Below are 139264 nucleotides of genomic sequence, written 5' to 3' on the forward strand. Positions count from 1 at the left end.
TTCAGAAAAATTGATTTTTTTTTTATGCTTATTTATTGAATGGTTGATATATACAATTGGTGGACAGAGAAGGGTTTCTGTGAGGCTGATGACTGAGCCTCCATGCTGAAGAGAAGAGAAGTGAAGAGAGAAAGAAAGAGGAAAGGGAGAGGGATCAGAGAGGGTGTGAGAAGAAAGGAAAGGGGTAGAGGAAAGGAGGAGGGAAGGTGGAGGTGGAGGTGGAGGGAGGATCACGGTGGAAACTACTGTCCTCCAGCCTGAGCAGAGCCAGCTTCTTCCACACTTCTGTCATGCGAATGTTTCTTATATCTGGTGAACCAGCGCCAGCCACCTCTTTTCTTCTTGTCTGGTTCTTCTTCCTGATCCACTTTTTCTTTAGCTTTCTTGGTTTTTTTCTCGGCCTCTGCATCGCCTGACTTGGACCAGAAGAATTTGGAGCGTTTTTTCTTTTTCTTTTGTTGCTCCTCGAGCTCCCTGTTCTTCTCCTCCAAATTTGACACTTCAAGCACAAATTTGACATTTTTACATCTCTCCCTGAATTTGTTGAACTCTTCAACCACTCCCTGGAATTTTTCTTCAAGCTTGCTGTATTTCTGCCTGTTTTCTTTGGTCTCCTCCTGCAGTGCTGCTTTTCTTCTCTCCAGTCCCTTATGCTCTGTTTCAAGTTGCCTATATTTTTCCTCCCATTCCATGTTTTTCTCCTGGATTTCTGCATGTTTGGCCTCCAGTTCTTGGTGCTTCCTCACCAGTTCCTCATAATCATCCACTTCTTGCCTCTGCTTGATTTCTTGATTTCTTTTCTCCCCTTCTTGCTTCTGCTGGCGCTTCACAAAGTTCTGCTTTAGCATTTCATGCATTTCTTCCACATATTTCTTAATCACAAATTCCTTGTCCTTCTTTGCTGGATTTCTTTTCTCCCCTTCTGTCATGGCGTGTGTGTGTGGCAGGCAGAATTGGACCCCAGGATGCAGACTCAAAAAAAACAGGATTTATTGGAAAAATACAAAACAAACCTATACTGGGAAGGAACTAAACCAAAACCTGAGGAGGAGCAGGGAGACACACAGCGAGGGAACACTGAAGACGACGCGACAAGAAACAGATGAACACTGAGGGCTTAAATACACAGCAGGTAATCAGGGCAAGAGGAAACAGCAGGGAGCAACAGGTGAAGCAAATGAAACTAATAACAGGGGTTAGCAAAACTAGACACAAAGCACAGGGAACACAAGACTGTCAAAATAATACAGGAAGTGACTAACCAAGGTGCACGCAGACTACATACGGGGAACTGGCACACAGACACGGGGCAGAGACGCAGACAAGTCACAACACTAGGAATAACTCAACATGAAAACACAGGTCAGGGACAAGACATCAGGACAAAACAGACAAGACCATGGAGCAGGGGAGACAGAGACAAAGGGAACAAGCGTATCAAAATAACTGAAAAACAACAAAACTCAGGGAAGACAGAACTAAACACAAAATGCTGGGCAGACGGCCCAGGACCATGACAGCACCCCCCCCTCAAAGGCCGGCACCCGACGGCCAAAACAGGAAACAAAACCAGACCAGGGAGGGAGGCGGGGGACCAGGACGGAGGGACCGGAACAAAAACAAAACCAGGCAGGGAGCAACAAAGGCAGGGAGCAAAACATCAAAAATCACAATGTCAGAACAAAAACAGCAGGGGCACAAGGCCGGGACAAAGTCCAAAAACAGGGACAAAACACAGGGATGAGAAAAAAAAACAACTGGATGAAACAAAAAGCGACGGCACAAGGCCGGAGAGCTCCAATGTCCAAAACAGGGGGTCAAAACAAGGAACAGTTCAGGAGCTATGACAAAAACAGAAACAAAAAGAGCAACGGCCAGGGGGAACAAACAGTCCATCGTTCAGGGGGCCGTCCAGGCCAAGGGGCCAAAAAGCAGAGTCCAAACCTCTCAGGCGGGCGACCGCGGCTCCAGCGGCAGCGACGAGGAGTCGAGGCAGGGGGCCGACCGCGGCACCAGCGGCGGCGACGAGGAGTCGTGGCAGGGGGCCGACCGCGGCACCAGCGGCGGCGACGAGGAGTCGAGGCAGGGGGCCGACCGCGGCACCAGCGGCGGCGACGAGGAGTCGAGGCAGGGGGCCGACCGCGGCACCAGCGGCGGCGACGAGGAGTCGAGGCAGGGGGCCGACCGCGGCACCAGCGGCGGCGACGAGGAGTCGTGGCAGGGGGCCGACCGCGGCACCAGCGGCGGCGGCGAGGAGACGAGACTGGGGGCCGACCGCGGCTCCAGCGGCGGCGGCGAGGAGACGAGACTGGGGGCCGACCGCGGCTCCAGCGGCGGCGGCGAGGAGACGAGACTGGGGGCCGACCGCGGCTCCAGCGGCGGCGGCGAGGAGACGAGACTGGGGGCCGACCGCGGCTCCAGCGGCGGCGGCGAGGAGACGAGACTGGGGGCCGACCGCGCTCCAGGCGGCGGCGGCGGCGAGGAGACGTGACTGGGGGCCGACCGCGCTCCAGGCGGCGGCGGCGGCGAGACGAGACTGAGGGCCGACCGCGCTCCAGGCGGCGGCGGCGGCGAGACGAGACTGAGGGCCGACCGCGCTCCAGGCGGCGGCGGCGGCGAGACGAGACTGAGGGCCGACCGCGCTCCAGGCGGCGGCGGCGAGACGAGACTGAGGGCCGACCGCGCTCCAGGCGGCGGCGGCGAGGAGACCAGACTGGGGGCCGACCGCGCTCCAAGCGGCGGCGGCAAGACGAGGCAGGAGGCTCGAACTGAGCCCGACGCTCCAACTGAGCGTAACCCTTGGGCTTCAAACACGGCTCCGCCTGAGCCGGACCCTTGGGCTGAACGGGGCCTACAAGGTGAGGCTCCGAATGTGCAGGCTGGGTCTGCGGTGTAGGGCACACAGCTACTTCACTGAGCAGCTGGGGCTGCTTGGGGGATGGACCAGGTGCATGTGATGGGGGGGGCGTGGAAGCTGACACTATGGAGGGCGAGGGAGCTGACGCTATGGAGGGCGAGGGAGCTGACGCTATGGAGGGCGAGGGAGCTGACGCTATGGAGGGCGAGGGAGCTGACGCTATGGAGGGCGAGGGAGCTGACGCTATGGACCCTGACTGCAGGGAGGCTGAGGGAACTAGGGGGAACGAGGGACCAGGAATGGAAGCACAGGAGGGAATTAAGGAGACTAAGGGGACCTGAGAGACTAAGGGAGCTGGGGGAACTAAGGCTGACACTGGGGGAGCTGACACGGAGGGCGCTAAGAGCGTGGAAGCTGAGGACGGGGAAGCTGACACTGGGGAAGCTGACTGCGGAAGAGGTAAGGGGACTGAAGCTAACTGCGGGGAAACCGGAGTCGGGGGAGCAGGAGCAGAGGAGACTGGGACTGAGGCTGCAGGGGGAACCACAACTAAAGGAGCTGAGGGACCAGAGGAGGGAACAAAGGGAACCTGAGGGACCGGGGAGACTAAGGGGACCAAAACTGAAGGGACTGAAGCTAAGGGAACTAGCACTAGGGGCCGCGTGGAAGCAGGCCGGGAGACGACTGGCTGCGTGGAAGCAGGCCGGGAGACGACTGGCTGCGTGGAAGCAGGCCGGGAGACGACTGGCTGCGTGGAAGCAGGCCGGGAGACGACTGGCTGCGTGGAAGCAGGCCGGGAGACGACTGGCTGCGTGGAAGCAGGCCGGGAGACGACTGGCTGCGTGGAAGCAGGCCGGGCGCTAGGGAGAGCCGGCTGCGTGGAAGCAGGCCAGGCGCTAGGGAGAGCCGGCTGCGTGGAAGCAGGCCGGGCGCTAGGGAGAGCCGGCTGCGTGGAAGCAGGCCGGGCGCTAGGGAGAGCTGAAGGGACTACGGGGACCTGAGGGACTACGGGGACCTGAGGGACTACGGGGACCTGAGGGACTACGGGGACAGAGGGCACGGAGGAAACCGAAGAGACTGCGACTAGAACTGAAGATGAAACTAAACTGATTGGAGAGACCAAGGGATTTAAGGGAAGTGACGCCACTGAAGGGGGCAAAGCTGAAGCACTGGCTGTGGGGACTGGGGAAGCTGACTGGACTGAGGTGACTGAGGAAGAGGGGACTGAGGTGACTGAGGACGAGGGGGCTGAAGCTGAGGAGGATGAGGTGACTGAGACTAAAACTGAAGATGAAGGGACTGGAGGTGAAACTAAACTGACCAAGGGGATCACAGAAAGAGAAACCACTGGAGGGAGCAAAGCTGAGGCAGGGGGAACTAGAGCGGCTGGAGCTAGAGCTGACTGAGGGCGAGGGAGAGCGGCTGGAGCTAGAGCTGACTGAGGGCGAGGGAGAGCGACTGGAGCTAGAGCTGACTGCGTGGAAACTGACTGAGAGCTAGGGAGAGCTGAGGCTGAGGGAGCGGAAGCGGGGAGAGCTGCAGAGGCTGACTGAGACTGAGCGGAGGCCGGAACTACAGCTACCTGAGACTGGGAGGTGGCTGGAGCTACAGCTGACTGAGACGGGAGTGACTGGGGAGGAGCTGCTGCAGGCGGCGTGGGTTGCTGAGGCTGAGGTGCTCCCACCCGCGGAACAGGAGCGGGTGCAGAGTGAGGCTTGGTGGTTGCTGTAGCGGGCGAAGATTGTGAGTTCAGTGCTCTGATGTGGGCTTCCACACGAACAGCTGAGTTCATCCATCCTGCGATAGTGGGCGACAGCAGCAAGCGTGGGTGAGCATTCAAAAGACCAAGCACAGCAGAAAAACCAACGGAAAAAGCCTTAGAGTCAGAGCAGTTGTAAATCCGGGAGGAGATTCTGAAAAATCTGTGAACCTCCGGTCTGAGCTCCTTGTCCATGAAAATAGCGGTGTCTGCCGGATCAATCGGAGAAAGAATGGATTCTGTGTGGTGAGGTGTGGCTGTGTGCAAGGTGGAGGTTTCGGGGACCGGTGTCAAAACAAAGTTATTACTGTTCATGTCAACACAGCCCTCATCCATAGAAGGCTGCCGAGAACTCACAGTGGCCGATGCAGGAGACGAGTCAGAATCTGGTAGCTTCGCTTTACTCCTGTGGCGCCGAGAATTCCGCTTACGTGCCGGCGTAGCGGGTCGTGAAGGAGGTGTGCTGGGGCATGACGAGGCCGGTGGAGGCGAATCTGATGCCAGGGAGAACCCGCCCAGCTTAATCCCTAAAGGCTGGGGTAGAGGTGGGGCAGTGGTATCGAGCGGTTGCTGCAGTGCGGCTGATGAACAGGGCTGTGGCGGCGGAGGTGGAGAGAGCGGCAAGCTCTGACGCGGAGACCCTTTAACCCAGCTGGAGTCTCCCCAAGCGCGGTGAGAGCGGCGGAGCTGTCCCTCGTACTCGGGAGCCAGCCACGGCTTCCTCCTCACCACTTCCTGCAGGTGAGCTTGCACAGCTAGCTGCCGTTCACACAGGTCTGAGTCCGCGGGGTCTTTGAAATGGTCGCGTCGTTCTGTCATGGCGTGTGTGTGTGGCAGGCAGAATTGGACCCCAGGATGCAGACTCAAAAAAAACAGGATTTATTGGAAAAATACAAAACAAACCTATACTGGGAAGGAACTAAACCAAAACCTGAGGAGGAGCAGGGAGACACACAGCGAGGGAACACTGAAGACGACGCGACCAGAAACAGATGAACACTGAGGGCTTAAATACACAGCAGGTAATCAGGGCAAGAGGAAACAGCAGGGAGCAACAGGTGAAGCAAATGAAACTAATAACAGGGGTTAGCAAAACTAGACACAAAGCACAGGGAACACAAGACTGTCAAAATAATACAGGAAGTGACTAACCAAGGTGCACGCAGACTACATACGGGGAACTGGCACACAGACACGGGGCAGAGACGCAGACTAGTCACAACACTAGGAATAACTCAACATGAAAACACAGGTCAGGGACAAGACATCAGGACAAAACAGACAAGACCATGGAGCAGGGGAGACAGAGACAAAGGGAACAAGCGTATCAAAACAACTGAAAAACAACAAAACTCAGGGAAGACAGAACTAAACACAAAATGCTGGGCAGACGGCCCAGGACCATGACACCTTCTTGCTTCTGCTGGCGCTTCACAAAGTTTTGCTTTAGCATTTCATGCATTTTTTCAGCATATTTCTTAATCACAAATTCCTTGTCCATTTTTGCTGGACTTCTGCTTTGGACGAGAGCCTCTTTCAGTTTTGCTATGTCCCATGTCTCTTCCACATTCACATTTTGTTCCTTCATCCTTTTGTTTTCCTCCTCCAGCTTTTTGTTCCTTTCCTGAAGTTGCTTCATTTCTTTTGTGATTGAGTCAACTTCATTCAAGTGGACCAATTCTCTCCTTTCTGCTAGAAGCCCATAGATGCGTCCTTTCAGCTTGTAAGTGCTCTCTCGGAGGTTGCGGTTTTCCGTCCGGAGGCGGTCAATTTCATTAAGCGGAGGACGCTGTTCTCGTGTGCTCCACTGAGGAGGAGCCTCACCATTTCTTGGAAAGCTGGTTCCTCTGGACATGGCAGCAATCTGAGGCTCTGTCTTGTCGACAATGTATTTGCAGACCAATGTTACGGGGTTATTGCAGTCAACTGCTTTTATTTTGTTAGGCACAAACCCCGGAAGTAGGACCTGTCAGAGATCGTTTTGCTGAATACACTTTCAAACTGGAAACTCACGTTGAGTGTCTGTGTTTACTGAATGCTGCATCCTAATAACCAAGTTTGGTGAAAACGTGTCAGATACAAAGTTACTACTACAGCTCCAACCTTAACTGCCTTTGATATTTGATCCATCGTCATAAGGGCGCCACAGAACGTTCGAATCTTTTTTTACACAGAGTAGTTTAAATGGTGCGTTCCATTGCTCCCACTTACAAAGCTTATAAAGCTGCAGATGTTATATCTACATGTCAGGATCTGGTTATTGTAGACATGATTACAGTAACAGTGTCACAACATTGGTAACAGAAAAACATTAGAAATACATAGGCTGGTCTGATGCCTGCACCCTAACATACGTGGAGTATTTAACATTTATAATGATCAGAGAAAGTTACGTTATTTTTGGTACCTCTCATTTTCCCAGAATATCATCGTGCACGTATGAATGAGACGCATTAACTTAAAGAACTTTGTAGAAAGGCGCTTTATTTTATTTTTTATTTTAATTTTATTTTGATCTCCATTAGCTGTAACAATTACAGCTACTCTTCCTGGATTCAGTCAAACATAGTGCTCCTAAAACAATGTCTTTACAAGCCGTCACCATACCACCAACACAGTGACATAATTTTACCAAAAAAAAAAAAAAATTAATAAATACATAAATGAAGTTCAGTCCATTTACTTGTGTTAGTTTACAGCGCAGATCTGGCGGACGCGCTGACGTCCCGCTCAATGCGGAGTAAAATCCTCGATCCACTGGATTAAAATAGAGGATGCTCGTTGCCACAGTGAATCCTTGTATCGGAGCTCCATTGATGACGGCTTTCTTTCCTTATATCGCGCACGCGCATACTCAGAGTTGATTGAACTGAACTGAACTGTTATCGATTTCAGAGTTGATCAACTCAGAGTTTATTTTCAACTCAGAATTTGCCGAACATGCTTCCTGGAATAGGGCCCAGATGTGTTGTGTTCAGTCGCACGCAGCATGCTTATTCGGGCATAATTTTTAACTGAACTTTATTACTTTGTCTTCTGCATCAATCACCAGCAGTGTGGTTTTGGAGACAGCCAGAACCAGCATTCATCAGCAATACCCAGTTATTTGAGGGATGAGGGTAAAGAAAGTGAAAAAAAGAACTGCATATCCCACAATCCTTTGCCTTGAGATGATCCATATTTCAACAAGTTAGAAAATTTGAAACGACAGCTGCCTCCATAATGTAAATCACTATCTATTCACTAGCCTGTTGTTGTTATTATTATTATTATGGGGCCTATTCCAGGAAGCATGTTCAACAAACTCTGAGTTTATAAACCTACTCTGAGTTTCCTGTTCCAGAACAGCTGATCAGGGTTAGTTCAATCAACTCTAAGTATGTTCACCCTGATTTAGCGCGTGCATGAGTAAGGAAAGAAAGCCATCATCAATGGAGCGCTGATACCAGGATTCACCATGGCAAAGGGTAGATAAAGAGCGGAGCCTCCATTTTAATCTGGTGGATGAAGGATCGCACGTGTCAGTGTGGAGCATGACGAGTCACTGTAATCATCCTGACCCACTCTGACATCATCATAGACAGAATAAAAGTTTGTTATAAAATATATAATTTCTTTTATAATGTCTGCTGTCATTATTTACACAACTTGAATCTCCATCAGATGAAGCTGAATCCTATTTTTACATTTGATTTATAAAATCTAGTTATTCAGCCTGACGGACAAACTGCAGGAGACAGAAAAGGAAGATAAAACTGTGGAGAAACAGCTCAGACTGAGTTTACTGACCGACCTGTATGTTAGAGACTGAGACAGCAGCAGATCCCGGGGGCGGAGCTGACCTCAGGCCAGTCTTTATTTAATAAAAACTGTTTTTGCTGCAGTTTATGACAGTTCAGTTTATGGTTATTTGTTTAAATAATTGTACAGTAAAAATGGAATCTACTGATGGAATAGCAACCTCGCTTTATTTATTTATTTAATTGAGGATTTCATTATTTCTGCCATTACTGGATAAAAATGAGATTTGCAGAAAAACTAATTTAAAAAAGGGGGGAAAGAGCACAAGTAAATAAACCAAATAGTTCATCACTTTTTAAACATAAAATAATACTAACAATACTTGCAAAAATAAATTTGTGTGGGAAAAACAAAACTAACGAAGCGTGTTGCACAAACCAACAATTTTGTTGTGTTGTGATTGCGTGGGTGTTGGTGTCTGTGTCATGGAACGTACTTACCAATGAGGGCAGAACGCTGCAGCTCCACCCATCAGAAGCTATAGAGGCGGGTAGAGAAAGCCCCAGGAAACCCAGGCCACCAGTAGCCCACCAAGAGCCAGGAAGACCTGGGGCCACTCATTCCAAAGACAACCGCGCACCCACCCCAGCAGACGGGGCCCCCCCAGTCGAGGAGCAAAAAAAGATTTCTAATGTTACATGATAAATATGATTTATTTTTGTTTTGTGAGGGTCTGTTTTTGAGTCACACCATTCCAAGAGTGTTTATGCAGTTCCTCCACTCCCACCAGTAGCAGGCGCTGTGAGATGACGTTTTACCTGCAGATCGTACATTGCCCTCACAGCTGAGGAGGAATCAGAGACGACAAACGGCTTCTACTGTGTTATCCTTGTGTCTTTCATTATTTCGTGCACAGCCCTACCAGTTAAATCGGCTGTAAGCCCCCTACAGTAGCTTGTGCAACCCAAGCAACCTTTGCATCCTTAGGATTCTCTATATCCTGAGAAATCTCTGGTATTCAGATTTTCTCTCTGATTTCTCAGACCTTTTCTCAGACCTTTTAGTCCTCAGTTCAGATAAAATTATTTTAGTGGGTGATTTTTAACATCCATGTAAATGCTGAAAATGGCAGCCTCAATACTGCATTTAATCTATTATTATATTCATTTGGCTTCTCTCAAAATTTAAATGATCCCAACCACCAATTTAACTACACTCCTGTCCCAGCTGTCATAAGGAGAGAGGATATCTTACTCTGACCGATGAAAATAAGAACAACCCCAGGTTTCTTTTCAGATCTGTAGCCAGGCTGACAAAGAGTCAGAGCTCTGAGGAGCAGAGTATTCTTTCACTTGAACTAGTAATGACTTCATAAATAAGATTTCAACCGTTAGAGATAAAATTATTTATAACGATCTCTTAAACATATCTTTGTGTACAGCTACTTTCAGTACTGCTATTTATTTCGACTTCCAATTGATCTTTCTGAGTTAACTTCATATATAGATACTTCATTCAAATCATCAATGTGTCTATTAGATCCCATTCCTACAAGAGTGCTCAAAGAAGTCCTACCATTAATTAATGCATCAATCTTAAATATGATCAGTCTATCTTTATTAATTGGCTACGTACCACAGGCTTTTAAGGTGGCAGTAATTAAACCACAACTTAAAAAGCCATCACTTGACCCTGCTCTCTTAATTATAGACCAATCTCCTACCTTCCTTTTCTCTCAAAAATTCTTGAAAAAGTAGTTGTAAAACAGCTAACTGATCATCCACAGAGGAACGGTTTATTTGAAGAGTTTCAGTCAGTTTCAGAATTCATCACAGTACAGAAACAGCTTTAGTAAATGTTACAAATGATTTTCTTATGGTTTCTGACAGTAGACTCATCCCTGTGCTTGTCCTGCTAGACCTCAGTGCAGCATGTGGTACTGTTGACCATGATATTTTAGGTATTAAGGGTACTGCGCTGAAGTGGTTTGACCACCAGGTGGGAACCTCTGTTTTTGAGAACAGTCAATGAGTGAACAAGGGAGTGACTTCAGACATACAAAGCTGATTTTTGTTCAGTGAAACAAATATGAAACCACTTCTACGCGTCATGTTAATTCCTAAAAATATCAGGAGTCTATACCAGTGAACATCAACTGGCGGTCCGTGGGCCACATCTGGCCCGCCAGAGCACACCCCCCCACCCCCACCCCCCCGACTAGTACTGCCACAGGTATTATACAGCAATCAATCGTGTCAAGTCATAACCCGTTAAATACCCATCTCTGACTAGTCTGAATTATCAAAAGCCTCCAAACATGATTTCCCATTGCCCATAAATGCCTTTATGTCCCTAGAACCAATCAGAATGCAAGATCGGGCCATGTGATTTCAAGTATTTTTAGCACTGCACTGCACTGAGGAGCCGGCTTTTGTTGTGGTGATCAGATTGTAAACACAGCTGAAGGCAAGTCTAACCTTGTTTTGTGCAGAAAAAATGTTTAGTGATCAAACTTGTTTAACTAAAGGAAGTAAAAGTCGTAACAAGATTTCCATCGGTGAACCTGCAGAAGGATCGTTACTGGCTGCCGAGCGTACTCCCCATTCTGCGCAGGGCTCCCGTCTCCTTTGCTGTGAGGGTCTCTCACACGGTCTCCTCGCGGGGGTGGATAGGTGGCTCGGCTTATGCTTTATGCTTCCATCCCTCAGTTGTCACGAACCCTGTGGCCTAGTATCTACTATTCTGTTATTGTTAAAATAAATGTGCTGCCATTTTGGGCCATTGTGCAACCACAATAGTCCAAAATGGGCCATTGTGGTTTTGACATAAATTGACAAATTGTGAATCTATGTCAAAATCTTTTTTATCATAGTCTGATATTTGGGCCAATTGCATTCATTCACACTGGGCAGAATACTGACTGAAGATTTTGCTGGTTTGACCTCAAAACAAAATAATATTTATTAAAAAGTCGGTAAAATTACTATATTTCCATTTTTGATAAAAACTCACCTCACCGTTGTCTGTGAAATGAAATTACTAAAATTTACCATAAGGTCCAGATAAGAAAAAAAAAAAACTCTTTTAAAAGAAAAGTGTCCAAGCAGATTTAGAAGGTTTTGGCTCTGAATTCTTCATGTTTCTGTAGTCATTAAAAAAAAATCTACAACAATAATGCCTTCTGAAAAGTAGAATGTGCAGAGATAAACTCGTTGCTCTCATTTAACATTTTATTGTTTCCCGTGCTCATTATAGCTATAATGAGCACAGCTGCATACAATTGCAGTGTCTACATAACAACCATCAACATAAGAGAGATAAACATGTAAGTGCAAGACTTGCACATCACATCATTAAAATGGAATAAATTTGAAAGGAAAATTCATAAATCAAATGATAATATATTATTTAGGAAACAATATTTAATTTATTTTACTTTACGAGAGCATTAGGTCCTCACACTGTCTGCTGAGAAAAATTCCAGCCCTTGGACAAATGTAGTTGATGACCTCTGGTCTATACCTTTCTGTAGTTTAAATATACATCTACAAATGTAATCTTTTTTTATTATTCTGTGGGTGCATCTCCATCAGGGCCTGGATCTTCTGCAGTCATTATCTGTTGATATTTATTCTTGAAAAATCCAGCCTAGGAGTGCAAAGAAAAACATAGAAATGCAGCAAGTATGCATTAGAGTTGCATTGATGAATAGAACTGAACAAGATGAGTGAATGTGAACTTTGATTTAATTTTTTCTAATTTTGGGTATGTTCTACTATAACTTTTCCAAACCATATTAACTGAAAAATTGTGAGCGGAACATCTCACCTTATACAGGCCAGCAGTGAGTAAAGCCAGTAAAAGCAACCCACCCAGGGATCCTCCGATGATCTCTTTGGTGAACTCTGGCTCAGAATACACTTCTACATCTGCCACAATCTGAGAGATAAGGTGACAAAATGTGAATAAAATTTAACCTATGATATAACTCAAACAAGGGAAAATAATGTAATCACCTTGCGAAGAGGAGGATTCTTGTTGGACTCTGTTGAAAAGAAGATGTACTGGTTTTTGTCATACTCCAGATTGGCTGTGCTGGTCAAGAGGAATTTGGCATTTTTTAGTCCAATCTAAGAAAAAAATAGGATGAGCCTAAATTAGATATTGCTTGAGTTAATGGAAGAATGATTATATCTTATTTACCTATCACATACTCAGGAAGAGTTAAAGTGCCTTGAGGCAACTGTTGTGATTTGCCGCTATATGAATGAAATTGAAGTTGTAAAAAATACCAATTTAGCACTTAACATAAACGTCCCATTAATTACCTGCTCGATCCATCCTGAACTGAGGTTTGCAGAGATTTTGTATGTCTTACTCTGCAGTCTTGCCATGAATGTGTTGCACTTGAACACTCTGCATTTGGCTACAGAGCAGTCCTGTAGGTGATTTAAAGAAGACTGAATGCAACACAAGTTCTATCTAGTGTAAGGTGAATTTTTAAATCTACGGAGTATAGAGGGGTACTTACCACTATTTTATTTTTTTGTATCTGACGAACAAAATCTTTGACACCTGGTTCTTCATCATTCCTTCTCTGACAGTCTGCAATCTGGAATGCATTTGATTCATGTACATTTCTGTAATCTGTGTAATTTCACCAATTTTCACAAGAGCCCCAACACCGCTGGCTGAAATGGAGCTCCAAACCATGACAAAACCTCCAGCATCTTTTACTGATGGCTGTAGACACTCACTGCTGTAGCTCTTCCCTGACCCTCTCTGTACACATTGCAGTTGATCTGAACCAAAATTTTAAAATTTGGATTCATTACTCCATACACATCTGCCTAACAATTGAAAGATCCTTTCAATCCTGGGAGGAGACACAAATCCCTCTGGGGTTCAGGAGGTGTAAAAATCTGCCAAATCAAACATGCAGAGTGACCTCCTGTGGTGACCCCTCATGAATAAAGGATCAGTTGTTAGTATTTATTCAATGCTATATGAGACCTGTTGCAACTGATTTTCAGTCCAGTTCTTGTGCAGTCCAGCATACCTCAGCATTTTTTCCCTGTTTCCCTTCCTTAAGAATGGCTTCTTGACAGCAAACCTTCCATTAAGATCATTTGCCAGGTGCATCGCTCAGGTCCTGTATTGGATCTTTGCTGGGATTTTTTTTTTTTTTTTCATATTTCTTAATTTTAACCCTATAACCAGGGCGATGTATCTGTGACCTGCCCTTACTTGCCGTGATCAAACATATTTTGAATTACTGTAATTATGCGACCGTTTGTCCTATCAGAAAAATTCAGAAAAACGGTTTCTCAAAGCAAAGAAAGTCTGCGAACGGTGGGACATTTGAAGTACATTTGTCGCTGATGACAGCTTCTGTATTAAAGGTTAACCTCACTGAAGTGCGGGATGGGCATCATATATAAAGTGTGCAGAAATTGCCAAAAATAGTCACTTGCTTTACGGTTAAGAACCTGACTTACAGATATTGTTCATCTGCTGTAACTAACTGCTACTTTTGTCCTCCACTTGTTCAGTTAGCTCTTTGGGAATCTCCTTGTTGGTGCAAAAATACTATTTTGTGCCTCTCAAACTGTATCATTTGACATAGATCCAACTAACGAAATGGGGAAAATTGTGTTTTTGCAACAGGCTGCTAGTAACAAAGTGCCTAAAGATACAAATTAAAATTGTATCATTATTATTATTATTATCTGTTATGTGTAGACAAAACACTAGTTCTTCCTTTGAATTAGGTGCTTTTTTTGAGCTTGATTGACTCACAGGACAGTCAAAGCCTGATGAACTATTGCTGAAGATCACTTTGAAAATCTATATGAAAGTGTGGCTCCTTGGAAGCAAATTATAAAGCATTACCTGCAGACTGCTCAAATCCACCCAAATGTCTTTTTCACCAAGCTTCACTGGAACCCTGATCACCACAGTGAAATTAAGCGCTCGGATATCATTTGTAATCTAAAAGAGAAAAAAGGATAACTAAGCATTACAATTAGTTCTAAGCCATACAATGAACTTTAACTTTATATACAGACATTATATTTACCGTGAATAATTGTTGGACTGGTTTTTGTAAATTATTCATTCCAAAAGAGAAATTGGTGTAGCTGAGGGAGCTAAATAGACATATATTAAATATTAAATATATACCATGTAATTGAACATTTAGTAATTTTTAAATGATTTCTGTTGTTTTGAATAGAACACATACCTTTCAAATGTCATAAAAATGCTGTACTTCACATTGATCGATTTCTTTTTGTAGAGTTCACTTGTAGCAGCATGCTCCTGATTTCCACTGAAAGGGAGAAGTGAAATGATTTGTACTGTATCTGTGGGGCTTTTGCTCAAATAAATAGTTACCTTTACCTGAAGAACAATACCTGGTGGCATTTGCAGTGACAAAGATCTTCCTCTCAAGCTGACTGTTGGTTTGGATGCCATAAGAGACAATGAAGAAAGCCTGAATTGAAATGAATGAGAGAGAAGAGACTGACTCCTATATTTGTCACACTGTGCAGAAGCAAGAAAATATTTTGTATACAAAAACACAAACCTTATTTTTGCTCTTGAAAATTGGCTTGTCAATAGAGCAGTCTGTGCTTCCTCGTGATAAACCATCTTCACTGTCCAAGGAGTTGCACTCAATTCTTCCCTTTATTAGAAAATGAAATGACTGCTGGATGCATTGGGAGAGCAGCAGGTCAGGGATGAACTGATACAGACTTGATCTTGATGTCTTACCTGCAGCATGGTGAACTTCCTGTAGGAGAGTCCAGCTGGGTACGTGAGAATAACACGGCTGTTGTAGGAGTTTTCCCCGCTGTTCTCCACTGTGACTGTGACATTCAAAAGCTCATCAATGCCCACTTCAACCTCTGAGGATCTGGCAGAATATGGACGAGAGGACGAGAATAAAGGGAGAGGAAAATAAGATTACTGTCATGCTAAAGGTACAGTATGTTAAAAACATTGTAGCTTTGATATGAATGATAACATGGTAACAATAACTATGCTAACTTATTGATGCTAAGGGGGGAGCTATCGTGGTCCCATGTTTCTGGACACAGGATTTTGAGTTTTTGGCATATCTACATTTCCTTTAGCTTTATACTTTTGATTATGGTTCTCTATTCTGGTTTTGTATTTTCTTGTAGAAGCATTTCCTGGTTTGTTTCTTTATATCTATTTTCTATGGATTTGAGTTCTCATCTGCTTCCGTTCTTGGCCACCTAAAGACTATAGGCTACTTCCAGGAGGCTGAGGGGTAGCAGTGGCAACCGGCAGCATTTTTCTCATCTGTGTTCCCACCTGTTTCCCATCCTCACCTTTTCCTGTGTTGGTATAAAGTATCTAAGTCTCCTTCTGTCATTTATTGTGTTCTTCCTCTTGGCTGTGTCCATCACAGGCCTTCCACACAGCCAATTCTGGCATAACACGCTAACATCTACTGATTAGCCATCATCCATTATCCTTATAGTTATCTAATTCAGCATTGTGGCATAGTTTTATTGGTACTGGTGATGGTAGAGACAACGAGGTGTTTATCAAATTTTATTTCAGTTTACCAAGTAATAAAATAAGAAATAAAAACTACAAAACAGGTGAAAACCTAATACATTACCAGACACAAAAATTGTCATGGTTCTAGGATTTTCCTAGGAAATATATCTGAGTTGGGTTTCAATTTAGCTTTTTCTGTATTTGATCATTTGATGTTTTAATAATAATTTTCAAGTTTGGATTATTTTGTTGATTTTATTTTGGATTCCAGTCTTGATTTTCATCCATCCATTTTCTTATTATTATTATTCGGGGCTGGGTTACAGGGTCAGCAGGCTAAACCAGCTTATCCAGGGGAATGCTGAGGCTATACCATGCCAGCCAAGAAATATGACCTCTCCTGCATGTCCTGAGTTTGCCCTATCAGGATTAAAAGTTTGCCTTTTGTTGAGTATCCTGCATTCTACATCTCAGGTCCTTTCAAATACGCAATCCACACAGTCACCTCATCTTGGCACAAGTAAAGCTTTTGTAACTGGGCCTTACCTGGTGAAGTTGAAATCCATTTTCAGGTTATCAACACATTTGTTGTCAATGCCACAGCTGACCTCAAACCCTAACTGTGGAAGAGAACATGATGTAAAAAGTATTATATACATTTTTTTTTTTTACCTGCGTATGCTAACTAGCTAAATAGTGTTAGCTGACTTTGAGTTCTCAAGCTAGGCAGATGCTTACTTCTCATTGAGATGATTAATTAATGTTAACCAAAAACTTTTTTGTCATTGAACAAAACTTTTCGTACTGGAAACGAAATCCTTTCTAAATCAACATTCTTGATCCTCTTCTTAAAAGTGTCTTTCTTCCATGCATGTAGCCTGTCTATCCTAAGTGATCTTAGACAGAGGCACTTTTCATGAAGTAAAGGCTAGAATATTTTAAATTCAGTGTTTTGAGTTTAAGTTTGTTGCTACTGTTGAAGCAGCTGAGAAATGCACAGGTTTTCCTCAATGCCAGAAAGTAAAGGTAAAAGCAGAAAACTGTACAGGGTGATTACAGGAAAAATAGTTGTTGTTTGAGCCTGTGGGGAGAGACTTGGCCTGAGATTTGTGTTGGAAGGCAAACCATCAAACGTGAATTTGAGCTCATTGGAAAGCCCATGGAGAGCATCTTCTGGACAGGCCTGCAAGAAGAGGTCTATGTTAGGTTTGGAGGACACTTAAAAACTCTTCTGTACTGAAATGAACCTCTGTTGGTTGTATTACTTTTTTTAAACGTTATTAACAGCTTTTACCTCAACAAGAAACTTTATAGTTGAGCAGGTTCTGCTAGTTACGTCAACAGTAACTGATCCGGACTGCTCTCGTTCTTTCCCACTGACGTAAGCTCTGTTTTTTGGAGGCTTGCGAGTGGCATCCAGTGTTAAGGTATAATTAATCCTTGCTTGTCCTGGAATAAATCAGAATTTGACTTATGTTACAAATGCACATACATACATAAATTAAACTCTATTGTGTGAAATTAAAGTAAAATTGTGAGGAGAATAACAAACCTGCATTGAATGCTGATATTTTGCTCATGGTAAAGCAAATTTCAGCGGTGTTCTCCAACGGTTCTAAGCAGTCTACATTGTGAGTAGGGATTTGGTGTGGGCTAAATGACACCTCAGCTTTTACCATTACTATGGGTCTTGATCTGAAAATAGACATAGTAAAAAAAAAAAAGAACATGATGAACAGGACATATGAACGACCTTAAGCTTTGTAATACTAACTCTATCACCACCTGAAAAGTTTAAGGTCATTTAGAGATGTCCTTTTTGAAAGAAAAGGAAAACATTTTTTGTCTGGCTTTACATCACAGAACAGAGACCATTTAAATGACAGTTGTTTAAGTTGTTAATGATTTAAGGAATGGTTCATTAGAAATCATTAATGCTTTTAATTTAAATATTTCTACTTTAGTAGTGCTTGTACTGTGTTGGACCCCCCACCCCAACCCCCCTTTGTCTCTGTTTTTCTTTCTTTGTGGCATAAATTCAACAAGCTAAACATTCCTCGGAGATTTTTGGTCCATATGACAGCATTACACAGTTGCTGCAGAATTGTAAGCTAGACATCCTTGATCCTAAACTCCATTTAAACCACAACGGCTCCCAACGGTGCTCTTGGATTGAGATCTGGTGACTGTGGATGTGATTTGAGTACAGTGAACTCATAGTCATGCTCACAAAACCAGTTTGAGGTTATTTGAGCTTTGTAACATGTTGTGTTATCCTGCTGGAAGCAGCCATCAAAAGATGGGTACACTGTGCTCAGAAAGGGGTGGACATGGTCAGCAACAATTCTCAGGTAGGCTGTGGTGTTTAAATGTTGCTCAGTCTGTAGTAAGTGATCCAAAATGTGCAAAGAAAATATGCCTCACACCATTGCACCACCAGCAACCTGGACCATTGATACAAGGCAAAATGAATTGCACTTGTGTAAACTCTTAGTAAATCTGGTCTTAAATCAGCTTGATAACTTTGTCTTCACTGGCTCTCTTGCATTAAATAGACTTTAGAGAATTTCAACGAGATTACAAACGTGAATATTTTATTCCTCAGTTTTTTGTTTTTTGTTTTTTTTTGGGGGGGGGGGGGGGGCAACGGAGCATTCCTTCATTGAGTGCAAGCAGCACTGTACATTATAGTTAGTACTGCTGAAGCCACACACCTTTTTGTTTCTGCGTGGAACAAGAATGCACTGATCTGTTTCAGAAGGAAAGGTCATTTCTTTTTGGCCTATTTCAGATTTTAATCAAACCCACAGAGGCTGATACTCCAGGTGCTCAACTAACCACCTTTATTGCTTCTTTCAATAGAACAGTTTGCACCTCTGCTGGCATACTCTCAATATTTTTTGACTAATGATCAGTGATCCTTTAACATAATAAACTTTTAGTGACATAATGTGACCTTATTCTAATAAAAGTCATCAATCACTGGTGATAGATTTTCATTAATTATTGTGAGTTACATAATTTCGGATCACTTTAATGTTATATTACATAAACAACATTTGTGCTTTTTTATAATTTGGACATTTCAAATTTTGACCAGTACTGTATACATTGAGGTTGCACATTAACAAAAAAGGTAGAAATACCATAGACAGCCTTAATGCATGACTGGATTATCATGGACTTACCTCAGTAAGATAACTGTGCCCTTTGAACCCACCGCTAAGTCAGGCAGTTTATCACCACTCTGGTCAAGCGATGACTGACTGATTGATAGGCCAAAGAACTTCAGTCCTGACTGAACCTCAGAGCCAGTAATTCTCTGTGTACATGGAAATATTTTTATTAACCAAGATGCAGATTGCACAGATATTGACCTTAAATGATTGATGGGTTTAGCCATCTTTGTCAGTGCTTTGATGTTGTGTACCTGTGAGTAAGTAGGACTGATTCTTCCTCCTTCTCCATGGAATATGTAGATGCTGCCTTCACCATCATTCTCCAAAGGTGCTCCAACTGCCAAATCCCTGAATCCATCTGAGTTTAGATCAGGCAGCCCAGCAAGAGAAGAGCCGAACCTTCCTTTGACAGCTGAATGTCCTCTGAGTATTAACGGATCATCAAAATTACACTCGACAAACTAAAAGGATAAGATTGAGTATTTTACAGTCATTAAAATGTAAAGAAAAAAATGACCAATAGCACAATGTAAAACTGTGACTTACCAAACCAGTTAAACTGCAAACATAAACTCTTCCCTCTCCATCAGGCTCCGTGTACATTGGGGCAGACATGAAGATTAGATCAGTGACGTCATCATTATTTATATCCATGGCACACACCTCTGCCCCGAAATATTGACCAGTCTGGTTCTGTGGATACTATGTAAACAAATATTAAAGAATGACAGAAAAGAAGAACCATTTTAATTTGAGAAAATAATTTTTAAAATATCTTGTCTTATTTCAAATACATACCTGCAATAAAAAGGGTTCAATCTTTTGGTTTTCAAAGCTTTCTCTGTTAACGGCGACCACAACTCCTCTGTGTTTGTATCTTGGAGCACCAACAATTGTCAGAGAGCCACTTTGGGTTTTAGCAATTGCCATGGAGTAACCTAGAATTTAGGTGGACAAAAGGGGGAGGACAGATTAAGACTTCTTATAAGTCCTTGTCAATTTTGTCCATTTGGCCAACTGATCAACATTTTTGGGTAAATGAATTACAGCAGAGCTGTGAATATTAATGATCACATGTGTATGAGTTAGATTGTTAAGAGTGTAATATTATTACCAAGATAACTGTCAGGCTCCAAAGACACATCCTCATATGTCTTCACTTTCTGACCACCTGTTGTGTACTGCACGTAGCCTCCCTTCCACTGGTTTGCACCAACAATTGACATCTGAATTCCCTACAGTGTAGACAGAAAATACATTTTATATAAAATTTATTTTACATTTTAAATCTGGACTGTGTTCAACTGTATAACTGTCTTTCAGCTTGTAGGTAATAAACAGTGCAGCGCAGGCACGTGTGAATCTTTCTGTGACTGGACTGTGTGGTGACATTTTGGTAGTTTTAATGACCTCAGGCGTAAAAACTGCACTGAATCCCTCCTGAGACATTTCCATTTTCAGTGACTCTCCACCGCTTTGAGATCCTGTAACAGTTAAAGACACAATATAGCAAATTCCAATTTACATTACGATTCAAGAAGCAATTTCGAATTATTTTTGCTTCATTTGGGGGGGGGGGGGGGGGGGGGGGGGGGGATTACAGAAGTGCCTGAGCATTTATTGTGAAATGAGAGGCTAAAAGGTAAAATACAATAAAGTTAATACAATGTAATCATTTACATTTTTTACATTGACAGTAATTTTAACAAACCTGTAATATCAAATTTATGTTTTTACCTTCAATGGAGAAAATTTTGTCCCGCAAATTCTGCTTTATTATTTCAAGTGCGTTGAAGCTGTCCACTTGAAAGACGTATTTATCTGAGGGAGGTGATGCAATGATGCCCAGTTCTTTTTTTGCTTCAGGTTTAGTAAATGCATCCCCCACCTAGGGTTGAAAAAAACTATGTTTAAGTTCTTTTATTATGCAACCTGATTTGCTCACTTTATTAAAATACAGTGCATAAACTTAAGGTTGTATTCCCATTATATAATGAAATTTACAGACACGCTTTACTTATACATGCTAACACTAAATAGAACCCAAATCCATGATAACAGTTATGCTGTGAAATAGTTTCTACACATTTTTTTTAAGAACTGGTTAAATTTATGTTACCTACGCAGCCCATGTTTTCATCAATAATTCTGCCTTTTTCTGCTTCACACGGTCAGCGATGAGTGAATTAATCAGCAACATGTGACTATAGTCTGACAGTTTGACTAAAACACATCAGCAGTATGAAACTCTGCAAGTTTAAATAATGGAAGTACTTACCCCAATAGCAAATCGAACAATCTTTTTACTCTTTGCCTTCTCTGTTGCACCTGGGAGATTTTCTGGGTCATTAGATTGTCCATCAGTAATTACTATTAAGACCTTCTTCACATTCGGTCTGGAACCACTTTCTGGTGTGAAAACATTTTCCCTGTCAAATTAAAAAGTAATTAATTTAAATAGGGTAAATAAAGTAAAGATTGTACTTTGCTAATCCAAATATTATTTTATTTCAAATTTAGTTCAGCCAGTATTTAAAATTAGCCTTGGTTGGGGATAATACTTCAAAATACAAATCTAAGTACATTGTTCCATTTGAAAAGCTTGCATCAGTCAGAGTCCACACAGTACTTAGTGTGGTCAGATTCACACACAAAGAAAAACATCTGGACAGTAAGTTAATTGTAGTGCTTCAGTAATGTCATTGCATCCCTTACACAACATGTGTGATGGCTTTCGCTGTGTAAGTAGGTCCCCTGTGTTGATTGATTTTATCAATGTCAGTGTCCACTGATTCAGATGAGTCAAATTTTCTAAAGGGAAAATGAACCTCTGGTGAACTGGAGAACTGGGAAACAGAAAACTGAAATAAAGGGGAAAAAACATTTAAAATATATAAAACAGTCATGTTTAATGGGACTACATGCAAATAAAAACTAACTATTTTACGATTTGCTATGTTCGAACTGACAGAGGGACTGTAGCGTCTCACCAGTGTGTCACTTGAGAGAAAAATATGGATTAGATCTTTCAGAAACTTCTTCATTGTTCGAAAATCAGGACTAGATACGCTGCCTGAACCATCCAACAGAAAGGCGATGTCTGCTTGCAGCGGGCACTCTGTCAAAGAGATGGATTTGACATTAAACTAAATTTCATCTAGCACTGCAATTAGTCTTACTCTCAATATTTATATTTTACTTTTAATTATTTATGAAACAACCCCTGTGCCTAGAAGGAAACCAAAACATATCAGTCTCCTAAAACACTTTTCTTGGATATCTTATGGGTTAAAAATATTAGTATAACATGCCTCAAGAGGTCTCAAATCATTTTCAGGCATTTTGTTGCAAGGCTGCACTGTGTACGCTGCATAAAAACCAAACAAGCTGCGATGAATTTGAAACCAAAGTTTGTTTGAATTACAGTTACATTCATTTAACACAGAGATAAAAAAATTTTAATATTGGGCAAAAATAGCCAGAGTAAATACAAAATGATGATTTTAAATGGTCCTTTAAGTTATTATGAGCAAAAAGCTATCCAAATGTACACCACCACCACCACCCCCACTGACGACTCATCCAGGAGGTCACAGAAGAACCCAGAACAACAGATAAAGAACTGCAGGCCTCACTTGGGTCAGTCAAAGTCAGAGTTCACAATTTTAATTAATTTGACCTTTACAGCTTGTGCAAGGACAAAAATAAATGATTATAGTGAATGAACCTTTATTAGTCCCACAATGGGGAAATTACAGACTAAAATAAGACTAAGCTTAAGTAAAAAAAAAAAGTAAAAATTGCATTATTTATTATGGGTACATTTTCACAAGCTCAATTTACTGTTACCTTCAAGAGCAGAAGGTATTGGTGGTCCAAATGTAGAACTGTTTATTTGTAAGCAAACACCATTATACATGGTGATACTTTTGCAGTCCTTTGGAACAGATGGACAACACACCTGAAAACAAAGACAAGTCCTGATTAACACTGATTATTTCCTTGTCCTTTAAGCAGCTGTTCATTCCATATCACATTCAACAAATCTGAAAAAAGAAATTCCCTCATGACTCCCCAATTTTTTTTCTTTTGAAAGAATATTTATCATGGTGCCCATGCCTTCAGTGTAGCTCATACTTCTTCCTTCACTCTTCTCTGATTCTGCCCGCTTTCTCTTTGTTTTATATTCTCTTTCAGGAACATGCGTGTAAATCTAGGAATGAATGAATGTCACTACCCCTGTGTGGGGACTCTGGAGGTGAGGCCCAGGCTTCAGTGCTCACTGGACACTCAAATCTGCCTTCCATTCCAACATAGCTGAAGACAGACTCTCAGAAGTTGCATTTTCTAACTTTAAGAAGACATTTGTCACGCAAGGACAGAGAATTTTGATCCTCACTGATTTAAAAAAAAAAACACTACAGTTGTCTGCAGTTCACACACTCACCACAGTGTTTTGTGCTGTAGGATCGCTTGTCATTGTCAAACCAAAGGACATGTTGGCTGCAAAATCTGGTGCTGTATTGAAAGCATTCAATATTTGTTAAAACACAACCAGACACTCTGTGAATGGAGGAAAACAGTGAAATGGAAGACTACAAAGAAACACAATTATTACACTTCCCTCTTTGACATAATATATATATGTGGTTCATTTTCAGCAGGAAGGAATTGAATTTCCTTATTACTTCATTTTAAAACTCAGAAAATTTTGAAAAGCAAGATCTAAATATTTTTTCTTTTGTATTTTGTTTTATTGGTAAGTCAATAGATGGCTGAATGTTACATACTGAGATATCTGCTTTAGAAGTATGCAATGATTTGATTTAACCAAGTTTCTGTGCCAGGATCTGATCATCAGAAATTCAATGGCAAAATATTTAAATTCAGAGTTTCAGCACAAATGAATGGTTACTTACCTTGAAGTGGTATGTTTTTGCAATTTGAGGGAGAAGTGGTGCACCTATATATTCCCCCACTGTTCTGTTCAAGTGGGGCACTGACGAGCACACTAAGGAAATAAATCCGGACAGTGATTAAGTCTAGAAAGAAAACTCTGATTAAATAAACTACATATGTTTTCTGTTAAATATTATGCACTTGTTAACTTAAGGCAATTGTAAACCCAATCTAATCAATTTGTGACAAACACACACATACACAATCTAACAATGTCCTGACTTACTCTGACTGTCTTTGAACCACCTGGTAGCCAAAACCAGCAGCAGAGCTGCTCAGGGTCTTCCAGGCCGCGGGCTCAATGTTGAAACAAAGTGCAGCATTTGACACTGAGAATTAAAGAAGAAAGAATATTGGTAATCTTTTTTAAATCCACTGTGCAGAATAATGTGATTATAGCAACTCTAATTATTAATTTCACATACAGGAAATTTGTATTTGTGACACACACACACACACACACACACACACACATAGGTAATACAGAAATTGTCTTAGAGAAGTAACGTTGATATCTACATTCCTGAAGAAGCATTTAAAATCTATAGTGTGCGATTGTATAAATAACAGTGAAACCAAACGATGTTCCCTTTGTTGGTAATGACGCGACACATTTTTCCAAAATAGCCCCCATGATAGAGTCTGTGGCGTGCTGTTGTCTTAAACATCTCTTTGGTAATAAGGAATTTTGGTTTCTTCTTGCATTTTAAAGCTTTCAACAATGACGTCTCCATCATTTATGAACTTCCTGAAATAATACATTTATTTAAAAATATATTTTGAGAATGGATGGATGATATATTTTATCACAATGACAAGCCCTTAAGTTCATTTTCTTGTCGCTATGGCCTCAGTTAGATTATTGAGCCTGCATCTGAAGGTGTCTGCAGGATTACTAAGTACAATATGACACAGCTCTGGAAAATAAACAGGTACATATAATGATTGCATGAACTCTGAATTAGACATATAGATATTGTATTGATCCTGAAGGAAATTTGGGCATTACTGGGGATCTAACGTCCATTTCCAGAGTTTATTATGAGTTAAATATTAAGAGTTTAGTTTAGTCAAACAATTTATGAAAGACCTTTTCACTCAGTGCACTTCTGCAATCGAAAAATAATTAAAATAATTTAGTCATGAAGCTATTTTTACAGTAAGAAACTGCCTGAGCTGATCAGACATTTCTTCAGGTAGTTTGATGCACAGAGGATAAAATGCGAATGAGGAAATGACCATCACAAAGGTATTTCTAGATGATGCAGTTTCAGTTGTTACTGCATTCTGCTCGGTACCTTAAAGTGTTGCAGTGCTAAGTGCAGAATCCCAGCCTCCAACTTAAATTAAAATAAAGGTCACATTTTCATAATCAGACAATGAAAGACAAAATCAGAAGGCACAAACTTATCTTACCTGACAAGAATAGTGTAGTGCTGATTATCCAGTTCATTGTGTTACTCCCATGGAAAATAAATGAAAGTGTGATTTTGTTTCTTTCCTTCTTTCTTTCTTTTGACAGCTGAGTAAGTCCAGGTGAAAGTGTGTAAGAAGGAGATGTTGAAACCAAAATGCAGAAATTATCAGATGACTGATTACAGCTAAAGCACACACGACTTAGAGGAACTCTTAGTAGGAGGAGGAGTTACAATGCTGCGTTATATAAGGTGCAGCAGACCACAGTGGTGGTGGTGGGCGTTTAACTTTTGATTTTGTTCAAGCTCTTATTTTTTAAACAGCAGTAATCTCATTTTCACAAGAAATCATTTTCTGCATTAACAATAATTCAAATAAAACCTAACTTCAGGTCTCATTAACTTGGTTGGTTACTCAGACAAAAGTCTTTGTTTATCACTTTAAGCTGTAAATAAGAACAATGAAGGCTTATTGAGAATACAGCGTTGGTTTACAGTTTATATCCAAAAGAATATGCTCATATAAATTGCATGCTCTTCTTTTCATACTCTGAAAATATGTGTTGAACTTATGAAAACATCTGAATTGATTGTCTATCCTACTCACCATGTGGTTGAGACAATTCTCTTTGTGAAAGTTATATATAAAAATAAAGACCATTTCTCTTTTTCACCAGATTTCCTCCAAACTAACTCATCCCATCTATGAGTTAGAAAATTTGATAATGGGCAAATTTTGCAATTTACTCTGAACATTATGTTACCATATCTGATCCACTTTATCTTGCAGTTTAAGATATAAAAACATCGTATTCCATATTGCTCATTGTAGATAACTAAACTGTTGAATCTGCTTCTTTTGACATCTTATCTATGCATGTTGATTTGTTAAACTTACAGCCTCCTGTCAGGAAGTTGGCCTCTTTTACCACAAGTACCCAACCAAAAACTCAAAGCCCGAACCTCTGAGAACATCCGCAGTGCAAAATTTCAGAAGTCTGTTTTGTGCTTTCCCACAAGCTGTCTGAATGAGAGACACTGAAACAGATGCAAGGCGCAGTACTTGCTGAGTGTGTCAACCTGCAACCTTTGCCTAGCATGGTGGTTCACCTCTTCCTACAGACCAAAGACGTTCAAGAAAGGTTGAGAAAAGGTCAAGGATCAGCGCACTGTGTTGCTGTGTCTGGTTTGGATTTCTCAGAGCAGGTTAGTAATGTTGTCACATGCTCTCCAACTCTATCTGTCTGTGTGTGTGTGTGTGTGTGTGTGTGTGTGTGTGTGTGTGTGTGTGTGTGTGTGTGTGTGTGTGTGTGTGTGTGCGCGCGCGCACAAGCGCTGTTAGTGCAATCTACATTTACCCCAAATTTATCTTCCTCCACACACTATTTCAAGTGACCTTTGGTTATGAGGTGCTCTTCTTTGCTGAGACAGCACATTTTAAAATAACTGCAGCTAAACAGTATTTTTATTACAACACCGGCTTCAAAGGATGTACGTGAAAGATGCATAATTTCATTTAATGAGTATATAAGGAACACTTATATTAGAGCCAGTTTCACCCCATGTCATTCTTCCTTAAAGATTTCTGGATAATATCATCCACTCGTCTACCCATCTATCTGAACTTTACCTAAACCCTTACTGCCTTTCACTCCATCGCATTTTGTGCCATTCACTGAAACACTCTTTGCCCTTTGAGCGGCTGCTCACTAGCACGTTGTCCAGCCCCAGTCTTGCTGAATGTCACAAGCCATCTCTGGTTGCATCCTGTTCTTTTTATAGCTGGGCAGCTGAAATGTGAGGGGTCACAATGGGAGGATAAATACAAGGGCCAGCAGGCTCAGAGGGGTGTCGCAGACGAAGGCCGGATCTTCTCCTTTCCTCTCTCTTCTCTCAGCTCTCCTCCCAACCTCAAAGGTAAAAGAACAGAAAAAATTAATTCACACCTATGGAAAAATAGCATTCATTTGTATGTCATCTGTTGAATTTCTTTTTTTTGGGGGGATATATTTTTTTCTAAAACCAGATCATAATCTCAAACTTATGACATAGATACCAGAGATAAAATGCAGACAATGTTGTGCATGTTCTTGCAGTTTACAAGACTGTGTGGTTAATGTGACTAACTAGAACTATATAAGTTTCACCCACAGGCCTGACTGCTTGTTACATGTGACTGTCTGCCTTTTTCTTTTTTACTTCTACCACAGAGAACCAGACGCTACACCAACTGAAATATCTTGTTTTCTATAGTATAATAATCCTCAGTATTGATCATGATGAATGATGAGAAATGATTCTCCCTCGGCATTAATAAGACTGATCACTCTTCAGTGCATTACTGGTCACCTACCTTTATCTGATTCAGTGTTTCCATTGCTGTTGTGGTCAGTGGTGGCTAATTTCTTGCTTTTCTGTGTAAATGTGTCTCAATTGTCCTCTGTAAAGTGGAAGTGCTCGACAAGAGTGGGGTGTGATACTGCTGATTTTCTTTTATGCAATGCCTTCATGCTGAGCTACAGGGCCTTCACCACCTTGGGGAATGCAGTAGTACACTGGATATATTTAGTCCGACGTATTGATAGTGGAGACAGGGTGACAGTTGGAGGAGGTATGCAATAGGAGGCCAGTGAAGAGGAATGGAGAGGGAAGGGGCAGAGAAGGGGAATGGAAAGGTCAGGGATAAGAGGTTAGAAAATGGAACAGGTCACAGACATGCTCACGATTTTTCAAGGGTCGTCAGATGCATGGAGGGCGGGGCAGGTGGTGCGGGTTCTCTGACACTGGATCCTCTGTGCAGCTACATATTGTGCCTGGGGAATAGTGTGTAACCAGCAGACAAGCTTCTGCAGTAGTTTTAGCTTAAACAGCTGCAGTCGCATATAGGACACGAGTTGGTTACATTTTTTTTTAGCAAGAGGCAGTCAGACAGGAAAACATAAAACCATAAGCCAGACTTTTTTTTTGTAAACCATTTCCTTCGCACAGTGAACTTGATGCTGTGTTCTCCTCTCATCTAAGTTTTCCCATGCATATGACCTTAAAACATCACCCTGAAAAGCAGCTTTGCACAGCAATATAGTCTGTCCCCTTTGTCCTATTTACAAACACATCATTATTATGTCAAATTTTTGTCTTCCCTCTGTTTTATCAAGAGTCAGGATGCCTCACGCATACCCCTTCCTCACTCCTGAGCAGAAGAAGGAGCTCAGTGATATTGCTCAGAAGATTGTCGCTCCAGGCAAAGGAATCCTTGCCGCAGATGAGTCGACTGGTAAGAAAAATAACTAGTAATAAATATTTATTTGAGACAGCCAACTGGTCACAGACTGGTTTATTAAACTGTCAATTATAGATCAACACATACAATGAAATGAGGAAGTCACCAAAAGCCTTTGAAATAAGCATTGCTATCAGGCTACAACTGAAGCTGGTTTCAGTGTGTGTTTCTCAGAACTGAACTGAAAGAGTTCTGCATGAGTGTCTATGAGTACGCAAACAAATACACTACACCACAGCTTAGAACAGACTATTTCCACAGTCAACCTGATTTTATATGCTTTTCTACAACCTCAAGGCAGTGTAGCCAAGCGCTTCCAGAGCATCAATGCTGAGAACACTGAGGAGAACAGGAGGCTGTACCGTCAGCTCCTCTTCACTGCTGACGACCGCATCAGTCCTTGTATTGGTGGCGTTATCCTCTTCCACGAGACCATGTACCAGAAGACCGACGATGGCAAGCCTTTCACACAGTACCTCAAAGAAAGAGGCATGGTGGTGGGCATCAAGGTCGACAAAGGTGTTGTCCCCCTGGCGGGAACCAACGGCGAGACAACCACCCAGGGTGAGCACAGAAGAGATCGAGACATATGCGCTGCATAAGTATCTTTCTTCATCTAACTTATTAAATATGTGCTGTCCCTCTTAACAGGTCTCGATGGACTTTATGAGCGTTGCGCCCAGTACAAGAAGGATGGTGCTGACTTCGCAAAATGGCGTTGTGTTTTGAAGATCACCCCCACCACTCCATCAAGACTTGCTATCATTGAGAATGCCAATGTCCTGGCTCGCTATGCCAGCATCTGCCAGATGGTAAGACACAATAGAGAGTTGACCAGTTTTAACAGAAGTTTACAAGCTACCTGGCAAGGTGGATCTATTAAAAAAAAAACAATTAAGACACGCCTTTCAAAAGCACCATGTTGGCAAAAAAATAATCATTCACCCATTCAAATCATTGAATTCAGGTGTACAAAATCACTTGCATGGCTGCAGGTGTATAAAATCAAGCACATAGATCAGACTGCTTCTACCAACATTTGTGAAAGAATGGGTCACTCAGAATTCCCTCGTGGTACCGTGATAGGATGCCACCTGTGCAACAAGTCCAGCTGTGAAATTTCCTCACTACTAAATATTTCACAGTCAAGGACACATGTGTGAATGCTTCTGACAACAGAGTGTACTTCCTGCATGGGTTTCTGGGTAGAAACGCAGTATAAACAGGGCGCCTGGGTGGCTTAGTGGTGAAGCCGGCGACCACATACATATGACGCGTTGCGGTGCAGGCGGCGTGGGCTCAAGTCCCGGCCCGTCGCAAATTTGCCCGTGTGTCTTCCCCTGTATCTTTCCCCCATTTCCTGTCCCTCTCCACTGCCCATAAAAGCCGCTGTGGGCAAAAAAAAAAGAAACACAGTATAATGAGGAAACTTTGAACAAGCCAAGATATCTCCAAGATAATATATGACTGTGTTATAAAGGTGGTAGAGTATTTGGGTGGCAGAGTAGAACTGCAATTTTTAGATTTTTTAAAGTCTCTGTTGTTGCCTTTCTCATGTCTTGCTTTCTTAATGTGAGCTCCTGTATTTCACTGTCTTTCTGTCCTGGCCTTTCTCAGCATGGCATTGTTCCCATCGTTGAGCCTGAGATTCTCCCTGATGGTGACCACGACCTGAAGCGTTGTCAGTACGTCACTGAGAAGGTCCTGGCTGCCGTCTACAAGGCCCTCTCCGACCACCACGTCTACCTGGAGGGCACCCTGCTCAAACCCAACATGGTTACCGCTGGACACTCTTGCTCGCACAAGTACAGCAGCCAGGAGGTTGCCATGGCAACCGTTACCGCCCTGCGCCGCACCGTGCCCCCTGCAGTTCCCGGTTCGCTGGATGCTTATCATACACTTTTTGATATGCACACCTTTACATTTTTGTAGACACAAAATGTCAAATTTTGCCTATTGTTATTGACAGTTGAATTCTCAGCTGAATAATCTGCATGCTGGACTCAAGGAGGGTTTTGCTAAACTCCTGTGCTTTGCAGGCATTACCTTCCTGTCTGGTGGCCAGAGTGAGGAGGAGGCCTCAGTCAACCTGAACTCCATAAACCAGTGCCCTCTGCACAAGCCCTGGGCACTGACCTTCTCATACGGCCGTGCACTGCAGGCCTCTGCCCTGAAAGCCTGGGGTGGCAAGAAGGAGAACGGAAAGGCATGTCAGGAAGAGTTTGTCAAGCGAGCTCTGGTATGTGTGAATTTTTTTTTTTTTTTTAAGTGACGGAACTATATAAAGATATGAATTGATTATATTATTAACCTCAAACTTATGTTCCAGAATCATATTGTGCATTAAATAATGTCTTTTTCACCTTACAGGCTAACAGCCAAGCCTGCGTGGGCAAATATGCTTCCTCTGGAGCCAGCGCTGCTGGTGGAGAGTCACTGTTTGTGGCTAATCATGCTTATTAAGCATGAACATGTCCAACTTCTAACCCTCCATTATTACATCACCATGGAAAAGGGCATGTCTTCTATGAAATTCACGCTCCACTATTAAACACAGCAACAGCCTGACTTTTACAACATCTGTGTAGAAAGCAAAAGAGAAAGAAGGAAAAAGCTTTCTTTTGAGTTGTTGCTGCAGCTAGGAGACTCTAAAAAAAAAGTTCTTCCTCCATTCCCTTAGCTTTTATTTTTAAACACCTTTTTTCAGGTGAAGATTCCCACAATGTTTTTACACAACTTGTACTATTTTCTTGGTCTGTTACCACCAAGTTCAGTATATGAATGATACTGTTACCATGGAATAAAGCATTTACCATAGCGTGATGGTCTACTTCCTTTTTTGGTTTTACTTTGTGTTTTACTTCTCACTGCTTAACATTATGTGAAGTTCCCACGAAACCAAGAATGACAAACAGTTGCCAGAATAATTGCACTCAAGCAGAAGTTTACTGATAAAAAAAATTCTGAATCTTATAGCTATACTTCCCATGACAGTCAAGCAGCAAATAGCTAAACAGAATTAAAATATGCCGCTGTTAGTGTTGTATAAAATCTTTCTCAGACAGGTGTGCATTCAGAACAACATTTGCAAAAACTGGCATATTTGGGCTCCCAGGAGGGTTGTTTCTTTATTCAGCTGTTAATTATGTTTGCATATAAAAAGTGGTTGGTATGTAAAAGACAAACAATCAGGTGACAAAGCAGAAATCTTTAATTATAGTGAGTGAAATTGTAATTGTCAGCCTCCAGCAAAGGCTCCAGAGGTGTCCCATCACTATTGTCAAGCTCTCCAAAGGGGTCCATCTCCATTCTCCTTCATCAGCTTCCAGAGGATTCCCTTGCTAATGCCAGTCTTCAGCCAGGACTCTGCCGCTGGCCCCCTTGTGCTTTTGAGTGTGGATGAAATTACAAATGGTTGCAGGCTACAGGGGCCTGAAACAAGCCCTGACTTGTGTAAATTAGTTTAAAAGCAAAAAAAGTTAATCAAGAGATCAATCTCAAAATAGCAAGGCAAATCAAATATCAGTTAATGAGCCACAGTGACATTAGTTAACTTCATCATCTTGCATCTCAAAATATCCATTCGTCTAGTTTTCTCTCACATTTCAATATAGATATAAATATGGAATCAAGAGACTGCGAGGAGCCTTTAATTTATATTACAGATTTAACTGAATTTTGAGCATCCAATTGCTTGTTGATATTTAAGTTACTTAATTACTTAAGTTAAAGTTAATGTAACTTATGTTCAAAATAATCCCTTTTTATTGCATAGTGGGCATCAGTTCATCCTCTGAAACAATTCCCCTGACTGTAAGGCCACCATCCCTTTAAGCCAGCTGTTTTATGATTGGCTGCCCCTCACATATAAAAGGTCCAGGAGCAGAAGACCTCTGAGAACTCAAGCATTTTGAGCAGTCTGAAGCCTGAGCTTTTGGCTCACATGGATTACTCGTACATGTACTGATACGTTCACTTAAAACTCTGATTATCTTTATTATGAATGCATAAAGTAACAGGACATATGACAGAAAATTACGAAAAGCAAACAGGTCGACTCCAAGGGCCCTTGATGAATCCAGGTAGGATTATGTAGGAAGCTTAAGTTTAACATATTAGGGCATAATTTCCACTTTCCCTGATTAGAATGGACCATGGTGGTGTAAGAGGAATAAATATACTGTATGTCAAATGTAAAGGTGTGAGCCACTCTACTGGACAAAAAAACAGCCACCTGGTGTATGAGTTGCAGTTTCAGGTTTATCCTTTGACCCTGAAGTCTGCTTTCAAACAGCCAACTCAAGACTTCAAGACTCATAAGCCTGCGGGTGAAGTCAGTCCTATCGCACACCCCCCTCTTGAAAATTCATGCTTCCCCTAAACCCATAATTTCCATCTCTTAGGGAGGGAATTAGGTTACAAAAACCTCACTTTTCAAAGTTCTGGGAAAGCTTTAAATTTTATGAGAAGCCTCTGGATTAAAATACATAACAGGAAGAGCAAACAGCCAAAAATAAACAAATAATGTGATCTAGCAGATGTTCTACGGTACTACTGAATGCTCTTATTGGAAATGAAATTTTGAGCACACAATTTTTGAATACATTTGAGCATATTTTGTCATGTGTGAGCGGTGTGGCGAGCAGGGTTGACCCAAATGCAGAACTCGAAAGAAGGCAGGACTGAATTAAAGTGATGAGTTTATTTACAGAAAGTAATCCAAAAATATACAAAACTGAGGTTGACGAAGTGACAGCAAAACAGGGACAGAACCACACCTTCATGAGGGAGGACGCGACAAGGAATGGAGCAAACACAGGGGCTTAAATACACACAGGAGGTAATGTTGGGAAACAAAAACAGCTGGGGAACACAGGGCACAGGTGAACAGAATCTAACAAATTAAACAGGGGAAGCGAAACTAGACATGACACACAGGGAGCACTGGACTATCAAACTAAAACAGGAAGTAAACAAAGACACAAATGCAGACTGAGCACAACATGAGGAACTAACATAGTCAAGAGGCCAGTAACTAATAAACGCTGAACACCGAGACGTAGAAAGACAAGTGTTATGTTGCTCCCTTATAGTGTCAATAAGTAAACATTATTACTCGACACACAGAGCATAGAGGACAACTTCTTGCTGGTTCACTCGTTTTTTTTATTATCCTACTGTTGCTATGGTTACATTCAGAACCCCTGTATGCCCTAGTGGCGGTCTGCCCCTCTGGTGGTAAGTATTGGTAGGACATCTCTAGGTTCATACATCACATATCTCCTCCCCACTAAGATTTGTTGTCAGTAACAAAAACATTTCTTAGGAAACAAACGTAAGACATTATATCCCCTTTTAAACTACATGAGATTATTTCTTTCTTTACTTCTCCACAACATTACCAGAAAATAGGAGAGTTATGTCACGGCTTATAATCACTTCAAATATCAAAACTCAGAACCATTTAACAACATTCTACAAGAGCAAACATTCTTAAACATTCTTCAACTTTTTCTTTTCTTTTTTTTTTTTACAACATCTTGGAATGTCAACATTGTTCAACTCTTTTTTTTTTTTTTTTGTGGTTGTTAAGTTTACTGATCCCTGTAACGTACCGGCGGACGTGTGATCCTCACAGGATATCGTCGTACAGTCCCTGTTGTCTCTGAATGTTCTGTGTGTGTCATTTCTGTGGACTGTGGTGTCTTGAGTGTTTTGGGTGTTTTTGGTGGTGCATGTGGTGTGTGTGGCACTGTATCAGTATCCTCCTTCTGTTGAGGTGTATTTGGGTCAGGTGTGGTTGTCTGGGGAAGTGACAGCGGACAACTCACAGGAAAACTCCCTGCAGTCTCTGGTGGGTCTGACTCGGGCCGAGTCAGCATCTGGTCCACATGACGCTTCCAGACCCCTTGTGTTCCCACATGTACCTTGTAGGACACTGGTCCGGTCTTCTCGATCACCACAGCTTGCGTCCACTTATCCTCCCCCCTCCTATAATCACGCACGAGCACTGGCTCACCAAGTTCAAACTGTCTCTGTTTAGAGTGTACCTGGCGTCGTTGCTGTTGAGCCTCTTGTGACTGGTGCACTGTTCCAGCCATACTTGGTTTCAGGAAATCCAGTCGAGAATGCAGCTTGCGTCCGATGAACAGCATTGCAGGGCTTTCCTTGGTTGTTGCATGGGGGGTGTTACGGTAGGTCAGGAGGAACGTATCCAGATGCTGCTGCACTGGTGTAGTACCTCTGGAAGATTTCAGAGCGTGCTTGAAGGTTTGCACAAATCGCTCTGCCAAGCCATTGGAGGCAGGGTGGTATGGTGCTGAGCGAATGTGTTTGACTCCATTGGCTTTCAGAAACGTGCTGAATTCTTCAGAGCAGAACTGAGGGCCGTTGTCGCTTACAAGACTGTGTGGAATGCCATAGCGACTAAAAAGTCCCCTAAGCACTTGGATGGTTTTGCTGGATGTGGTGCTATCCATGATGTGCACCTCGGGCCATTTGGAGTGTGCGTCCACTATGACCAGGTACATGTGCCCTTCAAATGGACCTGCAAAGTCCACATGTATCCGTTCCCAAGGACTGGATGGCCACATCCACGGGTGTAAGGGTGCTAGGCCAGGGTCTTTCTGCACTCGTTGACATGAGTGGCATGATTTTGCTTGGTGCTCGATCTGGGAGTCGATGCTGGGCCACCAAACGTAGCTACGAGCTAAGCTCTTCATCCTTACTACACCTGGGTGTGCTGAGTGTAGCTCTGTCAGCACCCGGGGGCGCAGTTTGGGTGGCACAATCACTCTCAACCCCCACATAAGGCATCCGTGCTGCACAGTGAGATCATGGCGGCGCTGGAGATAGGGAGACAGCTCACCTGCGTCCTTTGCAGCTGGAAAACGACCAGTTGTGACCATTTCCATGACATGGGACAGGGTGGAATCCGACATGGTGTGACGCTTGATCTCGGCGTTGCTGACTGGCAATGTGTCCAACTGTGACGTGTAGAACACCTCCACTGCACCTTGTTTCTCACTGGGGGCATGAGGGAGCGGTAACCTTGACAGTCCATCAGCGTTGGCATGTAGGGCCCCCTTTCGGTACTCAGTGGTGTAATTGTGAGCGGAAAGCATGAGCGCCCAGCGTTGCATGCGAGCTGCAGCCATGGATGGTGTGCTTTTCACTGGACTGAAGATGGTTGTAAGCGGGCGATGGTCAGTGAGTAGCGTGAATGTATTGCCATACAGGTACTGGTGGAACTTGCGTACTCCAAAGACTATCGCTAACGCCTCCCTCTCAATCTGAGCGTAGTTTTGTTCTGCTTTGCTGAGAGTTCTGGATGCATAGGCGATGGGTTTTTCATCGCCATCCGGCATGACATGCGAGAGAACAGCTCCGACCCCATAGGGTGAAGCATCGCAAGCGAGACGGAGAGGCAACTCAGGGTTGTAGTGTGTGAGCACCTCTTGTGATACCAGGAGTGCTTTGGCTTTCTGGAACGCTGATGCACAGGCTGACGTCCACTGCCAATTCTTTTCTTTGTTCAGCAGTTCATTCAACGGCTTTAGCACAGTGGCCAGATCAGGGATAAAGCGTCCATAATAGTTTAGCATTCCTAGGAAAGATCGAAGTTTACTTACATCGCCTGGTGCTGGTGCTTCCACGATGGCACGTACCTTCTCCGGTGACTTGTGGAGCCCAGCAGCATCGATGATGTGGCCCAGGTATTCCACGGATTCCTGGAAGAAGAGACATTTCTCTTGCTTGAGGTGCAGGCCGTATTCCTCTAGCCTGCTGAGTACTGCATCCAGAATTTTCAGGTGTGTCTGCTTGTCAGGACCACTGACCAGTATGTCGTCCAGGTAGCAGTGAGTGTGTGGCAGTCCGAGGAGCACCTGGTCCATTGCCTTCTGGAACAAGGCGGGCGATGACGCTACACCAAACGGCAAGCGGTTGAAGCAGAACAGTCCTTTCTGTGTTGTGATGGTCAGCAACTTCTTGGAGCTCTCTTCTACTTCCATCTGTAGATATGCATTGGATAGATCCAGCTTACTGAAGCGTTGACCTCCAGCGAGAGAAGCGAACAAGTCCTCAATACGTGGAATTGGGTACTTGTCGATGCAGAGGGCTGGGTTGATGGTGACTTTGAAGTCCCCGCAGAGTCTCACGGCGCCGTCCTTCTTGTTCACGGGCACCACTGGCGTAGCCCAGTCACTATGCGCCACAGGTGAGATGACGCCAAGCTCAGTGAGGCGTGTCAGCTCAGCTTCCACTCGTGGTCGAAGAGCATATGGCACATTGCGTGGTGGGCAGAATTTGGGTACACTGTTTGGTCTTAGAGTGAGCCTGGCTTTCACTCCTCTCATGGTGCCTAACTTATCGGAGAAAACAGCGGAGTGTCTCTTTAACACTGTCTCTAAGCTGTCTGTCGTCTGTACTCAATTGCATGTACAGTCTTTAAGTCTCTCCAATTTAGTTGAATGGCTCTCAGCCACTCCCTGCCAAATAATGGTGGAGCATCCGCCTTCACCACATACAGTGGCAAGACAGCGTGTTGCTTGTTCAATGCCACTTGCACTTTAACAACTCCTTCTGGTGCCAAAGGCTCTCCTGTGTATGTCTTTAGTATGATATCAGTGGGTTGCAGAGGAAACTTATGCAGCTTTCGTTTGTACAGTTCCCAAGGAATCAATGACACTGCAGCCCCTGTATCCAATTCCATCTCCATTTTCTTTCCGTTAACTGTTGGCACTACTGATATGCGTGAATATTTCCCTTTCTGAGACACTGCATACAGTCCCAAGTCACTGTCACTATCCGATTTCGTTCCTTCACTTTCACTTTCATTCGCCTCGACGTGATGGATCTTTTTCTTTCTATCTTTCACGCTGCGTTTGTGTGCATGGCTTTTCTGTTCAGGCTTAATATCTTTGTTTTTATGTTCTCTTTCATGACTGCTTTTTGATTTACTCCTGCACATTCGTTTCGTGTGGCCCTTCCTCCCGCACTGGTGACATTCGCGGTCTTTGTACCAGCAGTCATCATCACTATGATTTCCCTTCCCACAGCGGCGGCATTTTTCACCTTGCGAAAACACTGCGTTTACTTTCAGGGAATTACTTAACTGCTGTACGTCGCGTGCTGCTGTCTCTGCTGACACTGCATGTTCAACAGCTTTCTTGAACGTGAGGTTTTCCTCAGTCAGAAGGCGTTTCTGCACAGCTTCGCATTTCAATCCGCAAACAAATCTGTCCCTCAGAGCGTCCTCTAGGTAAGCCCCGAACTCACAGTGTTCCGATAGCTTCTTGAGCACTGCTACATACTGTGCTACCGTTTCTCCTTCCCCCTGATTTCGCTTGTGGAACCTGAACCTCTCGGCTATAACAAGCGGTTTCGGTGCGAAGTGATCTTTAAGCACAGTCACAGCCTGTTTGTAAGTCATTGTGCCAGGTGCCACGGGAGCTACTAAGCTACGAAGCAGTCCATACGTTTTAGGTCCCATCACACTGAACAGTACTGAAACTTTCTTAGCCTCATGAATGTCATTAGCCACCACGTAATGCTCAAAACGTTCAATATACGTTGCCCATTGCTCACCAGACTCATCGAAAATGTCCATATGTCCATATATTCCAGCCATCATACGTCTTTCTGGGATTACGTGCACTGTAGATGAACTCGAAGCACTCGATGTCCTTGTATCCGCAGATGTAACACTAGCTGCACTCGGGTCATCCGATGATGGTTGGCTCATAGTTGATCAGCACATTAGCTATCCAAAAACGCGGGTGTTCATTTCGGTCCAAAAACTTGCACAAAGCTGACTTAACTTTCACAGCCAGTCGATGAAAAGTATTCCGAAATACACGACTCGTCGCCAATTTATGTTATGTTGCTCCCTTATAGTGTCAATAAGTAAACATTATTACTCGACACACAGAGCATGGAGGACAACTTCTTGCTGGTTCACTCGTTTTTTTTATTATCCTACTGTTGCTATGGTTACATTCAGAACCCCTGTATGCCCTAGTGGCGGTCTGCCCCTCTGGTGGTAAGTATTGGTAGGACATCTCTAGGTTCATACATCACAACAAGGAAAGGATACAAAATCCTAACTAAACTCAAAACCATAACAAACTGAAGACCGACATGAAAGAAACCAAATAAATACAATCAGAGATATAACAAAACATAACCAAAAGAACACAAAACACTGGGCCACCAGCCCCGGATTATGACATATTTATATAACTCTGCATCTCTCTTTCATTCTTACGCACAATGTTAAATAATAATTACTTAAATGTAACAACAGCAGAGAATAACTTCTTCATTTCACCTTGTTGTCTGCATATTAAATGGTTTCAGAAACTGATTAACAAAAGAAAAATTAGAGATGTATGAAAGATGTTAAATCAAAGAAAACTAACACCCAAATCAATTAACCCAAGCTACAATGTTATTAAGTAATATTTGTTTATAAATGTTTAAGAATGAAAATACTTTGTAAAACAGAGTATAACAGGCATAATTTTTAGTGTTAAACTGCTCTACAGCACTGATATATAGTCAATCAACATCTTTACTAAGATGATAACAAACGCAAGTTCAGATGCCAGCTTGACAGAATTTCCAGAGTTTGGGCTGGTGGTGGAGTTGGTGCTGCGACACACGAAGCTGCTGTCTTGGTCGGTGCCACTAGAGGTGAAGGTCACAAAGCTGGCATTTGCCCCTCCCACTTGATCTGTGATCCAAGTCTGAAATTCAGACACACGAGCATAGACCTCAGGGAAACCTGCCTGGGCACAAGGTATTCCAAAACTGGTTATACCAGCCTGGATCCACTTTAAACCCTGTTTGCATTGCAAAGGTCCACCAGAGTCCCCCTGAAAAGGATGAAACACAAAGATTAAGGAGGAGACTGTGGTATTATTTATTGTTTCCTTTTGTTATGGCTGTGATTTTTGTTTTGTTTGCACTTAGTTGTGTACAGCACTTTGGCCAATGGCATTTGATTTTAAAGTGCTTTATAAATAAAGTTGAGTTATAACTGGAACAGTGTAACACAACATCTTCTTAATTCAACATTTTAATCTTGTGCTACTCCATATTTACATTATATAGCTCAAATTGGCAATAAAATATTTTTTTTTAAAACTCATATTACACAAATTTCTTTTTGTTTCAACCTGACATGCTCCTTTGTTCGCTTGTCCCGCACAAATCATTTGCTGAGTGATGTTTGTTTCTGGTGCTGGGATGTAGTCACAACTGCACTGTTTGTTTCCAACAACAGGAACCTGAACTTCTTGGAGTGGTGTAGTACTTGGCAAAACCTCTGCAAAAGTGAAAGCATGAAATCAGTCATGTAGTCCCACAAATTCTAAAATATTTTCAACAAATTTGTGCCAAAAATGATTTTTTACACATAAGGACAAAATGATCGGCCCGCCTATGAAATTCCCAAGTATTTTTTTTAACAGAGCATTTCTAAACATAATAATAATCTTTAGAAATTTTTTTTTCAGAAAAACTAAAATCACCAGGGTCAAACCTCTGCTGTGCAATCATGTGCTTTAACTGTGTAAAGCTCAAAGCTTGTTGTATCAAAGGCTCTTATTTTGAAGGTGCACTGCTAGGGAAGTGGCGCAATCATCCCCAGTAGAGCCGTGAGCTGCACAGCCAGAAGTTGAGCTGCAGACTTTTCCTCCTTTCCTCCTCCTTTTTTCACCGTTACACACTTGTGGGGACTTAAGTATATTTCGCCTGAAACACGGTTGTTTTTTGTTGGAGAGTGTTTTATTGTGGCACTCCGAGTGTTAAGTGGATGCACGAAGTGAGTATCGTTCATATAGCCTATAGATAGTGTGTTTATTACGGCGCACCTAGCTAAGCATCGCTGCCGTGTTGCCGCCGTTCGGCAGCGGAGGTCTATTGTTTAAAACCTCGTGTATGCATATAATGTGAATGCTGACGTTAGAAGTGTTTAAACGTCCAGTGAGCTAACAGTTGTAACTCGGTATTAGATTGGGCCAGTAATTAGCGTTACTCCGCTGGAGAAGGGCCATGTGAGCCATGTGCTGTTGTTTGTTTAGTACCCGGTTTAGCTAGTAGAGGGAGCTATGACCCAGTTAACCTACTAGTGTGGTTAATATGCCTTCCTGTTGGTTTATTTAAGCTACAATTTTTCTGCACATTTTTTCTACTTGTGTGAATACCTTTATTATGGAGATGGTGACAGTGTGATTTATTATCATTATTTCAGAACTATGTGACAACACTGAGTGTGCAATAAATCACTGCAGTCATCTGACCTGCTGGCAAATACGTCATATCCTGTCATCATTCCGGTGTCCTGACCGACACCGCATCTTGTCTGCTGTATCAACCTAAACGAGCTAGCCAGAATCTCTTACCTCAGAAACAGTGGTCCTTCGAGCCGGATACAGCCTTCAAGATGCCATCAAAAGAAGAGCGCCTCGCGGATGTGAGACCCAGGCGTCAGGCACGTCGACCTACCAGGCTCCAGGATTATGAGGTGGACTACGTGGAGAATTGTCATTGAGACCCATCACCACAGAGACCGCCACCCTCCTCCGCTTCCCCAAAGCTGTCTGCCCTCCTCCCTCAGTATGGTCCAGTGAATCAGAGTCCCCGCTACTCATCTCAGCCACCCTCTGGTGGTTTCCCTAGGAATGCTGCTCACGTTGAGACACCTCAGCTAGCCCAAACCCACCTCCAGAGGAGAAACCTCGCCATGGACATCTTACCTGGAGCTCCCACCTCCCAGCTGTGGAGCCCTTATCGAGACCACGCCGTCCATCCAGATATCCGACGCATCCAGGAAGAGAACACAAAGCTGCTACAGTCCCAACAAGTTTTCCAGGCTACATTAAAGGAACTGCATGAAGCTCGGAAGGAGATGAGAGAGCTAATAGGTGAAGCCCACTCCTTGAGGGAGGACATGGAATGGTTCACTGACTCGGCCTCAAGTCACAGCAGCTACACCCCGATTGGAGCTTCAGCTGTGACCTCCCAGCCCAATCCTATGTTACAGCCTGACAGAGAAGACCAGGAGGATTGGCCTGAGCCCCCACCCTGGCCTGAACCTGAGGTTAATCTGCAGACTGACATGAGAAGTCCCAACCTGGGGCACCAAGACACACAGCAGAACCCCCCTCTTCACAGTTTCTCAGGGCGAGCCCAGTCAACCTATGAGCCCCCTATGTTCACCTCACCCCATTATCAGTTCACTCATCCTACCCCTTATGATCATGCCCTGCCTCATCCCCTGGTGCAGCCTCCTCAGTTACCCTCTCACCCTGCTCCTGTCTACCCAGACTCAAGACCCCCAGTTCTGCCCCAAGTTGCTCCTCCCCCTATGGCCACCAGGGTGATGCCCAGCTCCCTCCCCTCTAACCATCCTGTACAGCCCCCTGCGTCAGAACTGGTGTACAGAGGCCCCAAGCCTACGATCCCCAAGCTCATTCAGCCGGACCCCAGTGAGTTCGCTAGACTCCGCCTCGCCTTGGAGAATCTGCTCCCACCTGACTCTACAGAACTCTTCAGGTACCAGATCCTTGTAGATCACTTGAAGTTGGAAGAAGCTAAGCTAATAGCTGATGCTTATCTAAACTCCCCCACCCCCTACACTGACACAATGAGAGCTCTGTACGACCGATTTGGTCAGCCGCACCAACTAGCTTTGCAGAAGATAGCTAGTGTCCTAGAAGCCCCTGAAATCAGATGTGGTGACATTGCAGCATTTCAGAGGTTCTCTCTTCAGATCCAGTCCTTAGTCGGCCTACTCAAGACCTTTGGCTCAGAGCGAGAGATTGAACTTAACTGTGGCTCCCATGTAGCTCATCTCCTGACCAAGCTCCCAGCAGAACAGAGAGCTGACTTCCATCGCCATCGGTTCAAGCAACCTGGGACCTCACACACCCTGCATGACCTGTCAGAGTGGCTCAGCTACGAGTTCTGGTGCATGAGCTTTGACAGCCAAGTCAGTAAAAGAACCAACAGGGACAGACAGCCTCCTAGGTCCGATACTCGCTCTGGAAAACACATGGTGACGGTCCTACATGGTCTCGGAAAGCCAGTGGAGGATTTCCCTACCTCCAATCCTGTGAAGAAGCTGCCGCCAAAGAAAGCCTACTGTGCCTACTGTCAGAGTGGTGAACATTACCTCAGTCAGTGCAGTGAAGTTGCCAATCTTTCCAAAGAACAGCTCAAGGAGTGGATTCAAGTTAACAAGCGGTGCTGGCGCTGCACACGCAACCACCAAGCAGCTCAGTGCACGCTGAAGAAACCCTGCAGCACTTGCCAAGGTAAACACCTCCTAGCCCTTCGTGAGATAAACATGAGGCCCGAGAGAAACAAGAAGGAGGCTGCACGGAACGAAGAGAGCTGCCTGACTAGCTCAGCCTCCGACTCCCTCTACCTCGACCAACATGGAGCCAGCAATCGGGTCATGTTAAAGGTCGTCCCGGTGCTTCTACATCACGAAGGGCGTAGTCTCAGCACCTATGCGCTGCTGGACGATGGTTCAGAGCAGTCCATGCTGTTACCAGCGGCAGCCAAATCACTGGGAATAAAGGGGGCCCCCGAAGACCTTCCTCTGAGGACAGTCCGGCAAGACATCCATGTGCTTCATGGACGTAAGATATCCTTCTGTGTCTCTCCAGCTGCCAACCCAAAGGTCAGCTATAAGATCGACGGTGCCTTCACAGCTAACAGACTCAGCTTGGCCCAACATACCTACCCCATAGAACAACTTCAGAAGAAGTATAAGTATCTCCGTGGCCTCCCCATACCTGCCTTGAAGGATGCCAGGCCAGCGCTCCTCCTCGGCTCTGACCAGTCACATCTCATAACCCCTGTAGAACCAGTCAGGCTCGGTCTGCCTGGTGGCCCTGCAGCAGTCCACACCTGGTTGGGATGGACCCTCCAGGGTCCTGCCTGTATCATGGGGCGGCCAGCTGATTCAGTTCAGTGTCTCTTCACTTCTGTCCCTCCACAGATGGATGAGCTGTACCGCCACGTCGAGAGGCTCTGGCAGATGGACACTGTACCCCACCGACCGGAAAGAGAGGTGACCAGGTCGAAACAGGACCAGCAAGCGGTTGCATTGTTGGACGCCAAGACAGCCCGTACCGAGGTCGACGGAGTGAGGAGGTACGCTACACCACTGCTACGTCATGCGGCCATGCCTCCACTGCAGGCACCTAAGGCAGTGGTTCTCAAATAGTGGGGCGCGCCCCGATACCTGGGGGGGCGCGTGTGACCCTGGGGAACAGGCTTTTTTTTTTTTTGGGCCGTACTAGTATAAAGTGTAATTGCGCATCCACTACAGTAGGCGGCAGTGGCGCTGTCATTTTTACAACAGGTTTGCCTTGGTTAGCAGTGTTGAGTCAACAGAAAGCTCCGACTGCGTTCTGTCAATAGCCTCCGTTATTCAACATAACAACCCCCAACATGAAAAAGTTTTTAACAGGGATGAAAAGAAAAGCGGAGAGAGACAAAGATAATGACTCAAAAGAAAGTCACCCGAAAGCTAAGACGAGGAAATACGACGAAGCGTATTTAGCGCTTGGCTTCACTGTCACTACAGTTGGAGAAGAGGAAAGACCGGTGTGTTTGCTGTGTCTAAAAATGCTCGCAGCGGACAGCATGAAGCCAAATAAATTAGCGCGTCACTTAAATACGTTACACTCCAATCACGCCGGTAAGCCGCTAGAGTTTTTTCAGCGAAAACGTGCTGAATATTGCCAACAGTCATCCCGCTTTGTGAAGGCTACTTCAGTAAACCATCGAGCGCTGTTAGCATCATATAAGGTGGCGTACCAAATTGCGCAGTGCAAAAAGCCCCACACCATAGCAGAGGAGCTGATACTGCCTGCAGCATTAGACATGGTCTCTGTCATGCTGGACGACGCCAGTGCAGCAAAACTAAAAACTATCCCTCTGTCCAATGACACTGTCACCAGACGTATAGATGACATTGCTAACGATCTTCATGAATAGCTGGTAGATAAACTCAAAGACAAACGTTTTGCCTTACAATTTGATGAAGCAACTGACAGCAACAAAGACTGTCTGTTTATTGCTTATGTACGTTTTGAATTGTCAAACTCCCTGTGTGAGGATCTACTTTTTTGTAAATATGTCAGAGACAGAGCCACAGCTGAAGAGCTATTCAAAATTCTGGACTCCTTTTTGTCTGAGAATGGGCTAAAGTGGGAGAACTGCATTGGTGTTTGCAGTGATGGTGCACAAACCATGGCAGGGAAGAGAAAAGGACTTAGGGCACTCATCAAGACAGCCTCACCTCATGCTGAGTGGACACACTGTATTATACACAGAGAAGCACTTGCATCCAGGCAACTTTCCCCTGAATTAAGTGAGGTTATGACTGATATCATAGGTGTAGTCAATTTTATAAAGACTAGACCACTAAAAACAAGAGTCTTCTCTGCCATCTGTGAGGAGATGGGAGCCGAACATCAAGCTGTGCTCTATCACAGTGAAGCAAGGTGGTTGTCACGAGGAAAAGTCTTGTCCCGAGTTTTTGAGCTCAGAGAGCAAATAAGAGTGTTTTTTGAGCAGGAGCACAAGTATGAAGTGGCAGAAAAATTTTGTGATGAGAACTTCCTGGGAAAACTGGCCTACCTGAGTGACATATTTGGAAAGCTAAATGAACTGAATCTACAGCTTCAAGGGAAAGATAAACACCTCCCTCAGGTCACAGACAAGATTAGCTCTTTCACCCGAAAGCTTGCAATGTGGGGCAGGCAACTTGATGAAGGAAACACCGATTCATTTGAGAACCTGCATGAATTTGTGGACACTAATGACTATGATGCTATCTCAGTGATTCCACACATTAAGCAGCATATTTCTTCACTGATTGGATTCTTTAAAAAGTACTTCCCTGAAAACAGTTCCCAGTATGACTGGGTGAGAGACCCTTTCAGTGCACCAGCTCCAACTGGTTTCAGCTCTGCAGAAGAGGAGCAGTTCATTGACATGACGTCTGACTCCACATTGAGACTGAGGTTCACATCACAGACACTCAGTGCATTCTGGCTGAGTGTAGAGAGGCAGTATCCACTCTTAGGGGAGAAAGCTATAAGCATTCTGCTTCCTTTTTCAACATCTTACCTTTGTGAGATTGGCTTCTCTGCTGTTGCTGCACTGAAGACCAAGTACAGGTCCCAGCTAAACATTGAGCAGGAGCTGAGAGTTGCACTATCATGCTTCGAACCTCGCTTCGAAAAGCTGTGCACTGCAAAACGTGCTCATTGTAGCCATTAAACCTGACTTCCTCCTCATTTTGATCAAAAAAAGAAAGAAAAAATGAGCACAAATTGTTTAATTAATTTTTGTTTTGTAGGTTCAAGTGTTTTATATATTGTGCTCCTGAGTTAATGTTGCTGAACTGAATATAAATTAGTTATTATTTTTTTAGTTTTTGTAGTTTATTAGTTATTATAATTATTAAATATTATTTATTGATTTGATTTAATTTTGCAATGGTGCAATTAGTTGGTCAAACATGTTTACAGTTTAAACAAGGATTTATTTATTTTTAATTTCAGGCAATGATGCACTTAAAATCTTTTCTGTTGCAGACCTAAAACACAATTTAATAAAGTTATTCTTTGAAGTTTGACCATATGTCTTTCTTTTTTCTTTTCTTTAATGTTAATAAGGATAAAATGTTATGCAGAGATGGATAGTCACCGTGGGGAGTGGGGGGCGTGAATAGTTTTCTTCTTGCTAGGGGGGGCGTAACAGAAAATAATTGAGAAGCACTGACCTAAGGAGTCAGTCATGGCTCTTCTGCGAAGCACAGAACGACGACTCCTTAAAGATCCCGAGCGAGCAGCGATCTAAAGAGCAGAAATGCAGAAGCTCATTGACGCAGGTGCAGTGGAGGAAGTCACTCAAGAGGAACCACCTAGGGAGTGTTGGTACATTCCCCACCACCTCGTCTCTCACAATGGGAAGCATCGCCTCGTCTTTAACTGCTCTCACCAATACCTCGGCCAAACCCTGAACCAGTACCTGCTGCCTGGCCCCACCCTTGGAGCCTCGCTGGTGGGCGTCTTACTGAGGTTCCGGGAACACCCCATCGCAGTAAGTGGACACATCAAAGGGATGTTTCATCAAGTCCGCCTCCTCCCTGATGATCGCCCTCTACTGTGGTTCCTTTGGCGTGACCTGAAAGTCGACGAGCCCCCCAGAGTGTTTGAATGGAACGTCCTGCCCTTTGGCACAATTTGTAGCCCCTGTTGTGCTACATATGCACTGCAGCGCCATGTCACAGATCACAGCCAGCCTGAAGATATCGTGAGGTTTTCTGTCGACCACTGCTTCTACGTCGATAACTGCCTGCAAAGTGTGCATACGCCAGAAGAAGCCAAGCAGCTGGTGGATCGGCTTAGAGAGCTTCTGTCTTCAGCAGGCTTCGACCTCCGACAGTGGGCCTGCAATGAGCCGAGCGTCCTGGATCACCTGCCACAAGAGGCCCAATCACAGAGCTTAGACCTGTGGTTGGCACAAGACAAGACCAATCCTCAAGAATTCACCCTGGGTCTCAGCTGGAACTGGGAGAGAGACTCCCTGGGCTACAACATCTACAGAGTCCTAGCTTCACAGTACAACCCCTTAGGTTACCTCCTACCTTTCTCCACCAGGGCAAAGCTCATCATCCGCCAACTGTGGGATAAGCAGCGCAGTTGGGATGACCCGAACTTACCTGCAGCTCTGCTTCAAGCCTGGTCCACCTGGGAGGATGAGCTCCAGTTCCTACCTCTACTCACCTTTCCTCGAGCATATGTGCCCGCAGACTCTGACCACGACGCTGTCACTCGGGAAGTGCACATCTTCGCAGACGCCTCAGAACAGGCTTACGGAGCTGTGGCCTACCTGTGGACAGCGACCAAAGAGGGCCAGATTCACCTGTCCTTCATCCTTGCCCGTTCCAGAGTAGCCCCCAAACGCGTCCACTCCATCCCACGCTTGGAACTGTGCGCCGCCCTGGTAGCAGCCCAACTCGCCAGTCTCCTCACCAAAGAACTCACCCTGGAAGTGACTCACACCACCCTGTGGTCAGATTCTACCACGGTACTTACCTGGCTTCATTCCCAGTCCTACCGCTTCAAGGTGTTCGTCAGGGCAAGGGTGGCGGAGCTACAGGAGCTGACGGAGGATTGCACCTGGCGTTATGTGGACTCGGATCAAAATCCTGCAGATGACCTAACGAGAGCTCAAGGATCCAAACAGATGGTCCCAGGGACCTTCCTTCCTGCTACGAACGGTTGGAAGATGTTGATGTCCCCCTACATCCGGTCGTCCTCGATGCCACTCATCCAGTGACACATCTGCTTATCCAGAAGTACGACAGTGATCTGCATCACCCCGGTCCCGAGCGAGTTTTTTCAGAGCTGAGGAGATCATTCTGGATCATCAGAGGGCGAGAGGCAGTCCGTAAGCACCAACGAGCCTGCGCGGAGTGTCAGCGTTGGAGGGGCCAGCCCTCTGTTCCTAGGATGGCAGATCTTCCGGAAGCTCGCCTCAGGTTACACAAACCTCCCTTTTACTCCACCGGTGTGGATTGTTTTGGACCCATGCTGGTAAAGGTAGGCCGACGTCAAGAGAAATGCTGGGGAATTATCTTTAAGTGTTTGACGACCAGAGCTGTACATCTGGATCTTCTTCGGACCATGGATTCCAACGCCTATCTGATGGCGTTGAGACGGTTTACCACCAGAAGAGGAACCCCTGCTGAAGTGTGGTCAGACCAAGGGACCAACTTCAAAGGAGCCCAATGAGAGCTCAGAGAAGCCTTTGAGAACATGGTTCCAGCACTGCAACAGCAGCTTGCCCGTCAGAAGATCAAGTTCAATTTTAACCCCTCCTGCTGCGCCCCACTTCGGTGGAGTATGGGAGCGGGAAGTCCGGTCAGTCAATTCAGCACTTTACACGTGTGCAACCAGTTGCTGAGGACGTGCTATTCACCGTGCTCCTGGAGGTCGAAGCCATCCTCAACTCAAAACCGCTGGGCTACGTATCGGCTGACGCCGCAGACGTGGATCCGGTGACACCAAACAGTCTGCTCATGGGGCGGCCCGATAGTTCACTCCCGCAGGTGGTGTACCCAGAGACTGACATCCTGAGCCGCCGACGCTGGCGACATTCCCAGATCCTGGCGGATCAATTTTGGTCAAGATTCATAAGAGAATACCTGCCTGGCCTCCAGACGAGACAGAAATGGCAGTCCTCTCCTCCTGATCTGCAAGACGGGGCAGTTATCATGTTGGTGGAGCCACAGCTGCCACGGGCCCAGTGGCCAATTGGGCGTGTGGTCAAGTTCCATCGCAGTGATGCTGGTTGTGTCAGATCAGCTGATGTCAACATAAAAGGACACATCTTCACCCGGCCTGTAGCACGGTTGGTGATGTTACCAGCTCTCCCACCAGGAGAGGAAGATCCTCCTCCAATCTCCAGACCCCCTAAGACGGACTGAGCCTTTTATTTTATGCAAATGTGCCCATGCACATTTGGGGGCGGCTGTATCAAAGGCTCTTATTTTGAAGGTGCACTGCTAGGGAAGTGGCGCAATCACCCCCAGTAGAGCCGTGAGCTGCACAGCCAGAAGTTGAGCTGCAGACTTTTCCTCCTTTCCTCCTCCTTTTTTCACCGTTACACACTTGTGGGGACTTAATTATATTTCGCCTGAAACACGGTTGTTTTTTGTTGGAGAGTGTTTTTATTGTGGCACTCCGAGTGTTAAGTGGATGCATGAAGTGAGTATCGTTCATATAGCCTATAGATAGTGTGTTTATTATGGCGCACCTAGCTAAGCATCGCTGCCGTGTTGCCGCCATTCGGCAGCGGAGGTCTATTGTTTAACCTCGTGTATGCATATAATGTGAATGCTGATGTTAGAAGTGTTTAAACGTCCAGTGAGCTAACAGTTGTAACTCGCCATTAGATTGGGCCGGTAATTAGCGTTACTCCGCTGGAGAAGGGCCATGTGAGCCATGTGCTGTTGTTTGTTTAGTACCCGGTTTAGCTAGTAGAGGGAGCTATGACCCAGTTAACCTACTAGTGTGGTTAATATGCCTTCCTGTTGGTTTATTTAAGCTACCATTTTTCTGCACATGTAAAGGAAAGACATGTATATTTTTTCTACTTGTGTGAATACCTTTATTATGGAGATGGTGACAGTGTGATTTATTATTATTATTTCAGAACTATGTGACAACACTGAGTGTGCAATAAATCACTGCAGTCATCTGACCTGCTGGCAAATACGTCATATCCTGTCATCATTCCGGTGTCCTGTGTCACATCCTGGGCCGTTTGCCCAGCGTTTTGTGTTTAGTTTATTTCCTGAGCTTCTCCTCCCAGTATGTTTGTCTTGTTCCCCGTGTTGTGACTCGTCTGCGTGTTCCTTGGTTTATCACTTCCTGTTTTATTTTGTCAGTATGATTTCCCTGTGCTTCGTGTCTAGTTTTGCTTCCCCCCGTGTGATTAGTTTCATTTGCCTCACCTGTTGTTCCCTGCTGTTTCCTCTTGCCCTGATTACCCATTGTGTATTTAAGCCCTCAGTTTTCATTTGTTCTCTGTCGCGTCGTTGATGTTGTGTGCCCGTGTGTTCCTGTGCTCCCTGTGGTTCCCCTTCGTCTCCCTTCTGAATGGTTTTTGTATTGTTTTTCCCTACATTAATAAATGCCTTTAAGTTATGCCCATCTCCGGAGTCCTGCATGTTTGTCCTTCCTCGTCCGTTTCCTCCCCGGCCATGACAGAACGACGCGACCATACTAAAGACCTGGCTAGCTCCGGCTACTTCAACGGCACTCGTCTGGCGCTGGGGGGCCCAGCATTTCAGAACAGTGCCCGTCAGCGTCCTTCATCTGCGGCTCCGCTCACTGGCTTCCCCCTTCCACTGCAGTCGCGGCGGCCACGGAGGAGGGGGAGTTCCCGGCAGCATCGGTGGGGGGCCCCCCCAGACCCGAGCGGTATAACGCCGCGGATATTGTCACCGCGTCATGCGCAAACTACCGTCTCTGTGAGTAAGACTGACTCCAGTATCACAACCGTTTGGGATAAGGGGCTTTCTCATACCACCAGCTGCCAGCCAGATCTCTCTTGGCTACCCGCCGATGTAGAGATAATCGATTCTCCCCTGATGGTGGACATTTTGGAGGCAGAAACTCATGCATCTCGGCCCAACAGAACAAAACAACCCACTAACAAGGACAAACGTTCACAGGACCCCGCTGCTTTTCCCCTCCCTGAGGTGGCAAAGCAGACCATCATTCGGTGGGTGGACTCGTTGGTCTTTGAGCTGCTGTCTGACCCATGCGAGATTGAGCAAAAAGCTATCACAGCCAAACTGCAAGGGCTAGTGTGTGACCATCCTTGGCTGCTGGACTCTCTGCATGGGCTCGTGAAAGACTTTGTCATCACCACCCTTCATCCACAGCCAGCGCCACAGACCTTAGCTGTAGCTCCAGCCTTCTCGTCTCCCCAGTCAGCTGTAGCGCCAGCTCCTCCTCAGTCGCAGTGTTCCCAGTCAGCTGTAGCTCCAGCTCCTCCTCAGTCGCAGTGTTCCCAGTCAGCTGTAGCTCCAGCTCCTCCTCAGTCGCAGTGTTCCCAGTCAGCTGTAGCTCCAGCTCCTCCTCAGTCGCAGTGTTCCCAGTCAGCTGTAGCTCCAGCTCCTCCTCAGTCGCAGTGTTCCCAGTCAGCTGTAGCTCCAGCTCCTCCTCAGTCGCAGTGTTCCCAGTCAGCTGTAGCTCCAGCTCCTCCTCAGTCGCAGTCTCAGACCCCTCAGTTAGCTCCAGCTCCCTCTGCTCACCCTGCTCCCGCTCCCTTGGCTCCAGCTCCCCCTGCACCCGTACCTGTTCCGCGGGTGGGGGCAGCCACGGACGGGCTGACCTCTGCACCCGTACCTGTTCCGCGGGTGGGGGCAGCCACGGACGGGCTGACCTCTGCACCCGTACCTGTTCCGCGGGTGGGGGCAGCCACGGACGGGCTGACCTCTGCACCCGTACCTGTTCCGCGGGTGGGGGCAGCCACGGACGGGCTGACCTCTGCACCCGTACCTGTTCCGCGGGTGGGGGCAGCCACGGACGGGCTGACCTCTGCACCCGTTCCTGTTCCGCGGGTGGGGGCAACCAGGTCCAAGCCTTCGCATTGGTTTTCAGCGTTAGCGGCAGCAGCAGGGTCTCCCTCAGCCTCAGCTCTCCCTAGCTCTCAGTCTGTCTCCACGCAGTCAGCTCTCCCTAGCCCTCAGTCTGTCTCCACGCAGTCAGCTCTCCCTAGCTCTCAGTCAGTTTCCACGCAGTCAGCTCTCCCTAGCTCTCAGTCAGTTTCCACGCAGTCAGCTCTCCCTAGCTCTCAGTCAGTTTCCACGCAGTCAGCTCTCTCTAGTTCTCAGTCAGTTTCCACGCAGTCAGCTCTCTCTAGCTCTCAGTCAGTTTCCACGCAGTCAGCTCTCTCTAGCTCTCAGTCAGTTTCCACGCAGTCAGCTCTCTCTAGCTCTCAGTCAGTCTCCACGCAGTCAGTCTCCACGCAGTCAGCTCTCGCTAGCTCTCAGTCAGTCTCCACGCAGTCGGCTCTCCCTCAGTCTGCTCCCACGCAGCCAGCAGCTCTCCCTCGCCCTCAGTCAGCTCTAGCTCCAGTCGCTCTCCCTCGCCCTCAGTCAGCTCTAGCTCCAGTCGCTCTCCCTCGCCCTCAGTCAGCTCTAGCTCCAGTCGCTCTCCCTCGCCCTCAGTCAGCTCTAGCTCCAGTCGCTCTTCCTTGGTCCCCAGTGTCAGCAGTTTCAGTGCCCTCTCAGTCAGTTCCCTCAGCTCCTGCCCTCTCTAGCTCGCAGCCTGCTCCCACGCAGTCTGCCCTCTCTAGCTCGCAGTCTGCTCTTTCTGTCTCCCGGCCTGCTTCCACGCAGCCAGTCGTCTCCCGGCCTGCTTCCACGCAGCCAGTCGTCTCCCGGCCTGCTTCCACGCAGCCAGTCGTCTCCCGGCCTGCTTCCACGCACTCAGCTTCCCCAGGGTCAGCTCCCACGCACTCAGCTTCCCCAGGGTCAGCTCCCACGCACTCAGCTTCCCCAGGGTCAGCTCCCACGCACTCAGCTTCCCCAGGGTCAGCTCCCACGCACTCAGCTTCCCCAGTGTCAGCTCCCACGCACTCAGCTTCTTTGTCTCAGCCCCGGTCTCTCCCGTCGACTGCTGTTGAGTCTCTGGTCTCTGAGTCAGAGTCCCAGTTAACTCCCATGTCGCCATCATCCTCACCATCAGACTCACCCGCACTATGCCTTGCAAAGCAGCCCCAGCCTGGGCATCCAGTGTTCGAGCATCCGGAGAGTCCTGCTCAGTCCGAGCCGCCAGAGTCCTCAGAGTGTTCCGCTCAGTCCGAGCCGCCAGGGGGTCCCGCTCAGTCCGAGCCGCCAGGGGGTCCCGCTCAGTCCGAGCCTCCGGAGTCTTCGGAGTGTTCCGCTCAGTCCGAGCCGCCAGGGGATCCCGCTCAGTCCGAGCCGCCAGGGGGTCCCGCTCAGTCCGAGCCGCCAGGGGGTCCCGCTCAGTCCGAGCCGCCGGAGTCTTCGGAGTGTTCCGCTCAGTCCGAGCCGCCAGGGGGTCCCGCTCGGTTCGGACCTTCCGAGTTTCCTGTGTCCTTGACCGCCCTGGGCTCAGGGGAGTCCGGGCATGTTGCGGCTCTGGTGAGTCGTCGTCGTCGCCGCCGCCGCCGCCGCTGGGAGCGCGGTTGGCCTCCAGTGTCTTCTCCTCGTCTCCGCCGCCGCCGCTGGGAGCGCGGTTGGCCTCCAGTGTCTTCTCCTCGTCTCCGCCGCCGCCGCTGGGAGCACGGTCGGCCTCCGGTGCCTGCTCCCCGTCGCCGCCGCCGCTGGGAGCGCGGTCGGCCTCCAGTGACTCCCCCTCGTCATCGCCGCCGCCGCTGGGAGCACGGTCGGCCTCCAGTGACTCCCCCTCGTCGTCGCCGCCGCCGCTGGGAGCGTGCTCAGCCTCCAGTGATTCCTCCTCGTCCTCGTCGCCGCCGCCGCTGGGAGCGCGGTCGGCCTCCCTCGTTGGGACTTTGCTTTGTGGCCCCTTGGCCTCTGCGGCTTCCTGAACTGTGTGTTTTTTGTTTTGGATTTCCCATTGACTCCCCTGAACTGTGGACTGTTTTTTCCCCTGCTCTTTTGTTTTGTTTTGTTTTGTTTTAGCTCCTGCTCTGTTCGTGGACTTTGACCCATGTGTTGGATTTTGGAGTTCCCCAGCCTTGTGCCGTCACTTTTGTTTCATCCTGTTTTTGCTTCTCGTCCCCGTGTTTTGTTCTTGTTTGGACTGTGTTGCCTCTGCTCTGCCTCATTTTGATGCCCCATGTTGGACTGTCTCCGGCCTTGTGCCGTCGCCTTTTGTTCTGGTCCTGTGTTTTTGTTTTCTTCCTGTACGGGTTTGATTTGTTTTGTTCACGCCCTGTGATTTCTGTTTTGCTCCCTGTCTTTGTTTTTGTTTCGGGCCCTCCCTCCTGGTCCCCCGCCTCCCGCCCTTGTCTGGTTTTGTTTCCTGGTTTTGGCCGTCGGGAGCCGGCCTTTAAGGGGGGGGTACTGTCACATCCTGGGCCGTTTGCCCAGCGTTTTGTGTTTAGTTTATTTCCTGAGCTTCTCCTCCCAGTATGTTTGTCTTGTTCCCCGTGTTGTGACTCGTCTGCGTGTTCCTTGGTTTATCACTTCCTGTTTTATTTTGTCAGTATGATTTCCCTGTGCTTCGTGTCTAGTTTTGCTTCCCCCCGTGTGATTAGTTTCATTTGCCTCACCTGTTGTTCCCTGCTGTTTCCTCTTGCCCTGATTACCCATTGTGTATTTAAACCCTCAGTTTTCATTTGTTCTCTGTCGCGTCGTTGATGTTGTGTGCCCGTGTGTTCCTGTGCTCCCTGTGGTTCCCCTTCGTCTCCCTTCTGAACGGTTTTTGTATTGTTTTTCCCTACATTAATAAATGCCTTTAAGTTATGCCCATCTCCGGAGTCCTGCATGTTTGTCCTTCCTCGTCCGTTTCCTCCCCGGCCATGACATCCTGACCGACACCGCATCTTGTCTGCTGTATCAACCTAAACGAGCTAGCCAGAATCTCTTACCTCAGAAACACTTGTAAACACAAGCTAATTTGCACACAGTATAAAAACTTAAGCAAGTGTTTGAGCTGTCACTTGAGAACGCATCATGCCATTATTGACTGGCCTGCACAAAACCCTGACTTGAGTTCCATTGAAAATCTAAAGGGTGAACTGAAGATCTTATCTGTAATATCCAAACTCCTCCTGACTTTGTAGTAGGGCAGCCCTTTACATTTCCTCAATTTGAAGCCAAATTGTAGTTTCATATCCTTTTTTCCCCCATATCTGTCTAGTAGTTCAGGCACCAAATCTTAATGTATGAACTGCCTGGCTTGTACTGTGATAAACTTTATTAAAAACTTTTTAAAGAGTTAGCAAAATTATTTGAAACACAAATAAAACTAAATAACAAGAAAACTAATATGAATACTTCCACCGCCACCAGCTACACAACCTTAAATGAATTCTCACCATTTTTTCCAAGTTTGCCCCAGCCAGTGATCCAGCAGGATGTGGAGTTGTAGAACTGGCTGGAGTTACTCGCCAAGCAGATGGGTCTGATGTAGTCAGTGAAAGTGATGGGGCTGCTGAGCCGCATTAGGGCAATGTCATTGTTCAAAAATGTATTGTTGAAGTTTGGATGGACAATGATCTTGGACACACGCCGACTCACTTCATGAGCATTAGGGCCAGCCTGAGTCTCTCTTCCAAAGTAGAGAGTCCATTCACTAAGTGTATTTCTGTATTAAAACAATAATAATAAAATCAGTCCATGCAAGTAGAATGTTTTTCTCATTTTAGAATAAGCTGCCCTACCCTCATCTATTGCAATCTGTTTTGAGGAGGGAGTGATAGAGGAATGGACAGACAGGCAGGCAGGCAGATAGACAGATACACAGACAGGCAGGCAGATAGACAGACGGCTAGACAGGCAGATAGACAGATGGATAGACAGGCAGACAGACAGGCAGGCAGATAGACAGACAGATAGACAGACAGACAGATGGCGACATAGATAGATGCCCAAGGAAGCAAATACCATAAGAACTTCATTTATGACTCAGGTCACAACTATGACACAGCTTTACACCATATCCTTCCTCTTCGCTGTTTCGCCACCTTTCTGTCTGTCTCTGCTATGACTGTCAAGAAAAGCTAAAAATCTTAAATCTAAGTAATAACTAAAGCAATATAACAGCAACTATTTTAAAATATACACCTGTATCCCCAAGACTGGAAAGAAGAGCCAGGCATACAAATCAGGACTCCAGAGACCTTAAGTTGAACCAAACACCGCATCAGGTGGACTTCTCGTGGTCCAGATCAACTCCCGGTAGCTGATCTGAGTGTCAATTAAGCAGACGTGTTGCTTATTTGACAGTAAAATCAGTCACCACTTGCTGTTGTTGAGAGAACAACAGCAATATCAGAGTAAGGAGCATGTTTTGGAGCATGAATGAGTCAGACACATGACAGAGACAGAGGCTTGTTTTGTGTGTGAAATCAAAAGTCAAACTGAGATTCCTGCTTTGTTATGTTTATGAAAATGTGAAGCACTATCATTTTGTAAACTTAATCAAGTGGTTTTGTTGCAGAAAAATGACCCAAACTGCAAATTAATACATAAAACATAAAAGAAATTTAATAAAAAGTTAAAAAAAGAACTCTAAATACAAAATTCAACTTTGAATTTTAGATTCACATGAACACAGTCCAGTCTTATGAGTTAAAGCCTTGTATTTGACCTAAATATGCACTAACTCTCACTTTCTATACCCAATGACTTCCACATCTACATTGTAGCAAATATATAAAGAGTTTTGCAACAAAACTTAAAATGTGAATGACTGAGACAGAAACAGAAAGGGTGAGTTCCTGCATCAGGCTCAATAATATCCAGCAGCATAATTGCAAAGTCCATCTAGAAGATACAATCATGTAAAAAAAAAAAAAAAAAAATCTGAATCTGTAATCTCACGAATCTGTTAGGACCCTTTTTACTTCAGCCCCGCTAATTAATTCATATGCTTCACTGACGTTTGAATTCTTTGAGGTGTGCTGAACAATGTAAAGAATCTGACAGCTTCTCAGTCTAGAAAATACTTAACTTGTAACACGACATCACCGCAGTTCCTTCCAGTGAAAACACAGAATAAAAAATAGAATGAGCATGTCTTACGTTACAATGCAGTGGGCTGCAGTTAGTACCCACTGGTCACTGATGAGGGTCCCTCCACAGATATGAAATGTGAGGTGTAGACTGACCTGCCAGGGCCATGACCCAGCTGTGGCATTCTGACCACCCACTATTCTCGTATTGAGAGGTGCCACCCCGCATTCTGACAGCACAGACAACTGGGTGTCAACTGATATGCAGTACAGTCTCCCAGAGATGATTTTTATCACATTTGTACGAACCTTCAGAGCATTTTCTTGATTGTATGGAATATATGAAATGTGATGTGCTTACCCTGGGCCTTTGACCCTGTAGGAATAAGAGAACAAGTTACTAGAAATTATAATCCCAGTGAATCTTGCCATAACGCTAGTGTCGGCCACAAGATGGCACTAGAGTTCCAGTTGCTTCTTTGAACTGTAAATACAACTGAGGTGCTAATAGTTCTATGAGTTCTTTGATTTATAAAGCTGTTCTTCAGACGACTCCATCTTATTTATCATCGCTTTTAATCATGAATAATAGGGGCTGCATTCCCAGGACTTTTATCATTTTACCGTTCTCAAGGTCAGAACAGAAATGGGGAAGAAAACGTTTAGATTTTCTGCTCTGAGTACATTGAACTTTTTGCAATCAGAGCTTAAATTCCAAAGTCTGGTATCACTGAATGTATTCAAATCCATGATAAATTCCATTACAACCAGGCTCCAGGAGTGCAAATGTTTAATTAGTCTTGCAAACTCTTAACTATTTTTGAAAATTTAATTATTTGTATTTTTTTCTTTGTGTACTTTTGCATAATTTTTGTGTTGAAACTTTATGTGTTGCCCCTCTTTTGCCAGGTCTGTCTTACAAAAGAGATCTTGGATCTCAATGGGACAAACCTGGTTAAATAAAAGTTATAATAATAATAATAAAGTTCTTAGGTCATATTTTACTTTTTGGGACTATTTTCTAGTCAACAAATCTGACCTGCAGGTCATACTGTATTTCCATCAAACAACACTGATCATCAGTGCTTGTTGAAAACATTTTAGACATTACTAATAAGAATTATTAAAAATAAAAATAAGCTTTCAAACAGGATATTTAATGCTTCTAAACAGATTGGGGCTCACCTTGCAAAGTGATGACCTCGCACACCAAGAGTATCAGAACTGTCCAGGCTGCCATGTCGTACACTCACAGTCACGTTGTATTTACAATAAGCAGAGAAACAAACTGTATTCAAGTTTTCTTTCCTTTAAATTCCAGGAAGAGTTACATTCACTGTTACTGAACACTCCCTGTTCAAACCTGTTTCTCTACATACCAGTAGAATCTCAACTGCAGTGCAGTCAAATGTTGACACAGAATTATATTGTATACTGATTTGAGTGTGCTGTGTATTTTTTCCTTCTTGACAAGCCCACACTGCTTCAGTAATGTTGGGATCCAGGCTCTGGATTGGCATTGGCAGTGTGTTTGGGTTTGTTGTCGTGATGAAAAAAGTTCTTACTAATCAGATTCTTTCAAGATGGTATTGCATGGTGAATCAAAACTTGACTTTTCTGCACTCATAATTTCATCAGTTTTGTCAAGAGCCCCAACACCACTGGCTGAAATGCAGCTCTAAACTCAACACTGGTTCATCCCTTGAGTTAGTTTTTTTTTTTTCAATGCTTGAATGATTCATAAATCAAATTAATAAACAACAAAATCATTCCTCTGAAAATGGCCAGGCACGAGGACTAGATTTAAAATGAGTGAAAAAGCAGCCAAAGAAAAACTTTGAAACACCTTCAGAAAACCCAGAGAAATATTGCTCAAGACCACTTCAAAAATTACAAGAAATTCCAGCTCCTTAGAAGAAAAATATAAAGAAATGAGGTGGTGACTCAAGACTTTTGCACAGTATTGTATATTCTCTGCTCCAAGCAACATCTACCCAAAGGTTTTGTCACATTTGTTCTGCTTTCAGGAAAGTCTGTTTTTCATTCTTATCTTTTGCTTACAAAATAATATGAATGAATTATTATTTATTATTAAATAATAAATTATGAATTTAATTTTTCTTTAACTGAAATTTTACTTGGCAAGCATCATTTTAGTTTTAAAAAATTGGAAAAGCTTTTTTTCTATTTTAGATTTTGTATTAATAATTAGAATCTATAAAGTCACTTGAAACCAATGCTGCTAAAATCATTACAGTGAAGAAGAAAGTGAAACCAAATACTGGTGTCTGAAAAAAATGCTCAACCAGTTCAGTTACTCCGTAATTATGTTGTAACTGTCTGTACTGTTCTGTACAGTACACACCAGTAGAGACATGTAGATGCTCTGGAAGAAGGTATAAATTTATGGCATGAAGGGATAAGAATGTAGAGTCTCACAAACATTTTTTTAGAGCTTGTTTTGTTACAGGACATTTATGACCTATATGTATGTAGTAATAATGGGTGATTGGGGAGAACTTCAAGCGAAAATAAATAACAGTTAGTGTTAGACAATCAGGTAGTTGTTCTTTTACTACCAGTGGGTACAACATTGATGAGGTCTCCCAAAGGAGGATTAAAAACAAGAAAAGGACAATCCAACTGCACTCACACCAGGCCACTTAATAATGGAATGGTGAATAATGTTGATGTGGTCCAGAATTCCAATCCACAGTGTAGCCAGGGACCTTTCTGTGGGGAGTTTCCATGTTCTCCCTGTGTCTGTGTGGGTTCTCTCAAGGCACCCCGGCTATATCTAGCACTTTTTTGCTGATGATTTCTCTGCACTAGTTGTTCCCATATGGGCACTTTTTAAGATCGCAACCATAAATATCAAATTTGATAATCTTATGTGCTTTATCAACAGCCAAGAATGTCTAACTTTCAATTAAGAAATCGTATTCTGTCTGAGTTCTTGTGGTTTAAGGTGACTGGACTTCTTCATGTTTTTTGAAGACATTTCATCTTTCATCAAAGAGGCTTCTTCAGTTCTAAAACCACAAGATAAAGAGTCCCAGGCATTTAAAATGTAGCGGAAAAGGGGGGCTTTGGGAAATGGTCACTGACACACTATTAATCATGTGCATCATCACATGAACAAATGTGTGAAAAAAGGCACAGGTCACTACCACCAGGGGTTTTGTGTGGTATGATTTCCCCTGGTGACAATAACCCACTCCTTTTTTCACACCTCAGCTCATGTGATAACACATATGATTAATAGCGGGTCATTGACCATCACCACAAAACCTTCTGAAACCCTAAGCTAATGCCGTAACCTGGCATGCCCTCCCCTAAAAATGTAACTACATATCTTGCCATTGCAGCCCTAAATGACTGTGAGTGGCACATTCAGTACCGTTCTTCCTCCTTTATGTTTCTGCCTCCTTCTTCAAATCAGCTGGAGGTGAACATGAAGAGAGAAACTCCACAGCCAAGTAAGTGTTTTGGCAACAAAACTGCAGAGCAATGCAGAAACACTAAGCACAAGTACAAATACTGATAACAGCATCGGCCACTTGCACAGCCAACATAGTGGACTCTGCATAGATTCAACACAGAAGGATAAATGAAACTTTAATCTTCCCCTTTAAAACATTCCGGCATGCAATGCTGTTGAATAGATGATCCAGTTTCAGTTTTGCCTTTTTTAAGGCTTTCTGTCACCACAGCAAATCAATTAAGGATAATACAGGAGCAATATGCCAGTGCTTAAAAGGAGGAAACATTAGCCCGTGCAACAGTGTTGACTTCACTTTGATCACGTTACAGCTAATAATAAGAGCCAGTTTCACTACTGTATGAGTTTCAGTCCCACCCCCACATGTGATATAAATAATCGTGTGTGTGTGTGTGTGTGTGTGTGTGTGTGTGTGTGTGTGTGTGTGTGTGTGTGTGTGTGTGTGTGAGAGAGAGAGACCAGTTTTCACACACCGGCGGCAGCAACTTGACAAGTGGGCAGTAAGAATTCAAAAATCTGCAGTAAACAGCGGCAGCTAGGAACCAAAATTACTTGATGAGGAATCTGCCAAAAAAAGTTATCTTAAAATAACACAGCAGATAACTGGAAGTTAGTACAGTAAACTTATAATAACCCACAAATGTAAGTGTACAAGGTTACAGTCATTATGTAATTTTGTAGCTAACCAGTAACACTGCCATTGACCAGCTCATGTCATGTGCACCAAATAACAAAAGTCATGTAATGAAACTTCCAGCAGTAATATATACACAAATGGGTGACTAATTAAAGCAAAAGCCAAAATAAAGTGGATCAATAGGGAGATAGGCCAATTCTTAAGTGGCTGCACATTGTTGCCTTTCTTCTGCTTATCTACTTCAGGGTCACAACAGGGAATTGGAGCCTATCCCAGCTGTCATGGAGCAAGAGGCAGGGTACACCTGTTGCAGCCCAGACTGCAAATAACCTAACCTGTGCATGTTTTTGGACTGGGGGAGGAAGTTAGAGAACCCAGGGAAAATGTCAATTCAAAATATCTCATAGCTGTTTGGTTGGGGTGAGCTATGATTAGCATTATTTTTGTGAAAGCATTCAGTGACTCCTCATGCTCTGTGGAGGGGGACACCACCATCCTGAAAGAGACGTCTCTCATTAGTATAAAAATATATGATCACCAGGTAAGTTAAAGAAATCTGCAGTCACACTTCTTCTAAAAAGGACCAGGTGGAACCAAACAATGCCCTACACATCAAAACAGTCATTACATCCCCTCGCTGCTGGTCACCCATCTGTACAACCATGTATACGTTTTTCCACATCAGCCATTTTCTCTGTAGTTTACAGTTTTTAAGTCATTTTTCTCCTGATTAATAGGACTGAAAACAATATAAAATTGTTTGGGAACTTGTTTTGTTTTAATAAATGATCATGTGCACATTGTATGAGTTTAAGAGCCTTTATAAAACTGTCATTATTTTATCCATCACTATCCGTATTCAATTCATGTAGTTATTTTCCTCATTTTTTTAAATTCAAGCGTTTTCTGCCTGCAGTCAACTGGCAAAGCTCACATGTCCCTCCTCAATCTTTCAGCCAGGTGAAAGCAGCAAAGCTGTCAAGCAAAGAAAAGGAGTAAACAAAATCTTCAGTCACAGATCAGAACACGGGCCCAAGAAAAACAAGGAACTGGGACACATTAATCACACTTTCAGGTCTCACTTTTGTTTTTTCCCGAAGCAAAGCACAGAAAAAAAAAAAAAAAACTGACTGACACCTTCAGAGAAATTAACCCTGACATGCGTGGTAAGCCCAATTAAAATGCGAAGTCAAACGATTTAAACTCCGAACCAATTTTTAATAACTGTCACGGGGGGGGGGTTAAACAGCCAGCGCCCCCAGTCAAACATAACGCATTTATTTTGGTTAAATATTATCAGAGGATCGTAGCAGGAGCTGAATGAAGACACAGAGGGCGTGTACAGAGGGGCAAAAAGACTCTTTTGCTCCACAAAATGCAAGAGCACGCGAACCCTTCCACAGACAGAAAAGAGTTGTAGTCTCGCCTGAGTGTTTGCCCACATAAACCCAGTTGGATTACTCACTCCGTTTGTTCATGACAACACTGCACCAATGTAAAGTAGCTCCGAAACCTTGGCCTGAGGCCCGTCTGAATTTTAAGTGACCAGTTTCCCCACTTGTGCGTCCCTGCACATCTCCCTCCTTTTTTCCCTCTCTCCCGTTGCTCTCCGGGACTCGGTTGCTCTGGAGGACATTCACCTATCAAGGGCCTCCTTTGGCTCCTGAGGCCCAGGGACGATATTTCTTATTTCCCGACTTCCAGGACAATCCCGCCCACTGTCACCTTGTACCTCTGTATATAAATAGGCAAAGGACCCGATGATAAGAAGTCGGTGTCAAGACGAGCATGACCATGCAGTGTAAAGTCCTCGCCTGTGTTGTCCTCCTGACTCTCATAAAGCACGGTGAGTATTGTGTCGCTGCACTCACAGGCTGGTTACAGAGGCTGCACTGATTTCGCTCTGGCTATGAGCAGAGGGTAGCGGTCTGCCTCAGGTGGACTTTGCGTCAATCAGTTCAGGGGTTTACTGGATGGGGTAAAAGGACAGTTGGTACATGTTGCACACATTCAGTCACTGTTAGTGTCACCTGACTTTGATGTTCTTAATTTCTGATTTTAATCACTGTGCATATCAAGACAGAATAATCTGGCAATGCATAAAGTTTTTTTTCTGTATTCTGCTGGGCCAGGGTGACCAGCGCTGCTGCAGTTTGATGTTTGATTGATTTTAATGAGGTGAAACGACACAGTATTAATAGAAAAAAAAAAAAGGTGTCACAGTTGGATTTCTTGAAAATATGCTGCTGCAGTGACAGTGAAGCTTAATGATGAAGACTTCTGTCCTCTATGTGAACCCTGAGGACTAAAAGTTTCCATATGCACTATTGCCCAAGGTTTATGGTCCAAGTAGTAGGAGAGAAAAAAGCTGCAAAAAAAGAAGAAGAAAAAAATGAACAGTCCATCAACATTTATTTCTTCCCAGTTTGTATTCGGCCCAAATGACCTGGACTCTGTGACTTCAGTGAGTATGAGTGTGTGTCTGTTTGAAGCACGGCTTGAAATACAACTTCTTCCTCTTTGGTGCATCAGTATGATGTTTGCTAATGCTTTTGTGGCTTTTGCCCTTCATTCTTTGGCTTCCCCGCTAACTTTCTTTTATCGGCCTATCTAACACTTAACAGTTAAGAAATTTTTCTATTTGCTTTGTGTTATACCTGCCAACAAGGGTTTATTGTACTAGTTACTAATTAAGCCGACTGGATTGCCAGACCCGTTTTAAAGGTCTTATATTTACACTGATGTAAGAAGTCAACAAACTGCTCAGTCTTGGATATTTGCTTTTGTGGTTTGTTGCTTTATAATGGCATTTATTGTGTAATTAAATCACACACATTAAAAAGACTTTTGGTCAGTTTTGATATCTGTAAATTGTGAGTTCATGTCCTGTTTAATTTAATTTTGAATTTTGAATTAAAAAAAACACTGAAATGTTTGGCAGGAAAGAGTCTCAGGATTATCTAACTGATTCAGCACTCAGTTAGAAGACACCATTTTCACACGTAAGAGGAAGATTGTGATATTCTTTCTAAAGAAGTAGTTTCACAAATGTTGCACAAGTTTTAAAAGAGTTACAAATGACCAAATAACTCAAGTCATGACACCTCTTTAAGAAGCACACTGGAAACATTTATTGTGTATTTTTTTTTTTTTTTTACCACCCTTTGTTTTGTAAAATCTTTTTGTTGAACTGCACATCCACTAAATAACCACATCAACAAGGTGCATTTCATTTTACAAGTGCTCATGTGTTGCGGTAAGGGGCATTGATGAGTTTATTTTCTCTCCAATTCTTTTCTGCTTTTAGTGTCTTCGAGTGACATTCAGGCCAGTCCAAATACAAACGCAACCCTCCCCTGCAATGTGCTGCTCTCTGCCACAGAGAACAATACAGTCCAGTCTGGAATCACCGTCAGATGGGTAATAAATGGCTCTGAAATCGCCTCATTTGGAAAAGGATCAAGGCAAATAAAAGAAGGCTTCAGCTGGGATACCGCTGACTTCATCAATGGGGACTTTTCACTGGTCATCCTGAAAGCCAGTTTTGACCTGCAGGGGGTCTATGAATGCACCGCCAGTTACAATGTCACTGTTCTGCACTCCAGTAACATTACATTTAGCATCCTCGGTGTGTCTTGGTTCTGTTCTTGTGGTTTCATTTATAGTCTGATTATTCGTCTGAATCTAAAACACAGCTAAATTCAATTTTTTTTTCCCTCTCGCCCCCCCTTCAGCCTCTCCCACTCTCTCAGTTCCTCAGCAGTGGGTGGTGTTGGAAACAAACACCCAGCTCAAATGCCATGCAGATGGTTTCTACCCTCCTCCTGTCTCTTTTTCGTGGACTAGAGCCGGACACGTGATTCAGCCTCCCTACCAGGTTGAAGGTGAACTGACCCCAGATGGGTACTACAGGGCTGTGGGTAACCTAACCTTCTACCCTTCCCGTGAGGACCAGAATGCGACCTTTGGCTGCAAAGTGTTGCACAATGGCAGCTATCAAGAGCTGGATTTCCAACTCAATGTCACCCGTGAGTCATACAAAGACACTGTTTCCATAGTAGTGGCCTCAGTGACTCATGACTTGTAAAAGTATTTCTATTTTTGTAGCCTGTGATAGTGTTGTTTCTGTTGTTTGAATCCTTTAATCTGATTAAGCGCATCACAAAGCCAAAAGCTTTTTTAAAAATACTTCTTTGCCTGTGCTCAGATCCCTCCACTGTTAGACTTTCGGTCCTGCCGACCGCCTCCAAAAACGTTCCTCTCACTCTTTACTGTGACGTGGAGAGTTTCTACCCCGAGGAAGTGTCTGTGTCCTGGTTTCAAAATGGCACGGTACTCCCTGACACACCTGTCACTAAGCAGAACCCACATGGGACCTACAGAACCAGACGCTATTATACTTTGAGCCCCGAGCAGAGGGCGCAACGTGGGAAGGTGGAGTGTGCTGTAAACCAGCCCGGTTTAGTGAATCCTATCAGTAGCTCAGCATACCTGGATAAACTGGATCCTCAGGGTATGACCTTGTGTTGACTGTTCACAAGATCATAATGATGTACAGCAAAATGGCATGATTTTAAATGTAAAAACAAACTGGCTGCCTAAACAGCATCACTCAAATAGTTTTCCTATCAGCAGTTCTTATTTGAATGATCTGATGTATTTCTATCCCTGCTTCCTGTTAGATGAGGCGCCAGTGTTGAATAACTCGGCCAAAGCAGCCGTGGCCATGATGTGCATTTCTGTAGTGCTCGTCTTCCTGCTTTGCTTCGGTTTTTCTTGGAGGAGAAGAGATGGTGAGTCAGAGTCTCCCATGCAGCAGAGGCAGATGTTTGATATTCAAGCAGATAAAGGACAGTCCCATTCTGTGCCATATCACTGAAGAGGAGGAACTAAGTTTGTACAAAAACATGCCCTTCCCTTTGTAGAGAGGCTTTTCAGAGGCATGAAAAAAGGAAGTTTTTTTTCTCCAAAAAAAAAATACACATATTTACATAAAATATTACAAATAAAATCCAGAAAAAGTTTGTGAAACAGAATAATCTCATGACCCCTCACATTTGTCATTGGATCCCATGCAGTTTCCAAGAAACCATCATCTTTGTTGTGAAACTCAAAGCATTAAAATACACTGGTGCCCTTGCATTTTGATCTTCATCGAAAGAGCTCCACTACCGTTCAGGGTCACATTACTCATGAGTATAGATTTACAGATAATAAATTTAGAGACATATTTGTATGCATATGTAATAAACTGAATGCCACCTGAACTCTGCTTCTTTTTTATACCTCTGTGTGACCCCCACTCAGAGAAACAGAAGTCCCTCAGTGTGTCGGGGATCATCCTCCCTCCCCGTGTGACAGTAGGTCAAAAGGGCAGGGTGTCACTGAGCATTGAAGGCAGGAGGGTGGACCAAGTGCAGACTGCATGGTTCCTCAATGACACCCTTATCGTTGACACCTCACTCACTGGTAGGTTGCCACATATTCTGCTTTTTTAAGTCTCACTGTGTGCTGCCCCGTATTGTCCCATCAGTTCCACGTATTGTTTTGGCAAAGGAGTTAAGTTGCACATATTTAAAGTACAAGAGCATCAAACTTTAAAGCTATTTTTGGGAATGGAAATTGGCTGTTTGAGAAATAAAATGCATTGAATTAAAATCAGGATGTCACACACACTTGATTTGTCTTGCAACAGCCCTTTAATGTCCTTTTTTTTTTTTTTCTCTTTAACATGTTGATTCTAACAATTTACAACCTTACACTCACAGGAACTTCCAAAGCTAACTTTAACTGCCTCTGTAACCCCCTAATCACCATCCATCTACCCTATGGTCTAACTCTCACTTCCCCAGTGTCAGAGAAAAGTCCTCTGCTGCCCTCCAGAGGTGAAATGGGCTACTACAGGCTGCACACTCAGGGGCCGCTGCACTCATCCAAAACCGGCACTCAGCAGCTGATCTCCTCGCTCACCTTCATCCCCCAGATTTCTGTCCACAAGGGCGCTGTGTTTAAATGTCAGGTGTCCTACATAGGCAAGGACAAGATTGTGGAGGAGAAGGTGTCGGAGAAGTTTACTATTCTGTGTAAGAGAACTTTTTTCTCTCTCTATTCACTTTATTTTTCACAATTTCTGCAACAGAATCGCTTATATGTTTTGTCACTCAGCTCCTCCAGAGGTGTCAGAGATACAGCTGGAAGAAACCAAAAATGATTCAGGTAATTCAAGCAGGTTATTCTTTTATATTTAAAATAAACCTTTTTGCAAGAGCCCACATTGATGACATTTCTGTCTTCTAGATGTCATCAGCCTGACAGTCCAAGCATCACATTTCCATCCAGACATCATCACTTTCCGCTGGTTCTGCCAGGGCGGTGAGCTCAGCCCCGTGGCATCCCAGGCGTCGTCCTCACCTCGGCCAAATTCTGAGGGATTCTTTTCAGCCTACAGCCAGTGTAAACTTCCCCGTGCTGAACTGGAGAAGGGAGCCACTAAAGTGTGGGTCAGTGTCCACCACATTGCCCTGAAGCAGCCAATCACCCGGGAGACGAGAGGTAAGGATGAGGGATGAAATATTAAATTGGAATACTGTCGCACATCGGTGTGCAGAAATAGACATTTAAAAACTCCCCATGGACGCACACAGGCTGCAGGTCAGACTTCCTTCTGCTGAAGCTGACGATCAGAGATGAGCCCCACCACGGTGGTGTCGTTGGCATACTTAATGACGGTATTGTCTAGATGGGTGCCGAAACAATCGTGTACAGTACAGGGCTTAGCACACATCCTTGTGGGGAGCTGGTATTAAGGCTCAGGGCTGTGCACAGTCAGAAAGAGTCTCCAGCAGCAGGTGGAAAGGAAGTCCAGTATCTGTAAGGTTTACTGTCAGTCTGTTCAGGATGTTTTTATAGTAAGGTTAAAAATTGAAAAGTCACAGATTAATTGTTGATTTTTATCCCGAACAGGATTCATCAGGAGACCATGCGTGTCTGAAATTGACAGCTCCACCATTACCCAGGATCAAACGCTGGGATGTGAAATCACAGATTTCTACCCTCCAAACATTTCAGTGACTTGGCTGAAATTTAGGGAGGGAGAGCAGGATGACAGAGAGGAGGAGGTGATAGACGGAGGAGAGATATGGGGCCCCATACAGACTCACCCCAGACTCTACAGGGCAACAGCCACTCTGAAGAAAAGGGCAACAAATCAGGACAAAAAAGATAAAAGTGCAGGGATTATTTGCAGAGTGGAGCACTGTTCCCTACAGGAGCCTATTGAGAAACACTGGAAAAGTGCTGACATCGGTATGAGTGGCTGCAGTCACTTTTATCGGCTTTTTAAATTGCATGATTAAAGTCTTGGACTTTCCAACAATAACTGTCTGTAATCATTTCCCTCAGTCACTCCATCCATTCCTCCATCCGTCTCAGTCTGTTGGAGCAGCGAAGGCGTTGGCGTGTTCTCCCTACTGTTGAAGGGAGGTCACCCTAAGGCCAAATTACTGTGGTCAGCAGGAGGACCAACTCTCTTGCCACTGGTGTCCAGTGAGACAGAAGAGATAGGAGATGATCAGCAGAGAGAACTGAAAAGTGTGTGCGCTCTGGAGATGTCCACAAGCCAGTCAACTCAGACAAATGAACCCCTGAAGAGAAGAACAAATGGACATGCAATAAGTAACTGTCAAAATATATATATATATATATATATATATATATATATATATATATATATATAATATATACTGAAAAGTGTTTACAGAGGTCAAGTCAGAGAGCCATTTTGCCACAGACTTCTATAGGATTGTAAGTCTTTTTGCAATGATATGTTGCCATCTGGTGGCCATCAGATAGAAATTAGGTTTAAGTCTCATTTTTCCAACCCAGAAAGCTACATTTCTGTTTCATGCTGTGGATCTACTAGTCTAAGAGTGGTGGAATGTTCTCTTCTTAAAAAGAAAACACTTGGATGAATTGTAGTGTTTAATATATGCAAATCTCTTTTGTTGTCTTTTGTTGCATTCAAATATCCACTTTAATTTTTCAAGAAGGTGGAATACTCCTTTGATTCAATGCTTTAGGACGGCTGCAGGAGATCAGCTCATATGCTGTACAGCTCTGTGAGAGTATTGATGGTGCTTTCATTTTTTTTTTTCACTACTTTGCAGAAACAAAAGCAGCAGTCACAGACCCCGACACCGAAGGAATAGAATACATCGATGAAAACGTGGACGGGGAGAATGACAACAAACACAGGGACGAGGAATTGACGCCGCACGTGGACGAGGACGGCGGAAGAGAAAGGGAGCACGACCCGAGAGCGCTGCACATCAACAAGGTCAACTTGAACAAGGGTCCCAAAGAAAACGAGAGAGCGCGTTTGAGAGTCTGCGTGGAGGTCACACACCCTGCTCTCAGGCTTCCCATTTACCGAACATGGACAGGTAATCACTGTAAATATTTTACTCCTCTTCCTCTTGAGGCAACTTCAATAAGGCCATAAAAATTGCTTATTGAGTAAAGGATCACTGTTATTTTGTTACACTGGAAGAGACTATCAGCTGACTGGAAGTTTGCTCATGTTTTGTTCTTTTGCTCTTTCAGAGCCCAATGAGGAGAATTCATCGACTGCATAAAGTCCTGCGCCAGTGCTTTCTTATTTTGTGTCTCTCTTATAATGTATCTAATATTTATCGCTTTAAGAAATATGAAATGGTAGTGATGTTTTAGGATATCCAACAGTTTGTGATGTGATCATGCATTTATTTATATTCTTAGTCATTCTTACTCTGTCATCTTCCTTTTTTTTAATTTTCTTCCAACCTCATTTCTTTTCACAAATATTCTTTTTTTTTTTGACCAATAATATTACAATAATAATCTTTTGTGGATTTGTTTTAATCTGCATTGGGAAATCAAAGCTCAATACTTTATTCTTTGAATGCTATTATGATAATGAGTTATTAGAAAAGGTTACTACAGTAAGTCTTATGTGCACAGGAGACACCTGTTATGGGTCAACCGACATATCAGAAATAACTTCTTGTTTTAAAAAAATGCACTTCTGTTTTTCTTTTTGTGTTGGGTTTTTTTTTTTTCTTCCTCTCCACTTTGACCACAGGAGCATCACTTCGCCGTGCTGTGAAGAAAAGCTGCTGTGTGGTTGAACTGAGTAAATAAGGTTTTCTTAGTTCTTCAGTTTGCAACTTCTGCCTTTCAGTTTATAGAGCAGCTACTTCTGCTGTGTGCGCGTTAACAACAGCACACAGTTGTTGCAAAGCACAGTTTCAGTTCTTTGGTTGTTAAAATAGTAATTTAACAACTTACTGGCCTTCAGTCATATTACTTCCACTTCTGTCTCATGTACTTATATGACCAATAAACATGTACAGCTGCTTACCTACCATGAGCATTTTGTGTGCTATATGATATTATTAGAAAACAGAGCTTTAAAATTAGACCTAAAAGTATTCAAAATTTTATTCCGCTATATCATATTTGATTTGACCCCACGACCCTGAACAGGATAAGCAGAAGAGGATGGATGGATGGATGGATGGATGGATGGATGGATGGATGGATGGATGGATGGATGGATGGATGGATGGATGGATGGAAACATTCACTGAGAGGCATGTGCTTACTAATGGAACTCGAAGGTGAGTCATATCTAATGAGTCAATAGCATCACTGGAAAGTCACCAACACTGGAAACGCCTGATGCAGTCCAGAGCAGAAAAAAATGGCTGCAGTGGTTTGACTAGCTCCACCTTCACACCCCCAGATTTTTTTTCCTTCATTTTTAAACATGCAGCCATCGGCTGATTCAAGTCACGTCATCTGGAGCTATTTATGAGACTTTGAGCAGCTCACTTTGTGGCCATAGAAGGCTTTGTATAATTTCCTCATATATGCAGCAGCACTCATCAGCAACTGGCCGGTGGAGGCACAAGCAGAAGAGTAATAAAGAAACTAACTCAGAAATGTGTTATTGCTCATGCATCTGCTTTTTCTTTTTTTTACTTGTAAAAATAGCATTGTCTTGGTTTATGAGTCTCTTGGTGTCTCTGATTTAATCAATAAGCCCTTGAAAGTTCCTCTATGTTTCATTTCTTTGATATATGTGTGCAAGCAATAAAGATGTGCTGATTTATCTAGTGGGCTCAATCATTTAGTCAGTTGTCGCGTCGCTCCTGTGTTTCCCGTCGCTCTCACCTCTGCGCTGTTTGCGCCTCGGTCTCCATCACAAAGTTTCACCCACATTTCTGTGGCCGTCCTTATTCACATCCGCAAACTGTGCGCAAACTGTGCAACACGTCGACTTGTGTTAATGTGTTAATCGGTCTCTTCCTCATTATCATACCCCGGACATATGTGAGTAGGGGGAAGTGAACAGCCACTAACAGCTGACGCGTTCAATCCTGGATGCGCTTGGATGCAACTTTCTTTTGACTGTTTGGTTCCAAAGACCGTTTAGAAAGATCCAAAGTGGACGCGGTGCTTTGGTTATACAAACTTTAAAATAGCGAAAACGTGAAGTCAGCTGGTCAGAGAGTGACCGAGGAGGAAGATGGACCCCGAAAATAATTTGTCCCGGGTGGAGAGGTCTTTGTGGACAGTCTGGGTGAGAAGCCGCATCATTTTAATCCAAACTTGTAATGAAAGGAATGATTTTGTTTTAAAGTTTAAGTTTGTGAAATGTAGATGTAATGACTCTCTTCCTGTGTGTCAGTGGGCCTCTCTCTCACTCCCACACATCCGCCTACGATATATGTCCGTCTCTGCCTACCCCCTCCCTTCTGGGGCAGAGAGAGAGAGAGGGAGGGAGAGAGAGGATGTCTGTGAATCAATGTCATTCAAGCACGCTGTAGGCAAGGAAATCTTTTCAATGTTTATTTGAATCTGGCTGCAAGAATATTTATTTCCTGATTAATCATTCCTCGAAGTTATCCTGAAAATAAGAAGCCTAACTGAGAGAAAAAAAAAAAAAAACGCAGTCACAGTCATCTCTTGTCCTACAAGCCAAATTTTCCATGTGTTGGAACAACTTCTCTAATTTAACTCCGGAAGACGTGCGTGCAGGCTGCTGCATGCTGACTGAGAGAATGCATCATTACAGATTACAGCATATATTTTGGAACTGATTATTGTGCAGGTTATCGATTGGAGTCTGTCCGCATTTCTTTCTGGAAATTGATCTGTGCATTGTGTGTTTTCCTTGCTGCTACAGCATTAATGAGAATCCTTGCAAAGTGTCCTGGGAATTGCTTGAGATTGTTATTACGCAGCAGAAAGTGTGACAAACAGGAAACGCAGAGGTACCCGTGGCTGTATTTCACTGACCGGGTTTTAATTTCAGAGTCCTGCTGTTATTGGAGACCAGCTCACTTCTGCTTACACTCCTCTGACTGAAGCTTCTCGACTGAAAATTAGGGATGATCGATCTTTTTCAGCTTCGCCCCCCAAACTTTTCCTATGTTAGGATGTCCCCCCGTGGTTGCCTGTTTTTAAAACACATCTTAAAACTAATTTTTACTCCTCTGAGTGGTGTTTTCTTACCTTGTATCTATTACTGTCTTTTTATGGTTTAATTGTCTTACTGTGTGGTGCTTAGGCTGCTTTGTACAACACTTTCCCAAACTCTGTTTTTTTGTTTGTTTGTTTGCTTGTTTTTATAAATAAAATTAGATTGGCCTTGAGTGGATGTTTAATTATTTCATATTTCTTGTAGTGATGAACCCACATCAACCAATTGTCCCCATTCCCATCCACCACACTTTTTTTTTCTTTGTTTGGGTTTCACAGCTGCTTTTGAGCCACTCTCGCTGCTCACATCAACCTGGTTTTCAGTCGTGGCTGTTAGGTTCAGAAAAAAAAAAGGGGGGGGGGGGGGGGGGGGGGGGGGGGGGGGGCAAAAACACAGTTTAGCAGCCTGGCAGCTGGGCTAAATTTCCATTGTGACATTCAGTAATGTTCATTGAATATAAACAGATTCAGAAGTTTTAAATGTGGTTTATTTTATTCTACCTGGGGCGCTGCTATAGCTCACCTGTTGAGCAGGTGACACATATTCTGAGGGCTGGAGTCTGCATGTCTGCATGTCATTCCCCCTCATTCTCCCTCTTCCCTGCCTATTCTCTGCACTGTCATATCCAATACAGGCTAAAATGCCCACAAATAAATCTGGAAAAATTAAATGTTGTTCTACCTGCTCGACAATAAACAGCACTGACTGCTCGCTGGTTAACTCGCTGTGTAACTTAGCAGCTGAACAGACAAATATGGAGAAGTTGGAGAAGAAACAGCTCAACAAAAGTAAATATTAAACTTGCTTTTATCAAGAAAGTATAAGATCAAATAAATTCTTTCTCCTTATCCACTAAATGTAATGCATTTACCATGCTCTATTCATAAAATCTTTGAATGGAAGTGTAACTTATAATTAATGAAGTCATGATCCTATGGAAGCTGGGATAGGCTCCAGCTTCCATAGAATCGTTCCATGGATGGATGATTCTATGGAAGCCGGTCAGGTTCTTCGCGTGCATAGCTTCGTGTTTTCTGCATGGGAGCATTGTGGTGCTGAAGCAGGAAACGACCTTCCCTGAAGTTGCAGCAAAGCTGGACAGACACCATTGTGTAAATGCCCTTGAACCCTGTAGCACTAAGGTTCTTTAAATGCAACTTTTGCATTTTTTTTTCCAAGACCAAATAATTGTTGTTTGCATAGTATACAAATTGGCTGAAATAACTGAAAACAAATTGTCAGGAGAATTTCCTAAGATTAATGACCAAGAGAAGGTTATAAGGGCACCGTATTAGAATTTGCAAATCCGGAGCAGTCACAACACACTCTACAAGGAGAGGTGCGAGGAGTGCCCTCGAGTGCTTCTGCTCATCAGCTTTTAGACAGTTTACATGTCATATTCATTTCAGGGCATAAAGGGAAGTGTTTCCTTTCTGGTACTTTCCACACATGCTGATCGTTAGCACGTTTCTCTGTAAGCTATATCAAAACATTTCATACATGATATCATTATTCTTAGTAACTTGAGCCTCGGTGTATGTGTGCTCAAATCAGTAACTCGTCTGTCAAATTCAAATCAACTTCCTTTTACCTGTGTACATGTCCACAAAAATACTTTCTAGCAACTGCTGTCTTCTCAATATACTAGTCAGAAGCAGACTACATGTTTTCTTTCTTAGTACTGAATGATTACTGTAACAATGGTTATACTGTAGTATGATTAACTGTAAAAGATTAAACATGTGATTAACTATAAAGATTAGGCATATGATTAACATAAAACATTAATACTTCAGTTAAATTTTCCTATCACGAATCATTGGACAAAAACAAATATATTGAAATTGTTGTAATTTGAAGAATTTAGCTGATGCTGCAAAATAAGGTGTTCTAAATTTTTTTTTTTCTTTCTCAGTGCTATATAACAGAAGCTGTAAGCAGATTCATCAGGCCACAGCCCGCTGACATTGTCAACAATGACCCAAACTCCAATCAGGAATCTGCAGCTGACATTAAGCACCCTCACTCAGGCTCTACAGATGGTGACACTTGCAGTGAGGGTGTCGATGAGGAGCAGCCTGCTGCTAGATCCTCTCTGCTGAGCTCATCTCGGCCAGTTGTCACATGGGAACCTTGCAGCACAGACTTAGGGTCTGATGAAGAAAGCATGCGGCACAACATCAATCCAAGAAAAGGCAATGAGAGCAAAGAGGATGGTGAAAGCATTAGAGATGAACAGCACGTCCAGACAGAAAATGATCATTCTAATGATTTGAGAGCAAAAGAAGACAAACAAGAGACGATGGATATGGAAAATGCAGGACTTGCAACTCCTGAGGATGAAGAATATGAACGTGTGGATACTGGGCCACAAAATCTTACAGAGGTTGCATTAAGTCAAGAGAGAACTGAAGAGAGAACTGAAGAAGAACAAGAAGCAGAAAATACTGAGGAAAACGTGTGCACAATTACAAATTTAAGGCCAGAAGAGGAGGATCACAGACATGAGGGAGAGGCAGAGCTACAGAAGAATGATGCAGTTACACTGGATGATCATCCAAGAGAAGATGAAACTATCAAAGAAAATGAAGAAGATAATAAAACACATCATGAAGAGGAACAAGATTTGGAAGCAGAAAATACTGAGGTAAACGTGTGCAGAATTACAAGTTTAAGTCCAGAAGACGATGATCACAGACATGAAGGAGATGCAGAGGCACAAACGAAGGATGCAGTGACACTGGATGATCATCCAAGAGAGGATGAAACTATCAAAGAAACCAAAGAAAAAGAAGAAGATGATCAAATGCAACACGAAGAGGAACAAGATTTGGAAGCAGAAAGCACTGAGATAAAAGTGTGCATGACTACATATATGAGTCCAGTACTGGGTGTTCACATGCAAGAAATAGAAGCAGAGGCAGAGAAAAACAACGCAGTGACGCTGGATGATCATCCAAGAGAGGATGAAACTATCAAAGAAACCAAAGAAAAGGAAGAAGATGATCAAATGCAACACGAAGAGGAACAAGATTTGGAAGCAGAAAGCACTGAGATAAAAGTGTGCATGACTACATATATGAGTCCAGTACTGGGTGTTCACATGCAAGAAATAGAAGCAGAGGCAGAGAAAAACAACGCAGTGACGCTGGATGATCATCCAAGAGAGGATGAAACTATCAAAGAAACCAAAGAAAAGGAAGAAGATGATCAAATGCAACATGAAGAGGAACAAGATTTGGAAGCAGAAGATACTGAGGCAAAAGTGTGCAGAATTACAATTTTAAGTGCAGAAGATGATTACATGAAGGAAACAGAGTCAGAGGTACAGCAGAAGGATGCAATGAAACTAGATGAACATCCAGGAAAGGGTGAAATGATCAAACAAACCCAATTAAAGGAAGAAGGTGATCAAATGCAGCATGAAGAAGAACAAGACTTAGAAGCAGAAACTACCAAGGCAGCAGAGGAAGATAATAAAACACATCATGAAGATAAACAAGATTTGGAAGCAAAAAATACTGAGGTAAACGTATGCAGAATTACAAGTTTATGTCCAGAAGACGATGATCACAGACATGAAGGAGATGCAGAGGCACAAACGAAGGATGCAGTGACACTGGATGATCATCCAAGAGAGGATGAAACTATCAAAGAAACCAAAGAAAAGGAAGAAGATGATCAAATGCAACATGAAGAGGAACAAGATTTGGAAGCAGAAAGCACTGAGATAAAAGTGTGCACGACTACATATATGAGTCCAGTACTGGGTGTTCACATGCAAGAAATAGAAGCAGAGGCAGAGAAAAACAATGCAGTGACACTGGATGATCATCCAAGAGAAGATGAAACTATCAAAGAAAATGAAGAAGATGATAAAACTCACCATGAAGAGGAACAAGATTTGGAAGCAGAAGATACTGAGGCAAAAGTGTGCAGAATTACAAGTTTAAGTGCAGAAGATGATGATCACATGCAGAAAACAGAGTCAGAGGTACAGCAGAATGATGCAGTGACACTGGATGAACATCCAACAGAAGATAAAGTTATCAAAGAAACCCCATTAAACAAAGAAGATGATCAAATGCAGCATGAAGAGGAACAAAATTTTGAAACAGAAAACACTGAGGTAAACATGTGCAGAATTACAAGTTTAGGTCCAGAAGAAGAGGATCACAGACATGAAGGAGGCACAGAGGCACAAAAGAAGGATGCAGTGACACTGGATGATCACCCAAGAGAGGATGAAACTATAAAAGAAACCAAAGAAAAGGAAGAAGATGATCAAATGCAGCATGAAGAAGAACAAGATTTGGAAGCAGAAAGCACTGAGATAAAAGTGTGCATGACTACAGATATAAATCCAGTAATGGACGTTCACATGCAAGAAATAGAAGCAGAGGCAGAGAAAAACAACACAGTGACACTGGATGATCATCCAAGAGAAGATGAAACTATTAAAGAAAATGAAAAAGATGATAAAACACACCATGAAGAGGAACAAGATTTGGAAGCAGAAAACACAGAGACAGCAGAGGAAGATAATAAAACACATCATGAAGATAAACAAGATCTGGAAGCAGAAAATACTGAGGCGAAAGTGTGCAGAATTACAAGTTTAAGTTCAGAAGACGATGATCACATACATGAAGGAGACGCAGAGGCACAAATGAAGGATGCAGTGACACTGGATGATGATCCAAGAGAGGATGAAACTATCAAAGAAACCAAAGAGAAGGAAGAAGATGATCAAATGCAGCATCAAGAAGAACAAGATTTGCAAGCAGAAATCTGTGATGCTATATTACAGCTGGCCTCTGAAAATGTAAAGAAGTCTGATGAGATAACAAATCAAGCTCTCTTTGGAGAACTGCCAGATGCATCAGTGGATAAGCCAGTTCTTGTCAGACAATATCCTGTGATGGCTCCCAGAAGTGAAAATGAGGAAGGTGTGAAAGACAAGGCGAGTGAGACAGAGCAGCATGTTGCTATTGAGAAAGAAAATATTGGTGAGGCTGCAGCCAACAAGACAATAGAAGACAAGAACATCAGAACAGTAGCAGAAGGAAGTGAAGGCGAAAATCTTTTAACTGATATTGATGCATGCAGTGAAGAAGCTGCACAGGAGAGCATAGCACAGCTGCACACAGCTGAATTTGCAGATAAAGAAAAAAAAGACATGAGGGTCCAAGCAGTGCAAACCAAAACAGGACAGGCTGGTGTGACAATAGCAGATATTTTAGTAGATGAGAGACTTGTTGATCAAGATCAAGAAAAAGAGTTGAGTATCTCTAAAGAAACGTACACCGAAGAATGTTCCACGGAAGTTATACATTCAAGGGCCTCAGTTACAGTAAAGCCTGAAAGCGAGACTGTGCAGGAAACAAGCGAGGAATTTAAAAATATCCCCCTGGAAATAAGTGAAGGCCAGTTCACCATGCCGCAGGAACTAAATACTCCAACATGTGAGGAAATTCAAGAGGAAGTTTCCAAATATAACAATGAGCTTTGGGGGGTAGATGAAAATACAACACAAAGGTTCCTGGAAGCAGGAGATTGTGAGGAAATCCCAGCAACTCAATTACCAGAAGAGGTGGAGAGCGGAGACTGGGAGAGCCTTCAAAACACTGGCTGCAGCACCGGAGCTGACTATTTGCTGCTGAAGGAGTCCATGGAAGAGAAACAAGAAAGCAAAGAAGAGACTGAGACTAGCTTTGATTTGGTTGGGGAGGAGAACAGTGAAATACTGGACCTTGCACGAGAAGCAGAGAAAACACTTGTTGAAGGATCATTTCAAGAATTGGAACACTTACTTGGCAAAGAAGAAGGACATTTACTGGCAGGTTCAATGAAGACAGAGTTAACTGAAGCACATGTTGGTTTAGCAGACGAGACTGAGAGGAGATCAGAAGGGCTGCATGATGGCACTACAGGATCATTCTTTGCAAAAGAAGCCAACGCTACAGGAGGCGACTGTGAAGAAGCTGTTGCAGCAACAGAAGTGGTCAGATTTGTCATTCAGGAATCGGTACAGGCCATAAATTTGGTGGAAAGCATCAGCGGACCGTCAAGTTTACAAGAGGACGTGAGTGAGTCTGGGTTCATGAGACACTCAGTTGAGACTGAGCCTAAATCAGTTGATGATAGCACTGTGGAAATGCAAGATAAAGCAATCAAAAGAGAAGAAGTGGATCATGGAGATGAGGAGGAGGAGGAGGAAGCAGACAATGGAATTCAGAGCACAAAAGAAATGGAAAATTTACATCCACAGGTAACAGAAACTGCAGGCGAGCTCATCGCAGAAGAGAGCCCTTTGAATGCAGAATCTGAATTATCTCAAGACTCTGAGCCACAGGAGATCAAAAATCAATCGCCAGACAGAGCATGTGAGATAAGTGAGACACAGATAATAGAAACTGAAACAGCTGATGAGTCCAGACCTGTGATGTCATCAGAGGTAAAAAGCAGCTCAACCAGTGGACATCAAGATGTGATTGATGAAGAAATCCTTGACTTGTGGATAGAGACGGCAATGTCAGAGGACACTGATGACATTAAACAAGATGAGCCTGAGCCAGGACAACTATTGGATGCCGAAACAGACACATTAAATGAGGAGCGAGGTGACCTTTCATTACAGAAGGAGTTGCTAGCAAAGTCCATTTCTGGAGAATCTGAAGTGGTAAGTGACACAGAAATGTCTTCATCAACTGTGGAGTCCGGATTCCTGGGACAGTCTCTCAGTGACTCGGGCACTCAGAGCAGTGAGGCTCAGCCACTGAAATCAACAAGCACTGGCTCACTTCACTGGATCCACGACATGGTGGCTAATATGTCAGCAGACATCCCTGGAGTTGCTGCATGGCCCCAACCTCAGTCTGAAATTCAGGACGTGCTGATGGAGGAATCAGCTGAGCCAGAGAAGGAATCGATCACAGATACACTAGTTCAATTGCCAGAAGGGAGACATCTAGATCAGGAATCTCAAGAAAAAGCAGGTGAAGAAATAGTTGAAAGAGTGGAGACTGAAAGTGGGTCACAGAAAGCGTATGAGGATGTTGGAGAAGCAGTGACGAAAGTAGAAGATGAAGAGGAGTGCCTTGATTCTTTAGATGAACTCAAACCCACTGAGTCAGAACAGCCTGAAAGTGATTCACAAGGTGAATCCCGGGCCAAGTCTGAGAAGAACACATTGAACTTGTCCTCACTGGATGGACCGCGGCCTGGACAGTCTGAGGATCTTGCTGAATCATCATTACCTGGGCTAAACAAAGCTGAGGTAGCTGAAGAACCAACAGTAAAGTCTGAGGATAAGAATGAGGTATTGTTTCTATTTGACGTTCAAAATATTGCATTAAATCATGATTAAAATTGAATGGTATTCATAACAGACTGTTTTTGCCATTTCAGGTGGATGCACCTGGGCTGGATTTCGCCATGCAAAGGTCACGAATTGCTGTTAAAAATCCTCGTGTTAGGCCACCCAAAAACCCCCGCTCGCTGCTTCATATGCCCTCAGCGGAGCCCACACCCCCACCGTCTTCACGTTTGCCAGTCAAAGTCCCTGGAGGTGTGCCTTTAGGAGGCATGGGTATTGGAATAAAACTCCCTGGTGAGTCACTCACAATATACAGAAATCCAAACTCTTGAGTATTAAAAGCCACTTATTTTTCACAATTTGCAAATAATATCACGGTTTGAATTTCAGGGCTCGGTGCTGGCCTTCCTGTTTTAAAAAAGAGACAACCAGCAGTGAGAGAAGAAAATACTCAGGAAACAGTGTCACAGGTACAATTAATAATGTTTAAATACCTGTTTTCTCTCATGTTAAGATATGTATAGATATACATATGATTAATTATGCTGCAAAAATGACAGGAACCCGAAACAAAGCCAGAAGAGAGGAGCGAAGCTCCCCAACAGGATGAGACACCAAAGAAGCCTAAATGGATGCCACCAAAACACCCTGGGTAAAAATAGCAAAAGAAAAAAAAAAAGTCACCACAGATCACCAGAAAAGAGATGTTCTGCATTCTGACTTTTAAAAAATTATTATTGTTTCATTTTCTTATGTCTCCCCAGATTTGGAAATCCCCTTATGGCAGAGCTAAAGACCAAACTGAAGAAAACCCCAAAGGAGTGAGGAGATCAGTGACTGTGTGTGAATATCTGGATGTAATATACTAATGGCTTTATATTTGTGTGTTGTGAAAATGTTCTTTATGTCTTTGATGTAATGTGTATAATAAAGATTAACTGAAAAAAAAATAGTGTTTTCTTATATTGAAACAATGTTAATGCCCTTAATCTCTGTTTAAAAAAACAATGAAACACAATTTCCCCTTGCATGAGCAGTTTACGAAAACATTAAATGCCGAAGGAAATTGCTGGGGCACAATGGGCTCACTGAAGCACTTCAGTGCTTCTTGGCGTGGAGCCTGTTGAACTGTGATCGAGGAATACATTTGTTCAAAAATGCCTCACTCAATGTAAGTTATGAATATGATGGTGGATCACACTGTCTCACATGTCAGTCTGCAAAATCTTCCCTAGGTGTTCAGTCGGTTAGAGATTCTTTGTCCTAAGGTGTATGTGTTTATTATGGTTTTTTTTCTACTGAAACATACAAATTTGAACACTTTTTCACAAGTTAAAAGGCAAAATTGGCATCTTTTTTTTTTTCTTCCAACTACTCCCTTTAGGGGTCGCCACAGAGGATCATCTGCCCCCATCTCACTCTATCCTTAGCATCCTTCTCTGTCACACCACCCAACCATGTCCTCCTTCACTACATCCATGAATTTTCTCTATAGTGTTCCTCTTTTCCTCCTGCCTGGCAGCTCCATCTTTAAGAGTCCCTCCTCTGCACATGCCCAAACCATCTCAGCTTTGCCTCTCTAACTTTATGCCCAAACTGCTCAATCTGAGCTGTACCTCTGATGCACTTATTTCTAACTCCTCCTCAATTTATCTTCCTATCTCCACTGTGGTAGAACAGTATGAATGGGCATTCATATTACAAAACACAGAAAGACAGTGTGGAAAACTAAAGGGGAATCTAATATTTCGCTGTATATTGCTGATAAGATAAGATAAGATAAGATAAGATAGTGTTTATTTGTCACATGCACAGTTATACACAGTACAATGCACAGTGAAATGTATTTTGTACCTGCAACCTTATATACACACACATATAAATAAGAAGAATAAAAATAAAAAAAGTAATTCACACTATACACTATACTCTATATACTATACACTATACACACTTTTTAAATTAAATTATAATATTTACACTGTGCAATAATGGTCCAGTTAGGGCTCAGAGTTGAGCAGACGGATGGCTTGTGGGTAAAAACTCTTCTTCAACCTTTCAGTCTTAGCCCTCAGGCAGCGGTAACGCCGGCCTGATGGGAGCAGGGAGAAGAGAGAGTGTCCGGGGTGGCTGGGCTGTTTTAGGATCTTCATGGCCCTCAGCCTGCACTGCTTGGTGTAAATGTCCTGCAGGTTGGGGAGGGTGGTTCTGATGGTCCGTTCAGCTGAACGAACCACCCTTTTTAGGGCCATGAAGTCCTGCTTGGTGCAGTTTCCCATCCAGGTGGTGATGCTCCCACGCATGATGCTCTCGATGGTGCAGGTGTAAAAGTTCCTGAGCACCTTGAGTGGTGCTAGTCTTTCTCAGGACTTCCTTGTAAAAGAGATTTTAAATCTCAGTGGGATTTTCCTGGTAAAATAGAGGTTAAATTAAAAAAAAAAAAAAGTAAACACATCGCAGAGTTCCCTTCTGAAGGCCTGACGTTGTCAAATCAATCATTATTAAACGTTAGATGGCACTTTAGCGCTATCGTCTGTGCAGGGACGCCATTTCACAATCAAACACACGAAGAAGAATCCTTTCGCTGTGATTGGTGTAAATCATCCAATGAGCGAGAAGGAAACTGTCATTTGAACTAGAGAGGCGCTTCGTTGGTTAACAGGACGAAGTTTTAGATGTTATTGTGACACTTATTTTGTGTGAAAGAGAGTCTTTTATCAGGCCCGAGTCTCGTTGAGACTAAAGTATTTTCACATCTGTTAACATCCGCTAAGAAGTGCATGTTTACAGGTAAGTACAGCCGCTTTTATTCCACTAACTAGCGCTGTAAACTTAGCTTAGCTTCGATAGGGTTGATCTGGTATTTCAAGTATATATATATATATATGTATGAATGAAACAACCATATAACGTAAATTTGTCAGAGTAAACAATCGGGGATCAATGTTTCCCTCTCAAACTGCCCAGATGTTTAAGCTACAAGCCCCATCAGTGAGCTTAAGCTATGATGTTGCTGTGTGTGTTTTCTTACGTCCAGTTTTATCAGTTTAAAGTAAAATTGTTTTCTAACGTTAGTCACTCATCACGAACATGCAGCAACCTGCAACACGTAGCCCATTACTGTCAGTGCTAAATTATATTTTGCTTTTGCTATTTTAATATGTAGTGTGTGTGTGCGCGTGTGCGCGTGCGTGCGTGCGTGTGTGTAAAAATAGCTCTTTGTCTACATAACCCAATAATGTAAACTTTTGTTATTTTATACACAGGGAGTCTGAGACAGCTGATAATATGCGTGAAGGAGTCTGAGTGCTGTGTCCTGTTTCAAATTTTAAAACGAAACCCTGCATTTGTTCTGAAGGACGAAGAGTCATTCATTATGGCCAACAAGACAACCAGGCTAGGCTTACACATTCAGGAAAATCCAGATGGCGATGAGTCCTGTGAAAATATTCCGCCCGGGGGCACTGTTCAAGCCAGGACTTCTAAACTCAAGCGGCCCCGTGAAGAAAACAAGCCTCTCTCGGACAGTTGCACCTTTTCAACCCCTGCTCCAACAAGCAACAAGCAAAAGTCTCGGCTCTCTTTCCAGTCTGCTCTGACACCAATTTTAAAATACTTAAATATTGGCAATAAATCTCCAGAGCCTTCAACACATGAAAATAATCATCGTCTGACAGCTCCTCTTTTCTCCTTTGGTCCAGACACTGCAGATTATCAAAAATTAACAAAAAGTTCTGTTCAACAGTCCAACTCAAATGTCCCCAGTAGCTATTCTGGGCAAATATTCCGCGGTATGGATAGTCCTGTGTCCTTCCTGGGCGATGAATGCTTGCCAGAAATGACACTGTACGATTCGACGTGTGATTCTATGATACAGCTGACTAGAAATGAGTCCCCTGTTCCTGACAGTGCACCTGCTACTACTGCAAGCACGTGCCTTCCAGAAAGTATTTCTGAAGTTCATCCTCCTGAACTTTCAGAGCATGTGGCGACAATGGATGTTACAGACCTGAATGCCAAGATGGTTGATCCCTCTCAGAGCAAGCATGCTCCGGTACCCTGGCTGATACTTGACAAATTCTTGCCAGAAATTACTCTCCTTGATGTTACACATGATTCACAGTCATCACCAGGAGAACAGGAGATCACCATGGATGTAACGCAGGATCTTCCACCTCTTGATTTAAAAATCGTCAGACCTTTGTCAGAGCTCAGTGAAAAAATTGTGGCAGAGCCTAGCAGTTCAGGCATTATTTCAGGTGAAAAATTATTAAATACAAGTATGCAATCTGACAGGTGTGTGAGGGAAAACATAACAAAAACTGATCTGGAAGTAACTCAGGATATTACTATGGGGAGTGTTTTGGAAAAGTCTTCATCAGAGCCCAGTGAACATAATATGGAGAAGAGTCAAACATCTGCTGAGGATACACTTGGGAACAATCCTGCTAATATTACTCGTGAAATAATATCCTCTAGTGACATGTCTGCACACTCTAATATTGGGTGCAGCACTAGTCCAGCAAAAGTCACCTCAGAACTCTGTGAAAAAAATGTTGCGTCTTCTGATGTGGTGGAATCTAACAATGAAGAGCTGGTTACCAGCCATGAAACCAAGTCACCCAGCAAACCCAGTAGCCAAAATATGGAGAAGAGTCAAACATCAGCAGAGGATACACTTGGCAGCCAACCAGCTAATATTACACGTGACATGACATCCTCCAGTGACACATCAGCTCAGGGTGTGCGGTTCTCTACATTTAATATGGAGTGTAGTAATAGTCCAAAGAAGGTCACCTCAGAACTCTGTGAAAAACCTGTTGCATCTTCTGATGTGGTGGAATCTAACAATGAAGAGCTGGTTACCAGCCATGAAACCAAGTCACCCAGCAAACCCAGTGGCCAAAATATGGAGAAGAGTCAAACATCAGCAGAGGATACACTTGGCAGCCAACCAGCTAATATTACACGTGACATAATGTCCTCCAGTGACACATCAGCTCAGGGTGTGCGGTTCTCTACATTTAACACGGAGTGTAGTACTAGTCTAAAGACGAGCACCTCAGAATCATGCAGAGAACTTGTGGAGTCTTCTCACAAAATGAAAATTAACAATGAGGACACCAATTTGAAAAACAATGTGCCACAACCAAACCCAAAAGAAGTGGAGTCTGGGAATGGTACATTTAATATTGTGCAGGCCGTCAATCTGAGTGCATCCTCTGATTCAAATGCTATTGCTTCAGTTTCCTACCCTGTGAATAAGGCGCTTGATCTTCCTCCATTTAATGTAAACTGTTGCAAAGATGGATCTGGGGCTCCAGACCAGGCAAGTCAAAATTTCTCATCTGTAAAGGAATGTGGTCCATGTCACATGCAGAACACCACTTTTGAAAAGCATTCTCTTCAAAAATCCAGTGGAGGCACAGTCTTAGAGGAAGCAGCTGCTGCAGCGGTTGAGCTCAAGAACAACACTTTTGATTCTGAAACATCTTCCAAGAAGAGCGACACAATAACTCTGTCAGAAACAGCCCCAAGTGAAAGTAGCCAAAGTGCTTCAAAGCCAAATAGCACCGTAACTTTGACAGAAATGAGCTCATGTGACAGTCACCAAAGCGCTTCCAGGCCGAACGGCACATTAACTTTATCTGAGACAAGCTCATCTGACAGCCACCCAAGGTCTTCGGAGAAGCCCACTACACCGAAAGTCAGTAATCTAACCACTAACCTTACAGACAATGTCGACCCCAATCTATCAAAGCATAATGTGACCGCAGATGCTAATGATCATAATGCCAAGGTGGTTGAAACCCATGATGACACTTCTGGAGCCGGTAGCTGTGAGCTTAAGGATCATTCAGGTGTGCCTGTGATGGGTGGTCTTTCTGACTCTTTAAACCGTCAAAGCATTGGCATGGTGAAAAACAAAGCAGACACATTCAATTTGGATGACACCCTAGACTTAAAGGCAGACTGCTTGATTACTTCCACGCCAATGACTAACTGTAAAATATTGAACTTTAGCACTGAGCGAAACGTAGGCATTCTCCCAGGATTGCAGAAGGAACTGTATACAGATGGTCCCAGTAAGCCTGCTGATCAGATGCCGTCAGATGCTCCATCAAACCTCGTCTGTGACCGTAAAACATTCTTGAAACAGCCTCCTGTTAAATCCCTTTGCCCTCCTTCAAAAGCTGCAGCTCCGCTGATGAAATCAAACCCGCTTTCCTCAATTCCAGCCAGATTGAATACAGCGACATCCAGCTTGCCCATGAAAAGGCAAAGAACCCAGGCTGAAGCTTCAAGAAATACTGCCGCTGCTGCTTGTAATGCACCCCATGGGGTAGGACTTTAATGTTGATTACACTCTGAGCACATGAACACAGTCGTCCATGGCAGTTACATTTGTTGAATCTTACTCTGTACCGATTAAAGGCAGTGAGCTCATATTATGACAGTCTGTCATTAACATCCTGTGTTCTTGTGTATTTAAGACCACAGGAGTAACATCCTTCTACAATTTACGTCCTACAACAACAGGTGGGCAGTGTGTAGTTCTTAACTTCAGTCTTACTTGTAGATATGTGCTGTATCTCTTCTGAGTGAGGGGTATTGGTGTGCTTACATGGTCTTTCCTTTGTGCTGATGCTAGGATCCAAGGTGCCCAGCTGTGGCTTGCAGAGACCGCAGTTGAGCGGTATCCCATCAGGCATCCAGAGAGCTACATCAGGTCTTAGGTTTTCTTCAGCAAGAAGCAGTACAGCAATTTCTTCAACTGCTGACAAGCTCTGTGGACCTGCAGGTACCCATAAATTGGTCAGACTGTATCTGTGCCTGGGGCAGCTCGGTGGCGCAGTGGTTAGCACTGCTCCTTCACATTTAGAATAACATCTGTAAGGTCTGGGTTCAATTCCACCTTGGCCCAGGCCTCTCCCTCTCTCTGTGTAGAGTTTGTATGTTCTCCCCGTGCTTGCATGGGTTTCCTCCGGGTACTCCGGTTTCCTCCCACATTCCAAAGACATGCACTTACTGGGGTTAGGTTAATTGGCTACTCTAAATTGCCCATATGTGTGGATGTGAGTGTGAAAGGTTGTTTGTCTCTCTGTGTTGGCGCTGTGACAGGCTGGCGACCTGTTCAGGGTGTACCCTGCCTCTCGCCCTATGACAGCTGGGATAGGCTCCAGCCCCCTGCGACCCTGAACAGGATGAGCGGAAGCAAATGAATGGATGGATGGATGTATCTGTGCCTGTTTTTATATTCCTGGCAAGAAACGTTTAAATGTAACTATACAGTATGGTCACCTTTCAAGTACCTACACTTTAAAATTATAATATTAGTCCATAATTATTTGAACAACAAACCTGTTTTTGTTGGGTTTATTGTAATTTTCCCCAGTGCTCCACCACAGGGGATTTTAAGATCAACTCTGAAGTGCAGACTTTCAGCTTTAATTCAAGGGGTTTGACAAAAGTATATTAATTGTTTAGGAATTACACCCATTCACCCACAAAAGCTTTAACGTTGGCCATAACTCGAAGACGATGTGACCTAGAATGACTTTACTGTAACAGCACTTTGACTTTCATTTTTCCTGGAGAAACTCTTGGGTTGTTTTTGAAATATAATTAGGGTCATTATCCATTTACTCTGTGAAGTGCTGTCCTATCTGTTTTGCAGCATTTGGCTGAGTCTGAGCAGAGTATAGCCCAGTACATTTCACAATTCATCTGTCTAAAGCGTTTTTATTTTGTTTGTTTTTTCATAACTGTGCAAGCTCTTTTAATCTGGCCTTCCTGTTCTTGAGTGTAACTAGCATTTTGCACCTTGTTGTAAACCTGTATTTCTATTCATGAATGGCACCTCTTAACTCTTTATCAAACAGTCACTGCATTAGAGAATTACTCTAGAGATTTAGCTGATTTTTGTGACAGAAGTGTTCATTCATTTTTCTGTAACTGTTTCCCCTGTTTGTGCACATAGTAACTAAGCCTGTGGCCAGGACTTCACAAGCAACGAAGCACCCTCTAACCAGAGGGGAAACTTTGTCGGTATCAAAGAGGAAGAAAATGGGTAAATAAGTTGCTGCAGAGGCGTACTCTGATATTACAGCTTTTTAAAGATGTATAATTGTTTGGAATTTGCATAAAACATTTGCAACTTAAAGCTTAAGCATAGCTGTCTGTGCAGTCACTTGGGTGAAAAAAAGATTTTTCTATGCTCACTAAATGGATGCAGCCTACCCTTTTAACTCTACCTTTTTCAGATGCTTCCATGCCATCCAGTAATGTTGAAGCTCCAGCATCTGCCTGCGATGCTGCAAACAAAGCCAAAACCCTGAAGCAGCCCAGTCAGAGAGCTGTGCCTGCTAAAACTCAAAGAGAAGGTATGTTAGGACTATCTGAGCTGTTATATACAGTTGCAAAAAAACCCCAAAACTGTAAACTAAAGATAAAGTAATCAGTGTAGATTTCCTGTTTGTTTGATGCAATTTGTGCTGCTGGATGGCTTCGTGAGCACAGTAACCTGGAGCGAGCTCCTGTGGTGCATTTATGCTTTCAGAGGCCGCAGTGCCAGCGTGTACTGCTGAAAGTTCAGCATCATGTAACGCTGCCAGCAGAGCCAGGGGCCTGAAACAGCCTGGAATCAGCAATAGAGCTCCCCTACCTAAACCCCAGGGTCACGGTAAGTTGGGAGTGCTGAAGGGAACGCTACAGCGACCGATTTGGTGTCATTTCTGCTGGACTTTAGGCACACGGAGCTGCTGTGGTCATCTTTCCATGTGTTCATTCAGATCTTGTATTCACCTGTTTGTGTTCACGTTGTGTGAAGGTACTTTCTTGCCACTCAAAGACAGGGCAAAGAGTTCATGCATTAAGATGACTGAAAATAATCAACATAGACTGCAGATCCTTGCATTCCAATGTAATGTCAAAGACAGTATAACAGAATAGTCACCCTTAATGCGGGCAGTCCATGTGATATTTTGGTAAATAATGGTGGAAGCTAAATGATTATTTCACAGACTTTGACCTCTTTAATTGTTTTGCAGGCTGTACAAAATGTGCTGTGCTTGAAGAACAACTCAAAATGAAATCAGAAGAAAACCAAAGACTGAAAGAAGGTATCAGATGTTACTGTAGTTTTATGTGTCTATAGTTTGTATAAATTTAGAAGTCAGAAGTCACGCTGAATGCTTTAAATAATAGAAATTTGAGTTTGTTTGTTTTTTTTAACTATCTAATGCGAGGGCAGTTTATCTCTATTACTTATTACTACATGTGATAACTTCCTGTTTGGCTTAGCAACTGTGCAGTTCTGTCAAGATAATGCAATTTTTAATTGCAGGTTGTAATATAGTTTTCCTTTTTTCCTCTCTCTCTCTTTCCAGAGTTACTAAAATACACTAAACAAGAAGATCCAGTCAAATCCCAGTGTTAATATTTAAAATCTGTGCTGTGTTTAAATGTTAATATTTACATGTTAAAAAGTACTTTACTCGTTGAAGTAGAAACTTTTTTTTTTTTTCCCTTTTGCAGTGAGGATGACATTTTAAGAAAGTGTGTGTACATTGTTTAATGTTTATCTAATAAATCAAAGAATGTGTGTCTCTTTCATTTGAGTGAACTAACGCTTTGCTGGGAGAACTCATGCAGTTCTCCCAGCAAGTACCACCTCCCAAAGATCTGCAAATCTGAGGTGTTTAGGGGGCATTTAGAAGCTGATTTTAAATATCAAACATCATTGTAATATGAAGCTTTATACTTAATTTTTTTTTAAAAAGCTTTGATTGGATGCATGTCATGAAATCCCTGAGGAAGTGTTTTATTCTCATTAGACCCCTGGCCCATACAGCAATGTTGATAAGACCTTAAAAATGATTAAATGTTACACCAAGATAAACAATCTTCCACTGCTCATAATACAGAATTTCCAAAGTTGAAATTGAGTGCAATATCTTTTTACTGCATCTAAAGCCTTCTGAAGCTCTGTTGTGGAGTCTCAGTACCACAGCACAGAAGAACAAAGAGTCATTATCACTAATTATTGAGCCAAGAATGACAGCCTATTATCCTGCCTACTTGCTGAGTACTCAAAATCATTTTAAAAAGACTGCAAAAAGCCATGGTGATAAATTCTCTCTGTTAGAATAAGACAGTCCAGAATACTGAATACTATATATACTCCAACTGTGTGTTTTTACAGTTGTGTTATTCTCTCTTGTATATCTGCAGCAATTATTTGCAGCATAATAAATTTCTTCCCACTAATTCAAACACTTTTTGCTCAATAAAAGCAGTAGAGTCGCCTTTTATAGTGCAAATATATGCTATGTTGCCAAAAGTATTTGCTCGTCTGCCTTAACACACATATGAACTTGAGTGACTTCTCATCCTTAATTCATAGTGTTTAATATGTTGGCCCATCCTGTGCAGCTATAACAGCTGCAACTCTTCTGAGAAGACTTTCCAAACTGTTTAGGAGTGTTTATGGGAAATTTTAGCTCTTCTTCCAGAAGCACATTTGTGAGGTCAGTCACCGATGTTGGATGAGAAGACCTGCCTCACAGTCTCTGCTCTAATTCATCCCAAAGGTGTTCTGTTGGGTTGAGGTCAGGACTCTGTGCAGGCCGGTCATGTTTTTCCACACCAAACTCGCTCATCCGTGTATTTATGGACCTTGCTTTGTGCACTGGTCTGCAGTCATGTTGGAACAGGAAGGGGCCATCCCCAAACTGTTCCCACAAAGTTGGGAGCATGAAATGGTCCAAAATGTGTTGGTATGCTGAAGCATTAAGAGTTCCTTTCACTGGAACTAAGGGACTGAGCCCAACTCCTGAAAAACAACCCCACACCATAATCCCCCCTCCACCAAACTTGGCGCAGTGGAGTCAGACAAATACCATTCTCCAGGCAACCACCAAACTCAGACTCATCCATCAGATTGCCAGACAGAGAAGCATGATTCTTCACTGCAGAGAACACTGTTCTAGAGTCCAGTGGTGGTGTGCTTTACACCACTGATGCATTGCATTGTGTTTGGTGACGTAAGGCTTGGATGCAGCTGCTCGGCCATGGAAACCCATTCCATGAAGCGCTCTGCACGCTGTTCTTCAGCTGATCTGAAAGAAGTGTGGAGGTCTGTAGTGACTGACTGCAGAAAGTTGGCGATGTGCTCAGCATCCGCTGACCCTGCTCTGTGATTTTACATGTCCTACCACTTAATGGCTGAGTTGCTGTCTTTCCTCAATCGCTTCCACTTTGTTACAATGCAGTGTAAGTCAATTACATTATGCAGAACAAAAATAAAATCTATTGTTGAATAACTTGCCCTAAAATCTGCTTGTTCATCTCCCAGAAAGCCCACTGCAGTTAAATAAGTCAAACGTTCATTAATTGCAGAGGGAAACAATTTTCTGACACATTATATAAAGGTAAAGTTTTAACACCTTTAACTTTATATAATGGTTTGACTAGTCCTATGTCCAGTTTGTTGGTATAATTCCTGTCATCAGAACCAGATTAAATAACCTGGTAATCTGGTATTTCTGCCTTTTATTTACAAATTCCCATGAGCATAACAAATACACAGATTCAGCCGCTGAGTGGCGCTATAACCGGAGTGCTTCCCGTGCTGAGGGCCTTCCTCGTGATTTGTTGATTGTCAGCACACTTCCTGTCCTGACGCAAGAGCCCGGTAAGGGTGTTGCACGCTTTATCTGTGGCTGCTCCTACAGCAAAACTGGATTTTATAACATCTTCAAGCACACAAAGCAGAATAACTTTCACCAGGTCGTAGGTGAGTTTGACTCGTTATTTGATGAGACAGTGTGAGCTTGCGCTTTAGCGATGCGTATTTAACGGCTGTGCACAGAGGAGGCCCCGTGCTTCCTCCGGGTGGTGCGAGCATTAGCTTAGCAACGTCCCCCCACCACGCTCGACTCCTTTATCTGATATAACAACGTTAACCTGCTAGCTAATTAGCTGCTGTGTGTTTTAAATATTGTGGCTTATTTTTGCGCTAGAGTTATAACTGCAGCTTGGCTTCCATTGTCTTTGTTTTCCGTAATCCATCTGTTTAGCCTGTAAGCTAGCATTAGCTGCCTTTATCAGACGCATTCGAGCTTCAGAAAGGCCGGTGGACGTTTGTCTGGAAAGTTCATCAGTCACTAAATATACTACAAACTGCAGCGAAGAAAACAAAACCGGTTCCTTGATTGCTAATTGTTGCGTCAGTAACTGTATATTTAACGATGAAATTAAATGCACAAATATTGTTAAAGCTCGTGAACGCATCTCAGTAGCAACACCTTAAAATAGTCGTACTCACAATTTTATAAGGCAAAGTTTATTCGTTTTTCCTTTTTGGTGTGTGTTTCTGCGGCATTTATCGCTGTTCAGCAGCATTGATTGAGGAAGTAGAGTCACGCTGTTTTACTTGTGTTTGTGAGCGTATTCAAATGGATTTAGTTGCAGACTCATCTGTATCTGAACATTACAAAGTTAGCCCCAGTTTCTGTATGGTATACACTGATCTGTATATTCACATATATTCTGATTTCAGAAGACACAGGACTATATATTTATTTGAGTAAAGAGTGGTTCCCCATTGAAGTGGTTTATATATTTGCCAAACAAGTGAAGGATCCCCAGTTTTGATTCCAAGAGATAAGGAAGGATCTTATATTAAAAAAAAAAAAAACTCTTCCTAAATCAAGCATGTGGATCTGTGTTGACCCTTTGTGAATTAGGGGCTGAAAGTAGCTGCTGCTGCCTTTTTTTTTTTTTTAACAGATAAGCAGTACTTGAAAACATAACAGGATAGCATAATAGCAAATAGCATAATAGGTTTTTTACATCAGCTACACAGTACCAGTACAGATATTAAATAAAGAATGGGAAGCACATCTGGTGTAATCTCTTTAATATGACTCCACACTATTTTTCTACAGATCGGCAACATCCTTCAGCAATGTCTCGATTCTTTGCCACCGGGTCTGACAGTGAGTCAGAGGAGTCCTCGTCCGCTGATGAGATCACCCCCAAAGCACCCGGAGCCACTTTCAAGCAGTCAGTGCAACTCGGAATAAATCTCATCACCAGCTCAACACACACTGTTCTTATTGTAAAGATCTCACACGTGCACATTGTTTTCACAGGTCGCTGCTTCTTAGTGATGATGAGGAGGACACAAAAAGAGTGGTGCGCAGTGCCAAAGATAAAAGGTTAGTGTGGTCTTTAAAAACTGTGTGAAAGTCTGTCTTTTTCCATCTTTTGACTGTATTTTTACTTGATTCTTAGGTTTGAGGAGTTGACAAACCTCATAAAGACTATCCGCAACGCTATGAAGATTCGTGACATGTCCAAATGTCTGGAGGAGTTTGAGCAGTTGTGTCGAGCCTTCCTTAAAAGCAAGAATATAGTGGACAAAGAGGGAATTCCTCCTTTCTATATTCGCCTTCTGGCTGACTTGGAGGACTATTTGAACCAGGTTAGTAGCCCAGCCTTAAAGCACAACTTAAAAAAAAAAAAAAGTTACATTTTAGTTTTATTTGTTTAACTTTTTTCCCTAAAATATAATTAACATTATTTTCTTTATAGCTTTGGGAGGATAAAGAAGGAAAGAAGAAGATGAACAAAAACAATGCAAAAGCCCTGAGTACACTGCGTCAGAAGATCCGCAAGTACAACAGAGACTTTGAGGCAGAAATAGTTGCATACAAGGAGGTAAACTCAAAAACTAAATCTTAATTTTATAGCACCAACAGTACTTATGTCATCACCAGTACTCTGTCAATATAGACATATCCCATTTTCTTGTTTTCATATTTCTGAGAATCTGTATGTAGTCTTTTTTTCCTTCCTTCCTGTGTATAAATTTAAAAACAATGGTGTAGGCTGCCGTGTAGACAAAAAAGAGAAAATTTGCCTGTTATTGCACACCTAGGTTAAAGCAAGTGGTGGGAGGCTGTTTTAATGTATTACATGAATCTATGTGGATGGTAAACTCTGCATTAGATTCCATCAGAGTTGTTCAGTGGTCAGCAGGCTGTGGGCAGCTTCCCTGTGTAAATATTAGAATTGAGAATTTCTCCTGTAGAGCAGCCTGGATAAACAGCAGTTATCAAATTGTCTTCTCTCTCTCCCTTTGGATAGAATCCACATGAGTCTGCAGATGAAGAGGAGGAGAAGGAGCCAGAGGATTCTGGTAAGTTAGTTGTTTATGCGTGTCTTGCGTATCAATGATACAAGCTAGAAAGCATAAATCATAGTAGGTACGTAGGTGAAATGTGTTTATATGTAGGGCATGTTTATGTGAAAGTGGGCTCTTGAGCTCAAATGCTGTATTTAGAGGGTTTTAATGCAGACCAACTCCTTGATATAACAGACCTATATTGATACTACTCAGAATCTTTGGTTTGCAAAAAAGTGGAGAATTTCTTTTTTTAAGTTTGCTGGGTGAAAATTTATTTTGATGACATTCAGAATAAACTGTAGAGTTCTTAATGGTGGGGCTTGGAGGGGTTTTTTTGTTTTTGTTTTGTTTTTTGCGACACAGCATTACTTCATTCTGTGTTGAGCTCGATTTAATCAGCCACAAGATTCCATGTGAACATGAGATTAAGATGTGATAGTGTTTATACTGATGGGAAAGAAGCAAGCATCATCTCTGATATTCATCTTAATTTTTGTTCCACAAGGCGCGTCTTCTGAAAGTGAAGGAGAGGCAGATGGAGTGTCAGCCAAGTCCTTCTTAAAGAAGAAGCCTGAGGCACCTTCAGAAGCCAGCAAGTTCCTCAAGACTGCCAAGGGATCTGGGGTAAGAAGCCATGTAAATGAACTACAGAGTGAAGGGCAGGAGATCTGGTGGGAAAGACATAATACTTGTACGATTACTAAGATGTAATTTTTTTTTTCTTTCCCTGATAGGATGAGTCCTCTTCTTCTGATGATGAGGATGATGATGATGAAGACTGGGGTTCAGACCCTGAAGGCAGTGACAGTGAAAGTTCAGACGATGGCGAGGGAAAGAGCTCTTCCTTGGCTGTGGTCTTCCTCAAGAAGTGAGACTTCCTCTCTTTTATTTTCTTTTTAGTTTTAGGAACCAAAAACATTTAAAGGCATATGCGACTCCTGAACACTTTATAATTTTTGATATACTTCGATTCCTCATAGTCATGTAAAGTGAGTGTGTTGCCACTGTATACTGTGTCTATCCTTAGAACTCAAGAGCCTGAAAAGTCCAGTGTTAAGAAGGAGGTGAAGAAGAAGAAGATTAAAAAGAGAGAGCGCATTGAGGAGGAGGCTGAGGAAGAACCAGGCGAGGGGGATGAGGGAAAATGGGAGAAGGTTAAGGGAGGCGTGCCTCTGGTCAAGGTAAACAGAACAACATAAAAACTTTTAGACTTGATACTGTCACAATGCTGGCTTGACAGAATAATAGATGCACTGGTGTGTCTTATTTTAGCTTTTTTGCAGGTTTCAGTGTAGATACAGTCACTTACAGTAATGAATATCAAGCTAAACAATCACATGCATTTGTCTGTAATTTAACAAAGTCGAGGAGCTACTAAAGAAGAATTTGACTTAAAGAATTACCCCCTTGTCAGTTCATTAAATCATGCTTTTTTTTTTTTTGGTTTGTTTGTTTTTTCCTTTCTTTCACTGACAATCTTTCAGGAGAAGCCCAAGATGTTTGCTAAAGGCACTGAGATCAACACAGCGGTGGTGGTGAAGAAGCTCAATGAGATCCTGCAAGCAAGAGGCAAAAAAGGAACAGACAGGTGTGACTACATTAGTCACTAAAATTAAAAAAAAAAAAAGGGCTAAAAAAAATTTTATGGAAAATTGGACATTACTATTGATAGCTAATCTATTTCAATAAGGCGCATCATGTAATTATGGCCAGTAAATGAATTGCATATAAAAATATTTAATAACTGATTAATGACTCAGCGAATCCCCGTATTTACTTTTCTATAGCTCATTTTTTTCCTTTAAAGTATTATAAATGGCAAGAACTGATTTGAAAGTGATTTTAAAAATTGGCTTTGCACTTCACACTTAAAATAATGTTCATATCTTTACTCTTTTTTTCTTCCCACTAACAGGGCCGCTCAGATTGAGCTGCTTCATGCTCTGGCAGCCATTTCTGCTGAGAATAATTTGGGCCAAGGTATCCTGGTCAAGATCAAGTTCAACATTATTGCCTCCTTGTATGATTACAACCCCAACCTGGCAGCTTTCATGAAAGTGAGTAACACTGCTTTTAATTCTTAGAATAGCTACAAAACTTTGTAGTACACACAAACTACTTTGACATACTTTACTGTCACATTGGATACAATATCTTAAGAGTCAACAGAATTTTTTCTTTTTACTGTTTTAACATTTTGGTTTGAAAAATAGTTGAGTGGTGGTCTTCTGGGTTTTCTCCCTTTTAGCCTGATATGTGGAAGAAGTGCCTGGAGTGTATAGATGAGCTGCTGGACATTCTCTTTGAGAACAGCAACATCTTCATCGGGGAGAACATTGCAGAGGACAGCGAGAATCTGGGCGTCTCCGATCAGGTGATTCCAGTAACCCCAAATCCTCCACGTGGTGGATTCATGATCAGCTCTGAATAATAGCTGTACAATCTACAAAATCTGTCCATCTTTATGAGTCTGTGGATTTTAAGAAAGCCGTCAGGTTCAAAATAGAAAACGATGTTTAGACTAATAAGACACTCGCGCGTAGCTGTTTTAGTGCTGCTGAACTGGATTGAAAGTTCAGTAATACTTAATATAGACTTGGCATACTTTTTTCCCTGTTTTCTAAGGATTTGACTTAACTGTGTTTGCAAACTTGAAGTACACTAAATAAATAAAACAAGAATTTTTAATGCTGAATAATCCATTACTAATATGAGACTGTTAGATTATTCATATACTGATTTAAAAAATGTAAAATCTTACGATTTAACATCCTCTGCCACCATCCCCAAAGCACCTTGTCCCCATCACACCAGAGACGAAGAAGTTCTGTCTATTTAATATTTTAGAATAAGACTCAGCAGGATTTCAGCACATTTATTCAGCTTTCATCTTGGGTTTAGTGCAGTCAGTTTATTAAACCAGTTTTTTTAGTTCATGCTGTTGGATCAAAGAGTCCACTGCAACTGTGTGTATGTGTATTTGTATCAGCTGTTTTGTGTGGTCAGTACTAATTTCTTTGTTGGCATTTGTCAGCCTTTCAGGGTACGCGGATGCGTCTTAACGCTGGTAGAGAGGATGGATGAAGAATTTACAAAGATTATGCAGAACACTGATCCCCACTCCCAAGGTGAGTGATGCCAAAAGCAGACTGTTGTGGCTGATAGTTATTAACTGTTATGAGGATGAATATGTCAGAATTACAAATGAGGGTTTAGTATTTTGTTTAAAAAAAAAAAAAAAAAGAGTGACAAATATAAATGTTGATGCAGAGCCCAGAATAGTGTTGCTGTATTATGATGCACATGTGTGTGTTGTTCTGTTTTTAGTGTGTGTTGTTCTGTTTTTGCTTATTTTTTCCTTTTCATGTTTTCTTTAGAATATGTTGACAATCTCAAAGATGAGGGCAGGGTTTGTGGTATCATTGACCGGCTGCTCACCTACTTGGAGAACAAAGGCAGCACAGAAGAAATTTGCCGTGTCTACCTACGCAGAATTATGCACACCTACTACAAGTTTGACTACAAAGCTCACAGACGCAGCCTGGGCCTGCAGGGAGAGACCAAGGTGAGAAAAGCAAAGGAACAATACAGCCTGTAGAGAGAGAGAGAGACTTAAATACATTTGCAGCATGATGCTTTTTATGGTGTTAAATAAATATGATCCCCAGAGAAGAAAAATCATCAAGGTATAAAGTGTGCTTGTATGCGATGAAATTTGTCTTGTCATAAGTTAAACAGCTGTCTGTGTGAGTTCATTCGAAAGGTGCGGTGTGCTGAACTGTTTCTTTCTGCTGTGCAGTCTGAGCAGGACCAGGAGGAGAGCGAGGGGGAGGACAGCGCTGTGATCATGGACCGGCTCTGCAAGTTCATTTACGCCAAGGATCGCACCGACCGTATCCGTACCTGCGCCATCCTCTGCCACATATATCACCATGCTCTGCATTCACGCTGGTACCAGGCACGTGACCTGATGCTGATGAGCCACCTGCAGGACAACATCCAACACGCTGACCCACCTGTACAGGTAGGCACACACAAGAACGTGTTCACATGACATAATATTGAAACTATTAATTATATATACTAATTGCCTGTTTTTTACTGCCCACCACCACCAGATCCTGTACAACAGAACTATGGTCCAACTTGGCATTTGCGCATTTAGGCAGGGCATGATTAAAGATGCCCACAATGCCCTATTGGACATTCAGTCCTCTGGCCGTGCCAAGGAGCTGCTGGGTCAAGGTTTGCTCATGAGGAACATGCAGGAGAGGAATGCAGAGCAGGAGAAGATTGAAAAGAGAAGACAGGTAAGTCCTGTCTGAGCAGTTAACCTAACCTAGATGTTGGTTTCTTTTGTTGTAACCTGGATTTGCTCAATGCTCACATTTATTCTCCCTAAAAGGTGCCATTTCACATGCACATTAACCTGGAGCTGCTGGAGTGTGTGTACCTGGTGTCAGCCATGCTGCTGGAAATACCCTACATGGCCGCCCATGAGTTTGATGCTCGCCGCCGAATGATCAGCAAGCAGTTCCATCACCAACTCAGGGTTGGAGAGAGACAGCCACTGCTAGGTATGAAATGCATCACATGAGAGCTCTTTGCAGCGGGATGTTTAATCCACAGAGAAACCAGAGGGTAACCGCAGCTCTCTTGTTTGTCCTCCAGGACCCCCAGAGAGCATGAGGGAGCACGTGGTGGCAGCCAGCAAAGCCATGAAGATGGGAGACTGGCGTACCTGCCACTCATTCATCATCAATGAGAAGATGAACAGTAAGGTGTGGGACCTGTTCCCTGAGGCACAGAGAGTACGCGAAATGCTCGTGAGGTTAGTATATGTTGCTCTTATTCATCACTCATTGCATCTACCAATGTGATCATTCCTGTTACTTACTGTAGACATTGTCCTTTTTTATTTTTTTATTTATTTTTTTTTTTTAAATAGGAAAATCCAGGAAGAGTCACTGAGAACTTACCTGTTCACGTACAGCAGTGTATATGACTCTATCAGGTGAGCACAGATGCAGTATTTTCAAGAGTCAGTGTGACTCCAGCTTCAGGTTGTTTCCACATAGAGCAGAAATGATCTCACACTGTTCTGCTAGACCTTCATTTATCTGGACATGAGAATTCATTGTAGAAAAAGTGTTGCTGTAACATTTGTCTGTTCTTCAGCATGGAGACGCTGTCTGAGATGTTTGAGCTGGAGATGCCCACAGTCCACAGCATAATCAGCAAGATGATCATCAATGAGGAGCTGATGGTAAGACTGTCTCTGTTCCATTTGAGTGAAAGTATAGGTGCAGTGAAAGTCCCATGAGGGGCTTTTTGTGTTTGTGCGCATGTATTTTAATTTTTGTAATTATTTTTTACAGGCTGTTAATGTGTTTATTTCTTTTTCCTTCTACTCTTCCCAACAGGCGTCACTCGACCAGCCCACACAGACGGTGGTGATGCACCGCACAGAGCCAACATCTCTGCAGAACATGGCTCTGCAGCTGGCAGAGAAACTGGGCAGCTTGGTGGAGAACAACGAGCGCGTCTTCGACCTCAAACAGGGCGTCTACGGAGGATACTTCAACAGAGGTGAGTTTAGATGACCGTATGCCACCCTGTTTCTGAGTCACCTCGGGTTTTCAGGTTTATCTCTTGGACTCATTTTATTATCACAGGCTGAATCTTGCTATTTAAAACTATCATAACTGGCTTTTATTTGTATTACAGATCAGAAAGGTGGCTACCAACAAAAGCAATCCTACCAGAGAGGTATGTTAAACTGGACTCAGGTTATTTCCTATTTAATATGTTGCACTAAAATGTTAAGTTGGATATGGGCCATTTTGTGCTTTTGGCAGCAGAGGATATTTTTAAATTCATATAATTGCAGTTGATAATTATGATAGTAAGATAATAATATGATAGTAAGATAATTATGTTTTCCTCTTTGTACCATCACAGATCAGAAATCCTCTTACCAGCAGAAGCAGTCGGGCTACCAGAGAGGCGGTTACAGGAATCAAAATCAAGGAAATTACTGAGCTTGAAGCTTGTGGATTTCAGTTTTTCCAGCAGAGCTAGTCTTCATTCCATGACAACATCAACAACCTGTGTTTTTATGCTCAGCTTTTGGCTGTTCTTACTTAATAAAACTGTTTTGCAGCTGCTTCGGTGTCTGTTGGAGTTGCTTTGTCTCAGCAACTGCACAGTGTGATATTCCACTTCTGCCATCTCACTGGAATAAATATGGAGTTTTATTATTTCTAACAGGCATTGCAGTGTGGCTGGCTTGTGGAAGTACAGTCAGGCGATAGAAATGTTGAGTGTTATTGACCTACAGTTATCAAATAAATAATTATAAGCAGTCTGATTTTGATGTTTATTTTTGTTGTTGTTTTTGGTAGTTTCAAAATAAATTCAGTAAAAAATAATCCCTAACAGTACAAAACCAAAAAAAAAAAAGGACACAAGTCAAATGAACTTCTATACTGTACAATTAGTTTAATGCTTAGTTGCAGTACAATATTTTATCCCAGAGAAAACAGTCTTATCTAAAGGTACAGAATGTATTTCCCAAGTAGAAAAAAATGTGACAGCAAAAGAGGACAAGGAAATTACAAGGAAAATTAATTATTTTTAAACTGTAAAATCTTTTGCTGTTTAAAGGTTATACTGAACAGCAAGTACAGGCAAAACTGGGTAGCTTCTAGTTTTGTGGTACAATCTGTTACACTGGTGTAGGGCAGACTGGCGTCATAGGTGGCAGCAGAGGCATTGAAGGAGAGAGAGACATGGCTTCAAAGAGACCAGAGTTTAAATCTGGGAGAATTTTGTAACATAAAAGTATGATGGTGAGAATCATGTTTTTCTATTAGTCGTGTATGGAAAACTGATAGTGGCAAATATAACCGCTCTATTAACCACTGAAATTAAGGTTCATTTAGATGGTGCTTAAAAATAATTGCCAAAGTAAGTATGCATAGGCATTTCAAGATGTTGCAAAGTGACAGGACTTTCTTCTAAAAATATTTGGCTCCACTAAGAGTAGTAAACCGCAGTGTCAAAGGTCAGCTGATCACAGTCTGTCCAAAAAAGTCTGTGCTTGAGTATAAATTATTATGACTTTTGAGTGAGTCATTCCCCCCCCCTCAACGCCACTCAAATCACTCTTTAACCTGGCCACAAGGTAAGTAGGTCAGATCAGCCAGGCCAGGGAAAATACTAACCAGCAGTCACTTGTCACCACTGCTGACATATTCTATTACTAGTTAGTTCAGTCTAGTTTTATAAATACTTATGTAGGTTAAGGGGAGTTCTGAGCATCAAGTTTCTCTCTTTAAAGAAGAATGTGGATTACCAAAGATCATAGTTGCATTAAAATGCATTCTATTAATAGCCTGTCCATCCAATGCACAGTGTTCTGTAATGATCAAATCTTTATTCATTTCACCCACACAGTTTTAAGACGATCAGTACATTAGAATTAAGAGTTGTATACTTAATGTACCTTCTGTTCCTAATTAGCAGGCTCAATAGTAGTTTTCATGGGCTTTTTGGATATTGCACTCTCAAGATACATGAATGTGTACACACATTTCGCATTCGTCTGTTCAGCAGCGCTCACCACAAAAGTTTTTTCCACACCGCCTTCTGGTTTCAAACCTTAATATAAAAGTTCCCATGTGTTCAGCAGTAGAGTTTAGTGTTGCTGGCCTGTTAGCTGCCTCCCCTTAAACTCAGTCGGAGTCTCCGGTTGAGCTCTTTCCTCAGTAGGTCCCTCTCTTTGCGGATTCCCTGCAACACTGTGCGGTTCTCCTGAGCCCGACGCACCAGATAGGGAAGCGTGTCATCCACTGAGCCATAGGGCACTGACTTGTACACAGTGTAACCCTCCTTAGCTGGAGGGGAGAGGAGAGATCAACACACTTATGCAATGTTTTCTTTCAGTGCAGCTCTGCCTTATGATTGTGGATTAGAAGGTAGATGCATGGCCATTAACATAATTTATGAGTTTCAATGGCGAGAGATCAGATTGCTGGAGCTGCTGATCTACAGATAGTAGTTATGATGCTACAACAGTTAATGCATGTGTAATGCCAAGCTGTGATTTAACAAGACTTGGAGAAAATCAGCTCACCCAGTGTAAGGGAGACGTGATCACACATGCCCAGCAGCTGGCCAAAACACACTGAGCCTCCAGCTTTGTCTATCCCCAGCTCTTTCATCCTGAAGAGCATGTGCACAATAGTTACATATTAACTGGCAGTGGTTCCCAGCCTTTAAGGGTCATAAATACATTTTGAGGGGTTGTGAAACATTTCAAAGTGTATAATTTAGCCTTTACACATAGAAACATTGTGATAATGTACAGACAGATTTTTAACAAAACTGTAAATTCTTTTTTTTTTTATAAATTCCACTCTAAGCCCCACATCTACATTACCCAAAATGCAATTCATCCAGAGGCAAAGATTTCCACCAATTAGAAGGTGCAGGTCCTTTCTAACACCAGGGCATACAAGTAGGGTGACCAGATGTCACTGTTTAAGTGGGACTGCACATTTTTATTCCTTATCCCCTTGTCTCACATCTTGAGACAATGTCCAACATTTTGACTGTCTGTGCAGGACACACACTTCTCTAAAGTCTGGCTTTTAGCCAGTGCATGTGAAAGTTTTACAAGTCACCAAAAAGTCACAAGATTTGAAGATTCTGGTGAATATGATGGAAACTACCACAATGAAAATGAAGCAGCAGTCGTTAGATATGAACATTTCAGACTACCTCTCAGAATTGTTGTTGTGTCCCATTTTTTTTGCAAACAAGGTGTTTACCCCACATTTAGTTTGTTGGGATCTGGTCACCCTACATACACGCCACTCTGGTGTGTGTGAATTTCACATTCACTCACCTACTACTGCACTGTCACTCACGCTGCTTAGACCACATTTGGTGTTACACATACACCACCCCAGGCTCATGGCTTCTCACCGTTTTGCAGCTCGTCTCACCGACTCCTCGTTGTGAGTGGCCACTATGATCCTGTACCGCTCAGGTTCCTGGGATATGACTTCCATCAACACATCAAGGCAGCCATTATAACTGTCCAAGCAGACATGTGAAATGTGTCACGAGTCGCAGCAAAAATGATTGATTTCAGGAAGGTCAAATCAACAGAATGTTTACGTTTTGCCGCTCACTGGGATGCATCTGCTGGGTTGTGCATCCTAACCTACCTGTCATTGGTGTCCTCCCAGCTCTGATGTATGGGGTCCAAGCGACCCTCTTCCATTGCCAGTTTTCGTTCTTTGTCCATGTAGGCGCCTCTCACCAGCTTGACACCCAAACAGAAACCTTCATTCTTGGATAGACAAAGTGCGTCTAAGAGGAGCGACCTGGAGTCCTGATAACCACAGACAGCAAGAGAAGTCTCTGATAACATCTTCCATTAAGAAAATGATTATCATTAATGCAGTATTCAGTGCGAATATCATAAAGTGTTTTATGAAGACAATTTAAAGATAAAATGATAAGAGAAATAGAAATCATTGCCTTCAGGTAACACTGATATGTGTTCCAGATCCAGGCACCATCTTTGTTAAATTTCTTCATCATTGCCATGGTGACAAGAGAAAGGGCAGGGTTCATGTAGGTGTACTCTGCATCAACCAAGACTCTGACTTTGCTTGCGCTTGCCTAAAAAGAATCAATATTTACTGAACATTTGTATCTACACTTATTAAAACAGCTTTGTCTAAGACCTATTATGCTTTTCACAGGTTTCTGTCATAAATATTCTATTACAGTTGTGCGTTTTTTAAAGTAAGGAAGTCAGTGCATGCTAAAGTAACTCCCAATGTAGTTCCCAACTATTTTGTTCAACACTTGTGCCTAACTGACATCACTTGGTATAGTTTCCTCATGTGGTCATCTCAGGTGCAGTCAGAGCAATCCAAATGTACCTCTGCTATCTTGTTGAGTCTCTGCAGGCTACAGTGGAAGTGGGCAGCCTCCTTTCATCCAAACCAGGAAGCTGATTGTCTGAAGAGGCAATTTTAGGAAAAGCTTCTTTAGCATTCAAACTGGTCTCATCAGAATTATATAGACATTAATGTAAATGTATTTAGATTACAGGAACTGAAGGAAGACGTCTGACAAACTGGGTCATTTGTTGAATTGTGGATTTACCTCTCCATCCATTGCTCTGACGAGGAGATTCAGATCGTATGGCTGTTGCGTGATGAGGGTTGTGAGTTTCGCCTTTGATACAAGCAGTTTATTTTCAGGAAATACACAGTGTCAGAACTGAATCAAAAGAAAGGTAAGGTAGATGGGGCAGGTCGAGGGAGGTCAGTTTGCACATTCAAGAACAACTTGGAACAGCTGTGGACACACCAAACACTGAAATGTGCGTTCTTATCTTTTTTCTCACATATTCAAACACTCTGATGTTAATGCCCTGCTATTTGTTCAACCAGAATGCTCAAAAAAGTCTCCACCTACCCATCCACTCAAAAAAGTTAAAAGTCCCCTTGTAACATCTTTTCCAAAAATATATATTATTAATGGGGACTCTGATGTGGAAGCCTTACACACAGCTCTGGGCTGAGCAGCGCCGTGATCTTCAGCTGCATCATTGGGTCTTTGCTCCAAGCGTTGCTGTGGGACATTCGCACACATTCCAGCATGGCGAGCATGTTGTCGTTGTATCTTTTCTCCCTGCAGGTGATAAACCGTAACATGAGAATGGAGTGGACTTCGCACCCAAGTGTAACAGCTGTGCACAGATGTGTAGGGGGTTGAACAAGTCTGACACAGTGGAGCTGAGTGTGAGGTCCTTTAACTTCTGTCATTTAGAGGCATGCAGGAGGTGAGCTGTGACACATACTGCAGATCTCACTCAGACACCTTATAGAAAAAATAAATAAAAATCTTCTCAAGCCTGTCGAGAAGAGAAACTTCTCATTTTAACCCCCAATTTTAACAACATTGTTTTTGGCTTACCAAGCCGTGACGAGGCCTGACTACCACACAGGAAAAAAAGCACCATGTGGGAATAATCCAATGCACAAATTATCAGACCATCAAGGTGTTGTTTTGTGTTGCATTCCTTTTGACCAAATCCATCAGGACACACTGCCTGAACACACTATTCTGCGCTATATGGAACAGCATCACTTCAGCAGCGCTAATAATGAAACACAATGCACAATGTAGTTCCTCCAGCAGAGAGCAGAACCCTGGAAAAGCAGGTCCAAGGCTTTGTTTTCATCACTAGAGCTAATCTTATAGAACTTCTGCACAGCAAAGTTTATATTTTATTTTGTCTCTATTTATTTTATCCAAATCAATGAAGACAGTCTGTTAGTGTCCCAAAAAACCTGAATGTTCACAAACACTGCTCTACAGTATAATGATGGCAAACCTCTTCTTGACAGGTGCATAAATTCCAAGTAACCTAAGAGTGAATAATAAGTCTTTAAAAGCAACCTTTGTATGACTTCTTAACCACAGTCATACCCAGTGCTCTCTCCAAGGTCCTCCTCAATAGGTACAGCCAGCATGGGTCTCAGTCCCTGCAAGCTCATCTTCTGCATGGACTGAGAGATCTCAGCCTCGTTCTCTCCGGCCACAAACTGGGCATACACAGTGGGACGCAGCAGCAAGGAAAACCCCCTTCTCCCCAAGAGTGTGCGTGCTACTGACATCAGCTGAAAACAGAAGAGAAGGCCAAAGTGGAGCAGAAGAAGTGAAAAGGACTAATGGACTGAAGACTAGATGCTAGTTTGTATATCTTACAGATTTTCTGAGTCTCACCTTTCCACAGTGGTTAACCAACACTGGGAAGGAGCAGAGACGAAAAACCCCCAGAGCACGGAGCAGCTCACCCATACTCTTCACTTTGAAGGCTCGGGGGTCCTCAAAGGCCAGAGTGTCTGAAAGAAGTTCAGGCTGCTTCACCGCTACTGTCTTGGAGGCCGCAGAACTCAAGAGCCTCAACGGCAAGAGGTGAGGGAGAGAGGGGCGTAAATAGGAGCGCAGCATACTCCCAGGAGAAGTGTAGAACGTGTGTTTGTATGTTACTAATTCAGCTTGCAGGTAAAGCTTTCTCCCCTTTAGTTTCTTCTCAAAGCAGCTGCGATGAAAATAAAACATAGGGCATCAAGAGGATTGTCAGAATCTAAGTGATCGGCTCTGGAAGAGTTGTTGACTGTTAAAACAAGAAAAAGATGTTTCTTTACAGTTAACCAGCCTCACCGCAAGGATTATCAGTCGCAATTATGTTGAATCAGAAGCAGCATGGAGTAGGTATTACAGTAATAGAATTTTATAAACAAATACCTTACCTTCCACCCTAACACTGGCACCCAGAAGAGCTAAACGGTGAAAAGCTAAAGCTTTGACGTCAAAGCGTGGGCTCGTAGAATTTATCATATTTGGCTCACTCGCTGGTTAATGAGTGACAACTTGGAAATTTGAGTAAATACCTGCTTGACCCTTAGAATCAGAGTTCTTCTTGTGGTTTGAAGGTTTGAAATCAACCAAATGGACCTGAAGACCTCAACTAAATATGTGCAAAATTGTTTATCATGTTGAATCAAGCCTTTAAAAAAAAAAAAAAAAAAGTTTCTCTAAAAGTTTTAAATAAATTTAGCTGGAGAGGACATTTCTAGTCAGTAACTGTGTGTGCATTCAATAGTCTCATTAATGTTCAGTGTGTTGTATAATTTGTGATCCATGTGATGTGTTTAAGAACAACTTTGCAGAAAAGCTCAGTTATAGCTAGAAAAGGGTTGAGCTTAAACATCTGTTCCTCAAAAGCCAAGAAAAGCAGCCGGGAGAGGAAATGATTAACTGCTGCCTGTTGCTGTCCTTGTCAAGTATCTCTGACTTAAACTATAAGTCCTGTTAATCCCCTCAAATCTTTGCTCTACCAGGCATAAGTAGTAGTACTAATAGCTGTCCACAAAAAATAACAAATGATAACAAAAAAATCACAATAAATGAATTACTTGCTTTCCTTATTGTAAAGAAGTAATTCTGAAAACTTAACCTGTAATAAACAATAAATCATCAATCATAAACCATCATTTAACGAAGGAGATTTGAAGCATTCATTGAGTGAGGTCTGAGGTAGACCCTCTTAGACATTCAGTCCTGGCCCACGGCTGCATGTTTGACATATCCCATATAGAAAGTCAGATGTTTCCTATTTTTCTTCCTGGTAATTTTGAGGTACAGTCATGTGAAAGAGAAAGCTTTCACTCGACTCTGTGCAGTCCTGTAACTTATCATCAGCAAGTCTGAGGACATCTATAAAATCAGAAGGTTGGTAATTTACTGGTCTGGAGCATTCAGGCGAGTGTTAACAGAATACAGTGATGTGATTGTTGGTGCTCATCAGTCTGGGAAGGGTTTAAAGGCCATCTCCCCAGGAGTGGACATTGCAGCGAATTCACCCCAAGGTCAGACTGTACAACGCTCAGAGAAACTCCAAAAAAATCCCAAGAGCTGTGTCTTGCCTCAGTTAGCACGTTAAATGTTAAAGTTCATGAAAGTACAATCAGAAAAGACTGAACAAGGATGGCTTGCTTGAAAAAGTTTCTCTCTAAAAAGAACATGGCAGCACACTTTAGGTTGGCAAAGTTGGATCTGAATAAACTGTAAGACTTTTGGAACAAAGTCCTTTGGACAGACAAGACCTAGTGGAGCAAAATGCACAAAACCAAACAGCATATCAACAATTGTCTGTGAGAGTACCCCCATACAGTCTACGGCTGGAGCTTGCTAATCAGTAGTGGTAATTGGTGGATTTTTTTTTAACATCATATTTCCAGTTTCCAGTCTTTACCCTGGCAGTAACTCCCCACACTCTTAGCTGGATGTCTGGTGAGTCCCTGGAGCTAGATACAAATATAGCAAAAATATGTAAGTTGAAAAGGACTGAATCACAAAGATTGAAAAAAAATTGTATTTTTCACACTGGAATGAATATAAAAAGAAAATCTTCAACAAGTATATACAAACAAGAACCAATTTCATGTGTCAGCTGAATTGCTGGGAAGACATGGACACACAAACACAGTGCACAACACTGGTACAATTTCTACACATTACTAATTCCCCTAAAAGCGCTATCAAACCAAGAAATTTTGTCCATATGAGGCTACCATATTTCAAAACACTGTTCTTGTGCTCATATCCAGGTAGGACCCCTGTGAGAGCGAGTGGCCATGTTGTTGTCTGTACAGGTGCCTGAATGGGACTGAGAGGGAGGGGTGAGGGTCCTGACACAGCCGAAGAGGGTAGGATTTAAAGGCAGGGTAGAGGGCTGAGGGAGGGGTGGAGGAGTGAATTGATGGATCCAGCTGAGGGAGAAGAGATGGGTGGTGCCGTACCATCTCTGGATGATAAGGTGGAGCAGGATTGAATGGAGGAATGGCACTGATTTCAACAGCAGGATATGTGGAAGAGGACGTAGAGGGATTGGGTGCTGCTGGTGGCAGTGGGGCAGCAGGGGTGACAGACTGCTGGAAAGAAGAGGCGACAGCCAAGCAAGAGGAGGGCTGAAAAGGAGGATGAGGAAGGGTGGATGGTGGGTAAGTGAAAGAGGAGGGAGGGAAGGCAGCAGCAGCAAAGGAGGGAGCTTGGGCTTGGTGGCTCAGGTTTGGGAGGTGCAGGGCAGGGTGGCCAGGGCTGGGAGACATATTGGAAAATGGCAGATGTTGCCTTTGTGGAGGAGCAGGTGGAGGAGCAAAATATGTGGAAGAACCATGCATGGGTAGGGAGCAAGACAGAGCTGGTGGTGGGTTTTGACTGGGGAGAGGCTGAACAGTACTCAGAGCAGGACTGGGATTTGTTGGCACAATATTTGGATACAGAAATGCTCCTGAACTTTGATCACCGGTTGAATTACTTTCAGTGGTGATAAGTTCAGCCTGTAGCTGCTGGCTGGGTTGGGTGAGCAGAGAATGAACAGATACTTGGCCCTGTAGACCTGACTGGCATGTGGAAGGTGAGGCATGAAAAGAGGCATCAGCAGAAGCATGGGGGCTGATGGTCTCTGGGACAGTGTGGTAGTTGTTTGAGGTGGTGGAGGAGGAAGAGGATGAAAGGAGTGACTGTGGGGAGGAGGAGCTGGAAGGAGGTGGAGTGGGGAAGGTAAAGGAGGTCTGCTGCAGTGAGGGAGTGTTGGAAGCGGTAGACAGCGTTGAGGAGGATGAGAGAAGAGAGGGATAATTGATAGGAGAGATTAAGGGCTGATGATCGGATGTATCTGAGGAGTCGGTAGTCGGAAGGGAGGAGAAGGAGGAGGATGACTGAGGAAGAGGAGCTGAGGGGAAAGAGGAGGAGTTGGCTTGAGCTGCAGGGAAGCTGGAGTTGTAGGATGGTTCAGGCATTATGTCTGATCTACGAAGGAGAAAGGGAAAAAAAGGGCTTTAATTAATTCAGTGTTCTGATTTCTGGGGAAAAAATGCAAAAATAATCACATATCTCTAGACAACTGATGCAGAAATTTTAGCTTAATGTAAAGGCTGGAATCTTTGCACCTGTTCAGAGGTAGAGTCTTGACATTGCTACAAAAACCTACCAAAAACTATGCCTACAAAAAACCATGCACACACAAGGACATTCCTTTATTTCCTACCTTTCAGTCATACTATTTGCCTTCTCACTTCCTGTTGGGTCTCGTATGCCATTGGCCAATGTGATGTTGATGTCAGACATCTGGGATGCCATAAACTCCTGGCTGAGGTCCAGCGACTGCTCTGGAACCAGAGTGTCCTGATAAGAGGTCTCCTCTGGTCTGAACCCACAAGAGGGGTCAGGCAGTGCAGGCAGAGAGGCGAGAGCGAGGGCCTGCAGGTCTGCACCAGAGGCTGGGGGCTGCGGCAGGAGCTCAGTGGAGTCGCATGGATCACAGTTCACTGATAGAGACAAACGAGTGGCAATGTTTAACAGTAAAAAATGTATAATATAAATTTTATATATAATTTTTTTTACTTTAATAAATTACTTAAAGTGGCATAAATCTGGTTTTTCCCCCTTACCTATATCCAAAGTTTCTGTCAAGACAGCTATTTTGCGTTTCTGTCTTGCATCTCTTTGTCTATGGAGAAAAAAGTAGTTTAGATTCTCTACAACAATGAAGCCACCAATGTGGTCTGTGAATGTATTTGCAGTTTGTGTTGTGAATTACCTTTTGCTGTTCATGCCATCCTCTCGGAAGCCCTTAGCAAAGGGGTTAGAGTTGATCTTAAGCTCTGTGATCTGAAAATAAACACAAAACACATTTTATATTTTCTTAACTTCCATTGTTGGATATTATTTTCTTAATGATGCACTGAATCTTTTATATATCAGAGGAGTTTGTCTCTGTGGCTCTGCTGCTTGGTAACACTTAAATTCACAATGAATGTGGAGTATCACGGCACCTTGCTGTTCTGATAGGCTGTGACAGTGATGAACTGGGTCTCAGGGAAAACGAAGGAGTGCTGTCCTCCACCCCACCTCAACACATCCCGGGCTTCTATCACATGAACTCTGGGCTGGTATCGATGCAGAGAGTGTAGGATGATCTTTGAATAAAGGAAAAGATTTACTCAACATACAGCAGTAAAGGTTATGTCCTGTATTCCTGTTAGGTCTGTTAATCCGCATACGTACATGTCCCTGTGTGTCCAGGGTGTTGTTTGTGAGCTTGGCGTAGTGAAATGAGATGGTGCGGCTCTGCCAGTGGGCGCCCGTGGCAGGAGAGTCTGGGTGGATGAACACCCGGTCTGGTAGCCTCGCCTCTGCAGCTCCAACAGCTTGCCACCCGCCACCTTGGAAACGATAACGGGAGTTGTCCAGAGGAACAATATCCAGGAGGAGAATGTAACGGAGAGATGGATTCAGGCCTGACAGCTTCAACTTCAAACCAGGAAACATCCGTCTATAAAAAAAAAATAAAAAAATAACACACAGTTGTTTGTTTGTTGTCTTATTACTTGAACTTATTGGTTGCCTGTTTGTCACACAGAACAGACAAAGAGGGGGTGATTAGGGAAGAACTAAAAATGAGTGAGGAGGCATGATGGGATGGTAGGGAACATTAAGGAAATACAGAGGGTAAAAAGCAGAAGAAGTGGCAGGCAAATAAGAAAATGGGATAGTTGCAGGTGAACTATAAAAAGCTGCAGAGAAGATGTAAACTGAGTGGTGAGTTTCAAAGGATAAGTAGTCAGTGGTCATTCGTACTCCACAATTCTACAGTATCCTCTCACCTGCCCTTCTTTGTGATGATCATCTCTGTCCCCACTGAGCTGAACTGCTTCCATAAAGATGAGTTCTCCAGCTCCATCTTGACTTCATCTTTCTGGGTTGCAGATGCAGACTCGTTGGAGACAGGAACACTTGGTGGAGGGGCCAGCAGCCTCCGTGGCAGAGCTTTGGCAGCCACCTCGGATGCAGGTGGAAACAGCGGTATGTGCACAGGTGCCTCCCGCTCTGGACAAATCCAAGATAGAAAAAAAAAAACTTAACTGGTTAAAATAAACCAAATATGGGGACATATTTTAATCGTATAACTGTAAATTAAATACATTGTATCAATTGTGCAAACCGCTAAAGCACTCAGTGTTCATTCACAAACCAGCAAACCTTTTTTCAACCTGATCTGAAGCCAGTTTCACACATTTTCAGATGGATAAAAAAAAAAAAAGGCTAAAAGAATAAATTCTGTCTTGCTTCAACTTCAACTTGTCTTCACTGCAGCTTTCAGTCCAAGAGTTTTTTTTGTTTGTTTGTTTGTTTGTTTGTTTTTTTAATGTAGCATTTCTGGTTTGGCTGCTGCATAAAGCGCCCGTCATGCCCTTGTTTTTGCTAAATGGCATTTATAAACTTTTATTTCAGAAGCAATGATTTCTCATTGTCTAAGAACTTAAAAAGCAAGAAATGAACTGGGTTCTAATTTATGAAAATATTGAATTCCTAAATTAGAAATTAGGATTTTTAAAAGTATAAAATTACAAATTTTCATGGATGTTCTGTCTCTTTATTCCTGCATGCATGCATGCAGGAATAAAGAGACATGCATGCACTTACTCCCCCTCACCTCTGTAAAAGCAGTCTCCAATCCTTTGTGGTCCCAGAGCCAAACCAGGGAACATCTCCATGCTCAGCATACTCCTTGTCTGTCTTTGTCCCTTTACTCGTCCTTTTCACCTGCAGCAAATGAACATTTCTTCAGCTCCTTTTGGCCTCCCCTGTTCCTCGTACAGATTTTCCTCTGTTATCTAAAACAAAAAAGGAGTTGCAACCGGAGAGCTCGTCTTAAAATGTTCGCTCGAGTTCTGTTTCTCTTTGTGCTCCTAACTTTCTGCTGTCCTTTTTCCGTAAAAGCCCGCAGTGCTGGCATGCTCTGTTAAATAGGTGTGTGGGACTTCACACGTATGGCCAAATGGGCCAATTTTCACGTAGCTCTTCATTTGCCTCCCTGTCTCTCCTCCCTTCACCCTCAACTCTCTTTTTTGTCCCAACAAAAACAAACAACATTGGTCACATTGGAGGAAATCAGGGTTTAATTCAATATCTGAAAACACCAACATGATTTACTAGTCTTTATTCTTTTCCACTACAATTCATAAGGCTTTAGTCTTCCCCTTCAAAGATCTCACTAGATACATCCAACATAAATATTTTACACACAAATCAGTAAATTATCCAACTATATTGAAGTCAAAATATGCTACATTACAATCACTAAGAAGGATACAAATTAATGCATGAAATACAGTGCTGCACACCATTCTTGAACCACCCTTTATTTTATATTTTGTTAGGAAAATTGGAAATAGGTGCAGCAATTCATTAAAGCATGTGCAAACATAAAAGGAAACGCAGTATATAAGGCAAAAACAGAGTGTGGACAATCCTAACTAGCCTAAAGGTGATTATTTGGTATGACCACCTTCATTCTTAAATACACCCTGAACTCTCTTAGGTAGCTTTCTTGTCATCTCTTTAAGGCTTCAGGAATGGTTCTCCCACGATGCTTCAATAATGTTAAGGTCCGGGCTCTGGGGAGGCCAATCCATGACTGATAGTGTTCCATTGTGTGCTTTTTCTATCCGGGTATGTTTGTGCTGCATTGGAAGCTGGTTTGGGATCATTGTCGTGCTGAAAAATTAAGTTGCTGCTGATCAGATTTCCCAGATATCCATCTGGTGGATCAAAATCTTATGGTACTGTTAGAATAGATAAACATTTAACTGTTTTTCTATGTATCACAATGTGTTTATCATAAACATGCACATGGAAAGCAGGTAAAGCCTGTTTCCTGAGGATACACACACACACACACACACACACACACACACACACACACACACACACACACACACATGCACATACATGATTACATCATGTGACGTGAGTGATGTTGTTACCTGAGCTTTGTGTAAACTCACGTGATGCTAAAATAAAAGAGCCAAGCAGGAAGAAGGTTCAGACTCTCCCTCAGACATACACACACGCGTGTTGGCTGACAGGGACTCTCCCTGCAGATGAAAAGATCAACTACGGGTTTCTGTGTCTTTCCTTATTTAACGGTGGTCCGAACCTAACAGTACTTTTCTGCATTCATAATGTCATCTATTTTTTTTTTTTTACAAGATCTCCAACACCACTGGCTGAAATGCCGCCCAAACCTTGACAGAGCCTCCACTGTGTTTTACAGATACATGTAGACACTCACTGTTGTTCCTCTCTCCTGGCCTCCTCTGTACATACTGACAATTTGAACAAAAATCTTCTAATTTGGATTCATCACTCCATCAGACTTGTTGCCACTGATTTTCACTCCAGTTCTTGTGTAATTTGGTATACCTCAGCCTTTTCTCCCCATTTCCCTCTCTTAAGAGTGGCTTCTTGGCAGCCACCATTCAGTAGATGGATGAACTCAAGGGCCAGAGGCATCTCTCAGGTCCTGTGTCAGGCCTTTGCAGGATTATTTTCTGTCTCTTAAGGACATGATTTTCAGATACTGTTCATCTGCTGTAGATAGTTTTTTTAGGCGTGCCACTTGTTCAGTTTTTAAGGGCATACTGCACACAATACTGAGGTATGCAAAGTTTTCAGCAAATAGCTCTGTGGGAATCACCTTGTTGGTGCAGAAATACTGTTTTATGTCTGCCAAACTGTTATCTTTGGCATTTTTTCATAGATTCAACTAAAGAAATGAGAACAAATTAAGTGTTTTTTTTTTGTGACAGGTTTCTAGTAACAAAGTGCCTAAAGATACAATTTAAAATTGGTTCTTTGCAAAGTTGTCTTTTATGTATAGACACAACACTGTTTCATCTCTTGGGTTAGCTGCTTTTTATGCTTGAATTATTCATCAGTTGGTTTTAAGTGGCTTAACAAACAAAAGAAGCATTCCTCTGAAAATGGTCAGGTACAAGGACTGGACTGAAAATGAGTGAAAAAGCAGCCAATATTCAAAGAAAAACTTTGAAACCCTTCAAACACCTGGAGAACTATTGCTCAAGACCACTTTAAAAATTATAAGAAAGTCGGCCTCCTTGGTAGAAAAATATAAAGAAATGAGGGGGTGACTTAAAACTTTTGCATAGCAGTGTATGCAGGAGAAAATAAGCACATTTTAAATATTACCTATTTACTTTTATTGATTATCCCTTGGAATTGCTTTTTACATTTAATATGTTCACCCTTCATGCCAGGAAATGCATGCTCTAATAAATAATTTAAACATAGTTATCTCTAATTTCTGTCTGTAGCTACTTATATTTTTTCTAACTCTCCTAATTTTCTCTAATGAACAACTCTTAGAAATGCAAATCCTCTGATACATTACAGGGTTTAGTGGCTGGTCCCCTGTGGATTTTTGATGACTTGATGGCATGTTTCTTCCTCCCAGCAGGCTGCCTGTTAGGCTTTCTCAGCAGGGAGTCAGACCCTGAATTTAGGTGGAGAAGGAAGACAGTTTGGCCAATGGCTGCAGTTTGGCCACTAAACAAGTGTGAGTGTCTAAAAGTTTATACGTAAGTTTGTACTTACGTCTGTATTTCCCAAAACACTTGACCTTCATATTGATTCAGTGCTCCGATGTCTTCTGATTGAAGTTTGCTGAGTAGTACCACAGGATGATTACGCTCATTTGCAAGTAAGATTAAATGTACTTGGAATAAGTATTTGCTATGAAGAAGACTCTTTAATCTTCAAAAGATTTGAGGGTTAACAATTTATATTATTTTCTAATAAAATGGAGAATATGGTCAAGTCCAAAATGGACTCTCTGGGCAGATAAAACCAAGATTAACTTGTACCAGAATGATGGGAAGAAAAAGTATGGAGAAGGTGAGAAAGAGCACATTATCCAAAGCATACCAAATTATCTGTCAAACGTGATGGAGACAATGTTATGGTACGAGCATACATGGCTGCCAGTGGAACAAGGTCACTAGTGTTTATTGATGATGTGACTGCTGATAGAAGTAGCAGGATGAACTCTCAAGTGTACAGAGCTACACTCTCCGCTCAGATTAAGCCACATGATGCAAAACTGACTGGACAGTGATCACTGTGCAAAGGGATAATGACCTGAAGAACAATGTAAAAGCAACCTAAGAAAGAAATTGTATATTCTTAAGTGGCCAAGTTAATCACCTGATATCAACCCAACAGAGCATGCTTTTCAGTTACTGAAGTCCCACAAACAAGCAGCAACCAAAGGCGGCTGCAGTAAAGGCCTGGTAGAGGATCCCAAGTGAGGAAATGCAGCATTTGGTGATGACTGCAAAAGACTTTCATCTAAGTATTAAAAATAATCCTTATATTTAACATCATATGTTTGTCCATTTACTTATGAGACTATGTTTTTAAAAAAAAATTGTAATTCCTGAACAGTTACTGCATACATTTTTTATAAAACCCCCTTGAATTAAAGCTGAAAGTCTGCACTTCAATCAGATCTTGAAAAAACTTTCTCCAATAAATGACACGCCTCGCTGTAAAGAATAAAATTTGTATTCAAGTAAAAAATACACGATCATTTTATATCAGTTTTTGCTTTGCATGCAACATATAGTCCTCATTCTGCTTTTGTTTAAACTTGAATTCCTTGACATGATAAAGAGTCTTCATAAGAAACTTTAGCCTGCAAGAACTGACAGGCCTCAGACCTACCTGCTTGCACTATAAAGTGACAGCTGGAGTCAGTTTACAGGAGTGAAGTATACATGTTGTTCTGGTTGTTTTCCTTCTCCATTTGTGTGTTGTTAGGGATAAAAGCTACTGAAGACTGAAAGGAAGCGGAGGTGTGAACACCACACTGAGAGAAAAGTCACTACCCTGATGGGGGGGGGGGGGGGGGGGGGGCAGTGAGATGTGTGATGTCTCCTAATGTTTTATGAAAGAACAGGTGTGTCATAGGCGGTGCAGGCGTAAGACTCTGTAAAAGTCAATAATGAGGATTGCTACTAGTTTTGTTTTTAATCCTTCACTGAAGCGGGGGCAGGACTACATGCACTTAAGCACTACCAAAGGCCTGCTCTTTGACATGTATGTGCTAAATAGTTTGATTTCCACCTGTTTGCCCACTGAGGTTAAAAGGTCAGCTTGTTGAAACTAACTTAACACTTTCATTTATCTTTCAGAATTTATGAGATGCATTCAAAAGTCTTTGCATTGTAACTTTAAGTCCTCATTGCTGACTCAGACTGGTCCTGGTGTTTGAACATTTCCTGTGGAGCAGGTGGAATCCAGTTTCCTACATCACGTTTGTACTGGAACAGCAATCATTTTAATCTGAGGAGGATTACTTTGTTCATGTGCAGGAAGCAGAAATTATTCATTTTAGGGAAAACACAGATGCTGAAATTCTTCTCTGCATGAAAGCAAAGGTCACATCATCTGGATTAAAACACTGTCATCCGTAAATAGATCCCCTGCATAAAGAGCCGCGTGCATTAAGATGACGGATTACACACTTTATCTTTGGCCCTCACTGCATCTGTCCGCTGATGATATTTCGTCTTATCACACACGCCAATAGACTATTTTGATCAACCAAAGACCCTTCCAGAGACACATGATAAGTGCCACAATGTATATCAATAAAACACTTTACATCAAAGTATCAGGCACCACTTGTTTTTTTTCTTTTTTATAAATACTATGCTACCATTTTACAGCCAGTAGACAGCCTTACATAAAGTAAAAATTGGTATTTTTGTCAACATGTCACACATATCAGTTTGGATCATGTAATTAAAATGGTGAAAAGTCGTCACACACGCCAATTATTGCAACTTCAAATCAGAGTCAGTCAGACGACCTCCAGAGGGTCTCGGTCAGCCTTCGATTGGACCACTGTTACACTATCGGGAAGACGCACAGCGAGTCGCTCCCTGAACACAGCCAGGTAACCTCGCTCGCTGTTGCTGTGGTCGCTGAGGATCACGCTGGTTCCTTTCGCCACGGCATCCACCACTTCATGGTGGGACATCTCTCCTGAAAAAAAAGGGTATAATTCCATCTGCAGGTATCGCAATATAAAGATGTTCCAGTCACATTTAAACAAAATGGTAAATGGACTGGTTTTATATAGCGCTTTTCTACTCTACATGAGCACTCGAAGCACTTTATACAGCATGTCTCATTCACACACAGTCATACAAGCTCTTTGTTCTATGTCTAACTGCTTTCTATCTAGCATTCACACACACAGCCACAGTCCAATGAATGCATCAGGAGCCATGCGGGGTTCAGTCTCTTGCCCAAGGATACTTTGGCATGCAGACTTGCACACCCAGGGATCGAACCACCAACCTTCTGATTGGTAGATTACCTGCTCTATCTCCTTGACAGCCACCCCAATAACTAATAACATTAGATGTTTGGGTTACCAGTGACGTAGAGATCCGCCTTGACTCCATTTAGTACTGAGGCTCCTGACCCAGCACACACAGCCACAGTGCACACAGAGGACTCTGAAAAAAGTCAGAGCAGTAACATGACAGTTCAAAAGCAAAGATATTTAGCCAGTTTTGCATGTAATAAGACAGGAAACTGCCTTTTGTCTTTACTATAGTACCATCCACAGCCGTCTGAATGAGATTTTCAATATGTCTAGTTGTCACTTATGTTAATTTTGTCAATATTTAGTTTAATTCATTAAAAAAAATATACAATAAAGTTCAATTTAAAACTGAGTTACTACCTCACACTTTATATGTGAGTATTTATTTATTCCAGCCTTAAGGCTGATGATTTTAAGGACCCACTCATGGCATTTTTGATGTAAAGAATATAAAGCGCCTTGAGGTGACTGTTGTGATTTGGCGCTACATAAATAAAACTGAATTGAACTGAAACTGAATTAAAAACACTAGGTATTGGTTTTGTACTTTCTGTGTGGAGTGAATTCTCCTAGTTCCTCTGGGTGCTCCAAAGGTGATATGTTACATTTGAATGATTCTCAGGTAACTATAGGGATTAAATAATTTGCAGGTGCGCATTTTACATTTTTATATTTTACATACAATCTAAACTTTTTTTTGGAAAAGGGGCTGTAAATAAGCTGTGTATTTGTACTTATGGTCATCGAATTTTAACATAGTGGTTTGGTTTGTACAAAGACATGCTGAACTAGAGTCCACTCTAATTATAGGTGGTTTCTTAAGAGTCACTTTTCATCTCTTAATCTCCACTGTTAATTTACAGTTCCCTGGACAGTTAATCTGACTAACAACCATAACTATAACTTGTTATGAATTCAGATATCGTCTACTTTGTGTCCCCTCTTCTCTCACCCAGCGTCTGCCCTGATCCCAGAGCCAAACGGAGGTAACTCAAACCCAAGTGGGACTTCATTTTCTGCACGGCTGTTCCCACAGTCACTGGCTGGTCCAAAACGCTGAGTCGCCCTTGGCCATGGCCCAGAAGAGGGGGCTGTGGGGAGTAACAGATGAAAGGTTACTATGAACAAAACAAAATATATCATAATAATATTATTCACCCTTTACCAGTTCCCTTTTAGGGAGCACTGTTTTTTGACCTCTTAGATGTCTAATATAACTGTATTGTTCTTGAGAATCTTGTAACAGCCCATACCTGCTCTAACTTTACGATGTTGAGAGACTGGCTGGGAGCACTATGTCCTAACAGAGCCTGGACACTCGGGGTCAGTGCGGAGTCACAACATGTAATGCTGGCACGGATACCACTGCTGTCTGGTCTAATATGAGGAGACATAAACTGTCATTTGCCAGTACAAAGAAACAAAAGACATAAAGCATAATTTGATGAATTACTATTATTATTAATTGGATTCTCTTAATTAAAACATCAAAGTGTGTGATTTATATCCATTACATTACTGTCAAAACTAATTATTGTAAAAACTGACACATGAATCTTGAAAATTGAGACTTTTCCATAGTTCTAGTAACTACTGAAGGTAGTACACCCTTTTTCTGTTTCCACAATGCAACAACTGAGGACTCGCAACTTTTTCTGTCTGTTTTTTCTGTCTTTTCCCACTACGGAGTAGCTACTTTCCCAGCATAATAGCAGCTTTGGATTATCTGTGACATTTTCAAGTATCTGCAGGTGATTTCAAGCTGACTTAAGGTAAATGCACACTACAGGAACGTGTGTTTGGGAGAAATTAAGCAAATGTAACACATACACGACAAAACCATCAAAATGGTCCTTAAAATTGAAGCTTGTTGCTAATCCACGCTGTCTGAACCCAACCTGCTGCCTGAATGCTGTAGGATCGTTCCACCATCACAAGCCTTCAGTTCCTCCATTATAATGTGTAGTTCCTCTGCATTGCTGACCATGAATTCCAGTTTGTGACTGTGGGAGGCGCCACCGAGTGCCTGACTCAACACCGACACCTGACCGCTGCCTGAGGGTCAAAGACAGACACCAGAGATGGAAAAAAAAGTGGTGAGAATAAAACAAAGGTCTGGGTCTACTCATATGCAGTTACTTAAGTGTGTGCATCACATTTTCCATTTAGAAAAGACCTCTTACCAAGTCCTCCGACCAGCCAGTCATTCACTCCTCCTTTTACGCAATCCCACGAAGTGTGAGGGGAAAAGACTGCTATCCCGGCCTCCACAGCCCGGATGGCCAGTCGCTGCTTCCAGTCTTTCTGAACCAGACGCTTGATTGGCCGAAACAAAGGCGGGTGATACGAAATTATGAGGTCACAGCCCACAGCAACTGCTTCCTCCATGACGGCGTCTGTGAGGTCATTGGTTAGCAGAATGGTCTTAACGGGCCGAGGTTTGCTCGGCTCAACCAGCAAACCAACATTATCCCATGACTCAGCAAGTGACAGTGGAGCAAGCTGCTCTAAAACCTGCAGAACTTCCTTTAACTCCATCAGGCCGAAGGAACGAGCTGAATGCGCTGAAGAGAAATTAACAGATGCAGGAATGTGTGCTGAGATTTGTCTGCTAGTCAGGAAGTGATGACTGTGAGTTGATGAAAGGGGAGATCGAAGGACAGATGAAAGCGTTGAAGAGCAGAGAGCAGCTCGTGAGTTAAAACTCCGTCTAGTCCAAAGTCTTCTACTGGTGAGCGAGAAAAATGTCCAAGAGAGGTTTCTACATCCAGTCAACATCAGGGGAGATCTGTGTGGACAAAAAGAAATACAAACTGTAGCTGAATGTGCAGCATAACATAAGTAGTCAAGAGGCCATCACTCATGAGTCTATTGTTCCATAGAAGTGCAACAATTACTGAAAGTATTCACTGCTTAATCATGTAATCAGAAACTAAAAAGCCAAAAATTCTGATAATTGCTTAATAACTAAACAATCATAAATGCCAAATATTCACACATTGCAGACTGGTTTTCTATAGGACTGAAGCTAAAAACTGTTGCGTCGTCTTCTTCTTTTTGGCTGCTCTCTTTAGGGGTCACCACAGCAGATTACCTGCCTCCATCTATCGCTTGTCTAATATATCCACTGTCCCTCCTCTGCACATGTCCAAAACTATCTCAGCCTTGCCTCTCTAACTCTGTCTCCACACCGCTCAACCTGAGCTGTCCCTCTGATGTACTCATTTCTAATTCTGTCCACTCAACAAAAATATTAACACCGTAAACTCTCCCAACTCCAGCTCTGCTTCCTGTCTTTTTGTCAGTGTCACGGTCTCCAAACCATGCATCACAGCAGGTCTCACTACCGTCTTGTAAACCTTTCACTCTTGCTGCTATCCTTCTGTCAAAAATCACCCGACACTCATCTCCACCTGCTCCATCCTGCCTGCACTCTCTTCTTCACCTTTCTTGTGCACTGTCCATTGCTTTGGATGGTTGACCCCAGGTATTTAAATTTATCTACCTTCACTATCTACTCCATGCATCTTCACATTTTCAGGTCTCATTCACACACACATGCATTTTGTCTTGCTCCTACTGACTTTCATTCCCCTTCTCTCCAGAGCATGCCTCTGCATTCTCAAAGCAAACATCTCATCTGCAGTGCTCTTTCTCGGCATGAAACCATACTGCTGTTCCCTGATCACCTCGCTTCTTATATTATCAATACTAGCACACTTCTTCTCCATTCTTCAGGCATCTTCTCACTCTTCAAGATTGTGTTAAACAATCTGGTTAAAAAGTCTGCCTTCTCTCCTAGACATCTCTATACCACCACCGGTATGTCATCAGTATTCTACCGATTTTCCTAAATAAACATTTACTATGCGGAGTCTATTCTCTCAGCCTGTGCAGCTTGCCTGGTTTATCTGACACACGTTGAATGTCTGACATGTTTAAAAGAAAAAAAACAAACAAAAAAAAAAACTGGATGGACTTTTTCAAATTGCAGCATTTACATTTCATGTGAAATATATACACAGCAGAGTACACACATAGTTCTTGGGTTGTTTCTACCTCACTTAAGGACTCCAATCAAAGCAGTCAGCAACAAATGCACACAGATGGGGTTCTTATAGTGTTTCCGTACATTTCTGAGGCCTAAACCAAACGTTTAGTTAAAGTCACACATATGGACTTTATGATTATTACAAACATTACTCATAGATTTAACATGAACAGCAGCTATGAGCTGTGACAGTACTAACTGCTGCCGAGCATGCAGCTAACAGCAGCGCTAGCTACCTGCCATTAGCTACACACTAAACCGTCCTTTAATGGCACAGCATCAGTTTATAAATATGTGCATGACTCAACTTACTGTCGCTTGCCTTTCACGGATGAAAACTAATAATACTACAGATTTTAGCTAAATGCATTGCTGGTGGAGTGACAGTAGCTGTACTTACTACAGAAGTCACAGGCTGTCCCCTTTCGGCTTCCGTCCACGACAGTGCGCAGGGGTTATTAACTATTTTGGGCTACTTTCTAATTACAATGCTGTAGCTTTATATGAGCAATATTTTAATCACCAGGTCGTGGTTCCCAGATAAATTTAACGTCTACTTAGAAATTACACACTTACTTTGCCGAATTATTAAACATATAACAAGGACAGCTTTATACTAATTTCCTAAAAGGAACGGCGGTGTCCAAAGCAATGAAAACATACTTTGTCCCCATAGCGGACTAACACAGAAATCAGTGTTTGAAATGCAAATAACAATGAAGCTTGCAAAATCATATTTGTATGATGTTATGTATGTGGTTATTTATATTTGTATACTTTTTGTTTTTTTGTTTTTTTTGGGTTTTTTTTTTTGGGGGGGGGGGGGGGGGGGGGATAAAACTCCTCAAAGAGACAGTAGTGTAACTTTTCATACTGAGCAATATCCTCTACTCATGAAAGGTGCATCATCTATCACTCCTATACTTTGCAATATTCATTCACCAATGTGCAATACTTACCCAATGTACATCATGTTTATATGTATATATTTATCTGTTTTTATATATATATATTCACTGGTTAACCACAGTATGTACTTGACATGACCACAACTTGTGGAAATTTTGCATATAGAAGCCTAAAAGTTGAAGTTAATTCAATGAGGCTGAAGCAGCTAACTGAGCTCTGTATTAAGGTCTCATGTCAGTAAGACTGAAACACACAAAATTCCCTCATCCACCCACTTCTCCTGTTCCACTAAGTGCTTTAGTTTTCTGTTAAGGTAATACAAATGACAACATAATAGCAAAAGTATTTATAGTAGTTGGAGTACTGTGAATAATAAAAGCACCTGAGCATCCCACAGAGCCAGTTAAGAAAAACGGCATTACACAAGTCATCATGGTCCGACTTAGTGTTTTTAAACAAGAAGCTTTACGGTGTTTACACCACTGGTGTTATGTAATATTGTTTGTAAACAATGTTAAAAAACAAATTCACAGATTAATGTGAGCAAGCAAAGACTGGGTGACTTTGATAAGCTGTATTTACTCTCACAGGAAAGGTGGTCCAGTAGCAGATACCCAGCTCTTCTCAGAAAGATTAAACAAATGAAATCTGCCCGGGGAAGAGGCTATCAGTACAATAAGTCAAAATGGCAATTTTTTTTTTATTGGATCTGGCTGAGAAGAAGTCACCGGGTTTACAGGCTCCAACAGAATTGAGTCTGGGAGCAACCGAGAGAGAGATTGTTGAGGATTAATGCAATAAAGGTTGATGCTGGATGTTAGAGGGATCAGAAAGGATCAGGGCAAAGGCCGGCCAGTGAGCGTTACATCATCGGATTCTTCCTCTGGACTCATCAGCCTCACTTGGCACTACATCTCCAAGGTTAAATGTAGCCCTCTCTTCAAACACGCTCACTTACATTAGAGTGCCATTAATAGTAGTGAAATCTTTCCTAAATAACTTTTTGTCTCAATGCCTCTTTGAGTTTCCATCCACACAAAAGGGCATCCACTTAAAAATCATATTAAAAATAATAAAAGACCATATAATTTGTTACTTATCCATTAAGCGTACGGGCAGAGCGCTCACCCCTCGCATCCAATTTGTGGAGTACCAATCACAGATGTGTGTTTAGTAGTTAGGCTCACAGAGAGAATCACTTCACTTCTGTTCATTGGTGCCATAAGCTCTCACACCCCATCTGTTGTCTGTCTGTTTGAGGCTGTGCCCAGTTTGTCGTGCAGTAACATCTGCCTGGCTGGAGTTCCCCGAATGAGTACAGTGTGTCCCATACCACATCCCTGAATTCAGCCCCAATATTTAATCTCAGCTGTGCTGGCTTTGGATCAAGTATGACACAATTATTGAGGATAAACCACATGAAAAATTCAGTCCATAGGTTAAAAAAACAAAACAAGGAAGTCTTCACGTGCCACAAATTTCACAACAATTTCTGTTTTTTTTAATGGTCACGGGGTTATAATACGCTTTAATACTTTTAAGCTCCTCTCTGTGTTTGTGTCCATATTTCCATGAAGTTCAAAACTTAGGCAGAGTATTAACCTTAAATAATGGCTCAGACTGTTTCTCTAAAAGGACAAGTTCTGGGACATGACCTGCCTGTCCCCGCCTTTTTATCTGGATTTAATACCTTTAAATTTCTTATGTGTGGGTCACAATAACCTAATTTTGATACTTTAGAAGAATCAGTGCCTGTTTTTGGTGGCACAATCTCTTAGTGTTCTTAAGCATTTATTGAATACTCCAATTATCCAGAGTCGAGCAGCATCCATGAGGTCTCTCAGGTCCAAATCTCTTCTTTCCTACATTAAGTCATTGCGTATTATTAGCATGTTATTATGCAAAAAGTTTCATGTTCTACATTTTAATCAGCGACTTGACATGTCAGATATATTAATACAGTGTTACTGTGTCCATGGGTTTCTTTCAGGTCAGAACTTTGATGTTCTACAAATACTCCTGAATCCTTTACAGATGTACAGACAGATGTTTTATTTTGTGCTTTGCCAAAGAAGGCAGACCCCCAGTACCACTTCACTTGTTGGAAGTTAGTTACAGATTACTTAATACAACGAGCTCAGGTTAATTCAGTATAAGTATAGCAGTAGCTTAACTTTATATCCTACTTTGTATTGTAACTTTGTTTAAATGAGAATGATGCAATTCAAAACCAATAAAAATATACAAACAACTCCAAGTCAATAAGTCAATTCAAAATAGGCTTCCAGTGTATATAGTATACATTATCAAACAAAACAACAAAGCTCTCTTTTTTAGCACTCTTACATTAAAAAATCATTACAAATTGTCATTTTTTGCATAGCTATAAAATCCACTCTGAGATCAGCCTGATATTGCTTGTTTTGAGCTAATTTTCCCATTTTTTGTGTGTGTGTTTTTGTTGCATTTTCAAGTTCAGAAAAGAATAGCGTTGATGTTAGTGCATGTCTGTAGAGGTGCCAATAAATGTTTCTGACTGGCATTGTCCTCAGCTGTCATTGATGGGACATCATTCTGACAAATTCTGCAAACGAGAAAAAGATGTGGATCAGTTACTTCACTTTACTGCACTTTTACTCTTACTGACGTTGGTGAAAGACAGTTTGTACCTTCAAAATCTACTGTGCCATCCCCGTTGTCATCAGCCTCTTTCACTATAGCATCGATTTCTCTCCGGCTCATGTGCTCTCCCATCAGCTTCATCATGGCTGATCGCAGTTCCTCCGTTGTGATCTCTCCATCTCCGTCCATGTCAAACTAACCAGAGCAGCAAGAAACAACTTTTATTCACAACCTTATGACAAAGCATCTTCATTTGAAGTGAGCCAGTGGCTGTAAAGTTTCAGAAAAAGCGCTTCCCTCTCACCTCTTTAAAGGCATCTTTCAGCTCCTTCATACCGATCATTCCAGACGTCTCGGCCAGGAGTTTGGGGGCCATTAAATCCACAAAGTCGTCAAAGTCGACTCTGCCACCGACTGGAGGGAAAAAAGTTTGACATGTCTTTTCTGCTTTTCATCAAATCTAGATTAAAATAATAAAATCAGCCACTAACCATGTAATTCTTCAACAAATTCAACTTTTAAAGCCTATTATTTTAGCAAGTACTCACGGTTCATGTTGATATTTTGGCTCAGCTCAATCAGCTCCATCTCAGTGGGCATATAACCCATTGTCCTCATCAGGTTGCCCAGATCCTTACAGCTGATCAGCCCGTCCTTGTCTTTATCAAACTCATTGAATGCATCGCGCAGCTCTGCAGAGGTGTCAAGTAAAAAGTAAAAAAAACAAAACAAAAGTGATTGTATGAAATGCACAAAGTGTAAAAACCTCCAAGTCATGTATAGATCAAAAAAATGAGTTAATCAACAAAAAATTGAGAAGATAACTAATTACCATCAATCTCATCATCAGCCAGTTCTCTTGTCTGCACAAAGAAAGAATAATTACTTAAGCTCAGTGTAATATGAACATTATGAACAAATGCTGGGCTTTATAACTACTTATGAGTACAAGAGTTGTCACAATATGAACATACAGAAAAAGAAAAGTAGATACTGACTCATTCTCCACACAATAAAAAAAACGTGAATATTAATTTTTAGACTTCGTTATACAGAATTTTCTACAAAAAAGAAAGGCGGGTTAGGAGCCAATAAGCCTTTCAAAGCAGTTTGAAAATATCAGCACAGTACTTACAATGTTTTTCCCTCCCCGCAAGAAAATGCACGCTGCCCCCAAGCTCATTTCTGCAAGAGGAAATATAGACGTTCTTTTATGAAATGTCAGGAAATTACTGATATTTTTGACACATGATATAGAGCTTGGTGGGGTTTTGCCACTGGAAGACACTGCTGCTGAAAAAAATCTATTAACATGCTAATTAGTCCAATAAACTTTTGCTGTATTTTAAACTGTGTGGTTATCTGAAGAATCAAACATATTATTTACATAATTTCCTTAAAAATTTACTGAGTGTTGCTACTATCTAAATAATAAAGTTTTGAAGAAATATTACCTTCCTCAGATGATGTCTGCTTGTCAGCCAAACGCATCATACATAAGCTCTCTGGAGCTGAGACTCTGCAGCTGACCTGTGCGGTGTAAAAAGCACCCTGCCTTCCTTCTGTTCCTCAGTCTAAGTGCTATCTCTGATCAATCACACCAGCTTGTGCCTCTCAGCGTGCTGCGACCCTCTGTGTCCAGACTGCCAGGATGCTTGGAAATTGTATGAGGGTGTGTGTGTGTGTGTGTTTGTGTGTGTGTGTGTGTGTGTGTCTGCATCCACAGTTGTGGGGAGGAGTCAGCGGTGTGAGCGGAGGATAGCAGGATCATGGATGAAGGAGATGATGCCCTGGTTTCCTGCAGAGTGGTGACATCACAAATGTTACCACTATCTGAACCCACAGCTGAGTGAAGAAATACGATATGATGAAGTTAGTTTACAGGTTATTTTCTTCACAGTGAAGTAATTACAGTACCTGCTCCTATTCACTCATGTTTTATTCAACAGATGCAACACAAGTCTACCATTATGAGTAGGTGTTTTAAATACATTATAAAAGAACTAGGTCTACAAATCACACCTACTTTTTTGCCATTTAACATATAATATTAATTTTTTTTGTCAGAAAATACTTTACATACTCTTCATGAGCCTGAAGGGACATCTACTTTCTAATTTAAAAAATGTTAGTGTTATAAAAACAGGGAAATGTGACATATCTGCATTTGAAACCAAATATTTTTTTAATCAGAATAGTTTTTTTTCTGTATAGAATTATTAACCGATTAACAAATTGGCTGAGAAATATAAAGCGTTATATTTTCTCTTCATTAACCTCTTTAAGTTTTTGGTTCTAATTTTTTTTTGTAGCTATGTTTTATCTGTTTATTTGTTAGTTTGTTTTGCTTGCTTTATTTTATTAAATGATTTGCTTTTTGCCGTAAGGTGTGAGTGGGGGCTGAGGCGCCTGGGAAGGGACCTCAGGACTGCATTGTAGGTGGCTGACAGATGGTGCTGTAAGACAACACCTCTGTTTAATGATGGTCATTCACAGTGGACATAGGTGGCCTCTTTTACTCCTCTTTCAAACATCTGTCCAAAATGTAAACAATGATACCCTCAAAAGAGTGTCCTTTGTCCTTTAGGTGCAGAAGTATAGCCACTCACACCTTATTTCAGGTGACCTCAATAGGTCACATGGTAGGGTGGGCCAAGGTCTCACAGTGGTTTCACCTGAAACCTCTGGTGGTAATAACCCACAACTTTTTTTTCACACCTTGGCTCATGTGATGACACATGTACTGGATCAGCTACCACCTCCAAAGGGGACAACCCCCAATAAGGTTTAAATACCTGGGACACTTCACCTTTTGGTTTTAGAACAGGATGAGAGGTCAAACGTCTTCAAAAAGTCCAGTTGCCTTTTTTCAACCTCTTGAGACGATCATGGCTGAGAAGCTACACAGACATATTGCATGTTTAATATTTTTGTAATAATGTGTTTGTTTTTTCAGTATAGGCTATATAGGTAGGGACACAGTAACAGAGTAGATGGTCATTTGGCTCCTCTCTCGGCTGTTTTAGCCCCGATTATTTTCAAAGACATCAGAGTGGAACAGATTTTTGAAGTATTAAAGAGTCGCAGGCCGATTACAGCTATTATCCCACTGTGTGATAATCTGCATAAGTATTTGTTACATTTGAATGAAAAAAGGGATTTATGACTGTGTTTGAGGTTAATACTCAATACAAAGGTTTAAAATAGCTTTTATTTTATGTTCTTTTTTTGCCAGTTTGTGGTCACTGACTCTGTATTTGTAAAGAGATATGCTGCCAATTCATAATCTATTTGTAAGGCCAAAAACTATTGGTTTCTTTAAATTGTATTCATTGCTGTTTGGACTACATTGTTCTTGTGTGAGGGGCCAGAGTGTGTCTCAGAGATGGCAGTTAGTTTAGCACTAATTGACACACAGCATCCTTTTTTGGGCTCAGCTCTTGGGTTTAAGGGTTTGAAAACGGGGGGTTGTCTGCCCTCTTTTGAATATTATCAGTGAGTATCTGCCTAACCCTCTGTTTCTGTGTCTCTGTAAAAATGTATCTGTGGGTGTTGGTGTTTGTCCCAGCAGGTACAAACATCACACTTTATTTCCACGCAGCACTTAATGACACTTTTAAATATCTGAAACCAGACTGAATTTGGAAATTAGAAAATACACCTCTTAATCACATTTAGAGCTCTTTGAGATTTCTCTTTTATTTTTTATACTACTATCTTGAAACTCCCTGATGCTGTTATAATTTTACCAAATCTCAAAATATTTTCAGAGATGAAGTAAAGCTACTTTCAGCCGCTTCCTTATTCACAAGTGGTCGTCACAGCAGGTAGCTCCACGTTTGATTTGATGCATCCCGAAACAGATTTGTGGCTTCTCAGAGGATCAAACCGCACATCTTTTACTTGTTAGGCAACTGTGGACCCACCATACTAGATTCAGAGATATGCTTTTATTTTATTTTTTTTATAATGAACTGTTTTTTGCGCCTTCATATCCTTGGCATTTTTTTTTTTTAATTATGACATAAGTTACTGCAGGCTCTAAATAAGTATAACAGTGTCATGAGAAAAATAGAAATAAAATAAAAGTTAAACTTAGTAAGATTTAAATTGCAAACCTAATGAACACTTTTTTGTTTGTTTTTTTCTTTCTGGTTGAAGAATTCTGGTTATTTCTTGCCCTGCCCTAAAGCATACCCAGCTTCATCCTCCTTTTTGGCTCTATTGAGGACCATAATTTACAAAATAAACATCGCGTTGTATTCATTAAGACCTACCCCTGGCCACTAAGGCCACAAACCCATCAGGAAAAATCTGTTTGTTGTTTTTTTTACAAACAATACACTTAAAATGTGTTTAGCACATTATTAACACTCTTGTTAGCATTTCTGTAGGTTTAGTATTGACACAAATGTTTTTTCTAGGTCAATATAAATGAAATGATAATTTTTTTAAATAGCAAGACAAATTTGGGGTATTATTGCATGCATTTATTTGCAATTGCTCTGCTGTAGATAAATAACAGATAGTGTTTAACAGAATAACAGAAAACCTTAACACTGTAGACAGCCTGTATAACCATAAATGTCTTGTATATAAATAACAATGCACTGAGTTTTTTTCACAGTATAAATATTCACAAATTATTCAAAATGTCTCTTTTTCACTGTAAGCAAGCTGTGAACAGGAAATTTCAATGTTTTAAATTATGGGACAAATATGATGTTTTTCTCAGTTTCTCTGTTCTTTCCCTTTACAGCTTGGGGTGAGTGTTCTACAAAAATGAAGTAAATGTTTAGTCTGACACCCAGTTCAGCTGAAACACTAAAGCACTGGGTCTCTTTGGTGTGCGTGTCCTCTTCTCCTGACCATTTTCCCTTTGCATGCCTTCCTGTTATGTAAATTCATCAAAAATCTGTTTGCATAAGAAGCATAATCTGCTGGGCAATGCAACAGGAACCAATAATGATTTATTATCTTTTTTCGTTGCAGCAGTGGGCCAGCTGAGGAGTTATGCAAGACCACATCCGCGGCTGCAAAAAGATGTCTGTGGAGGGGAGGGCAGGAGGTATATGGGTGAGGAGAGTTTGAATTTTAAAAAAATGATAAGGGGGAGAAAAGGCTGAGTGGAGACAGATTCATAGGCTATAGGTTTGCAAATAAGAGAAACATCACAGCGATAGGAGCTGGAGGTTGATGAAAAATATGTTATATTATTCGATTAATAATACGACTAAGATGATTTTAATGCCACAGTCAAAATCCTATAAGGGCGACCCCTCAGCTCTGTTGTCCTGTAATAAGAAAGTTATTTTTCAGTGTGTCTCAGCCTGACCAGCCTCTGAGAATAGTAACACACAAAGGTTCATGGAAAAAATGTTTCTTTTGTCTGCTTTGTGTGTGTGTGTGTGTGTGTGTGTGTGTGTGTGTGTGTGTGTGTGTGTGTGTGTGTGTGCGCGCGCGTGTGTGTGTGTGTGTGTGTGTGTGCGCGCGCACGCTGCATCATCTAAAAATGCACAACACAGATTATACTGAGTGGATTAAGAGAGCAAATGCCATGCCAAACAAGCCATATGTATGATTGCGATGACGTGTCGATGCGTGCAGACATCATCTGAAATCAAATCAGGTTGAATGAAGGAAAACAACAAAATCCATTTACATGAAAAGAGATGTGGAAAAAAAAATCTCAGTTAATAGTCACAGAGTAAGATCTACCCCTACACACTGGCAACAAATAGCTGGTACATGACAGTTGATGAATTGTTCTTGATTTTAAATAACAGCTGAATGTTGCTGGTAAGTCATGGCTAGATGTGTTTGTCCTTCTGTTACGTTATGCAACAGCATCACTATATAGCATCTTTAATTCTCAGTAAGGATTACATAGTAGTTTTGGAAATGTCACGCAATCTCATCACGCTATAGCATCGGAATTTCTCCGTAAAGACTGAATAATGATCTGTCATCCCAGACGCTGGCCACTATTATAAGGAATGAATAAACAACTTTATTAATATGCACTGAGCTAACCTTTCAATAATTACATCACTACATGTGATGTAATTATTAAGAGACTTTAATTATTATCTGGATCAAATCCTGTCTCATTTATTTTTATTTATTTATTTAGACCTGCTAACAGAGAACACGCAGTCCACGGTGATGTCAATCTATTAACGAGGCTGCCCCACAGATGTTGATTGACATAATGTAGGCCAACAATATGTTAACATAAAAATAATATAAAAACCAAAGATGTTTTCTCATGCTGTTTGTAGTGTCTCTAAAATGAATGTTAAAAGTAGTTTATTATCAAACCAAATGAACACATTTGACTGGCACAGGAGCCATAAGGTCTGTGTGATGGGAAATACTGGTTTGCAGTATTTTTTACAGAGTTAGTATAGTTTTAAAATTATTATTTCCATTGGATTTATATGTTTAGTTTCCACTGTTATTTTGCTTGTTTCAGTTAGGTAGTTGTGTAACCCTATAAAGGCAGAACCATGAAATTATTTCCAGAAAATTCAAATTCCTTTTTTAAATGAGTGTTTATTTAACCTTCTGATAAGTAAAAAAAAAAAAAAAAAAAAAAGAAAGAGAAATTAAATACCAGTTTGCATATATGAGTTTTCAATCTTTGCTACATCTGGCATTTTTGTGCAGTTTATTGCTTAAAAATTCATTTATTTAGGTTTTTCAGGAAAAAAATCACACTGATAAAGTAGAAGTCTCAAAAACTCACATATAAAATATGATATGATAAAATATGATACACCTGGTGTTACAGGATTAACAAAAAATCTAAGATTCAGGGGGTGTTTAGCACTGTGATAGACTGTTGTACCTCGCCTTCCACCCTTTGGCAGCTGGGATAGGCTCCAGCCCCCCTGTAACTGTGACTTGGGTAAGTGAAAGAAGATGCATTGATGCGGTTATTTATCAGGGGAAAATTTCATCTGGTCAGAATAGTTGTTACAACCACTTTGAAGTAATTTACTTCCAGTCTTGAAGACATCTCTTGGTTTTAATTAGACTCGTTTTTGTTTTCCTAACAGTTTAGTTTCATTTTTAATTGAAATAACTAGTTTTTGACATAACTAGTTATTGTTTCACTAATTTCAGTGTTTAGCTTAATGTTATTGTTCCCACCACTAAAAAGCAGACTTAGCCAAGCAGAGCTAAGTCAAAATTTTAAATAAGTTATCTCAAAATTTTGACTTACTCACTCAAACTTCTGAGAACTTTTTATTTAACTAACCCAAATTTTATGACCAAAATTTTTGAGATACCTAAAGAGAAATTCTGAAATCTCTGACCTGAAATTTTGACTTATGGATGGCAAAAAATATTTTTTTGAGTGGTGGAAACAAGCTACTGATGTTTGTTTGTTTGTTTTTACCATGAAAATCTAAACCAGAATTTTGAGTTAGGTATCTCAAAATTTCAACTTACTGACTCAAACTTCTGAGAAATTTTAAGATCTTTAACCAAAACCTTTGAGATATGTAACCCAAAATTCTGATTATAGGGGGGTTGGGGGCAAGCTTCCATATTAGTAAACTATGAACTTCAATATTAGTAAACTACGAACCCTGATGAATATTGTGGAGCTAATCCTTCGTTTTTGTTTTTGTGAACCTACTCGGCCACGTGGGGATACTGTTTACAGCTCACGCGCTCGTTTCCAAAGCGTCGAGGAAGACCACTTCCGTTTTCCGCTCGGCTCCCGCCCCGCTCCGCCATCATGAAGTCCTGAACAAAAACGGTAGAGAGTCGAGCAAAATGGGGATAACACGAACTGTTGATGAAATCCGCCGGCAGCATTACCGTAATGACAGTGCAAAGTGCTGAGCGGAGCGGAGCTGTCCATTTGAATGAACCAGCTTTCCACTGAAAGCGCCCCCGGCAGCTCTTGGCGTTGCGTTATTTAGTTAGCAGCCAGAGCTAGCCGCTGATTTTCTCTGGAAGACGGCGCCGCTGCTGCTACGTTAGCTGGCAGGAGACAGTCTGGCTAGCTGTCACCTAAACTGACTGCCACTTGACTCATGTCAAGTCGCACAGGCGTGCTAGCTGTCCAATTGACTGGGAGCATCAGGATGGAGAGGGGTTTAAGTAAAAGCATCGACAGGCAGAATGCGGTTTGTTCGTGTTGAATAGACACCAGCGCCGAGGAAAGAGGAGTGAATATATTTTCCAGCCAGGCCAGTTAGCTAGCTCCAGAGCTAGCTACAGTGGATCCCAAAAGCCACGGTAAGACGCGTTATAAATCATTTAACACGGAAAGCTGAGTGCGCATCCCGCCCCGTTTGCGGGAAAGACACCGGCGGGCATTATTTGCAGCCTGATTTTCAGATCTTGCGGAGGTTGACATTGACGTGGAAGCTTGTTGTTGGCCTGCACCTTGAACACCCCGAGTTGCTTTCAAGCTGCTGTTAAATACATGTTGTGCATTTCTTTGGTGAGCAGCAGCAAGGGTAGCCTAATTGAGCAGCCAAGTGCAAGAGCGTCTAGTTAACTCAGCTAATACAGATGGCAAGCACATATATGGAAAATTACTCGTCTGCCTGACCAGTCAAACACAGCCAAGACGTTTTTAACATATGTCTGTGATTCTCTCTGTAAAACTGAGTGTATGTTTTGGATTGTGGATGAAACCATGCAAGTGACGCGTCTGAGATAGATGGTTTCTTTTTTTTTTAAAAAAAAAAAAAAAAAAAAAAAGCTTAGATTAGATTACAAGCTGCCTTTTGGCTTAGTTACAATCTTCAAAGAACTTCCCATTTTTAAAGGGAACCAAATGCTTCCCGTTTGTCAGAAGCAAAATGGCCAAATTAATGTTACTTCATTTTTAGGTTCATTTTAAGGTGGATGGAAAAACTGGAGCTTGATCAGTGAGTGATAACATAAAATTGCAAAAAGTTGTCGTTGCCCCTTGATAAAGCCTTTAAGATTCATGATGACCTAACCTGTACCAGGATGATAACTTTGACACAGGGTGCATCACACAAATGAGAAGTTTTTTTTCTGCACTTCAGCTGCACAAAATATTAACCATGTACAAATTGGACGCATGTGAGTGTTTGGTTTTTCAGATGTTTTCCGCTTGTTTAAAAGGAAGACTGAACCAGTGTAATAATTTATTTTTACTGTTTATGTAAAAAGCAACCACTATTCACAAAATATCAGGTTCGGTATGAGAATGTGTTGTCTTTGACCTTCTGTAGAACAGAATCTATCTGATGGTTCTTGCTAGATTTTAGACAGAAACAGACACCACGTGTAATGATTATTTCAAGGTTTTCTAGTCTCATATCAGCTCACCGAGTAGGACATAATAAAAACTGGTGAGTAATCTGCCACCTATTTAAATCGGGTCTTCAGCATTCCTGTATTGAACACCCATTTTGCTATATTATGTTGTTTGCTCATGAAAGCTTTTCAGAGTAGGGGTTACAGGTGCTTTCACTTAAAACAGGTAAACCTTGTAGTCACACTGTTCCCACACAGGAAGCAAAGCATGGGTCTGCTGAACTGGTTAGCAGTTCTTATCTTGTGGAATTTGTCCTGCTGTTGTCTGATGTTTCTCAACGACTTGTCTTTATGTATGAGAGCAAAATCATCCAGGCTTGATTCTCCAAAATGTAACCCTTAAATGGGCACAGTTCATTTGTTGCAATTGGTCTTTAGACGTTCCCGGATATTCGTGTCAGTCTCCGATATCCAGTCACAATGATGGTGTACTATGCACTATACACTTTCAGTTTAGTGCCTGCTTCTCCTCATGACCATGATCTCAGCTTTAATTCATGTATTTCTATTAGGCCGATCAGCATTGAAATGTAAGTGTGTACAAATGCAAATCAAGCTAAGTGTGAGTCACTATCTTAACATTTTAGTGCTTCAAAGAAAAAGCCATCTTAGCCCACCTGGGTATTCAGCCTAACCTGGCTGTGTTTTGTTCTTCGGTTTTTAACACAAGCGCACCTTTTATCTCACAGCGGTAGCTGTGTGGTTTTGTGTGCTTGCTGCTGAAGGACCAGTGACTGACTTATCAGCATCATTGTATGAGAAGAATCTTTTGTTCAGCATTGAGAATGCAGAAAATAATATGAAATGCTTTGGATTTTTTAAATCGCAATTTCATGATTCTGGGAGATCAAAGAAATATTCGTCATACAGAAAGAATAGTTTGAAGGAAAACGATGCTGCATCTGCCATTTTAAGATCAGTTTGGATCTCTAAAATGGATTATGTGCTCCAAAAAAATGGTGTTTGTTTCCTCTGCAGAGGCTAAAGCTGTCTGGCGAAAAATATGGCAATTACAAAATCATATTGCAGTGCTAAATAAGTAGAAAGATACTTCTAGCTGCCCCCTTATGTACAAGGGGCCTCCACAGTGGGTAGCTCCACATGTTTTATTTGGCAGAGTTTTTAATGTCGGATCCCCTTCCTGTCGACTCCTAATTGATTTGCGTCTCCTTCTGGGATCAACGTGGGGATCTTTTGCTTGTTAGGCAGATGTGTAAATCAGTACGTTGTGGAGCCACATGTTGCAGTGTTAAATGTTAAAAAAAAAAATTATATAGTGTGGCCAGCCCTGTTCATCTCTAAACATAGAAACATGATGGATGAACACATTGATGTTTTTTTTTATTTATATCAGTCATAATTCCCCACCCCATGTATCATCCCCTCCCATCATTCAGAAGCTTGTAGAACCACCTTTAGTAGCAATAACTTGAAGTAATGGTTTTCCGTATGACTTTATCAGTCTCCTAGATTATTGTGGAGAATTTGTGGTCCACTATTCTTTCTTCAGTTCATTGAGGTTTGTGGCCATTCATTTCTGGAAAGCGCTGTGTCCCACCACAGCATTTCAATCAGTTTAATGTCTGGATTTCACGCTGATACTTTTCTTTTATAGCCATATAGAGTTGCTGTTGTGCTTGGTTTTACTGTCCTGTTGCATGACCTAATTTCAGCCAAGCTTTAACTGTTGAACAGATAGCGTCACATTTGACTTTAGAACATTTTGGTGCCCAGGTCCTGTAGCTGCAAAAAAAAAAACAGCCCAAATCATCACCCCTCCACCTCCGTGCTTGACAGTTGGTATGAGGTGTTTGTGTGCTGATAATGCATGGTTGGTTTTTTCAAACATGGCACTATACATTATGGTCAAACATCTCCACTTTGGTCTCTTCTGTCCAAAGGACATTGTTCCAGAAGTGTTGTGGTTTGTTCAAATGCAGCTTTGCAAACCTAAGCGGTGTTGCCATGTTCTTTTTAGAGAGAAGCGGCTTTCTCCTGGCAGCCCTTCCAAACCAGCCATACTTGTTCAGACTTTTTCTAATTGTACTGTAATGAACGCTAACATTTAACATGCTAACTGAGGCCTGGAGAGTTCTGTAGATCACTTGGGTTTTGTTTACTTTGTTTGTTCACTCCTGGGAAGATTGTGCCATTATTTTAACACACACCTGAATGCTCCAGACCAGCAAACTGCCTGTCCAAGCTTCTGCTTTTGTAGAGGTGATGATGAATTAATCAAGTGCATTTGATTGGTGGCTACAATGTATCCTCTTAATTCTTATTTAAACTGTATATGTGTATTTAGTTTTTCACAGGACTACATAGTCATGTGAAATCAGAGGAACTCAGCATATGGCACTGTGATGACACATTGCAATTAGGGATGTGCACAGATAGTTGACTAGATGTTTAAACATTGCTGCTCTCGCTGGTCTGCAGTAGAAAAACTAGCCGGTTACAGTGTATTATTTAATGCTAGTTAACTGTTGGATCTAAGATGTTACACAGCCACCCATTAGTAGCCAGGACTGCAGTTCTGGCAGACGGCTCAATTCCTCTCTGTGTGATGGGAAGTTGTAAACGAGAAGTGTGGATGTCAGCCCTGTTAGCCAGTGCAGCTCTGCAGTATTCTGATCTAGAGAAAAAGGATGTATGTAGGTTGTGTCAGAGTAAACTGGCATTTAACCACTCCACTGTAGCAATGCATAAGCACATTCTGTACAGGCGTGTGGATGTTACCCCACAAGGAAAGAAGGCTGCTTGTGCTAGCACTGCTAGCCCCACTCAACAGGCTCATCTAACATTGTTTGTGTGCCACACATTTCAGAAACATTTAAAGATGTCCCAGGTTTTGAAGAAAACAGTTTAACACCTGTAGTGTTCATAAATTATTGTCAGAAACATCCTTAATCTTAGTACAGCAAATCTGCGGTCCTCATACATGTATTGCAAGATAGTTTTCTGCAATACATGACATTATCTGTAGGAGAAGAAAAAATGAACCCAAAAAAATCAGTAATTCTGTGATAATGCTGTTAATTGTTGATAAAATGTAAGAGAAACTGTGATTTTTAGTATGAGTATTTCCTTCTAAAAGAGAGAAATGTCTGATATGGGTGTAAGCCCAAATTTGTGCTTTGTACTCTGACTGTTGTTATTTATACCTTTCCCTTTTCATCTTTGGTTGAGAACAGTATTTTAAAAAATGGCATAAGTGACATCACTGTCAACAGTTTCCTCCACGGAGATCTAAGTGTGTCGACTTCATGTGACAGACTAGACCGTGTTTCCGAGGCAACTCGTGCTTTCAGCGCAAATGTTAGTATCCTTTCCAAATAACAGATGCTCACCCAGTGTGTTTGTTCCATGCTCACCAGGCGCTGGCCATGCCGTCGAGTGTGCGGGCCGGGAGCCTGAAGGACCCGGAGGTGGCTGAACTGTTCTCAAGGGAGGACCCTGAGAAGTTCTTCACAGACCTGAGGGAGATCGGCCATGGGAGCTTCGGGGCAGTGTACTTTGTAAGTTACTTTTCTCAGGGTTTGGGTCTGTAATAAACATGTGATAGTCACAGAGAGATTGCACACAAAAGCCCTTAAGTGTACTTTTTCCCCCTCAATGTGGGCATAAATGTGATGGTCTGTTACTTAATATGAATACAAGTACTTGTGGTGTTTATAGTGTTGAATTGTGTGTTTGATCTCTGTCTCGGGTGGCCTGTTGTGGATGATTTAAAGCATTTGTGCTGTATGAGTTGTAGGTGCATGGTTATGTTTAACTTGGATTTCGCAGTGGGTAAATGTTCAGGTATAGCTGAAGGCATCTGTAAAATATAAATATATATATAGACAGATTACTAGCAAATAATGTTGATTGAGTGAGCTGAAAATTGGTTCTTGAATTCTGGAGTTTGGAAAACATTTTATTTTTCAATTTTACAGTGACTCAAACTACTGGCAAGCTCTAGAAAGTGTTCTGCTTTAGATTTTTTTGTTACTGTTTTCTACTTGTCAGAAATGTAGGAATACATTCTCTGAGCAGTTAGCAAGGTGGTCATAATGCTGTATATGAAACTGAATTTATATAATGAAAGCAATACAGATGAAATGAAAATTGTTACATTTGTATGTATATTTTTGTCTCATCATTGTCTGAATTATTTTACTGAGTTAATGTTGTGTTAATCAGTATGTTGGCACCAGAAACAGTGTAGGCTCAGTTTTTCCTGCATATAAACCATTTTGGTGCCCACCTTTATTTCCCCTCATAAGAAATAACAGGAAATTGCCTTACTAAGTAAGGTAACACAGACTCATTCCCTTAACTACATGCAGACTAGTCTTGCTCATGCACATAGGCCCATTATAAGAGAGAAATGTCCAGCACTT

The 139264-nt window shown here is 42.4% G+C and overlaps 12 protein-coding genes and 1 pseudogene across 17 annotated transcripts in view; 5 read left to right on the forward strand and 8 right to left on the reverse strand.

Annotated features, from left to right (window-relative positions):
- Window positions 1–242: 242 nt before the first annotated feature.
- LOC115798399 (trichohyalin-like) lies at window positions 243–6647 on the reverse strand. The gene is made up of 2 exons (XM_030755245.1): window positions 6027–6647; window positions 243–919 (listed from the first exon to the last, which is right to left on the reverse strand). The coding sequence occupies exons 1-2, from the start codon at window positions 6469–6471 to the stop codon at window positions 243–245; spliced, it is 1122 nt and encodes a 373-aa protein (XP_030611105.1). The 5' UTR covers window positions 6472–6647.
- A 5049-nt stretch (window positions 6648–11696) lies between these two features.
- On the reverse strand, window positions 11697–25606 carry LOC115797987 (integrin alpha-M-like). Its single transcript, XM_030754616.1, has 30 exons — window positions 25448–25606; window positions 24258–24360; window positions 23992–24083; window positions 23520–23590; window positions 22922–23033; window positions 22063–22190; window positions 21788–21933; window positions 21351–21501; window positions 20810–20960; window positions 20483–20556; window positions 20187–20307; window positions 19871–20010; window positions 19619–19774; window positions 19324–19533; window positions 19082–19215; window positions 17446–17588; window positions 17188–17342; window positions 16951–17076; window positions 16440–16513; window positions 15135–15276; window positions 14947–15045; window positions 14774–14853; window positions 14602–14688; window positions 14437–14506; window positions 14250–14348; window positions 12889–12969; window positions 12686–12796; window positions 12374–12487; window positions 12186–12296; window positions 11697–12005 (listed from the first exon to the last, which is right to left on the reverse strand). Exons 1-30 carry the CDS (start codon window positions 25482–25484, stop codon window positions 11925–11927), a joined length of 3399 nt encoding a protein of 1132 aa, XP_030610476.1. The 5' UTR covers window positions 25485–25606; the 3' UTR covers window positions 11697–11924.
- A 1622-nt stretch (window positions 25607–27228) lies between these two features.
- aldoab (aldolase a, fructose-bisphosphate, b) lies at window positions 27229–31323 on the forward strand. The gene is made up of 7 exons (XM_030754353.1): window positions 27229–27363; window positions 28602–28720; window positions 29024–29290; window positions 29378–29538; window positions 30344–30602; window positions 30766–30965; window positions 31097–31323. Exons 2-7 carry the CDS (start codon window positions 28609–28611, stop codon window positions 31187–31189), a joined length of 1092 nt encoding a protein of 363 aa, XP_030610213.1. The 5' UTR covers window positions 27229–27363; window positions 28602–28608; the 3' UTR covers window positions 31190–31323.
- Window positions 31324–34180: 2857 nt separating this feature from the next.
- On the reverse strand, window positions 34181–38357 carry LOC115798400 (uncharacterized protein K02A2.6-like; annotated as a pseudogene).
- A 115-nt stretch (window positions 38358–38472) lies between these two features.
- Window positions 38473–58245, reverse strand: LOC115797833 (tryptase). The gene is made up of 6 exons (XM_030754354.1): window positions 58130–58245; window positions 57306–57320; window positions 57015–57174; window positions 55307–55575; window positions 39907–40055; window positions 38473–39603 (listed from the first exon to the last, which is right to left on the reverse strand). Exons 1-6 carry the CDS (start codon window positions 58182–58184, stop codon window positions 39268–39270), a joined length of 984 nt encoding a protein of 327 aa, XP_030610214.1. The 5' UTR covers window positions 58185–58245; the 3' UTR covers window positions 38473–39267.
- Window positions 58246–62603: 4358 nt separating this feature from the next.
- LOC115798401 (centromere-associated protein E) lies at window positions 62604–80861 on the forward strand. Its single transcript, XM_075074450.1, is given in 20 exon segments — window positions 62604–62929; window positions 64391–64711; window positions 64818–65111; window positions 65291–65596; window positions 65766–65876; window positions 66391–66552; window positions 66936–67166; window positions 67249–67299; window positions 67381–67635; window positions 68047–68388; window positions 68485–68757; window positions 69249–69524; window positions 71620–71646; window positions 71649–71704; window positions 74523–76736; window positions 76881–79928; window positions 80018–80219; window positions 80316–80395; window positions 80486–80577; window positions 80690–80861. Coding segments are annotated over 20 exon segments (8460 nt in total). The 5' UTR covers window positions 62604–62871; the 3' UTR covers window positions 80751–80861.
- A 1712-nt stretch (window positions 80862–82573) lies between these two features.
- LOC115798573 (uncharacterized) lies at window positions 82574–89529 on the forward strand. Of its 3 annotated transcripts, none has more exons than XR_004021488.1 (9): window positions 82574–82715; window positions 83192–86268; window positions 86420–86442; window positions 86689–86727; window positions 87907–87996; window positions 88190–88309; window positions 88486–88608; window positions 88976–89047; window positions 89315–89529. XR_004021488.1 is itself a non-coding variant. In XM_030755463.1 (9 exons), exons 1-9 carry the CDS (start codon window positions 82706–82708, stop codon window positions 89362–89364), a joined length of 3738 nt encoding a protein of 1245 aa, XP_030611323.1. In that variant the 5' UTR covers window positions 82574–82705; the 3' UTR covers window positions 89365–89529. The 3 variants fall into 3 exon arrangements, 2 of the variants coding, with proteins under 2 accessions (XP_030611323.1, XP_030611324.1); XM_030755463.1 differs by having other exon boundaries at window positions 86420–86465; window positions 86578–86727; XM_030755464.1 differs by lacking the exon at window positions 88486–88608 and having other exon boundaries at window positions 86420–86465; window positions 86578–86727.
- A 2042-nt stretch (window positions 89530–91571) lies between these two features.
- eif3c (eukaryotic translation initiation factor 3, subunit C) lies at window positions 91572–100483 on the forward strand. 2 transcript variants are annotated; one of them, XM_030755410.1, is made up of 23 exons: window positions 91572–91722; window positions 92876–92993; window positions 93083–93148; window positions 93225–93414; window positions 93525–93650; window positions 94080–94131; window positions 94625–94743; window positions 94854–94987; window positions 95147–95300; window positions 95604–95707; window positions 96035–96176; window positions 96368–96493; window positions 97154–97247; window positions 97497–97684; window positions 97919–98143; window positions 98238–98429; window positions 98525–98696; window positions 98791–98950; window positions 99068–99133; window positions 99298–99385; window positions 99543–99708; window positions 99847–99888; window positions 100081–100160. In XM_030755410.1, exons 2-23 carry the CDS (start codon window positions 92896–92898, stop codon window positions 100158–100160), a joined length of 2784 nt encoding a protein of 927 aa, XP_030611270.1. In that variant the 5' UTR covers window positions 91572–91722; window positions 92876–92895. The 2 variants fall into 2 exon arrangements, with proteins under 2 accessions (XP_030611270.1, XP_030611269.1); XM_030755409.1 differs by lacking the exon at window positions 91572–91722 and having other exon boundaries at window positions 92896–92993; window positions 100081–100483.
- A 162-nt stretch (window positions 100484–100645) lies between these two features.
- prodh2 (proline dehydrogenase 2) lies at window positions 100646–106319 on the reverse strand. The gene is given in 10 exon segments (XM_030755573.1): window positions 100646–102017; window positions 102257–102345; window positions 103111–103221; window positions 103356–103522; window positions 103672–103815; window positions 104082–104158; window positions 104304–104379; window positions 104712–104838; window positions 105640–105830; window positions 105937–106319. Coding segments are annotated over 10 exon segments (1503 nt in total). The 5' UTR covers window positions 106276–106319; the 3' UTR covers window positions 100646–101835.
- A 1977-nt stretch (window positions 106320–108296) lies between these two features.
- On the reverse strand, window positions 108297–112286 carry tbx6 (T-box transcription factor 6). Its single transcript, XM_030755767.1, has 8 exons — window positions 112217–112286; window positions 111387–111609; window positions 110788–111055; window positions 110556–110699; window positions 110321–110391; window positions 110172–110230; window positions 109769–110048; window positions 108297–109530 (listed from the first exon to the last, which is right to left on the reverse strand). Exons 1-8 carry the CDS (start codon window positions 112284–112286, stop codon window positions 108297–108299), a joined length of 2349 nt encoding a protein of 782 aa, XP_030611627.1.
- A 4906-nt stretch (window positions 112287–117192) lies between these two features.
- nif3l1 (NIF3 NGG1 interacting factor 3-like 1 (S. cerevisiae)) lies at window positions 117193–122489 on the reverse strand. 3 transcript variants are annotated; one of them, XM_030755139.1, is made up of 7 exons: window positions 122434–122489; window positions 120166–120770; window positions 119881–120037; window positions 119236–119359; window positions 118935–119073; window positions 118029–118112; window positions 117193–117633 (listed from the first exon to the last, which is right to left on the reverse strand). In XM_030755139.1, the coding sequence occupies exons 2-7, from the start codon at window positions 120758–120760 to the stop codon at window positions 117449–117451; spliced, it is 1284 nt and encodes a 427-aa protein (XP_030610999.1). In that variant the 5' UTR covers window positions 120761–120770; window positions 122434–122489; the 3' UTR covers window positions 117193–117448. The 3 variants fall into 3 exon arrangements, with proteins under 3 accessions (XP_030610999.1, XP_030611000.1, XP_030611001.1); XM_030755140.1 differs by having other exon boundaries at window positions 122346–122468; XM_030755141.1 differs by lacking the exon at window positions 122434–122489 and adding an exon at window positions 122042–122157.
- Window positions 122490–124966: 2477 nt separating this feature from the next.
- Window positions 124967–127213, reverse strand: cabp5a (calcium binding protein 5a). Its single transcript, XM_030754827.1, has 7 exons — window positions 127019–127213; window positions 126700–126749; window positions 126397–126427; window positions 126113–126256; window positions 125869–125978; window positions 125612–125759; window positions 124967–125526 (listed from the first exon to the last, which is right to left on the reverse strand). Exons 1-7 carry the CDS (start codon window positions 127056–127058, stop codon window positions 125498–125500), a joined length of 552 nt encoding a protein of 183 aa, XP_030610687.1. The 5' UTR covers window positions 127059–127213; the 3' UTR covers window positions 124967–125497.
- A 6079-nt stretch (window positions 127214–133292) lies between these two features.
- Window positions 133293–139264, forward strand: part of taok2b (TAO kinase 2b) — a 35275-nt gene continuing 29303 nt past the window's right edge. The window contains 2 exon segments of the mRNA XM_030754423.1: window positions 133293–133820; window positions 138257–138397. Coding sequence (XP_030610283.1) covers window positions 138266–138397 — 132 coding nt within the window. The 5' untranslated portion in view covers window positions 133293–133820; window positions 138257–138265.

Source organism: Archocentrus centrarchus, chromosome 19 (assembly GCF_007364275.1).
Source record: "Archocentrus centrarchus isolate MPI-CPG fArcCen1 chromosome 19, fArcCen1, whole genome shotgun sequence".
In the NCBI taxonomy this organism is placed as follows: Eukaryota; Metazoa; Chordata; class Actinopteri; order Cichliformes; family Cichlidae; genus Archocentrus; species Archocentrus centrarchus.

Bases quoted from the DNA above. Each gene is read 5' to 3' on its own strand.
- LOC115797833 (XM_030754354.1), bottom strand. From the start codon at position 58,184: ATGGCAGCCTGGACAGTTCTGATACTCTTGGTGTGCGAGGTCATCACT. The intron at 55,576-57,014 runs GTAAGACATGCT...GTTTTAATACAG, and splicing joins GCAGCCCACTGCATTGTAAC to AAATACACTTAGTGAATGGA. The intron at 40,056-55,306 runs GTGAGAATTCAT...TCACTTTTGCAG, and splicing joins GGGCAAACTTGGAAAAAATG to AGGTTTTGCCAAGTACTACA.
- LOC115797987 (XM_030754616.1), bottom strand. From the start codon at position 25,484: ATGAACTGGATAATCAGCACTACACTATTCTTGTCAG. The intron at 24,084-24,257 runs GTAAGTCAGGAC...TTATTTCCTTAG, and splicing joins GTGGTTCAAAGACAGTCAGA to TGTGCTCGTCAGTGCCCCAC. The intron at 19,216-19,323 runs GTACACAACATC...CCATGTACACAG, and splicing joins TCAGTCCTACTTACTCACAG to AGAATTACTGGCTCTGAGGT.
- cabp5a (XM_030754827.1), bottom strand. From the start codon at position 127,058: ATGATGCGTTTGGCTGACAAGCAGACATCATCTGAGGAAG. The intron at 126,428-126,699 runs GTAAGTACTGTG...TTCTTTGTGCAG, and splicing joins TGCGGGGAGGGAAAAACATT to ACAAGAGAACTGGCTGATGA. The intron at 125,760-125,868 runs GTGAGAGGGAAG...TGCTCTGGTTAG, and splicing joins TGAAAGATGCCTTTAAAGAG to TTTGACATGGACGGAGATGG.
- nif3l1 (XM_030755139.1), bottom strand. From the start codon at position 120,760: ATGTTGACTGGATGTAGAAACCTCTCTTGGACATTTTTCTCGCTCACC. The intron at 120,038-120,165 runs GTAAGAGGTCTT...TTTGACCCTCAG, and splicing joins CTGGCTGGTCGGAGGACTTG to GCAGCGGTCAGGTGTCGGTG. The intron at 118,113-118,934 runs GTGAGAGAAGAG...GACTTTTTTCAG, and splicing joins GGGATCAGGGCAGACGCTGG to AGTCCTCTGTGTGCACTGTG.
- LOC115798573 (XM_030755463.1), top strand. The intron at 87,997-88,189 runs GTAAATAAGTTG...TACCTTTTTCAG, and splicing joins ATCAAAGAGGAAGAAAATGG to ATGCTTCCATGCCATCCAGT. The intron at 88,609-88,975 runs GTAAGTTGGGAG...ATTGTTTTGCAG, and splicing joins ACCTAAACCCCAGGGTCACG to GCTGTACAAAATGTGCTGTG.
- eif3c (XM_030755410.1), top strand. From the start codon at position 92,896: ATGTCTCGATTCTTTGCCACCGGGTCTGACAGTGAGTCAGAGGAGTCC. The intron at 92,994-93,082 runs GTCAGTGCAACT...TTGTTTTCACAG, and splicing joins CCCGGAGCCACTTTCAAGCA to GTCGCTGCTTCTTAGTGATG. The intron at 98,144-98,237 runs GTAGGCACACAC...CACCACCACCAG, and splicing joins ACGCTGACCCACCTGTACAG to ATCCTGTACAACAGAACTAT.
- aldoab (XM_030754353.1), top strand. From the start codon at position 28,609: ATGCCTCACGCATACCCCTTCCTCACTCCTGAGCAGAAGAAGGAGCTC. The intron at 28,721-29,023 runs GTAAGAAAAATA...TACAACCTCAAG, and splicing joins TGCCGCAGATGAGTCGACTG to GCAGTGTAGCCAAGCGCTTC. The intron at 29,539-30,343 runs GTAAGACACAAT...GGCCTTTCTCAG, and splicing joins ATGCCAGCATCTGCCAGATG to CATGGCATTGTTCCCATCGT.
- LOC115798399 (XM_030755245.1), bottom strand. From the start codon at position 6,471: ATGTCCAGAGGAACCAGCTTTCCAAGAAATGGTGAGGCTCCTCCTCAG. The intron at 920-6,026 runs GTGTCATGGTCC...CCATGACAGAAG, and splicing joins GCGCCAGCAGAAGCAAGAAG to GGGAGAAAAGAAATCCAGCA.
- tbx6 (XM_030755767.1), bottom strand. From the start codon at position 112,286: ATGCTGAGCATGGAGATGTTCCCTGGTTTGGCTCTGGGACCACAAAGG. The intron at 111,056-111,386 runs GTGAGAGGATAC...TTTTTTTTATAG, and splicing joins ATCATCACAAAGAAGGGCAG to ACGGATGTTTCCTGGTTTGA. The intron at 109,531-109,768 runs GTAGGAAATAAA...TCTCCTTCGTAG, and splicing joins GCAAATAGTATGACTGAAAG to ATCAGACATAATGCCTGAAC.